Source organism: Tachyglossus aculeatus, chromosome 6, assembly GCF_015852505.1.
Source record: "Tachyglossus aculeatus isolate mTacAcu1 chromosome 6, mTacAcu1.pri, whole genome shotgun sequence".
Classification (NCBI taxonomy): Eukaryota; Metazoa; Chordata; class Mammalia; order Monotremata; family Tachyglossidae; genus Tachyglossus; species Tachyglossus aculeatus.
The window spans coordinates 4,002,226-4,137,687 of NC_052071.1; the positions used below are offsets into that span (position 1 = coordinate 4,002,226).

Here is a 135,462-nt window from a genome sequence, read left to right on the forward strand (position 1 = left end):
CTTTCCCCCCTCCTTCCCTCAGGCCCCGCCCCTTTCCCCCCTCCCTCCCCAGGCCCCGCCCCTTTCCCGCCCTCCATCAGACCCCAACCCTTTTCCCTCCCTCGGGCCACGCCCCCTTCCCCCTCCCTCGGGCCACGCCCCCTTTTCCTCCCTCAGGCCCCGCTCCCTTACCCTCTCCCCAGGCCCCGCCCCTTTACCCTCCATCAGGCCCCGCCCCCTTTTCCTCCCTCCCTCGGGCCCGCCCCCTTTTCCCTTCCCCAAGCCCCGCCCCCTTCTCCCTCAGGCCACTCCCCCAAGCCCCGCCCCTCCTCCATCGGGCCCCGCCCCCTTTGTCCCTCCCTCAAGCCCCGCCCCCTTTCTCCCTCCCTCAGGCCCCGCCCCTTCCCCTCCCCAGGCCCCGCCCCCCTCCTCCCTCAGGCCCCGCCCCTTCATTAGGCCCTTCATTCATCCATCATTCAATCCTACTTATTGAGCGCTTACTGCGTGCAGAGCCCTGTTCTAAGCGCCCGGGAAGCCCAATTCAGCCACAAAGAGAGACAATCCCTGCCCACAACGGACCTTTCCCCCCTCCAGCCCCTTCCCTGCTCTCTCCAGACCCCCACCCCTCCGGGACCCCCCTAATCATTTCTAGACTGTGAGCCCACAGTTGGGTAGGGACTGTCTCTATATGTTGCCAACTTGGACTTCCCAAGCGCTTAGTACAGTGATCTGCACACGGTAAGTGCTCATTAAATACAACTGATTGATTGATAGTATTAGGGATCTTTTTAAGCACTTACTATGTTCACGCATTTGTTCATTTGTTAAGCGCTTACTATGTTCATTCATTCCCCCTTCCCCATACCCCCCGCCTTTCCTCCTTCCCCTCCCCACAGCACCTGTATCTATGCATATACGTTTGTACGGATTTATTACTCTATTTACTTTATTTGTACATGTTTATTCTATTTATTTTATTTTGTTAATATGTTTTGTTTTCTTCTCTGTCTCCCCCTTCTAGACTGTGAGCCCGCTGTTGGGTAGGGACCGTCTCTACATGTTGCCAACTTGGACTTCCCAAGCACTTAGTACAGTGCTCTGCACACAGTAAGCGCTCAATAAATACGATTGAATGAATGAATTCATTCATTCAATTCAGTCGTATTTCATTCATTCAATTGTATTTATCCCAAGCACTTAGTCTAGTGCTCTGCACACAGTAAGCGCTCAATAAATACGATTGAATGAATGAATGTGAGCCCACTGTTGTGTAGGGACCGTCTATGTTGCCGACTTGTACTACTGCCCAAGCGCTTAGTCCAGTGCTCTGCACACAGTAAGCGCTCAATAAATACGATTGAATGAATGAGTTGATTCATTCAATTCAGTCGTATTTCATTCATTCATTCAATTGTATTTATCCCAAGCGCTTAGTCCAGTGCTCTGCACACAGTAAGCGCTCAATAAATACGATTGAATGAATGAGTTCATTCGTTCAATTCAGTCGTATTTCATTCATTCATTCAATTGCATTTATCCCAAGCGCTTAGTCCAGTGCTCTGCACACAGTAAGCGCTCAATAAATGCGATTGAATGAACGAATTGAGCGCTTACTGTGTGCAGAGCACTGGACTAAGCGCTTGGGAAGTACAAATCGGCAACAGATAAGAGACGTTTCTTATCCAAAAAGGGGCTCACAGTCTAGAAGGGGGAGACGGACAACAAAACAAAATATATTAATAAAATAAAATAAATGGAATAGTAAATATGTACAAGTAAAATAGAGTAATAAATCTGTATAAACATATGTACAGTGATAATAATAATGATGATGGCATTTGTCAAGTGCTTACTATGTGCAAAGCACTGTTCTAAGCGCTTACTGTGTGCAGAGCACTGGACTAAGCGCTTGGGAAGGACAAGTTGGTGACATAGAGAGACGGTCCCTACCCGACAACGGGCTCACATTCATTTGTTAAGCGTTTACTCTGTGCCAAGCACTGTTCTAAGCACTGGGGTATTCATTCATTCAATCATATTTATTGAGTGCGTACTGTGTGCAGAGCACTGTACTAAGCGCTTGGGAAGTACAAGTTGGCAACAAGTTGGGGTAGATACGAGGTGATCAGGTTGCCCCACGGGGGGCTCACAGTCTTCGTCCCCACTTGACAGATGAGGGAACTGAGACCCGGAGAACTGAAATGACTGGCCCAGGGTCACACAGCACACATGTGGCGGCGGCGGGATTAGAACCCAGGTCCCTCTGACTCCAGGGCCCGTACTTTATAATAATAATAATAATAATGATGATGGCATTTGTTAAGCGCTTACTATGTGCAAAGCACTGTTCTAAGCGCTGGGGAGGATACAAGGTGATCAGGTTGTCCCACTTGGGGCTCACGGTCTTAATCCCCATTTTCCAGATGAGGTAACTGAGGCCCAGAGAAGTTAAGTGACTTGCCCAAAGTCACCCAGCTGACGAGTGGCAGAGCCGGGATTTGAACCCATGACCTCTGACTCCAAAACCCGTGCTCTTTCCAGTGAGCCACACTGCTTCTCTTTATCCACCAAGTCACGCCGATTCCTACTTCTAGTACGCTGGCGACTGAAGGGAAACCGAGGATCAGAGACGGGGTGAGAGCCATAGAGCAATAACGATAATAACAGTAATAATGATAGCACTTTAATGTGCCCAACGCTGTAGTGAGCGCTGGGCTAGAGATGAGGTAGTGAGGTTAGGACACAGTCCCCGCCCCACATGGAGCTCGCAGTCCAAGGGGGAAGGAGGACGGATCTCCATTTTTCAGGCAGAGGAAAGGGAGCGGAGAAGGAGCCGAACTCTCGCCTCTTCACCGGCCGGGCCCCTGAAGCACGTCTGTGAGGCCGGGATCCTGACGTGATCCAGCGCTTAGAGCAGTGCTCTGCACATAGTAAGCACTTAACAAATGCCATCATTATTATTATTGTTATTATTATAAACCATGGGGCAGGGCCCTGTGGAGAAGCAGCATGGCTGTGGAGAAGCAGCGTTGCTCAGTGGAAAGAGCCCGGACTTTGGAGGCAGAGGTCAGGGGTTCGAATCCCGGCTCCGCCACATGTCTGCTGGGTGACCTTGGGCAAGCCGCTTAACTTCTCTGAGCCTCAGTTACCTCATCTGTAAAATGGGGATTGACTGTGAGCCCCACGTGGGGCCTTGTATCCTCCCCAGCGCTTAGAATGGTGCTTTGCGCATAGTAAGCGCTTAACAAATGCCATCATTATTATTATTATTATTATCTGCGGAGGGCCGGACTCCCGACATACCGTCGGGGAGGGCCGGACTCCGGACACACGGTCTGTGGGAGGGCCGGACTCCCGACACACAGTCGGTGAGGGCCGAACTCCCGACAAACTGTCTGGGAGGGCTGGAGTCCCGACATGCTGTCTGGGGCGGGGCAGGACTCATCATCATCATCAATCGTATTTATTGAGCGCTTACTGTGTGCAGAGCACTGTACTAAGCGCTTGGGAAGTACAAGTTGGCAACATACAGAGACAGTCCCTACCCAACAGGGGGCTCACAGTCTAAAAGGGGGAGACAGAGAACAAAACCAAACATACTAACAAAATAAAATAAATAGAATAGATATGTACAAGTAAAATAAATAGAATAACAAATCATCATCATCATCAATCGCATTTATTGAGCACTTACTATGTGCAGAGCACTGTAGAAGTACAAATTGGCAACATATAGAGACAGTCCCTACCCAACAGTGGGCTCACAGTCTAAAAGGGGGAGACAGAGAACAAAACCAAACATACTAACAAAATAAAATAAATAGGATAGATATGTACAAGTAAAATAAATAAATAGAGTAATAAATATGTACAACCATATATACATATATACAGGTGCTGTGGGGAAGGGAAGGAGGTAAGATGGGGGGGGTGGAGAGGGGGACGAGGGGGAGAGGAAGGAAGGGGCTCAGTGTGGGAAGGCTTCCTGGAGGAGGTGAGCTCTCAGTAGGGCCTTGAAGGGAGGAAGAGAGCGAGCTTGGCGGATGGCCAGAGGGAGGGCATTCCAGGCCCGGGGGATGATGTCCAGCAGCCAGCAGGACCCCAGAAAACTGCTGTGGTCTGGGATGGGGAAGGGGAGGAGGAGGGGTGGCGGAAGCAAACGGAGGCCTCTAGTTTCCCTTCCCATTTTTGCTGCTCAGGGAGGTGGTGGGTGGCAGGTTTCGGAATTTGGCTTGCAGGCAGGACTCATGACACACGGTCGGTGAGGGCCAGATTCCCGACACACCGTCTGCGAGGGCCGGACTCCTGACGTACCATCTGTGGGGGGCCGGACTCCCGACACGCAGTCGGTGAGGTCCAGATTCCCAACACACAGTCTGGGAGGGCCGGACTCCCGACACACAGTCGGTGAGGGCCGGACTCCCGTAACAGTCTGTGAGGGCCGGACTTCCGACACACAGGGGGTGAGGGCCGGACTCCCGACACACAGTGGGTGAGGGCCGGACTCCCGACACACGGTCGGTGAGGGCCGGATTCCCGACACACGGTCGGTGAGGGCCGGACTCCTGACACAGTCGGTGAGGGCCGGATTCCTGACATACTATCTGTGGGGGGCTGGACTCCTTACACTGTCAGTGAGGGCTGGACACTCGATACATGGTCTGGGAGGGCCGGATTCCCGACACACGGTCTGGGAGGGCCAGACTCTTGACACACGGTCGGTGAGGGCCGGACTCCCGACACACGGTCTTTGGGGGGCCGGACACCCGGCATACGGTCTGTAAGGGCCAGACTCCCGACTCACAGTCGGTGAGGGCCGGACTCCCGACACACGATCTGTGAGGGCCGGACTCTCGACACACAGTCGGTGAGGGCCAGACTCCCGACTCACAGTCGGTGAGGACCGGACTCCCGACACACGGTCCGGGAGGGACGGACTCCTGACGTACCGTCTGTGAGGGGCGGGACTCCTGACACACGGTCTGTGAGAGCCGGACTTCCGACACACAGTCGGTGAGGGCCGGACTCCCGATGCACAATGTCCGTGAGGGCCGGACTCTTGACACACATTCGGTGAGGGCCGGACTCCCGACACATGGTCTGTGAGGGCCGGACTCCCAACATACGGTCTGTGAGAGCTGGACTCCCGACGTACCGTCTGTGGGGGGCCGGATTCCTGACACACAGTCCGTGAGGGCTGGACACTCGACACACGGTCTGTGAGGGCCGGACTCCTGATACGCTGTCTGTGAGGGCCGGACTCCTGACATACCGTCTGTTGGGGGGCCAGACTCCTGACACACGGTCTGTGAGGGCCGGACTCTTGACACCCAGTCGGTGAGGGCCGGACTCCCGACACCCAGTCGGTGAAGGCCGGACTCCCGACACAATCGGTGAGGACCGGACTCCCGACACACAATCGGTGAGGACTGGACTCCCGACACCCAGTCGGTCAGGGCCGGAGTCCCGACACACAATCGGTGAGGGCCGGACTCCCGACACACAGTCTGTGAGGGCCGGACTCCTGACATGGCGTCTGTAGGGGGGCCGGACTCCTGACACCCAGTCGGTGAGGGCTGGACTCCCGACACACAATCGGTGAGGACCGGACTCCCGACACACAATCGGTGAGGACCAGACTTCCGACACACAGTCGGTGAGGGCCGTACTCCTGACACACAATCGGTGAAGGCCGGACTCCTGACACACAATCGGTGAAGGCCGGACTCCTGACACACAATCGGTGAGGACCGGACTCCCAACACCCGGTCGGTGAGGGCCGGACTCCCAACACACAATCGGTGAGGGCCGGACTCCCGACGCACAATCGGTGAGGGCCGGACTCCTGACATACCGTCCGTGCGGAGGCCGGACTCCCGACACACGGTCTGTGAGGGCCGGATTCTTGACACACAATCGGTGACGGCCGGACTTCCGACGCACCTTCCGTGAGGTCCGGACTCCCGACACGCAATCGGAGAGATCCAGGCTTCGGACACACGGTCTGTGAGAGCCGGACTTCGGACACACGGTCTGCGGGGACCGGACTCCCGACACACGTTTTCTGTCCTCCTGGATTCCCGTCACCTCGCCATTCCCTTCTTCTTTCATCATTGATTTTAGCGCCCGTCTCCCCCCGCGCAACTAAAAGCCGCTCCGAGAGCAGCGATCGTATCTTTCGTTCATTCGTTGTGCGCTCACTGTGTGCAGAGCACTGGACTAAGCGCTCGGAAAGTCCAATTCAGCAACGAAGAGAGACAATCCCTGCCCTCACCGGGCTCGCAGTCTAGAAGCGGGGAGACAGACATCCAAACAAGTCAACAAACAGGCATCAGTAGAAATAAATGGAATTGTACGATATTATATTATGATATTATATGATATTATATATTATATATATCATTATATATCATTATATATTGGATATTATATAATATATAATATGATATTATATTATAGTGTTATGGTGTATTGTATTGTATTATATTATATTATATGTTACATATTATTAGATATTGTTAGATATTATATATTATATGATATATTATATATTATATGGCATATTATATATAATTCTATTGATATAATTTAGATATATATATATACAGCAAAACAAGTAAACAGGCATTAATGTAAATAAATAGAATTATAGATATGTCCGTATATACCCAAGTGCTACGGAGCAGGAAGAGTGGGGTAGAGCAAAGAGAGGGAGTCAGGGCGACGCGGAGGCATTTGTTAGGCGCTTCCTACGTGCCAAGCACTGTTCTAAGCGCTTGTGGGGGGATACAAGGTCAACAGGTTGTCCCACGTGGGGTTCACGGTCTTCATTCCCATTTTCCGGATGAGGGAACTGAGGCCCAGAGAAGTGAAGCGACTCGCCCAAAGTCACACAGCTGACGGATGGCGGAGGCAGGATTAGAACCCACAACGTGGGGATCCCAAACCTGGCCTCTTCCCACTTAGCGGGACAGGGGCCGCGTCCGACCTGATTGTATTAGCTCCAGGAGGGGGGTGCCTCTTCATAATAATCATGATGGTATTAAGCGCTTACTGTGTGCCAAGCACTGTTCTAAGCGCTGGGGGAGATACAAGGTGATCAGGTTGTCCCACGTGGGGCTCACAGTCATCATCCCCATTTTCCAGATGAGGGAACTGAGGCCCAGGGAAGAATAATAATGATGGTATTTGTTAAGCGCTTACTACATGCCAAGCACTGTTCTAAGCGCTGAGGAGGTTACAAGGTGATCAGACTGTCCCACGGGGGGCTCACAGTTTTAATCCCCATTTTCCAGATGAGGGAACTGAGGCGCAGAGAAGTGAAGTGACACGCCCAAAGCCACCCGGCTGACAGTTGGCGGAGCCGGGATTTGAACCCATGACCTCTGACTCCAAAGCCTGTGCTCTTTCCACCGAGCCATGCTGCCTTCCCCAATAATGCCTCCTAATGCTGGATCTTAGGACCCGGGTGTCTTGGAGAAGCAGCATGGCTCGGTGGAAAGAGAATGGGCTTTGGAGTCAGAGGTCACGGGTTCAAATCCCAGCTCCGCCAATTGTCAGCTGGGTGACTTTGGGTGAGTCACTTCACTTCTCTGGGCCTCAGTTCCCTCATCTGGAAAATGGGGGTTAAGACTGTGAGCCCCCCATGGGACAACCCAATCACCTTGTAACCTCCCCAGCGCTTAGAACATTCATTCATTCATTCAGTCGTATTTATTGAGCACTTACTGTGTGCAGAGAACTGTACTAAGCGCTTGGGAATCAATCGTATTTATTAAGCGCTTACTGAGTGCAGAGCACTGTACTAAGCACTTGGGAAGCACAAGTTGGCAACATAGAGAGACAGTCCCTACCCAACAGTGGGCTCACCGTCTAGGAGGGGGAGACAGACAACAAAACAAAATGTATTAACAAAATAAAATAAATAGAATGAATATGTACAAATAAAATAGAGTAATAAATAATCAATCATCTTTATTGAGTGCTTACTGTGTGCAGAGCACTGGACTAAGCACTTGGGAAGTCCAAGTTGGCAACATCTAGAGACGGTCCCTACCCAACAGTGGGCTCACAGTCTAGGAGGGGGAGACAGACAACAAAACAAAATGTATTAACAAAATAAAATAAATAGAATAAATATGTACAAATAAAATAGAGTAATAAATAATCAATCAATCATATTTGAGTGCTTACTGTGTGCAGAGCACTTGGGAAGCACAAGTTGGCAACATCTAGAGACGGTCCCTACCCAACAGTGGGCTCACAGTCTAGAAGGGGGAGACAGAGAACAAAACAAAACGTATTAACAAAATAAAATAAATAGGATAGATAGGTACAAATAAAATAGAGTAATAAATATGTACAAACATATATACATATATACAGGTGCCATGGGAAAGGGAAGGAGGTAAGGCGGGGGGGGGGGGGGAGGAGGGGGAGAGGAAGGACAGGGCTCAGTCTGGGAAGGCTTCCTGGAGGAGGTCTGGAGAAGAGAAGCAGTGTGGCTCAGTGGGAAAGAGCATGGGCTTTGGAGTCAGAGGTCATGGGTTCAAATCCCGGCTCTGCCACTTGTCAGCTGTGTGACTTTGGGCAAGTCACTTCACTTCTCTGTGCCTCAGTTCCCTCATCCGTAAAATGGGGATGAAGACTGTGAGCCCCCCGTGGGACAACCTCATCACCTTGTATCCCCCCAGCCCTTAGAACGGTGCTTTGCACATAGTGAGCGCTTAATAAATGTCCCTGTATATATGTTTGTACATATTTATTACTCTATTTATTTAGTTAGTTAGTTTACTTGTACATATCTATTCTATTTATTTTATTTTGTTAGTATGTTTGGTTTTGTTCTCTGTCTCCCCCTTTTAGACTGTGAGCCCAATGTCGGGTAGGGACTGTCTCTATATGTTGCCAATTTGTACTTCCCAAGCGCTTAGTACAGTGCTCTGCACATAGTAAGCGCTCAATAAATGCCCCTGTATATATGTTTGTACATATTTATTACTCTATTTATTTAGTTTACTTGTACATATCTATTCTATTTATTTTATTTTGTTAGTATGTTTGGTTTTGTTCTCTGTCTCCCCCTTTTAGACTGTGAGCCCACTGTCGGGTAGGGACTGTCTCTACATGCTGCCAATTTGTCCTTCCCAAGCGCTTAGTACAGTGCTCTGCACATAGTAAGCGCTCAATAAATATGATTGATTGATTGAGGTGAGCTCTCACAGTAGGCACTTAATAAATGCCATTATTATTATTATTTGGAGGCGAGGGGCGATGGGGGGTGTCACGGCCCCCTCTCCCCTGGCCCAGCCCAGCCCCACTGAAGAGGAGGAAGGAAGAATAAACACATAATCGGGATTAGTTGTGCTTCCTGTACAGCTGGATTCATCTTTCCTCTTAATAAACTCAGCTGGGCCTCTTCCACCTGCCCCTGCCCGCCTTGCCCGGCTAATCCCGGCCTGCCAGGATGGGAAGGGGGCTGCCCCTGGGCTCCCCCAGGACCACTGCAAAGCACCATTCATTCCTTCAGTCGTATTTATTGAGCGCCTACTGTGTGCAGAGCACTGGACTAAGCACCAGCCTCTTGGGAGGGGTAAATAATAATAATTATTATTATTATAATGGCATTTGTTAAGCGCTTACTATGTGCCGAGCACTGTTCTAAGCACTGAGGGGGATACAAGGTGATCAGGTTGTCCCACGGGGAGCTCACGGTCTTCATCCCCATTTGACAGATGAGGCAACTGAGAATAATAATAATAATAATAATGGTATTTGTTAAGCGCTTACTATGTGCCGAGCACTGTTCTAAGCACTGAGGGGGATACAAGGTGATCAGGTTGTCCCACGGGGGGCTCATGGTCTTCATCCCCATTAGATAGATGAGGCAACTGAGGATAATAATAGTAATAATGGTATTTGTTAAGCACTTACTATGTGCTGAGCACTGGTGAGGACGCGTGGCTCAGTGGAAAGAGCCCGGGCTTTGGAGTCAGAGGTCATGGGTTCAAATCCCGGCTCTGCCAATTGTCCGCTGGGTGACTTTGGGGAAGTCACTTCACTTCTCTGGGCCTCAGTCCCCTCATCTGTCAAATGGGGATGAAGACTGTGAGGCCCCCCGTGGGGCAGCCTGATCACCTTGTAAACTCCCCAGCGCTTAGAACAGTGCTTTGCATATAGTAAGCGCTTAATAAATACCATCATTATTATTGTTATTACAAGGTGATCAGGTTGTCCCACTGGGGGCTCACAGTCTTCATCCCCATTTGACAGATGAGGGAACTGAGAAAAATAATAATAATAATGGTATTTGTTAAGCATGTACTATGTGCCGAGCACTGTTCTAAGCGCTGGGGGGGATCCAAGGTGATCAGGTTGTCCCACGGGGGGGCTCACAGTCTTCATCCCCAGATGAGGGAAGTGAGAAGTGAAACGACTCGCCTACTGAGCCACGCTGCTTCTCTATGTGTTGCCAATTTGTACTTCCCAAGCGCTTAGTACAGTGCTCTGCACATAGTAAGCGCTCAATAAGTACGATTAATGATGATGATGATGAGTCTGGGGGCTCAGGGAGCTCAGGGTTTGGGGTGAGGCCCCTTCCACCCTGGAGGTCTAACCACCACCGGACGCAGCCTCAGTGGAAAGAGCCCGGCCTTGGGAGGCAGAGGTCGTGGGTTCAAATCCCGGCTCCGCCCCTTGGCCGCTGGGTGACCTCGGGCAAGTCACTTCATTCATTCATTCAATCGTATTTATTGAGCGCTTACTGGGTGCAGAGCACTGGACTAAGCGCTTGGGAAGGACAAGTTGGCAACATAGAGAGACGGTCCCTACCCAAAAGTGGGCTCACAGTCTAGAAGGGGGAGATAGAGAATACAACAAAACATAGTAACAAAATAAAATACTTCACTTCTCTAGGCCTCAGTTCCCTCATCTGGAAAATAGGGATGAAGACCGGGAGCCCCACGTGGGACAACCTGATCACCTTGTCTCTTCCCCAGCGCTTAGAACAGGCTCGGCACCTGGTAAGCGCCCTTCTTTCCCTCTCCCTCTCCCCTTCTTTCCCTCTCCCTCTCCCCTTCTTTCCCTCTCCCTCTCCCCTTCTTTCCCTCTCCCTCTCCCCTTCTTTCCCTCTCCCCCTTTTCCCCCTTTCCCTTCTTCCTTCTCCCCTTCCTTTTTCTCTTCTCTTCCCTTTCCCTCATTCCCCTTCTTTCCCTTTGCTCCTTTCTTTCCCTTCTCTTCCCTAGCCCCCTTTCCCCTCCTTCTTTCTCTTTTCCCTCTCCTTCCCTTTCTGCCCTCCACCCTTTTCCCTTTCTAACCCCTCTCCCCCCTTTCCTCTCTCTCCTTTCCCCCTTTGCCCTCTCCTTCTTTCCCCTCTTTCCCTTCTTCTTCCCTCTCTCCCCTCTCCCATTTCCCCCTTCCCCCATCCCTCTTTCCCTCTTCCCCCCTCCCTCGTTCCCTCTTCCCTCTCCTCCTCCTCCTCTTCCCAGGCCTGAGGGGTGGGAATTGTGGGGTGGGGTCGTGGGGTGAGGGGAAAGCTGTGTGCTGAGCAGGTGGCATCCTCTACACTGTCAGCTCCTCGTGGGCAAGGGAATGTCTTTGATGTTCTATTGTCCTCTCCCAAGTGCGTAGTACGGTGCTCCAAGCCCCCCGGGAGGCCTGGTCCGAGCCCCCTCCCCTTCTCCCCTCCACCTGCCCTCACTCACCCCCCACCCGCCCTCACTCACCCCCTTTATCTTCCCCTCCCCTTCTTCCCTCCCTCCTCCCTCTTCCTCCCTTCTCTCCCCTCCTCCTACTTTTCCCTTTCCCTCTCTTTCCCGTCTCTTCCCTTTTCCCCTTTTCCCTCTCTCCCTTCCTCCCTCCCCCTTCCCCTTTTCCCTCTCTCCCTTCCTCCCTCCCCCTTTCCCTTCTCTTCCCTCTCCCCTTCCCTCTCTCCTTTTCCCCTCTCCCTTCTCTCCCCTTTCATCTCTCTCGCTTCCCCTCTCCCCCGTTCCCCTTCTTTCCCTTTTCTTCCCTCTCCCCTTTTTCTCCCTCTTCCTTTCTCTTCCCTCTCCCTCTCCCCTTCTTTCTTCTTCCCCTTTTCCCTTCTCTTCCCCCTCCCGCCTTTCCCCTCTCCCTCCTCTCCCCTTTCATCTCTCTTCCTTCCCCATTCCCTCTCTTCCCTCTCCACCTTTCCTTCCCTTCTCTTCCCTCTCCCCTTCTTTCCCTTCTCCCCCATCCCTTTTCTTCCCTCTCCCCCTTTTCCCTCCCTTCCCTTTTCCCATCTCTTCCTTTTCCCTCATTCCCCTTCTTTCCCTTCTGTTCCCTCTCCTCCTTTCCTTCCCTTCTCTTCCCTTGCCCCTTTTTCCCTGTCTTCCCTCTCCCCTTTTCCCCCTCCTTCTTTTTCTTTTCCCTCTCCTTCCCTTTCTGCCCTCCGCCCTTTTCCCTTTCTAACCCCTCTCCCCCCTTTCCTCTCTCTCCCTTCCCCCTTTCCCCTCTCTCCCCTTTCCCTTTCCCTTCTCCTTCCCTCTCTCCCCTCCCCTCTCCCCCGTTCCCCTTCTTTCCCTTTTCTTCCCTCTCCCCTTTTTCTCCCTCTTCCTTTCTCTTCCCTCTCCCTCTCCCCTTCTTTCTTCTTCCCCTTTTCCCTTCTCTTCCCCCTCCCGCCTTTCCCCTCTCCCTCCTCTCCCCTTTCATCTCTCTTCCTTCCCCATTCCCTCTCTTCCCTCTCTTCCCTCTCCACCTTTCCTTCCCTTCTCTTCCCTCTCCCCTTCTTTCCCTTCTCCCCCATCCCTTTTCTTCCCTCTCCCCCTTTTCCCTCCCTTCCCTTTTCCCATCTCTTCCCTTTCCCTCATTCCCCTTCTTTCCCTTCTCTTCCCTCTCCTCCTTTCCTTCCCTTCTCTTCCCTTGCCCCTTTTCCCCTGTCTTCCCTCTCCCCTTTTCCCCCTCCTTCTTTTTCTTTTCCCTCTCCTTCCCTTTCTGCCCTCCGCTCTTTTCCCTTTCTAACCCCTCTCCCCCCTTTCCTCTCTCTCCCTTCCCCCTTTCCCCTCTCTCCCCTTTCCCTTTCCCTTCTCCTTCCCTCTCTCCCCTCTCCCATTTCCCCCTTCCCCCCTTTCCCCTCTCCTCCTCCTTCATCACCTCCTCTTCGGTGGGGTGAGGGGAAAGGTGGCATCCTCTACACTGTCAGCTCCTCGTGGACAAGGGAATGTCTTTGATGTTCTATTGTCCTCTCCCAAGTGCTTAGTACAGCGCTCGGCACACAGTAAGCGCCCAATAAATACAATTAATAATAATAGTGAGAATAATGAATAGCAGTAGCTTAGTGGGTAGAGCCCGGGCTTGGGAGACAGAGGACGTGGGTTCTAATCCCCGCTCCGCCACTCGCCTGCTGTGTGACCTCGGGCAAGCCGCTTACCTTCTCTGTGCCTCACTTGTAAAACGGGGATTAAAACTATGAGCTCCACTTGGGACAACCTGATGACCTTGTATCTACCCCAGCGTTTAGAACAGTGTCTGGCACGTAGTAAGCGCTTAACAAATGCCATCATTATTATCATTATTATTATTGTCCAAGATAATTGGGTAGGACACACAGAGGGCTCGCAGTTTTCATCCCCATTTTATAGCTGAGGGAACTGAGGCCCAGAGAAGTGAAATGACTTGCCCAAGGTCACCCAGCAGACAAGGGGCCGGGGTCGGGATTAGAACCCGGGACCCTCTAACTCCCAGGCCCGGGCTCTACCCACTAGGCCACTCTGCTTCTCTGGCACCTTCTCTACCCAGGGTTTGCTCTCTCCCAGTCCCGGCTTCAGTGCTTGTCCGCTGTGTGACCTTCGGCGAGTCACTTCCCTTCTCTGGGCCTCAGTTCCCTCATCTGTAAAATGGGGATGAAGACTGGGAGCCCCCCATGGGACAACCTGATCACCTTGTATCCCCCCCAGCACTTAGAACAGTGCTTTGCACACAGTAAGCACTTAACAAATGTTGTTATTATTATTATTATTATTATTATTATTATTCTCTGGGCCTCAGTTCCCTCATCTGTAAAATGGGGATGAAAACTGTGAGCCCCACGGGGAACAACCTGATTGCCTTGTATCCCCCCACCCCGTGCTTAGAACAGTGCTTGGCACATAGTAAGCGCTTAACAAATACCATTATTATTATTATTATTATTATTATTATTATTAGCAAATCGGGAGGAACGTAGTCCCTGTCCCACGTGGGGCTCACAGTCTCCATCCCCATTTTACAGATGAGGAAACTGAGGCCCGGAGAAATCAAGCAGTGGTGGTTCAGTGGTTGAATTCTCGCCTGCCAAGCGGGAGGCCCGGGTTCGATTCCTGGCCAACGCGAGGAATATTTCCAGCGCTTAAAACGGTGCTTTGGACATAGTAAGCGCTTAACAAATGCCATTATTATTATTTATTACTATTATTAAATGACTCAGGGTCTCTGCGGTCCCCGGGTTCGGCCGATAAGAGAAGTTCCGAGCAGACAAAGGGGAAAAAGGAATAATTTCTCTTTTCCCACGATGGACAAAATGATCCCACCCCACCCCCCTATCCTGGGCCAACGGAGAGGGGGAATTCCTTGCCTGTCGGGAATAACCTCAGCCCCGGCCCCCAACTCTAGCCTCCGACCCCAGCCTCCAGGCACCGCGGCCTAGCGGGTAGAGCCAAGGCCTGGGAAACAATAAGGTCCTGGGTTCTAATCCCGGCGGGGTGACCTTGGGCCGGTCGCTTCACTTCTCTGGGCCTCAGTTCCCTCATCTGTCAAATGGGGATGAAGACCGTGAGCCCCCCGTGGGACAACCTGATCACCTCGTATCCCCCCCAGTGCTTAGAACAGTGCTTGGCGCAGAGTGAGCGCTTAACAAATGCCATCTTTATTATTTTGATTAATATTATTCTCTGGGCCTTGGTTCCCTCGTCTCAATCAATCAATCATATTTATTTTATTTTGTTAATGTGTTTTGTTTTGTTCTCTGTCTCCCCCTTCTAGACTGTGAGCCCGCTGTTGGGTAGGGACTGTCTCTCTATGTTGCCAACTTGTCCTTCCCAAGCGCTTAGTACAGTGCTGTACACACAGTAAGCGCTCAATAAATACGATTGAATGAATGAATGAATGGAGCGCTTACTGTGTGCAGAGCACTGGACTAAGCGCTTGGGAAGTCCGAGTTGGCAACATAGAGAGACAGTCATCATCATCAATCGTATTTATTGAGCGCTTACTGTGTGCAGAGCACTGGACTAAGCGCTTGGGAAGTCCAAGTTGGCAACATAGAGAGACAGTCGTCATCATCATCATCATCAATCGTATCGATTGAGCGCTTACTGTGTGCAGAGCACTGGACTAAGCGCTTGGGATGTACAAGTTGGCAACATAGAGAGACAGTCATCATCATCATCATCAATCGTATTGATTGAGCGCTTACTGTGTGCAGAGCACTGGACTAAGCGCTTGGGAAGTCCAAGTTGGCAACATATAGAGACAGTCCCTACCCAACAGTGGGCTCACAGTCTAAATCAATCAATCAATCAATCGTATTTATTGAGCGCTTACTGTGTGCAGAGCACTGGACTAAGCGCTTGGGAAGTCCAAGTTGGCAACCTAGAGAGACGGCCCCTACCCAACAGTGGGCTCACAGTCTAAAAGTCTCCAAAATGGGGATGGAAACCGTGAGTCGGACGGGGATCGGGGCCGACCCCATTTGTTCGGATCCACCCCAGCGCTCAGTACATCGCCCGGCGCCCAGTAAGCGCTTAATAAATACCACGGTTATTATTTTTATTATTCTCCATCCCAGCCCCCCGGCCTCAGGGGGACACAAATCCACCCACACATTCGCCGTCTCTGTCTTTGCGTGTCTGTGTGTGTGTGTGTGTCTCTCTCCCCAACAGCGAAGACGCCCCCCCGCCTGCCTCAGTGTCCCCGTCACCCCGGAGGGGGTCGGGGGTCGGGGGTCGGGGGTCGTCCGCCTGTTTTCCTGCCGGCGGAGATGAGAGCGGGAAAGACGGACGCTCCGACCGTCACATCTGGTTCGGTTTTACTCTGAGGCCTCGGATCTGAGCAATGGGGGGCGGCGGGAAGCTTGGGGGTCTTGGAGGTATTTGAGGGGGCCACGGTGGGGCTGGAGATATATGGATATATGTTTGTACATATTTATTACTCTATTTATTTTATTTGTACAGATCTATTCTATTTTATTTTGTCAGTACGTTTGGTTTTGTTCTCCGTCTCCCCCTTTTAGACTGTGAGCCCACTGTTGGGTAGGGACCGTCTCTATATGCTGCCAACTTGGACTTCCCAAGTGCTTAGTCCAGTGCTCTGCACACCGTAAGCGCTCAATAAATATGACTGACTGATTGATTGATTTTACCTGTACATATCTATTCTATTTATTTTATTTTGTCAGTACGTTTGGTTTTGTTCTCCGTCTCCCCCTTTTAGACCGTGAGCCCACCGTTGGGTAGGGCCCGTCTCCCTATGTTGCCGACTTGTACTTCCCAAGCGCTTAGTCCAGTGCTCTGCACATAGTAAGCGCTCAATAAATACGATTGATCGATTGATTGATTGGAGAGGAAAAGTTGGCAACATCTAGAGACGGTCCCTACCCAACAGCGGGCTCACAGTCTAGGAGGGGGAGACAGAGAACAAAACCAAACATATTAACAAAATAAAATAAATAGAAGAAATATGTACAAATAAAATAAATAAATAAAGTAATAAATACATACAAACTGAGCCCCTTCCTTCCTCTCCCCCTCGTCCCCCTCTCCATCCCCCCCTTCTTACCTCCTTCCCTTCCCCACAGCACCTGTATATATGGATATATGTTTGTACATATTTATTACTCTATTTTATTTGTACGTATCTATTCTATTTATTTTATTTTGTCAGTACGTTTGGTTTTGTTCTCCGTCTCCCCCTTTTAGACTGTGAGCCCACCGTTGGGTAGGGACTCTCTCTATATGTTGCCAATTTGTACTTCCCAAGCGCTTAGTCCAGTGCTCTGCACATAGTAAGCGCTCAATAAATACGATTGGTGATGATGATTTTGTTAGTATGTTTGGTTTTGTTCTCTGTCTCCCCCTTTTAGACTGTGAGCCCGCTGTTGGGTAGGGACTGTCTCTATATGTTGCCGATTTGTACTTCCCAAGCGCTTAGTCCAGTGCTCTGCACATAGCGCTCAATAAATACGATTGATGATGATGATGATGATGATGATGATTTTGTTCGTATGTTTGGTTTTGTTCTCCGTCTCCCCCTTTTAGACTGTGAGCCCACTGTTGGGTAGGGACTGTCTCTGTATGTTGCCAATTTGTACTTCCCAAGCGCTTAGTACAGTGCTCTGCACATAGTAAGCGCTCAATAAATGCGATTGATGATGATGATGATGATGGAGAATGGGGGAAGACTGTGTTGGGGGGTTTTCTGGGAGTAATCCATCCCTGGTACTTATTGAGCGCTCACTGTGTGCCAGACTGAGCGCTTGCACTCACGACTTGTCCTTCCCAAGCGCTTAGTCCAGTGCTCTGCACACAGTAAGCGCTCAATAAATACAATTTGATTGACTGATTGCGAAAGCAATAATTCATTCAATCGTAGTGAGTGAGTGCTCACTGTGTGCAGAGCACTGGACTAAGCGCTTGGGAAGGACAAGTTGGAGACGGTCCCTACCCAACGCTGTACTAAGCGCCGGGGGTGGAGACGAGCAAATCAGGTTTGGATCCAATCCCCGTCCCACGGGGGGGGGGGGGGGGGGGGGGGGGGGGGGGCGGGGGGGGTCACAGCCTCCATCCCCACTTTCCAGATGAGGGAACTGAGGCCCAGAGAATAATAATAATAATAATAATAATAATAATAATAATAATAATGGCATTTATTAAGCGCTTACTAGGTGCAAAGCACTGTTCTAAGCGCTGGGAAGGTTACAAGGTGATCAGGTTGCCCCTCGGGGGGCTCACAGTCTTCATCCCCATTTGACAGATGAGGTAACTGAGGCCCAGAGAAGTGAAGTGACTGGCCCAAGGTCACACAGCCGACAAGTGGCGGAGCCGGGATTAGAACCCACGTCCTCTGACTCCCAAGCGCGAGTTCTACCCGTTAGGCCGCGCCGCTTCTCTAATAATATAAATATAATGATGATGGCATTTGTTAAGCACTTACTATGTGCAGAGCACTGTTCTAATTCATTCGTTCAGTCGTATTTAATAATAATGGTGGCATTTGTTAAGCGCTTACTATGTGCAAAGCACTGTTCTAAGCGCTGGGGAGGTTACAAGGTGATCAGGTTGTCCCATGGAGGGCTCACAGTCTTCATCCCCATTTTCCAGATGAGGGAACTGAGGCCCAGAGAAGTGAAGCGGCTCGCCCAGAGTCACCCAGCTGACAATTGGAGGAGCCGGGATTGGAACCCACGACCTTCTGACTCCAGAGCCCGGGCTCTTTCCATTGAGTCACGCCGCTTCATTTATTGAGCGCTTACTGTGTGCAGAGCACTGGACTAAGCGCTAATCTGGACTAAGCGCTGCTAAGAGAAGCAGCGTGGCTCAGTGGAAAGAGCTCGGGCTTTGGAGTCAGAGGTCACGGGTTCAAATTCCGGATCCGCCACTTGTCAGCTGTATGACTTTGGGCGAGTCGCTTCACTTCTCTGGGCCTCAGTTCCCTCATCTGTAAAATGGGGATTAAGACTGTGAGCCCCCCCCCCATGGGACAACCTGATCACCTGGTAACCTCCCCAGCGCTTAGTACAGCGCTTTGCACATAGTTGGAGTTAGAGGTCGTGGGTTCAAATTCCGGCTCCACCCATTGTCAGCTGTGTGACTTTGGGCGAGTCTCTTCACGTCTCTGGGCCTCAACTACCTCATCTGCAAAATGGGGATTAAGACTGTGAGCCCCCCCCATGGGACAACCTGATCACCTTGTAACCTCCCCAGCACTTAGTACAGCGCTTTGCACACAGTAAGCGCTTAATAAATGCCATCATTATTATTATTATTATTATTATTAATCTAGATTACGGGGCAGAGGAAATGTCGGTCTACGGCTCCGGACGTGTTAATAATAACGATGATGGTATTTGTTATTTTGTTTTATTTTGTTGGTATGTTTGGTTTTGTTCTCTGTCTCCCCCTTTTAGACTGTGAGCCCACTGGTGGGTAGGGACCGTCTCTAGATGTTGCCAACTTGGACTTCCCAAGCGCTTAGTACAGTGCTCTGCACACAGTAAGTGCTCGATAAATATGATTGATTGATTGATTGATTGATTGTTAAGCGCTTATTATGTGCCACGCACTGAGTGGGGTGGATATCAAGTCTTTAAGGGGGAAAAAGGTGAAGCCGGAGGGAGAAAAGAGGGGAAATGAGGACTTAGTCAGGGAAGGCCTCTTGGAGGAGGCGTGATTTGAGTCGGCCGTGGAGCAGGAGGGCTAAGCAGGGAGAGAGAGACAAACGTCCAAACAGCAGCCCCCAGACGCACAAACAGCCTCACACCCGGGGGGTCGGGCCCACAGGGGCACAGCAATCGAGGTCGTCTCAAGGTCAGAACCACAGAGACGGGCAGAGGGCCAGGCCCAGAGACAGTGCCCGCTCAGAGACAGATGCAGAGGGGGAGAGACATGGGCACAGAGAGACACCAGGGAGAGAGGGAGAGACACAGAGGCAGAGAGAGACACGGGGGAGAGAGATACACAGCGGCAGAGACAGACGCAGGGGACAGATGGACACGGGGGAGAGACAGACACAGAGGCAGAGACAGAGACAGGGGAGAGAGAGACACAGAGGCAGAGTTAGAGCCAGGGCAGAGACAACAGACACAGAGGCAGAGACAGACACGGGAGAGGGAGACACACGGGAGAGAGAGAGACAGCGACAGAGACCATCAGAGACACAAGGGAGAGATGGACATGGGAGAGACAGACACAGGGGAGAGACAGAGACAGGGGAGAGAGAGACACAGAGGCAGAGTTAGAGCCAGGGCAGAGACAGACACAGAGGCAGAGACAGACACGGGAGAGGGAGATACAGGGGAGAGAGAGAGAGACAGAGACAGTCAGAGACAGACACAAGGGAGAGATGGACATGGGAGAGACAGACACAGGGGAGAGAGAGAGAGAGAGAGGCAGAGTTAGACCCAGGGCAGAGACAGACACAGAGGCAGAGACAGACACGGGAGAGGGAGACCAGGGGAGAGAGAGAGACAGAGACAGAGACAGACACAAGGGAGAGATGGACATGGGAGAGACAGACACAGAGGCAGAGACAGACCAGGAGCAGAGACTGAGATGGGGAGAGAGAGACCCAGGTCAGAGACAGACACGGGAGAGACAGACCAGGAGCAGAGACTGAGATAGGGGAGAGAGAGACACAGAGGCAGAGACAGACACAAGGAAGAGACACACACAGGAGAGACGGGCAGAGACAGACATGGAGAGAGAGATACCAGGGAGGGAGACACGGGAGAGAGAGACACAGCGGCAGAGACTGACACGGAGGCAGAGACAGGCACAAGGCAGAGATGGACACAGGGGAGAGACAGGCAGAGGACAGAGACACAGAAGCAGAGACAGAGGAAGAGACAGACCAGGAGCAGAGACAGACACCGGGGAGAGAGAGACTCAGAGGCAGAGTGAGACCCAGGGCAGAGACAGACACAGAGGCAGAGACAGGCAGAGGGCAGAGACAGACACGGGACAGGGAGACACAGGGGAGAGAGAGAGACAGAGACGGTCAGAGACAGACACAAGGGAGAGGTGGACATGGGAGAGACAGACACAGGGGAGAGACAGACACAGAGGCAGAGACAGACCAGGAGCTGAGACTGAGACGGGGAGAGAGAGACACAGAGGCAGAGATAGACCCGGTTCAGAGACAGACACAGAGGCAGAGACAGACCTGGGGCAGAGACTGAGACAGGGAGAGAGAGACACAGAGGCAGAGACAGACACAAGGGAGAGACAGGCACAGGAGAGACAGGCAGAGGGCAGAGACAGACATGGGAAAGAGAGATACAGGGGAGGGAGACACAAGGGAGAGAGACAGAGACAGTCAGAGACAGACACAAAGGAGAGATGCACAGGGGAGAGACAGACACAGAGGCAGAGACTGAGACGGGGAGAGAGAGACACAGAGGCAGAGATAGACCCGGTTCAGAGACAGACACAGGGGAGAGACAGACCAGGGGCAGAGACTGAGACAGGGCAGAGAGAGACACAGAGGCAGAGATAGACCCGGGTCAGAGACAGACACAGGGGAGAGACAGGCCTGGGGAAGAGACTGAGATAGGGGAGAGAGAGACACAGAGGCAGAGACAGACCCAAGGGAGAGACAGACACAGGAGAGACAGGCAGAGTGCAGAGACAGACATGGGAGAGAGAGATACGGGGAGGGAGACACAGGGGAGAGGGAGACACAGCGGCAGAGACAGACATAGGGCAGAGATGGACACAGGGGAGAGACAGGCAGAGGACAGAGAGAGACACAGAGGAAGAGACAGACCAGGAGCAGAGACAGAGACGGGGAGAGAGACACAGAGGCAGAGTTAGACCCAGGGCAGAGACAGACACAGAGGCAGAGACAGACACGGGAGAGGGAGATACAGGGGAGAGAGAGAGAGACAGAGACAGTCAGAGACAGACACAAGGGAGAGATGGACATGGGAGAGACAGACACAGGGAAGAGACAGACACAGAAGCAGAAACAGACCAGGAGCAGAGACTGAGACGGGGAGAGAGAGACACAGAGACAGAGATAGACCCGGGTCAGAGACAGACACAGGGGAGAGACAGACCGGGGCCAGAGACAGACCAGGAGCAGAGACTGAGATAGGGGAGAGAGACGCAGAGGCAGAGACAGACACAAGGGAGAGACAGGCACAGGAGAGACAGGCAGAGGGCAGAGACAGACATGGGAGAGAGAGATACAAGGGAGGGAGACACAGGGGAGAGAGAGACACAGCGGCAGAGACAGACACAGAGGCAGAGACAGGCAGAGGGCAGAGACAGACACGGGAGAGGGAGACACAGGGGAGAGAGAGAGAGAGAGACAGTCAGAGACAGACACAAGGGAGAGATGGACATGGGAGAGACAGACACAGGGGAGAGACAGACACAGAGGCAGAGACTGAGATGGGGAGAGAGAGACACAGAGACAGAGATAGACCCGGGTCAGAGACAGACACAGGGGAGAGACAGACCGGGGGCAGAGACAGACCAGGAGCAGAGACTGAGACGGGGGGGGAGAGAGACACAGAGGCAGAGACAGACCCAAGGGAGAGACAGGCACAGGAGAGACAGGCAGAGGGCAGAGACAGACATGGGAGAGAGAGATATAGGGGAGGGAAACACAGGGGAGAGAGAGAGAGAGAGACACAGCGGCAGAGACAGGCCCAGGGGAGAGGCAGACACAGAGGAAGAGACAGACCAGGAGCAGAGACAGACACAGGGCAGAGAGAGACACAGAGGCAGAGTTAGACCCAGGGCAGAGACAGACACAGAGGCAGAGACAGGCAGAGGGCAGAGACAGACACGGGAGAGGGGGAGACAGGGGAGAGAGAGAGACAGAGACAGTCAGAGACAGACACAAGGGAGAGGTGGACATGGGAGAGACAGACACGGGGGAGAGACAGACACAGAGGCAGAGACAGACCAGGAGCTGAGACTGAGACGGGGAGAGAGAGACACAGAGGCAGAGATAGACCCGGGTCAGAGACAGACACAGGGGAGAGACAGACCAGGGGCAGAGACTGAGACAGGGCAGAGAGAGACACAGAGGCAGAGATAGACCCGGGTCAGAGACAGACACGGGGGAGAGACAGACCGGGGCAGAGACTGAGACAGGGCAGAGAGAGACACAGAGGGAGAGGTAGACCCGGGTCAGAGACAGACACAGGGGAGAGAGAGACACAGAGGCAGAAACAGACCAGGAGCAGAGACTGAGATAGGGGAGAGAGAGACACAGAGGCAGAGACAGACATGGGAGAGGGAGACACAGGGGAGAGAGAGAGAGAGACAGAGACAGTCAGAGACAGACACAAGGGAGAGATGGACATGGGAGAGACAGACACAGGGAAGAGACAGACACAGAGGCAGAAACAGACCAGGAGCAGAGACTGAGACGGGGAGAGAGAGACACAGAGGCAGAGATAGACCCGGTTCAGAGACAGACACAGGGGAGAGACAGACCGGGGGCAGAGACAGACCAGGAGCAGAGACTGAGATAGGGGAGAGAGAGACACAGAGGCAGAGACAGACCCAAGGGAGAGACAGGCACAGGAGAGACAGGCAGAGGGCAGAGACAGACATGGGAGAGAGAGATACAGGGGAGGGAGACACAGGGGAGAGAGAGAAACAGCGGCAGAGACGGACACGGAGGCAGAGACAGACATAGGGCAGAGATGGACACAGGGGAGAGACAGGCAGAGGACAGAGAGAGACACAGAGGCAGAGACAGGCCCAGGGGAGAGGCAGACACAGAGGAAGAGACAGACCAGGAGCAGAGACAGAGACAGGGGAGAGAGACACAGAGGCAGAGATAGACCCGGTTCAGAGACAGACACAGGGGAGAGACAGACCAGGAGCAGAGACTGAGACAGGACAGAGAGAGACACAGAGGCAGAGATAGACCCGGGTCAGAGACAGACACGGGGGAGAGACAGACCTGGGGCAGAGACAGACCAGGAGCAGAGACTGTGACGGGGAGAGAGAGACACAGAGGCAGAGACAGACCCAAGGGAGAGACAGACACAGGAGAGACAGGCAGAGACAGGCCCAGGGGAGAGGCAGACACAGAGGAAGAGACAGACCAGGAGCAGAGACAGAGACAGGGGAGAGAGACACAGAGGCAGAGATAGACCCGGTTCAGAGACAGACACAGGGGAGAGACAGACCAGGAGCAGAGACTGAGACAGGACAGAGAGAGACACAGAGGCAGAGATAGACCCGGGTCAGAGACAGACACGGGGGAGAGACAGACCTGGGGCAGAGACAGACCAGGAGCAGAGACTGTGACGGGGAGAGAGAGACACAGAGGCAGAGACAGACCCAAGGGAGAGACAGACACAGGAGAGACAGGCAGAGACAGGCCCAGGGGAGAGGCAGACACAGAGGAAGAGACAGACCAGGAGCAGAGACAGAGACAGGGGAGACAGAGACACAGAGGCAGAGTTAGACCCAGGGCAGAGACGACAGACACAGAGGCAGAGACAGGCAGAGGGCAGAGACAGACACGGGAGAGAGAGAGACACAGGGGAGGGAGGACACAGGGGAACTGAGGCCCAGAGAAGTGAAGTGACTTGCCCAAAGTCCCCCAGCTGACAAGTGGCAGAGCCGGGATTGAAACCCATGACCTCTGACTCCAAAGCCCGCGCTCTTTCCACTGGGCCACACTGCTTCTCTCTACTAGAGGGAGTCCCCGGGGAAGGCTGAGGAGAGGCCAGTGGCAGGGCAGGAAGGAGGATGATAATAATAATAATAATGGCATTTATTAAGCACTTACTATGTGCCAAGCACTGTTCTAAGCACCGGGGGGATACAAAGTGATCAGGTTGACCCACGGGGGGCTCACAGTTTTCACTCATTCATTCATTCAGTCGTATTTATTGAGCGCTTACTGTGTGCAGAGCACTGGACTAAGCGCTTGGGAAGTCCAAGTTGGCGACCTATCCCCGCCTACTTTTAATCCCCATTTCCCGATGAGGGAACTGAGGCCCAGAGAAGTGAAGCGGCCTGCCCGACGTCGCCCAGCCGACGAGCGGCGGAGCCGGGATTCGAACCCGCGACCCCTGACTCCCAAGCCCGGGCCGTCGCCACCGAGCCACGCGGCGTTTGACCGGCTGACCGCCGGATCCGGCGGACGTCAGGAGTTAGGAATCTGGCGGGAGCGCGAACCGGCCCTCCGAGGGATCGGCGGAAACTCGGGCCCGCGGCCCGGGCTGGGGGAGGGAGACCAAGATGATCAGTCAATCAATCAATCGATCGTATTTATTGAGCGCCTACTGTGTGCAGAGCACTGGACTAAGCGCTTGGGAAGTCCAAGTTGGCAACATCGAGAGACGGTCCCTACCCGACAGCGGAGACAGAGACAGACACGGTTATCCAGATCCCGGGACTCCGGGGTCATCTCGTCCAGCCCCCTGCCTCCGGGCAGGGGACCGCAAAGAGCCTCCAGTTCAGTTTCATTCCATTCAGTCGTATTTATTGAGCGCCTGCCGTGTGTGGAGCTCTGTACTGAGCGCTTGGGAGAGTGAGCCCACCGTCTTCTAGACTGTGAGCCCACTGTTGGGTAGGGACCGTCTCTATCTGTTGATGATGATCAATCAATCAATCGTATTTATTGAGCGCTTACTGTGTGCAGAGCACTGTACTAAGCGCTTGGGAAGTACAAGTTGGCAACATTAAATACATACATAAATAAATAAATAAATAGATAGATAGATAGATAGATAGATAGATAGATAGATAGATAAATAAATAAATAAATAAAAAGAAGCTGTGTGGCTCAGTGGAAAGAGCCCAGGTTTGGGAGTCAGAGGTCATGGGTTCCAATCCCAGCTCCGCCACTTGTCAGCTGGGTGACTTTGGGCAAGTCACTTCACTTCACTGGGCCTCAGTTCCCTCATCTGAAAAATGGGGATGAAGACCGTGAGCCCCACCTGGGACAACCTCATTACCTTGTATCCCCCCGGCGCTTAGAATGGTGATGGCATTTATTAAGCGCTTACTATGTGCCAAGCACTGTTCTAAGCACTGGGGAGGTTACCAGGTGATCAGGCTGTCCCACGAGGGGCTCACAGTCTACATCCCCATTTGACAGATGAGGAAACTGAGGTGCAGAAGAGTGAAGTGACTTGCCCGAAGTCACACAGCTAATTGGCAGAGCTGTTGCCAGCTTGGACTTCCCAAGCGCTTAGTCCAGTGCTCCGCACACAGTAAGCGCTCAGTAAATACGAGTGATTGATCGATCCCACCGTTGGGTAGGGACTGTCTCTATATGTTGCCAATTTGTACTTCCCAAGCGCTTAGTACAGTGCTCTGCACATAGTAAGCGCTCAATAAATATGATTGATGATGATGATGATCGATCAATTGGACAACAATAAACAGACACGGTCCCGGTCCACGAGGAGCTGAGAGTCTAGAGGGGGAAGACGGGAGGGAAGAGACAGAAAGAAATGAAGGAAGGGGACATGGGGGTGCGGGGCTGGGACGGGGGGATCAATCAATCAATCAGTCGTATTTATTGAGAGCTTACTGTGTGCAGAGCACTGTACTAAGCGCTTGGGAAGTACAAGTTGGCAACACGTGGAGAAAGGGAGCCAATGTCGGGGCGACGCGGAAGAGGAAAAGTGGGGGGCTCGGGCAGGGAAGGCCTCCCGGAGGAGATGGGCCTTCCAGAAGGGTTTGAAGTGGGGGATTTGAGGAGGGAGGGCGTCCAGGACAGAGGCAGGACGCGGGCCAGGCGGCCAGACAGGCCACATCGAGGCCCAGTGAGAAGGTCTGTCCCTATTTTTATCTCTCCGTCCCTCTCTATCTCTATTTCTAGCTCTCTGTCTCTCCGTAAGAATAATGACGGCATTTGTTAAGCACGTACTATGTGCCAAGCACTGTTCTTGAGTGCTGGGGGAGGATACAAGGTGATCAGGTGGCCCCACGGGAGGCTCACAGTCTTCATCCCCATTTTCCAGATGAGGAAACGGAGGCCCAGAGAAGTGACGCGACTTGCCCAAAGTCACCCAGCTAGCAAGCCCGCTGTTGGGTAGGGACCGTCTCTCTACGTTGCCAACTTGAACTTCCCAAGCGCTCTGCACACAGTAAGTGCTCATTAAATACGATTGATTTAATGAATGAAAGCGGCAGAGCCGGGATTTGAACCCACGACCTCTGACCCTCAAGCCCGGCCTCTTTCCCCTGAGCCCCGCTGCTTCTTTATCCCTCTCTGTCTCTATTTCTATCTCTCTGTCTCTCCATCCCTCTCCGACTCCATTTCTTTCTATCTGTCCATCCGTCTGTCTCTAATTCTGTCTCTGTCTCTCCATCCCTCTGTCTCTATTTCTCTTAGTCTCTCCATCCCTCCGTGTCTGTTTCTATCTCCCCACCCCTTTCTTTCTCTGTTTCTAGGTATCTCTCCTTCCCTCTCCGCCTTTTTCTCTCTCTCCACCCCTTTCTATCTCTGTCTCTCCCCCCTCTCCCTTCCAATCTACATTTTCACCTCTGCCTCCCTGTCTCTGCCTCTATCTCTCAGTCACCCCACCCCTCCCTGTCTCTGTCTCTCTGCTCACAAGTTTCTGTCTCTCCATCCCTCTCTGTCTCTATTTCTATCTCTCTGTCTCTCCATCCCTCTCTGTCCCTATTTCTCTCTGTCTCTCCATCCCTCTCTGTCCCTATTTCTCTCTGTTTCTCCATCCCTCTCTGTCCCTATTTCTTTCTGTCTCTCCATCCCTCTCTGTCCCTATTTCTCTGTCTCTCATCCCTCTCTGTCCCTATTTCTCTCTGTCTCTCCATCCCTCTCTGTCCCTATTTCTCTGTCCCTCCATCCCTCTCTGTCTCCATTTCTATCTGTCTTCTCTCCATCCCTCTCTGTCCCTATTTCTATCTCTGTCTCTCCATCCCTCTGTTTCCATTTCTATCTCTGTCTCTCCATCCCTCTGTCTCCATTTCTATCTCTGTCTCTCCATCCCTCTGTCTCCATTTCTATCTCTGTCTCTCCATCCCTCTGTCCCTATTTCTATCTCTGTCTCTCCACCCCTCTGTCTCTATTTCTATCTCTCTGTCTCTCCATCCCCCTTCCCGTTTCTATCTCTCCACTCCTTTCTATCTCTGTTTCCATCTCTCTCTCTCCATCCCCCCTTCCCATTTCTATCTCCCCACCCCTTTCTGTCTCTGTTTCCATCTCTCTCTCCATCTCCCCTTCCCGCTTCCATCTCCCCACCCCTTTCTATCTCTGTTTCCATCTCTCTCTCCACCCCCCTTCCCGCTTCCATCTCCCCACCCCTTTCTATCTCTGTTTCCATCTATCTCTCCATCCCCCTTCCCGTTTCCATCTCCCCACCCCTTTCTATCTCTGTTTCCATCTATCTCTCCATCCCCCTTCCCATTTCTATCTCCCCACCCCTTTCTATCTCTGTTTCCATCTATCTCTCCATCCCCCTTCCCATTTCCATCTCCCCACCCCTTTCTATCTCTGTTTCCATCTCTCTCTCCATCCCCCCTTCCCGCTTCCATCTCCCCACCCCTTTCTATCTCTGTTTCCATCTATCTCTCTCTCCATCCCCCCTTCCCATTTCCATCTCCCCACCCCTTTCTATCTCTGTTTCCATCTATCTCTCTCTCCATCCCCCCTTCCCATTTCCATCTCCCCACCCCTTTCTATCTCTGTTTCCATCTATCTCTCTCTCCATCCCCCCTTCCCATTTCCATCTCCCCACCCCTTTCTATCTCTGTTTCCATCTATCTCTCTCTCCATCCCCCCTTCCCCTTTCCATCTCCCCACCCCTTTCCATCTCTGTTTCCATCTATCTCTCCATCCCCCCTTCCCGTTTCCATCTCCCCACCCCTTTCTATCTCTGTTTCCATCTATCTCTCCATCCCCCCTTCCCGCTTCCATCTCCCCACCCCTTTCTATCTCTGTTTCCATCTATCTCTCTCTCCATCCCCCTTCCCATTTCCATCTCCCCACCCCTTTCCATCTCTGTTTCCATCTCTCTCTCCATCCCCCCTTCCCATTTCCATCTCCCCACCCCTTTCTATCTCTGCTTCCATCTCTCTCTCCATCCCCCCTTCCCATTTCTATCTCCCCACCCCTTTCTATCTCTGTTTCCATCTATCTCTCCATCCCCCCTTCCCATTTCCATCTCCCCACCCCTTTCTATCTCTGTTTCCATCTCTCTCTCCATCCCCCCTTCCCATTTCTATCTCCCCACCCCTTTCTATCTCTATCTCTCCATTTCCATCTCTCCACCCCTTTCTATCTCTGTTTCCATCTCTCTCTCCCCCTTCCCGTTTCTATCTCTCCACCCCTTTCTATCTCTGTCAGGGAGAGGCAGAGAGTGTCGGGGTTTCTAGCCCAGCATCTCCATCCCTCCCGACTTTGGTTGATCTCTGACCCTCTCTGTCTCTCCCTGACTGTCTCTTTCTCTAATCTCTTTGTCTCTCTGTGTCTCTTTCCCCCCAACCGTTAGCTCCCCCGTCCCCCCCAGGGCGGCCCCTCACCCGGGAAGAATGCCGGCCCAACGCCCCAAGGTCCGGGTCACACCTGGGCTGGAAGACCAGAGAGTCGATACAGTAGCCCCCTTCCCGAGACCCTCCTCTGTAATCCGAGCCTCCCCCATCTGCTATTACACTCCCAGCTCAAGGGGCAGGGGGGGGGACACCAAACATCTTTGCTTCCATCACCTTGACTCTGATAATAATAATAATAATAAAAACGGTGATGGCATTTGTGAAGTGCTTACTATGCGCCAGGCACTGTAGTAATAATAATAACGACGATGGCATTTGTTAAGCGCTTATTATGTGCCAGGCACTGTAATAATAATAACAACGATGATGGCATTTGTTGAACACTTACTATGTGCCAGGCACTGTAATAATAATAATAACGATGGTGGCATCTGTGAAGCGCTTACTATGCGCCAGGCACTGTAGTAATAATAATAACGACGATGGCGTTTGTTAAGCGCTTACTATGTGCCAGGCACTGTAATAATAATAACAACGATGATGGCATTTGTTGAACACTTACTATGTGCCAGGCACTGTAGCAATAATAATAATGATGATGGCATTTGTTAAGCGCTTACTATGTGCCAGGCACTGTAGTAGTAATAATAATAATAACGATGATGACATTTGTGAAGCGCTTACTATGTGCCAGGCACTGTAATAATAATAATAATAACGATGATGGCATTTGTTAAGCGCTTACTATGTGCCAGGCACTGTAATAATAGTAATAATAATGAAGGCATTTGTTAAGCGCTTACTATGTGCCGGGCACTGTAATAATGATAGTAACGATGATGGCATTTGTTGAGCGCTTATTATGTGCCCGGCACTGTAGTAATAATAATAACGATGATGGCATTTGTGAAGCGCTTACTATGTGCCAGGCACTGTAATAATAATAATAATAATGAAGGCATTTGTTAAGCGCTTACTATGTGCCAGGCACTGTAATAATAATAGTAACGATGATGGCATTTGTTGAGCGCTTACTATGTGCCCGGCACTGTAGTAATAATAATAACGATGATGGCATTTGTGAAGCGCTTACTATGTGCCCGGCACTGTAGTAATAACAATAACGATGATGGCATTTGTTAAGCACTTACTATGTGCCAGGCACTGTAGTAATAATAATAATGATGATGGCATTTGTGAAGCACTAACTATGTGCCAGGCACTGTTCTAAGCGCTGGGGGGATACAAGGTGATCAGGTTGTCCCACGGGGGGCTCACAGTCTTCACCCCCATTTTACAGATGAGGGAACTGAGGCCCAGAGAAGTGAAGCGACTGGCCCAAAGTCACCCACTTGACAAGTGGCGGAGCCGGGATTAGAACTCACGGCCTCTGACTGCCAAGCCCGGGCTCTTTCCTCTGAGCCACGCTGCTTCTCCAAGGGTTGAGTAGGATAGGAACACGCCTGGGAGTCCTAAGGTCCTGGGTTCTAATCCTGGCTCCGCCACTCGTCTGCTGTGTGACCTTGGTGGAGTCATTTCACTCCTCCGGGCCTTCGTTCCCTCATAATAATAATAATAATGATGACATTTATTAAGCACTTACTATGTGCCAAGCACTGTTCTAAGCACTGGGGAGGTTACAAGGTGATCAGGTTGTCCCACGGGGGGCTCACAGTCCTCATCCCCATTTTACAGCTGAGGTCACTGAGGCCCAGAGAAGTGAAGTGACTTGCCCAAAGTCACACAGCTGACAGTTGGCGGAGCCGGGATTTGAACCCATGACCTCTGACTCCAAAGCCCGCGCTCTTTCCACTGAGCCACGCTGCTTCTCCAGACTTTTTCTAGACAGTCTTCTGGACTGTGAGCCCACTGTTGGGTAGGGACCGTCTCTCTATGTTGCCAACTTGGGCTTCCCAAGCGCTTAGTACAGTGCTCTGCACACAGTAAGCGCTCAATAAATACGATTGAAATCAATCAATTAATGCTATTTCCAGAGCACTTAGTACAGAGCATTGTACTAAGCGCTTGGGAGAGTCCAATGTAACCAGGTTGGTAGCTAAGTTGTATATATATATATAATTTATTTATATTAATGCCGGTTTACTGTGTCTCTGCCCATCTCTCTGTGTCTCTGCCCATCTCTTTGCCTGCCTCTCTGTGTCTCTGCCCATCTCTCTGTGTCTCTGCCCACATCTCTGCCTCTCTGGATCTCCGTCCATCTGGCTGTGTCTCTTTCCTTCTCTCTGTGTCTCTGTCCATCTCTCTGTCTGTCTCTCTGTATCTCTTTCCCTCTCTGTATCTCTGTCCATCTCTCCGTGTCTCTGTGTATCTGCCCCTCCATCTGTGTCTCTGTCCATCACTCTATCTGTCTTTCTGTATCTCTTTCCCTCTTTGTGTCTCTGTCCTTCTCTCTGTGTCTCTGTCCCTCCATCTGAGTCTCTGTCCATCTCTCTGTCTCTCTGTCCATCTCTCCATGTCTCTGTGTATCTGTCCCTCCATCTGTGTCTCTGCCCATCGCCCTGTCTGTCTCTCTGTATCTCTTTCCCTCTTTGTGTCTCTGTCCTTCTCTCTGTGTCTCTGCCCTCTGAGTCTCTGTCCATCTCTCTGTCTCTCTGTATCTCTTTCCCTCTTTGTGTCTCTGTCCTTCTCTCTGTGTCTCTGTCCCTCTGAGTCTCTGTCCATCTCTCTGTCTCTCTGTATCTCTTTCCCTCTTTGTCTCTCTGTCCTTCTCTGTGTCTCTGTCCCTCCATCTGAGTCTCTGTCCATCTCTCTGCCTGCCTCTTTGTATCTCTTTCTGCCTCTCTGGGTCTCTGTCCAACTCTCTGTATCTCTGTGTGCCTCTCTGTGTCTCTGCCCATCTCTCTTTGTCTCTGACGATATCTCTGCCTCTCTGGATCTCTGTCCATCTACCCGTGTCGCTTTCCTTCTCTCTGGGTCTCTGTCCATCTCTCTGTCTGTCTCTCTGTATCTCTTTCCCTCTCTGTATCTCTGTCCATCTCTCCGTGTCTCTGTGTCTCTGTCCCTCCGTCTGTCTCTGTCCATCGCTCTGTCTGTCTCTCTGTATCTCTTTCCCTCTTTGTGTCTCTGTCCTCTCTGTGTCTCTGTCCCTCCATCTGAGTCTCTGTCCATCTCTCTGTCTGTCTCTCTGTATCTCTTTCCCTCTCTGTATCTCTGTCCATCTCTCTGTGTCTCTGTGTATCTGTCCCTCCATCTATGTCTCTGTCCATCGCTCTGTCTGTCTCTCTGTATCTCTTTCCCTCTTTGTGTCTCTGTCCTTCTCTCTATGTCTCTGTCCCTCCATCTGAGTCTCTGTCCATCTCTCTGTCTCTCTGTATCTCTTTCCCTCTCTGTATCTCTGTCCATCTCTCCGTGTCTCTGTGTATCTGTCCCTCCATCTGTGTCTCTGCCCATCGCCCTGTCTGTCTCTCTGTATCTCTTTCCCTCTTTGTGTCTCAGCCCTTCTCTGTGCCTCTGTCCCTCCATCTGAGTCTCTGTCCATCTCTCTGTCTCTGTATCTCTTTCCTTCTTTGTCTCTCTGTCCTTCTCCGTGTCTCTGTGTCTCTGTCCCTCCGTCTGAGTCTCTGTCCATCTCTCTGTCTGCCTCTTTGTATCTCTTTCTGCCTCTCTGGATCTCTGTCCATCTGCCCGTGTCTCTGTCCTTCTCTCTGTGTCTCTGTCCATCTCTCTGTCTGTCTCTCTGTATCTCTTTCCCTCTCTGTATCTCTGTCCATCTCTCCGTGTCTCTGTGTATCTGTCCCTCCATCTGTGTCTCTGCCCATCACTCTGTCTGTCTCTTTGTATCTCTTTCCCTGTTTGTGTCTCTGTCCTTCTCTCTGTGTCTCTGTCCATCTCTCTGTCTCTCTTTCCCTCTTTGTATCTCTGTCCTTCTCTCTGTGTCTCTGTCCATCTCTCTGTATCTCTTTCCCTCCCTGTGTCTCTGTCCATCTCTCCGTGTCTCTGTGTCTCTGTCCCTCCGTCTGAGTCTCTGTCCATCTCTCTGTCTGTCTCTTTGTATCTCTTTCTGCCTCTTTGGGTCTCTGTCCAACTCTCTGTATCTCTGTGTGCCTCCCTGTGTCTCTGCCCATCTCTCTTTGTCTCTGACCATATCTCTGCCTCTCTGGATCTCTGTCCATCTCTCCAAGTCTCTTTCCTTCTCTCTGGGTCTCTGTCCACCTCTGTCTGTCTCTCTGCATCTCTTTCCCTCTCTGTATCTCTGTCCATCTCTCCGTGTCTCTGTGTCTCTGTCCCTCCATCTGTGTCTCTGTCCATCGCTCTGTCTGTCTCTCTGTATCTCTTTCCCTCTTTGTGTCTCTGTCCTTCTCTCTGTGTCTCTGTCCCTCCATCTGAGTCTCTGTCCATCTCTCTGTCTCTCTGTATCTCTTTCCCTCTCTGTATCTCTGTCCATCTCTCTGTGTCTCTGTCCATCGCTCTGTCTGTCTCTCTGTATCTCTTTCCCTCTTTGTGTCTCTGCCCTTCTCTGTGTCTCTGTCCCTCCATCTGAGTCTCTGTCCATCTCTCTGTCTCTCTGTATCTCTTTCCCTCTTTGTGTCTCTGACCTTTTCCGTGTCTCTGTGTCTCTGTCCCTCCATCTGAGTCTCTGTCCATCTCTCTGTCTGTCTCTTTGTATCTCTTTCTGCCTCTTTGGGTCTCTGCCCAACTCTCCGTGTCTCTGCCCATCTCTCCGTGTCTCTGCCCATCTCTCCGTGTCTCTGCCCATCTCTTTGCCTGCCTCTCTGTGTCTCTGCCCGCCTCTCTGTGTCTCTGCCCATCTCTCTGTCTCTCTGGATCTCCGTCCATCTCTCTGTGTCTCTGCCCACCCGTCTGCCTCCCTGTCTCCGTCTCTGTCCATCTCTCCGTGTCTCTGTGCGCCTCCCTGACAGCCTGCCTGCCTTTCTGTCCATCCAAGCGCTTAGTACAGTGCTCTGCACACAGTAAGCGCTCAGTAAATACGATTGATTGATTGATCTCTCTGTGTCTCTCTGCATCTCCGTCCTTTTCCACGTCTCTGCCCCCGTCCCCGTCTCTGAGGCAGCGTATCCTCAGAGCGTCGGCCTTCCCATCTTGGAATCTCCCTAAGATCCTGGCTCCGACCACCGGAAATGGGAATGGGGACAAGGGAAGGAAAGGGGCCGGTGGGAGTGGCAACCTTATGAGGAAGATGATAATAACAACGATAAGGACGGTGATATTCATTCATTCAGTCATATTTATTGAGCGCTTACTGTGTGCAGAGCACTGTACTGAGCGCTTGGGAAGTCGGCAACAGATAGAGACGGTCCCTATAGTAGGGGAATGATAACCATGATGATGGCGCGCTTAGTACAGGGCTCTGTACTTAGTAAGCGCTTAGTAAATAGGATTGAATGAACGATGGTGTTTGCTAAGCACTTCCCATGTGGCAGGCACTGTATTCATTCATTCATTCAATCATATTTATTGAGCGCTTACTATGTGCAGAGCACTGGACTAAGCGCTTGGGAAGTCCAAGTTGGCAACATAGAGAGACAGTCCCTACCCAACAGTGGGCTCACAATCAATCAATCAATCAATCAATCAATCATATTTATTGAGCGCTTACTGTGTGCAGAGCACTGTACTAAGCGCTTGAGAAGTCCAAGTTGGCAACATAGAGAGACGGCACCTACCCAACAGCGGGCTCACAGTCTAGAAGGGGGAGACAGACAGCAAAACAAAACGTATAAACCAAATAAAATAAATAGAATAAATTTGTACAAGTAAAATAAATACATAAATAGAATAATAAATCCGTACAAACATCTATACATATATACAGGCGCTGTGGGGAGGGGAAGGAGGTAAGGCTGGGGAGGGGGATAGAGTGGACAGCCATTTTACAGATGAAGGAACTGAGGCCCAGAGAAGTGAAGTGACTTGCCCAAAGTCACCCAGCTGACATGTGAGGGAGCCGGGATTAGAACCCATAAGAATAATAATAATAATAATAATAATAATAATGGCATTTATTAAGCGCTTACTATGTGCAAAGCACTGTTCTAAGTGCTGGGGAAGTTACAAGGTGATCAGGTTGTCCCACGGGGGCTCACAGTCTTCATCCCCATTTTACAGATGAGGTAACAGAGGCCCAGAGAAGTGAAGTGACTTGCCCAAAGTCACCCAGCTGACATGTGAGGGAGCCGGGATTAGAACCCATAATAATAATAATAATAATAATAATAATAATAGCATTTATTAAGCACTTACTATGTGCAAAGCACTGTTCTAAGTGCTGGGGAAGTTACAAGGTGATCAGGTTGTCCCACGGGGGCTCACAGTCTTAATCCCCATTTTACAGATGAGGTAACAGAGGCCCAGAGAATCAATCAACCAATCAATCGTATTAATTGAGCGCTTACTATGTGCAGAGCACTGTACTAAGCGCTTGGGAAGTACAAATTGGCAACACATAGAGACAGTCCCTACCCAACAGTGGGCTCACAGTCTAAAAGGGGGAGACAGAGAACAGAACCAAACATACCAACAAAATAAAATAAATAGGATAGAAATGTACAAGTAAAATAAATAAATAAATAGAGTAATAAATATGTACAACCATATATACATATATACAGGTGCTGTGGGGAAGGGAAGGAGGTAAGATGGGGGGATGGAGAGGGGGACGAGGGGGAGAAGAGGGAAGGGGCTCAGAGAAGTGAAGTGACTTGCCCAAAGTCACACAGCTGACATGTGAGGGAGCCGGGATTCGAACCCATGACCTCGGACTCCCAAGCCCCGGCTCTTACCACTAGGCCGCACTGCTTCTCTCTCTCTATTGCGCGCAAAGCACTGTACTAAGCGCTCGGGAAGCACAAGTCGGCAACATATAGAGACGGTCCCTATTGTCAGCACCGGGGGGACACGGTCCCCGTCCCACTTGGGACTCACCATCTTCATCCCCATTTTCCAGATGAGGGAACTGAGGCCCGGAGAAGTGAGGCGACTCGCCCAAAGTCACCCAGCTGATGAGTGGTGGGGGCAGGATTAGAACCCAGGACCTGGGACTCCCAAACCCGGGCTCTTTCCACCGAGCCACGCGGTTTCTCTTTCGAAGCCTTTTTTGACCTTGGGCGGAGGAAATCGAGTCATCTCCCGTGAGGCCGGCCGAGTCTGATGGCTGTTTATGATTTGACTGCGATTCCGAAAGGATCTTTCCTTAGCTTCCTTAGTTTCCTTCCCGTCCAATATCCAGGCTGGGGTTTTCCAAGGAAGCCAGGCCTTCCCGGACAGTCCCCCCGACGGAGGATGTACACCATAATGATAGCCACCGGGCTATTTGTGGAGCGCTTATTACAGTCCGGGGAAGGACGGGGACATAAAATAATCCCAAAGTCCCCCTCCCACGTGAATCTCACAGTCTTAGGCGGAGATAATAATAATAATAATAGTAATGATGGCATTTGTTAAGCGCTTACTATGTGCCAACCACCGTTCTAAGCGCTGGAAGGGATACGAGGTGATCAGGTTGTCCCACGTGGGGGCTCACGGTCTTCATCCCCATTTTCCAGATGAGATAACTGAGGCCCAGAGAACAATAATAATAATAATAATGGCATTTGTTCAGCGCTTACTATGTGCCAACCACCGTTCTAAGCGCTGCGGGGGGGGATACGAGGTGATCAGGCTGTCCCACGTGGGGTCTCACGGTCTTCATCCCCATTTTCCAGACGAGGGAACCGAGGCCTGGAGAAGTGAAGCGACTTGCCCAAAGTCACCCAGCTGAGAATTGGTGGAGCCGGGATTTGAACCCATGACCTCTGATTCCAAAGCCCGGGCTCTTTCCACTGACCTGCGCTGCTGCTGTACTGTTGCATTGTGCTCTCCCAAGCGCTTAGTACAGCGCTCAGCACACAGTCAGCGCTCGACTGAACGACAGCGACGGAGCCGGGAATAAACCCCAGATCATCCCGCTCTCGGGTCAGGGCTCTTTCCGCTAGGCCCCGCTGCTATTTATTTTGTTAACGATGTTTGATGATTATAAATGTTTCTACAGATTTATTACTCTATTTATTTTACTTGTGCATATTTACTATTCTATTTATTTTATTTGGTTAATATGTTTTGTTTTGTTGTCTGTCTCCCCCTTCTCGACTGTGAGCCCGCAGTTGGACTTGTACATATTTATTACTCTATTTTATTTTGTTATTTTATTTTATATTTTATTTTGTTTTATTATTTTTTATATATTGTATATATATATATAATATATATAATATACATTTTACACATTGTTATATATTTATATATTGTTTTATTATATTTTATTTTGTTAATATTTGTTGTTTTGTTGTCTGTCTCCCCCTTCCAGACTGTGAACCCGCTATTGGACTTGTACATATTTACTATTCCATTGATTTTATTTTGTTAATATGTTCTGTTTTGTTGTCTGTCTCCCCCTTCTAGACTGTGAACCCGCTATTGGACTTGTACATATTTACTATTCCGTTGATTTTATTTTGTTAATATGTTCTGTTTTGTTGTCTGTCTCCCCCTTCTAGACTGTGAACCCGCTATTGGACTTGTACATATTTACTATTCTATTTATTTTATTTTGTTAATATGTTCTGTTTTGTTGTCTGTCTCGCCCTTCTCGACTTTGAGCCCGCTATTGGACTTGTACATATTTACTATTCTATTTATTTTATTTTGTTAATACGTGTTGTTTGGTTGTCTGTCTCCCCCTTCTCGACTGTGAGCCCGCTATTGGACTTGTACATATTGGGTAATATTCATGGACACTTACAATCAATCCGTAGTATTTACTGAACGCTTACTGTGTGTGGAGCACTGTACTAAACGCTTGGGAGAGAACTCTAGAGTTAGTAGACGCCATCCCAGCCCCGAAGGAGCTGGCAGTCTACTGTGTGCAGAGCACTGTACTAAGCGCCGGGGAGAGGCAGCGTGGCTCAGTGGACAGAGCCCGGGCTTTGGAGTCAAAGGTCGTGGGTTCAAATCCTGACTCTGCCAGTTGTCAGCTGGGTGACTTTGGGTAAGTCACTTCACTTCTCTGTCCCTCAGTTACCTCATCTGTAAAATGGGATGAAGACCGTGAGCCCGCCGTGGGACACCCTGATCACCTTGTAACCTCCCCAGCGCTAAGAACAGTGCTTTTACATAGTAAGCGCTTAATGAATGCCATAAAAAAGAGAGGATGATAAAAAATAAACAGATACGTTCCCTGCCCATAATGATAATAATAATAATAATAAAATAATAATAACAGTATTTGTTAAGCGCTTACTATGTGCACTGTTCTAACAGTCTGGGTGGGGGGGAGACAAATGTTAATGTAAATACTTCAGCGCTTAGAACAGTGCTTGGCACATAGCAAGCGCTTAACAAATACTATTATTATTATTATTTTATTACGTATTTTATTATGTATGCATTCATTATCATTCCTATTTATTTTATTTTACTCTTTATGTTTTAATATTATCATTGCTTGCCTATTTCATTTTATTATTAGCATCATCATCGTTATTCATGAGGTCTAGGCCCCGCCCACCCTGGGGCCCCGCCCACTTCGGACTCCCAGCATCCCTCGGGCCGGGCCCAGGCCACGCCCACCAGCGAGGACGCCATCCGCCAGGCCCCGCCCACTTTGGACTCCCAGCATCCCTCGGGCCGGGCCCAGGCCGCGCCACTCGGCGGTGACGTCATCCGATGGACCACGCCCGCTTTAGGCTCCCAGCAACCCTCAGGCCACGCCCGCCAAGTGATGACGCCATCCTCCAACCCCGCCTACTTCCGCAAGCCTCGGGTCCGGGCCCCGCCCGTCCTAAGCCCCGCCCCCTGACGCCGGTGATTGGTGGATGGGAGTCTTTCCTCCCTCCCCCGCCCCCGTCACCGTGGCAACCCCGGGCGCCCCGCCCCTTTAAGCCCCGCCCCCCGCAGTCCGCGCACGCGCACTCGTTTCCCTCAGGCCTGAGGGGAGCTTCCCCCTCCCCCTCCCTTCGTGTTCCCCGTGAGGCGCTCACTGTGCGCTCCACGCTCTGCTCAGCCCCACGCCACGCCTAGAGGACTCAGCAGCATCACCATGGTCAGTGCTAAGCGCCCACTACGTGCCAGGCACTGTTCTAAGCGCCGGGGGCAGATCCCTCCTAATTCCCCTTTTCCAGACGAGGAAACTGAGGCCCAGAGCGGTGAAGCGACCTGCCCAAGGTCACACAGCTGACGAGGAGAGGAGGCGGGATTCGAACCCACGACCTTCCGGCCCCCAGGCCCGGCTTAGGGGGCGCAGAGAGAGAGAGAGAGAGAGACCCTTAATCAGGACCCTCAATAAAATAATGATGATGGTATTTGTTAAGCGCTTACTACGTGCCAAGCACTGTTCTGAGCGCTGGGGGAGATACCAGGTGATCAGGTTGTCTCACAGTCTTCATCCCCATTTGACAGGTGAGGTCACTGAGGCTCAGGAAGTGAAGTGACTTGCCCAGGGTCACCCACCTGACAAGTGGCGGAGCCTGGATTAGGATAAGAATAATAATGATGGCATTTTTATAAGCGCTTACTATGTACGAAGCCCTGTTCTAAGCGCTGGGGGAGATACAAGGTGATCAGGTGGGGCTCCCCGTCTTCATCCCCATTTCACAGATGAGGGAACTGAGGCCCAGAGAAATGAGGTGACTTGCCCAAAGAGCATCATGACCCTTAATAAAATAATGATGATGGTATTTGTTCAGCGCTTACTATGTGCCAGGCACTGTTCTAAGCGTTGGGGAAGATCCAAAGTCATCAGGTTGCCCCCCGTGGGGCTTCATCCCCATTTTACACATGAGGAAACTGAGGCCCGGAGAAGTCATGACCCTTCCGCACCCCCACCCCTCCACTTCACCCTTAATAATAATAATAATAATGGTATTTGTTAAGCGCTTACTACATGTCAGGTACTGTTCTAAGCACTGGGGAAGATCCAAAGTCATCAGGTTGTCCCCCGTGGGGCTCACAGGCTTCATCCCCATTTTACACATGAGGAAACTGAGGCCCGGAGAAGTCATGACCCTTCCGCATCCCCACCCCTCCACTTCACCCTTAATAATAATAATAATAATAATGATAATAATGGTATTTGTTAAGCGCTTACTAGGTGTCAGACACTGTTCTAAGCACTGGGGAAGATCCAAAGTCATCAGGTTGCCCCTCCATGGGGCTCACAAGCTTCATCCCCATTTTACACAAGAGGAAACTGAGGCCCGGATAAGTCATGACCCTTCCGCATCCCCACCCCTCCACTTCGCCCTTAATAATAATAATAATAATGGTATTTGTTAAGCGCTTACTACGTGTCAGGTACTGTTCTAAGCACTGGGGAAGATCCAAAGTCATCAGGTTGTCCCCCGTGGGGCTCACAGGCTTCATCCCCATTTTACACATGAGGGAACTGAGGCCCGGAGAAGTCATGACCCTTTCCCACCCCCACCCCTCCACTTCACCCTTAATAATAATAATAATAATGATGGTGTTTGTTAAGCGCTTAGTACGTGTACTGTTCTAAGCGCCGGGGGAGATCCAAAGTCATCAGGTTGTCCCCCGTGGGGCTCACAGTCTTAATTCCCCTTTTACAGACGAGGAAACTGAGGCCTAGAAAAGGGGAGGGACTTGCCCAAGGTCACACAGCTGACAAGTAGAGGAGACGGGATTAGAACCCAGGACCTTCTGGTTCCCAGGCCCGGGTTAGGGGGCTGAGAGAGACAGAGAGCCTCATGCCCCTCCCCGCCCCCCCCCACTTCATTCATTCATTCATTCAATCGTATTTATTAAGCGCTTACTGTGTGCAGAGCACTGTACTAAGCGCTTGGGAAGTACAAGTTGGCAACGTATAGAGACGGTCCCTACCCAACAGCGGGCTCACAGTCTAGAAGGGGGAGACAGACAACAAAACAAAACATGGTGACAGGTGTCAATACCGTCAGAAAAAATAGAATTATAGCTATAGGCACATCATGAACAAAATAATTGGAATAGTAAACATGTACAAGTAGAATAAATACTTTCATTTTACTTGTATTTACAAATAAAATGAATACTCCTCCACTTCACCCTTAATAATAATAATAATAATGCTATTGAGCGCTTACTAGGTGTCAACACTGTTCTAGGCCCTGGGGAAGATCCAGAGTCATCAGGTTGTCCCCCGTGGGGCTCACAGTCTTAATTCCCCTTTTACAGATGAGGAAACTGAGGCCCACAAAAGGGGAGGGACTTGCCCAAGGTCACACAGCTGACAAGTAGAGGAGGCGGGATTGGAACCCACCACCTCTGACTCTCAGGTTCCATCCACTAGGCCATTCATTCATTCAGTCGTATTTATTGAGCGCTTACTGTGTGCAGAGCACTGGACTAAGCGCTTGGGAAGGACAAGTTGGCAACATAGAGAGACAGTCCCTACCCAACAACGGGCTCACAGTATGTACATTTTTATTAATTCATTCTTTCATTCAATCATATTTATTGAGCACCTACTGTGTGCAGAGCACTGGACTAAGCGCTTGGGAAGGACAAGTTGGCAACATCTAGAGACGGTCCCTACCCAACAACGGGCTCACAGTATGTATATTTTTATTAATTCATTCATTCATTCAATCGTATTTATTGAGCGCTTACTGTGTGCAGAGCACTGGACTAAGCGCTTGGGAAGTACAAGTTGGCAACATCTAGAGACGGTCCCTGCCCAACAGCGGGCTCACATTATGTACCTTTTTATTAATTCATTCATTCAATCGTATTTATTGAGCGCTTACTGTGTGCAGAGCACTGGACTAAGCGCTTGAGCCCCCTCCAGACTCCAGATTGAGTCTCCTCTTCCCCCTCCCCATCCCCCCCTCATTACCTCCTTCCCCTCCCCACAGCACCTGTATCTATGTATAGATGTATGTACGGATTTATTACTCTTTTTTTATTCATTTATTTTATTTGGACAGATTTATTCTATTTATTTTCTTTTGTTAATTTCGTTTTGTTCTCTGTCTCCCCCTTCTAGACTGTGAGCCCGCTGTTGGGTAGGGACCATCTCTATATGTTGCCAACTTGTCCTTCCCAAACGCTTAGTCCAGTGCTCTGCACACAGCAAGCGCTCAATAAATACGATTGAATGAATGAATGAAAAGCCCGGGCTCTTTCCACTGAGCCACACTGCTTCTCCCAAGCTTGTACTATCCCAAGCGCTTAGTCCAGTGCTCTGCACACAGTAAGCGCTCAATAAATACGATTGAATGATCAGGTTGTCCCCCGTGGGGCTCCCGGTCTTCACCCCCATTTTCCAGATGAGGAAACTGAGGCTCAGAGAAGCGATGGGGCTTGCCCAAAGTCACCCGGCGGACATGTGGCGGAGGCGGGATTGGAACCCAGGACCTCTGACTCCAGGGCCCGGGCTCTTTCCACTGAGCCACGCTGGATGTGGGGGCTCCCCCCACCACCACCGCCAGACCCCAGGAGGAGCCGGAGCCAGATATTAATTAGGTCAATTAATTAAGCTCATTTCACGCCTTCCCTGGAAAAACCCAGCATCCTTCCCTCCCAGCCCCCTTCCAGGGGGTTGCGGGGTGACCCTGGGGGATAAGGATCTGGGAATGGGGGGGTTGGGGTGGGAATGCGGGATAACCAGGGCCCCCTGGCAGTTGCTCCCATTCTTCATCCCCCCCTTCCCAGCCCCACAGCACCGAGATTTGCAATTTATTCATTTCTTTTCATTCATCCGATCGTATTTATTGAGCGCTTACTATGTGCAGAGCACTGGACTGAGCGCTTGGGAGAGGACAATGCGATGTTAATGTCCGTCTCCCCCCCACCCAGACTGTGAGCTCGTTGTGGGCAGGAACTGTCACTGTTTATTATTATTATCATTATTATTATTATTATTACTGCTACTACTACTACTAATAATGATAATAATAATGTTGGCATTTGCTAAGCGCTTACTATGTGCAAAGCACTGTTCTAAGCACTGTTCAAAGTGATCGGGTTGTCCCACGTGGGGCTCACAGTCTTAATCCCCATTTTACAGATGAGGTAACTGAGGCTCAGAGAAGTTAAGTGACTTGCCCTAATAATAATAGCATTTTGGGGGGATACAAAGTGATCAGGTTGTCCCACGGGGGGCTCACAGTCTTAATCCCCCTTTTACAGATGAGGGAACTGAGGCTCAGAGAAGTTAAGTGACTTGCCCAAGGTCACACAGCAGACTTATTAAGCACTTACTGTGTTCAGAGCACTGGACTGTATATATGTATATATGTTTGTATGTATTTATTACTCTATTTATTTATTTATTTTATTTGTACATATTTATTAATAATAATAATGATAGCATTTATTAAGCGCTTACTGTGTTCAGAGCACTGGTCTGTATATATGTATATATGTTTGTATGTATTTATTACTCTATTTATTTATTCATTTTATTTGTACATATTTATTAATAATAATAATGATAGCATTTATTAAGCACTTACTGTGTTCAGAGCACTGGTCTGTATATATGTATATACGTTTGTACGTATTTATTACTCTATTTTATTTGTACATATTTATTAATAATAATAATGATAGCATTTATTAAGCGCTTACTGTGTTCAGAGCACTGGACTGTATATATGTATATATGTTTCTACGTATTTATTACTCTATCTATTTATTTATTTTATTTGTACATATTTATTAATGATAATAATGATAGCATTTATTAAGCGCTTACTGTGTTCAGAGCACTGGACTGTATATATGTTTGTACGTATTTATTACTCTATTTATTTTATTTGTACATATTTATTAATGATAATAATGATAGCATTTATTAAGCACTTACTGTGTTCAGAGCACTGGACTGTATATACGTATATCCTGTACATATGTATATACGTATTTCTTACTCTATTTTGTTTGTACATATTTATTCTATTTCTTTTATTTCGTTAATTTGTTTTGTTGTCTGTCTCCCCCCTCTAGACTGTGAGCCCGCTGTTGGTAGGGACCGTCTCTCTATGTTGCCAACTTGGACTTCCCAAGCGCTTAGTCCAGTGCTCTGCACACAGTAAGCGCTCAATAAATACGATTGAATGAATGAATGAATTAATTAATTAATTAATGGACTAAGCGCTTGGGAAGTACAAATCGGCAACAGAGACGGCCCCTACCCAAGGTATTTCTATAATCCCGTTTATTTCCGTGGCTCAGTGGGAAGAGCCCGGGCTTGGGAGTCAGAGGTCATGGGTTCTAATCCCGGCTCCGCCAGTTGTCAGCTGGGTGACTTTGGGCAAGTCACTTCACTTCTCTGTGCCTCAGTTCCCTCATCTGTAAAATTGGGATGAAGAGTGTGAGCCCCACGGGGGACAACCTGATCACCTTGTATCCTCTTCAGCGCTTAGAACAGTGCTTTGCACTTAGTAAGGGCTTAATAAATTCCATCATCATTATTATTATTATTATTATTTGGAGTCAGAAGTCATGGGTTCTAATCCCAGCTCACCCAGTTGTCAGCTGGGTGACTTTGGGCAAGTCACTTCACTTCTCCGTGCCTCAGTTCCCTCATCTGGAAAATTGGGATGAAGAGTGTGAGCCCCACAGGGGACAACCCGATCACCTTGTATCCTCCCCAGCACTTAGAACAGTGCTTGGCACATAGTAAGCGCTTAATTCCATCATCATTATTATTATTATTATTTGGAGTCAGAAGTCATGGGTTCTAATCCCGGCTCAGCCAATTGTCAGCTGGGTGACTTTGGGCAAGTCACTTCACTAAGAGCCCAGGCTCTGGAGTCAGAGGTCATGGGTTCAAATCCCGGCTCCGCCAATTGTCAGCTGTGTGACTTTGGGCAAGTCACTTCACTTCTCTGGGCCTCAGTTCCCTCATCTGTAAAATTGGGATGAAGACCGTGAGCCCCCCGTGGGACAACCTGATCACCTTGTATCCTCCCCAGCGCTTAGAACAGTGCTTGGCACATAGTAAGCGCTTAACAAATGCCATCATTATTATTATTATTATTATTCTCCGTGCCTCAGTTCCCTCATCTGTAAAATTGGGATGAAGACCGTGAGCCCCCCGTGGGACACTCTGATCACCTTGTATCCTCCCCAGCGCTTAGAACAGTGCTTGGCACATAGTAAGTGCTTAATAAATTCCATCATTATTATTATTATATTGATCCCTGTTTCCTCGTATTGACGTCTGTCTCCCCCTCCTCTAGACTGTGAGCCCGTTGTGGGCAGGGATCGTCCCTGTTGCTGAACTGGACTTCCCAAGCGGTTAGTCCAGTGCTCCGCACACAGTAAGCGCTCAATAAACCTGACTGAATGAATGACTATGTGCTCACCAAACACCACAATTATTATTATTATTAATCTCCAATTTGCAGATGAGGAAACCGAGGCCCAGGGAGGTGAAGCGACTCGCCCAAGGTCACCCAGCAGAGCAGCAGGCCCGGGCTGTTCCCACTAGGCCGCACGGATTGTGCAGGTCAGTCGGGGTCGCGGGGGGACGGGGACCCGGGGGTCCTGCGGTGGAACCCCCCCCATTCCGGGGACCCGGGGGTCCTGCGGTGGGACACCCCCCATACCTGGGCCCCCCCAGGCCCCCATGTGCGCAGACATTCCTCAACCGCCGCCGCCAGCTGCGGCTCTGGCCCCCGGCCAGACCCCCATCCCCCACCCCCAACAATTATGGGGGTGCAGAGGCAGGGGGGGGACCCAAGAAGAGCCCCCCCGAAGGGAAGCGCCTCGGCCTCATTGAGAGATGGGGGTTGTGGGGACCCCCTTCTCACCCCCAGACCCCATTTTTCACTCCCCTGCCTTCCCACCTTCCCATCTTCTTCTGGACCCCATCTTTCTCCCTCCCCCCTCACCCCATCTTCTCCCACACCCCATCTTCCCCCGCACCCCTGCACCCCATTTTTCATTCCCCTGTCTTCCCACCTTCCCATCTTCTTCCGGACCCCATCTTCCCCCCTCCCCACCTCTTCCCCTGTACCCTGTCATTCCCCCTCGCCCCTTACCCCCTCTTTCCCCCTTACCCCATCTTTCCCTCTTCCCATCCCATCATCCCCCCCGCCCGCACCCCATCTTTCACTCCCCTGTCTTCCCCCCACCCCATCTTCTTCCAGACCCCATCTTCCCCCCCTGCACCCCATCTCCTCCCCACACCCCATCTCCCCCCTCCCCCATCTTCCCCTGTACCCCATCATTCCCCCTCCCCCCACACCCCATCCCATGTTCCCCTGTACCCCATCATTCCCCCTCCCCCCGCACCCCATCTTCTCCCACACCCCATCTTCCCCCCCCTCGCCCGCACCCCATCTTTCACTCCCCTGTCTTCCCCCCCACCCCATCTTCTTCTGGACCCCATCTTCCCCTGTACCCCATCATTCCTCCTCCCCCTTCCCCCCATCTTCTCCCACACCCCATCTTTCCCCCTTCCCATCCCATCTTCCCCCCCCAACCCTGCACCCCAACTTTCACTCCCCATCTTCCCCCCTCCCCATCCCATCTTCCCCCCTGCCCCCCCGTTCACCAGACCCCATCGCCCCCCCGCACCCCATCTTCCCCCCTCCCCATCCCACCTTCCCCCCCCCCCCCCCCGTACCCCAACTCTCCCCCTCGGGGCCAGTCCCGGAAACCCGCCCCTCTCCAGTCCCGCTAATTAGGGCCTAATTGCTGATGAGAGACCCTCAACTCCCTCCCAAGAGGCGGCCATCCGGGGGGGAGGGGGGCCGCAGCTCCGGTCTGGCCCCCTCCCCACCCCCGGTAGCCACCCTGCGCGGATCGATGCGTGTTTCTAATAATAACTGAGGCTTAGGGGACGGGGGGCAGGGAGCTTCTTCATGCCAATATCCCCCCCCCTCCCCAACACCACCGGCCGTGTCCTGCAGGCCTGGGGCCTTCCCAGGGATCCTCCCCACACTCACCCCCATCCTCACACTCTGGGGGTGGGGAGGGGGGTCTCGGGATGTGGAATGCGGGCAGGGAAGGAGGGATGGAGGAGGAGGAGGAGGGAGGGAAGGAGGAGGAGGAGGGAGGGAGGCCCCACTTCTGGTTCTTATCCAGCTGGGCTTGCACATCTGGAAGCTGACAGCCCGGCCGGCCGGCCGGGAAGGGGGGCAGGGGAAAGGGAAAGGGGGGGAGGGGACGGGAATGGGGGGGGGAGGGGAGAGGGGCTGCCGCGGCCGGGACCCACCCCCCGACCCCATCCCCCAGCCCCCTTCCTCCTCCTCCTCCTCCTCCGGCTGCCGCTGCTGTCCCGGGCCTGCACCGCGGGGGCTGGGGAAGAGATCTCTGTGGAGGAGGGAGGGGAGGGGGAGACACCTAAACGGGGAAGAGATCTCTGTGGAAGGGTGGGGGGCACATTTCTGGAGGGTGGGGGAGAGATCTCTGTGGGAAGGGGGAGATCTCTGGGGAGGGAGGGGGAGATCCCCGTGGGAAGGGGGAGATCCCTGCGAGGAAGGGGGGGGAGAGACGTCCCTGTGGGAAGGGGGAGATCTCTCGGTAGGGGAGGGGGAGATCCCTGAATCAATCAAGAGATCCCTGTGGGAATGGGGAGATCCCTGCGAGGAAGAGGGGGGGAGAGACAGCCCTGTGGAAGGGGAGTGGGGAGAGAGAGATCTCTGTGGGAAGGGGGAGATCTCTCGGTAGGGGAGGGGGAGATCCCTCAATCAATCAAGAGATCCCTGTGGGAAGGGGGAGATCCCTGCGAGGAAGGGGGGGGGGGAGAGACATCCCTGTGGGAGGGGAGGGGGGGAGAGAGAGAGATCTCTGTGGGAAGGGGGAGATCTCTCGGTAGGGGAGGGGGAGATCCCTGAATCAATCAATCAATCAATCGTATTTATCGACCGTTTACTGTATGCAGAGCACTGGACTAAGCGCTTGGGAAGTCCAAGTTGGTAACATATAGAGACGGTCCCTACCCAACAGTGGGCTCACAGTCAGTGAGAAGGAGTGGGGGAGAGGAGGGGAGAGGGATCCCTGTGGGAGGGGAGGGGTGGAGAGAGATCTCTGTGGGAAGGGGGAGATCTCTGGGTAGTGGGGGGGGGTGGGGGAGATCCCATTGAGAAGGAGGGGGGAGATATCCCTGGGGAGGAGAGATCCCTGGGGAGGAGAGATCTCTGTGAGAAGGGGGAGATCCCTGTGAGGGAAAGGAGGGGAGAGAGAGGGGGAGATCCCAGTGAGAAGGCGGGGGGAGAGATCCCTGGGGGGAGAGAGATCTCTGTGAGAAGGGGGAGATCCCTGTGAGGGGACAGAGAGACATCCCTGTGGGAGGGGAGAGGGGGAGAGAGATCTCTGTGGGAAGGGGGAGATCTCTGGGTAGGGTGTGGGGGAGGGGGAGATCCCAGTGAGAAGGAGGGGGGGAGACCCCGAGGGAGTGGGTGGGGCTTGGGAAGGGTGACCTTGGGCCTGTCACTTCACTTCTCTGGGCCTCAGTTCCCTCATCTGGAAAATGGGCCCCATGGGGGACAACCTGATCACCTTGTATCCCCCCCCCAGCGCTTAGAACAGTGCTTGGCACCTAGTAAGCGCTGAACAAATACCATCATCGTTATTATTACTGTATTATTATCTGCGACCTTCGGGCATTTGATATTCACGCCCCACCACCCCACGGCATTTGTGTACTCATCTATAAATTATATATTATAAATGATTTATTCACATTAGTGTCTGTCTCCCTCATCGTTGGAGAAGCAGAAACCTGGCTTAGCATTCATTCATTCATTGAGTCGTATTTATTGAGCGCTGACTGTGTGCCGAGCACTGTACTAAACGCCTGGGAAGCCCAAGTCGGCAACATCTAGAGACGGTCCCTACCCAACGGCGGACAGGCCTGAGAGTCAGAAGGACCTGGGTTCTAATCCCGGCCCCGCCCCTTGTCTGCTGTGTGGCCTTGGGCGAGCCACTTCACTTCTCTGGGCCTCGGTTAGCTCATCTGTCGAATGGGGATGAAGACCGGGAGCCCCACGAATGATCACCTTGGATTCATTCAGTCGTATTTATTGAGCGCCTACTGTGTGCAGAGCACTGGACTGAGCGCTTGGGAAGTACAAGTTGGCAACATATGGAGACGGGGTCTACCTTGTATCTGCAGAGAAGCAGCGTGGCTCAGTGGAAAGAGCCCGGGCTTTGGAGTCAGAGGTCATGGGTTCAAATCCCTGCTCCGCCAACCGTCAGCTGGGTGACTTTGGGCCAGTCACTCCACTTCTCTGGGCCTCAGTTGCCTCATCTGTAAAATGGGGATTAAGATTGTGAGCCCCCCATGGGACAACCTGATCCCCTTGTAACCTCCCCAGCACTTAGAACAGTGCTCTGCACATAGTAAGCGCTTAATAAATACCATTATTATTATTATTACTATGGGTTCAAATACCGGCTCCGCCAACTGTCAGCTGTGTGACTTGGGGTGAGTCACTCCACTTCTCTGGGCCTCAGTGGCCTCATCTGTAAAATGGGGATTAAGATTGTGAGCCCCCCGTGGGACAACCCGATCCCCTTGTAACCTCCCCAGCACTTAGAACAGTGCTCTGCACATAGTAAGCGCTTAATAAATACCATTATTATTATTGTTATGGGTTCAAATCCCGGCTCCGCCAACTGTCGGCTGTGTGACTTTGGGCAAGTCGCTTCTCTGTGCCTCAGTGACCTCATCTGGAAAATGGGGATTAAGACTGTGAGCCCCCCCATGGGACAACGTGATCACCTTGTAACCTCCCCAGCGCTTAGAACAGTGTTTTTGCACAAAGTAAGCGCTTAATAAATGCCACCATTATTATTATTATTATGCTTTGCACATGGTAAGCACTTAATAAATGCCATTATTATTATTATTATTATTGTTGTCACCCCTGCACTTAGAACAGTGCTCGGCACATGGTAAGCGCTTAATAAATGCCATTATTATTATTATTATCACCCCTGCGCTTAGAACAGTGCTCGGCACATGGTAAGCATTTAACAAATACCATTATTATTATTATTATTATATTTTTATTACCTTAAGTTCTTGTGGTCGGGGATCGCGTCTGCCGACTCCGTTGCTCTCCCAAGCGCTTAGTTCAGCGCTCTGCACATACTGAGCTGTCAATCAAGGCCATCGATTGAATGCTCGGGCAGAGCTCGGAGGAGTTGAGCGAAGCAGTGTTGCCTAGTAGGTAGAGCCCGGCCCTGGGAGTCAGAAAGTCCTGGGTTCTAATCCCGGCCCCTCCACGTGTCTGCCGGGTGACCTTGAGCAAGTCACTTCCCTGCTCCGGGCCTCAGTTCCCTCCTCTGGGAAATGGGGGTGAAGACCGTGAGCCCTCCGTGGGACAACCCGAGCGCCTTGGATCCCCCCCAGCGCTTAGTCCAGCGCCGGGCACGTTGTACGCGCTCAACAAATATCACAATTATTATTATTAGCTTGTCTCTCCGGCGTTTAGAACAGTGCCTGGAATGTAGTAAGTGCTCAACAAATATTATTTTTTTAAAAAAAGAGAGTGGGGGGCAGTGGGTTGGACGAGAATGGGAGGGGGTGGGGTTTAGAACCCCTTATTTTTAGTGAACGGAGCTTGGATGATGATGATAATAATAATAATAATAATAATAATAATGGCATTTGTTAAGAGCTTACTATGTGCAAAGCACTGTTTTAAGCGCTGGGTAGGTTACAAGCTGATCGGGTTGTCCCTCGGGGGGCCCACGGCCTTCATCCCCATTTTCCAGATGAGGGAACTGAGGCCCGGAGAAGCAAAGTGACTCGCCCAAAGTCACCCAGCTGACAGTTAGTGGAGCCGGGATTCGAACCCGTGGCCTCTGACTCCAAAGCCCGGGCTCTTTCCACTGAGCCACGCTGCTTGTGTCCACCCCAACGCTCAGCACAGCGCCTGGCACATTGTATGCGCTTAACAAATGTCACAATTATTATTATTAGCTTGTCTCTCCAGCGTTTAGAACAGTGCCTGGCATGTAGTGCTTAACAAATATTATTTTTTTTAAAAAAGAGAGTGGAGGGCAGTGGGTTGGATGGGATTGGGAGGGGGTGGAGTTTAGAACCCTTTTTTTTAGTGCGTGGAGCTTGGATAATAATAATAATAATAATAATAATGGTATTAAGCGCTTACTATGTGCAAAGCACTGTTCTAAGCACTGGGGAGGTTACAAGATGATGGGGTTGTCCCACGGGGGGCTCACGGCCTTCATCCCCATTTTCCAGATGAGGGAACTGAGGCCCAGAGAATAATAATAATAATAATAATAATGGCATTTATTAAGCGCTTACTATGTGCAAAGCACTGTTCTAAGCGCTGGGGAGGTTACAAGGTTGTCCCACGGGGGGTTCACAGGCTTCATCCCCATTTTACAGACGAGGCAACTGAGGCCCGGAGAAGCGAAGTGACTGGCCCAAAGTCACCCAGCTGACAGTTAGTGGAGCCGGGATTCGAACCCATGACCTCTGACTCCAAAGCCCGGGCTCTTTCCACTGAGCCACGCTGCTTCCCAGGATGGGAGGACGGGGGGCGGCCCAGTCCACCCTGAGTCCCTGCTGTTGTTTCCCCGGGACTCCAGGGGCCTTTTCTGCTCCTAGGGTCCTTCCTGTTGCCATCTTGGCCTTCCCGAAGCGCTTAGTCCAGTGCTCGGCACACAGTAAGCGCTCAATAAATACGACTGAATGAATGAATGAATGCTTGGTGGGATCCATTTTCCCTCCGGTGGTCCGCCAGGGCCCCAGGGACACCCCCATCCCCCATCCCATGCTGGGAATCTGGGAATGCCATCTTGGCCTTCCCGAAGCGCCTAGTCCAGTGCTCTGCACACAGTAAGCGCTCAATAAATACGGTTGAATGAATGAATGAATGCTCGGGGGGATCCATTTTCCCTCCGGTGGTCCGCCAGGGCCCCAGGGACCCCCCTCATCCCCCATCCCATGCTGGGAATCTGGGAATGCGTGGGAAGCTCTCCTTCCCAGGAGGGAGTAGGTCTCCCCTCTCCCGACTAGGCCTCGGACATTAACCCTTGCTGTGTCATTCATTCATTCATTCATTCAATCGTATTTATTGAGCGCTTACTGTGTGCAGGGCACTGTACTAAGCGCTTGGGAAGTCCAAGTTGGAAGCATATAGAGACAGTCCCTACCCAACAACGAGCTCATCATCATCATCATCATCATCAATCGTATTTACTGAGCGCTTACTTTGTGCAGAGCACTGTACTAAGCGCTTGGGAAGGACAAATTGGCAACATATAGAGACAGTCCCTACCCAACAGTGGGCTCACAGTCTAAAAGGGGAAGACAGACATTAATACAAATAGGTAACACAATAAATTACAGATAGATGCATAGGTGCTGTGGGGAGTCATTCATTCAGTCGCATTTATTGAGCGCCCACCGTGTGCAGGGCACTGTACTGAGCGCTTGGGAAGTCCAAGTTGGCAACATATAGAGACAGTCCCTACCCAACAGTGGGCTCACAGTCTAAAAGGGGAAGACAGACATTAATACAAATAGGTAACACAATAAATTACAGATAGATGCATAGGTGCTGTGGGGAGTCATTCATTCAGTCGCATTTATTGAGCGCCCACCGTGTGCAGGGCACTGTACTGAGCGCTTGGGAAGTCCAAGTTGGCAACATATAGAGACGGTCCCTACCCAACAACGGGCTCACGGTCTAGAGGGGGACACAGACATTAATACAAATAGGTAACACAATAAATTACAGATAGATGCATAGGTGCTGTGGGGAGTCATTCATTCAGTCGCATTTATTGAGCACCCACTGTGTGCAGGGCACTGTACTAAGCGCTTGGGAAGTCCAAGTTGAAAGCATATAGAGACGGTCCCTACCCAACAACGGGCTCATGGTCTAGAGGGGACACAGACATTAATACAAATAGGTAACACAATAAATTACAGATAGATACATAGGTGCTGTGGGGAGTCATTCATTCAGTCGCATTTATTGAGCACCCACTGTGTGCAGGGCACTGTACTGAGCGCTTGGGAAGTCCAAGTTGGCAACATATAGAGACGGTCCCCACCCAACAACGGGCTCATGGTCTAGAGGGGACACAGACATTAATACAAATAGGTAACACAATAAATTACAGATAGATACATAGGTGCTGTGGGGAGTCATTCATTCAATCGCATTTATTGAGCACCCACTGTGTGCAGGGCACTGTACTAAGCGCTTGGGAAGTCCAAGTTGAAAGCATATAGAGACGGTCCCTACCCAACAACGGGCTCATGGTCTAGAGGGGACACAGACATTAATACAAATAGGTAACACAGTAAATTACAGATAGATACATAGGTGCTGTGGGGAGTCATTCATTCAGTCGCATTTATTGAGCACCCACTGTGTGCAGGGCACTGTACTGAGCGCTTGGGAAGTCCAAGTTGGCAACATATAGAGACGGTCCCTACCCAACAACGAGCTCACGGTCTAGAGGGGGAGACGGACATTAATACAAATAGGGAACACAATAAATTACAGATAGATGCATAGGTGCTGTGGGGAGTCATTCATTCAATCGCATTTATTGAGCACCCACTGTGTGCAGGGCACTGTACTAAGCGCTTGGGAAGTCCAAGTTGGAAGCATATAGAGACGGTCCCTACCCAACAACGAGCTCACGGTCTAGAGGGGGACACAGACATTAATACAAATAGGTAACACAATAAATTACAGATCGATGCATAGGTGCTGTGGGGAGTCATTCATTCAGTCGCATTTATTGAGCACCCACTGTGTGCAGGGCACTGTACTAAGCACTTGGGAAGTCCAAGTTGGAAACATAGAGAGACGGTCCCTTTTCACCCCCGCTTTCCAGACGAGGGAACTGAGGCAGGGAGAGGTGAAGTGACTTGTCCGAGGTCACAGGGCAGAGCGTCCCCCCCGTCATCATCATCAATCGTATTTATTGAGCGCTTACTATGTGCAGAGCACTGTACTAAGCGCTTGGGAAGTCCAAGTTGGCAACATAGAGAGCCAGTCCCTACCCAACAGTGGGCTCACAGTCTCCTCACGGGCCCGTCCTTGCGTTGAGCGGCGGCCCCCCGTCCACCTCCTCATTCATTCAATCGTATTTATTGAGCGCTTACTGTGTGCAGGGCACTGTACTGAGCGCTTGGGAAGGACAAGTTGGCAACGTAGAGGACGGTCCCTACCCATCGCCCCGCTTCCAGCTCAGCCTTCATCCACTCCGATTTCTGGAGCGCCTACTGTGCGCGGAGCACTGGACTAAGCGCTGCGGAGAGGACGCCTTCTCGCCTCCCAGAAGGGGAAGAGATCCAGTCCCCCCCAAACCCCAGAGGGAGAAACTGAGTCACAGGAAGGCTGGGGGGAAGTGGGAAAGGGGAGGCAGGGGAGGGGAATAATAATAGTAATAATAATAATAATAATAATAATAATAATAATCATGGCATTTATTAAGCCAGAAGCAATCCAAAGGGGGGGGGGGGGCAGACGGAGAAGTTGCAGACGGGAAGGAGGCGCAATTCCCGATCCCCTCTTCCCCACGCCACCGTCCCTCGGGGCGGCCTAGTCACGGTGCCTGTTGCTCAGAGGGAGAAACTGAGTCACAGGAAGGCTGGGGGAAGTTGGGGAGGGGAGAAGGGGCCCAGCCCCTTCACACCCTGTCTGTCCTAGGCAGTTGTCGGCCCAGTCTCCGGTGCCTGTTGCTCAGAGGGAGAAACTGAGTCACAGGAAGGCTGGGGGAAGTCGGGGAGGGGAGGCGGGGGAGGGGAATAATAATAATAATAATAATAATGATGGCATTTATTAAGCGCTTACTATGTGCAAAGCACCGTTCGAAGCGCTGGGAAGGGATCCAGTCCCCGCAAAACCCTGCCTGTCCTAAGTGGTTGTCGGCCCAGTGTTGGAGCTTGTTGCTCAGAGGGAGAAACTGAGTCACAGGAAGGCTGGGGGGAAGAGGGGGGAGGGGGAATAATAATAATAATAATAATGATGGCATTCATTAAGCGCTTACTGTGTGCAAAGCACCGTTCGAAGCGCTGGGAAGGGATCCAGTCCCCGCAAAACCCCGCCTGTCCTACGTGGTTGTCGGCCCAGTGTTGGAGCTCGTTGCTCAGAGGGAGAAACTGAGTCACAGGAAGGCTGGGGGGAAGAGAGGGGGAATAATAATAATGATGATGGCATTTATTAAGCGCTTACTATGTGCAAAGCGCCGTTCGAAGCGCTGGGAAGGGATCCAATCCCCGCAAAACCCCGCCTGTCCTAAGTGGTTGTCGGCCCAGTGTTGGAGCTCGTTGCTCAGAGGGAGAAACTGAGTCACAGGAAGGCTGGGGGAGGGGAATAATAATAATAATAATAATGATGATGGCATTTATTAAACGCTTACTATGTGCAAAGCACCGTTCTAAGCCCTGGGAAGGGATCCAGTCCCCACAAAACCGCACCTGTCCTAAGTAGTTGTCGGCCCCGTGTTGGAGCTCGTTGCTCAGAGGGAGAAACTGAGTCACAGGAAGGCTGGGGGGAAGTGGAAAAGGGGAGGCAGGGGGAGGGGAATAATAATAATAATAATAATAATGAAGATGGCATTCATTAAGCGCTTACTATGTGCAAAGCACCATTCGAAGCGCTAGACTGTGAGCCTGCTGTTGGGTAGGGACCGTCTCTCTATGTTGCCAACTTGGACTTCCCAAGCGCTTAGTACAGTGCTCTGCACACAGTAAGCGCTCAATAAATACGATTGAATGAATGAATCCAGTCCCCACAAAACCCCGCCTGTCCTACGTGGTTGTCAGCCCAGTGTTGGAGCTCGTTGCTCTGAGGGAGAAACTGAGTCACAGGAAGGCTGGGGGGGAAGGGGAGGGAGGGGAGGGAAAGAGATCCAGTCCCCCCAAAACCCCGTCTGTCCCAGGTAGTTGCCCGGGCAGTCATGGTGCTTGTTGCTCAGAGGGAGAAACTGAGTCACAAGAAGTCTGGAGTCCACGGGTGGTAGAGGCGGGGATCCCGGCTAATCCCTCAGCATGGCCTAGTGGCTCGGGAGTCCGAGGTCGTGGGTTCTAATCCCGCCTCCGCCACTCATCCACTGGGTGACCTTGGGTAAGTCACTTCACTTCCCTGGGCCTCAGTTCCCTCATCTGGAAAATGGGGATGAAGACCGGGAGCCCCACGGGGGACGACCCGATGACCTTGCGTCTACCCCAGCGCTTAGAACGGTGCTCGGCACCTTGTAAGCGCTTAATAAATTCCATCATTATTATGATTATTATTATGTGTGGCTCAGTGGAAAGAGCCCGGGCTTTGGAGTCCGAGGTCATGGGTTCAAATCCCAGCTCCGCCAATTGTTAGCGGGGTGACTTTGGGCAAGTTGCTTCACTTCTCTGGGCCTCAGTTCCCTCATCTGTCAAATGGGGATGAAGACTGTGAGCCCCCCATGGGACAGCCTGATCACCTTGGATCCTCCCCAGTGCTTAGAACAGTGCTTGGCATATAGCAAGCGCTTACTAAATGCCATTATTATTATTATTATTATTCTCTGGGCCTCAGTTACCTCATCTGTAAAATGGAGATTAAGACTGTGAGTCCACCGTGGGACAACCTGATCACCTTGGATCCTCCCCAGCGCTTAGAACAGTGCTTGGCATATAGTAAGCGCTTAATAAATGCCATCATTATTATTATTATTATCCTCTGGGCCTCAGTTACCTCATCTGTAAATGGGGATGAAGACTGCGAGCCCCCCGTGGGACAACCTGATCACCTTGGATCCTCCCCAGCGCTTAAAACAGTACTTGGCATATAGTAAGCGCTTAATAAATGCCATTATTATTATTATTATTATCCTCTGGGCCTCAGTTACCTCATCTGTAAAGTGGGGATGAAGACTGTGAGCCCCCCATGGGACAACCTGATCACCTTGGATCCTCCCCAGCGCTTAGAACAGTGCTTGGCACATAGTAAGCGCTTACTAAATGCCATCATCATCATCATTATTATTATTATTATTCTCTGGGCCTCAGTTCCCTCATCTGTAAATGGGGATGAAGACTGTGAGCCCCCCATGGGACAACCTGATCACCTTGGATCCTCCCCAGTGATTAGAACAGTGCTTGGCACATAGTAAGCGCTTACTAAATGCCATCATTATTATTATTATTATTATTATTCTCTGGGCCTCAGTGACCTCATCTGTAAAATGGAGATTAAGACTGTGAGCCCCCCGTGGGACAACCTGATCACCTTGGATCCTCCCCAGCGCTTAAAACAGCGCTTGGCACATAGTAAGCGCTTAACAAATGCCATCATTATTATTATTATTATCCTCTGGGCCTCAGTTACCTCATCTGTAAAGTGGGGATGAAGACTGCGAGCCCCCCGTGGGACAACCTGATCACCTTGGATCCTCCCCAGCGCTTAAAACAGTGCTTGGCACATAGTAAGTGCTTACTAAATGCCATCATCATCATTATTATTATTATTCTCTGGGCCTCAGCGACCTCATCTGTAAAATGGGGCTTAAGACCGTGGGACCACCTGATCACCTTGGATCCTCCCCAGCGCTTAGAACAGGGCTTGGCACGTAGTAAGCGCTTAATAAATGCCATCATTATTATTATCCCTCCACCTGGGGAGGCCTGGACGTGTCCCAGGTGATTCATCCATTCATTCAGTCCTATTTATTGGGCGCTTACTGAGGGCAGACTCACGTCCTTCCGGCCCCGTGTGCTTCCCACGTGGGAAAATGGGGAATCCAGGCCCCGAACGAGCCCGGGCCGGAGGGGAAGGGGGTGAGCGGGAAGGGGACGCACCCGTCCAGGATGGGAAAACGGGGAAGGGCCTCCTTTTGGGGGTCCTCTTCCTTCCATTCATTCATTCAGTCGTATTTATTGAGCGCCTACTGCGGGCAGAGCACTGGACTGAGCGCTTTGGGAAGTCCTCACCCCAAGGTCACTCCCTCCCAGCTTGAGTCACGGGGTGAGTCCGTCTCCACTCATCCACCGCTCCCCGGCCATCCATTCATTCCTTCGGCTGCTTTATTGAGCGCTTCCTGTGTGCCGAGCACTGGGCTGAGCGCTCTGGAGAGGACAGGACGGCCATCAGCAGCCACACTCCCAGTCCGTCGTGTTCGTAATAACAATAACGATGGTATTTGTTAAGCAATCCGAAGCAGCGGGGCTCAGCGGAAAACAGCCCGGGCTTTGGAGTCAGAGGTCGTGGGTTCGAATCCTAACTCCGCCAATTAATAATAATGGCATTTATTAAATGCTTCCTATGATGATGATGATGGCATTTATTAAGCGCTTACTATGTGCCAAGCACTGTTCTAAGCACTGGGGGGGATACAAGGTGATCAGGTTGTCCCACAGGGCGTCACAGTCTTCATCCCCATTTGACAGGTGAGGGAACTGAGGCCCAGAGAATAATAATAATAATAATGATGGCATTTATTAAGCGCTTACTATGTGCCAAGCACTGTTCTAAGCACTGGGGAGGTTACAAGGTGATCAGGTTGTCCCACGGGGGGTCACAGTCTTCATCCCCATTTGACAGATGAGGGAACTAAGGCCCAGAGAATAATAATAATAATAGTAATGGCATTTATTAAGTGCTTACTATGTACAAAGCACTGTTCTAAGCACTGGAGGGGATACAAGGTGATCAGGTTGTCCCACGGGGGGTCACAGTCTTCATCCCCATTTGGCAGATGAGGGAACTGAGGCCCAGAGAATAATAATATAATAATGGCATTTATTAAGTGCTTACTCTGTGCAAAGCACCGTTCTAAGCACTGGGGAGGTTACAAGGTGATCAGGTGGTCCCACGGGGGGCTCACAGTCTTCATCCCCATTTGGCAGGTGAAGGAACTGAGGCCCAGAGAATAATAATAATAATAATAATAATAATAATAGCATTTATTAAGCACTTACTATGTGCCAAGCACTGTTCTAAGCACTGGGGAGGATCCAAGGTGATCAGGTTGTCCCACGTGGGGCTCCCAGTCTTCATTCATTCATTCATATTTATTGAGCGCTTACTGTGTGCAGAGCACTGGACTAAGCGCTTGGGAAGTCCAAGTTGGCAACATATAGAGACGGTCCCTACCCGACAGTGGGCTCACAGTCTAGAAGGGGGTACATTTGACAGATGAGGTAACTGAGGCCCAGAGAAGTGAAGTGGCTCGCCCAAATTCACACAGCTGACAAGTGGCGGAGCCGGGATTTGAACCCACAACCTCTGACTCCAAAGCCCGGGCTCTTTCCACTGAGCCACGCTGCTTCCCCATGTGCCAAGCACTGTTCTAAGCACTGGGGAGGTTACAAGGTGATCAGGTTGTCCCATGTGGGGCTCTAAATCTTTAATCCCCATTTGACAGATGAGGGAACTGAGGCCCAGAGAAGTGAAGCGACTGGCCCAAAGTCACCCAGCTGACAAGTGGCGGAGCCGGGATTCGAACCCCTGACCTCTGACTCCAAAGCCCGGGCTCTTTCCACTGAGCCACGCTGCTTCCCCATGTGCCAAGCACCGTTCTAAGCGCCGGGGAGGTTCCAAGGTGATCAGGTTGTCCCACGGGGGGCTCACGGTCTTTAATCCCCATTTTCCAGGTGAGGGAACTGAGGCCCAGAGAATCAATCAATCGTATTTATTGAGCACTTAATGTGTGCAGAGCACTGGACTAAGCGCTTGGGAAGTCCAAGTTGGCAACCTATAGAGACGGTCCCTACCCACAGAGAAGTGAAGTGACTCGCCCCAAGTCACCCAGCTGACAATCGGAGGAGCCGGGATTCGAACCCGTGACCTCTGACTCCAGAGCCCGGGCTCTTTCCGCCGAGCCGCGCTGCTTCTCCTCCGTCTGTCCGCCCGGGCCCCCGAGGAGGGAGAAGCAGGAAGGAAGGCCGGGGCGGGGGTCCGCCGGAGACCCCCCCTCCGTCCGAAGACAATGACGGTGCCCGCGCCCAACGGGGGGAAGAGCCGCCGTCCCAGGCCCGTTGACCGCTCCTCGCTCCGGAAACCGGGCGCCTCACAATCATAATAAAATAATAATAATAATGGCATTTATTAAGCGCTTACTATGTGCAGAGCACCGTTCTAAGCGCCGGGGAATTTACAGGGTGATCAGGTTGTCCCCCGTGGGGCTCACGGTCTTCATCCCCATTTTCCAGATGAGGGAACTGAGGCCCAGAGAAGTGAAGTGACTGGCCCAAAGTCACACAGTGGCGGAGCCGGGATTTGAACCCGTGACCTCTGACTCCAAAGCCCGGGCTCTTTCCACTGAGCCGCGCTGCTGCCTCATCCCCGTCCAGTCCTTCGTTCGCTGCCCCGGCCCACGTCCTTCCCCTGACCGCTCCTTGGAGTCCAAGCCGGGGCCTACTCCGTGATTCGAATTCAGAGCCTGGGCCTCCCCGTGGTCGGCTCACCGGCGGCCCGGCCTCTGGACGTCTACCTGGTTGGGCTCGTACTGGTGGGTCGTTTCCAGACTGTGAGCCCACTGTTGGGTAGGGACCGTCTCTATGTGTTGCCAACTTGGACTTCCCAAGCGCTTAGTACAGTGCTCTGCACACAGTAAGCGCTCAATAAATACGATTGATTGATTGATTGATTTAGACGGTGAGCCCACTGTTGGGTAGGGACCGTCTCTATGTGTTGCCAACTTGGACTTCCCAAGCGCTTAGTACAGTGCTCTGCACACAGTAAGCGCTCAATAAATATGATTGATTGATCGATTTAGACTGTGAGCCCACTGTTGGGTAGGGACTGTCTCTATATGTTGCCAACTTGGACTTCCCAAGCGCTTAGTACAGTGCTCTGCACACAGTAAGCGCTCAATAAATATGATTGACTGATTGATTTGGACTGTGAGCCCACTGTTGGGTAGGGACTGTCTCTATGTGTTGCCAACTTGGACTTCCCAAGCGCCTAGTACAGTGCTCTGCACACAGTAAGCGCTCAATAAATACGATTGATTGATTGATTTAGACTGTGAGCCCACTGTTGGGTAGGGACCATCTCTATGTGTTGCCAACTTGGACTTCCCAAGCGCTTAGTCCAGTGCTCTGCACAGAGTAAGCGCTCAATAAATACGATTGATTGATTGATTGATTGATTGCTCAGTGGAAAGAGCCCGGCCTTTGGAGTCAGAGGTCATGGGTTCAAATCCCGGCTCCGCCAATTGTCAGCTGGGTGACTTTGGGCGAGTCACTTTGCTTCTCTAGGCCTCAGTTCCCTCATCTGTCAAATGGGGATGAAGACTGTGAGCTCCATGTGGGACAACCTGATCACCTTGTAACCTCCCCAGCGCTTAGAACAGTGCTTTGCACATAGTAAGTGCTTAATTAATGCCATCATCATTATTATTATTCTCTGGGCCTCAGTTACCTCATCTGTCAAACGGGGATGAAGACCGTGAGCGCCCCGTGGGACAACCTGATCACCTTGTAACCTCCCCAGCGCTTAGAACAGTGCTTGGCACATAGTAAGCGCTTAATTAATGCCATCATCATTATTATTATTATCTGGGCCTCAGTTTCCTCATCTGTCAAACGGGGATGAAGACTGTGAGCCCCCCGTCATTATTATTATTATTATTATTATTATTATTATTATTATTCTTTCTCCTCACTTCTAAATGAGGAGACAAGCTCCCATGAGGAGGCAGTGGGACAGGCTGATCACCTTGTCACCTCCCCAGCGCGCTTAGAACAGTGCTTGGCACATAGTAAGCGCTTAATAAATGCCATTATTATTATTATCATCATCATCAATCGTATTTATTGAGCGCTTACTGTGTGCAGAGCACTGTACTAAGCGCTTGGGAAGTACAAATTGGCAACATATAGAGACAGTCCCTACCCAACAGTGGGCTCACAGTCTAAAAGGGGGAGAATAATAGGGGGAGAATAAAAGGGGGAGAATTTTTAATAATCATAACAATAATAATAATAATAATAATGGCATTTATTAAGCACTTACTACGTGCAAAGCACCGTTCTAAGCGCTGGGGAGGGAACAAGGTGATGAAGTTGTCCCACGGGGGGCCCACAGTCTTCATCCCCATTCTACAGATGAGGGAACCGAGGCCCAGAGAAGTGAAGTGACTTGCCCAAAGTCGCCCAGCTGGCAATTGGCGGAGCCGGGATTCGAACCCGTGACCTCTGACTCCAGAGCCCGGGCTCTTCCCACTGAGCCACGCTTTCATTGCTGTATTCATTCACTCACTCATTCATTCGATCGTATTTCATTCAGCGTGGCTCAAGTGGAAAGAGGCCGGGCCTTGGAATCAGAGGTCAGGGGTTCGAATCCCGCCTCCGCCACGTGTCTTGCTGTGTGACCTCGGGCAAGTCACCTCACTTCTCGGCGCCTCAGTCCCCTCATCTGCAAAATGGGGATGAAGAGTGTGAGCCCCACGGGGGACAACCCGATCCCCTTGTATCCCCCCCAGCGCTTAGAACAGTGTTTGGCACATTTCTCCTCACTCCTAAATGCCCAGAAATCTGGAGCCCCGCTGGACGGTGGGCCCTGGGGTGAGGGGGCCGAGGGGGCGGCGGGAGAAATGGGGGTGCCATGGGGGGGCAGGGAGAGAGGAGGTTTGGCCCCATCTCCGGCCTCGCCCGGGCCCGGCCCTGCCGTGACTCAGTGGGTGCGGTGTCCCCCCAAGGGCCCAAGGGGTCGGTTCCCACGGCGGAAGGCCCGGGACCCCATGGGGGACCACTTGGGGGGTCTCGGGCGGGTCCTGGGGGGCCCCCGGGCACGTCTGCGGAGCGGCTGGAGCCTTCCGGGGGGCGGCCAGGGTGGGCCGGAGAAGCAGCGTGGCTCAGTGGAAAGAGCCCAGGCTTTGAAGTCAGAGGTCATGGGTTCGAATCCCGGCTCCGCCACGTGTCTGCTGTGTGACCTTGAAGAAGTCACTTCTCTGAACCTCAGTGACCTCATCTGGAAAATGGGGATGACGACTGTGAGCCCCCCGTGGGACAACCTGATCACCTTGTATCCCCCCCCAGAGCTTAGAATGGTGCTTTGCACGTAGTAAGCGCTGAACAAATGCCATTATTATTATTATTATTATTATTATTATTTGGGGGGCGTCTAGGATGGGCTGGGGACAGCAGCGTGGCTCAGTGGAAAGAGCCCGGGCTTTGGAGTCAGAGGTCATGGGTTCCAATCCCAGTTCCGCCACATATCTGCTGTGTGACCTAGGGCAAGTCACTTCACTTCTCTGAACCTCAGTGACCTCATCTGGGAAAAGGGGATGACGACTGTGAGCCCCCCGTGGGACAACCTGATCACCTTGGATCCCCCCCAGCGCTTAGAACAGGGCTTTGCATGTAGTAAGCACTGAACAAATGCCATCATTATTATTATTATTATTATTATTATCTGGAGGGCAGTGCTTTGCACATAGTAAGCGCTGAACAAATGCCATCATTATTATCATTGTTATTGTTATAATCTGGGGGGCGTCTAGGGTGGGCTGGGGACAGCAGCGTGGCTCAGTGGAAAGAGCCCGGGCTTTGGAGTCAGAGGTCGTGGGTTCCAATCCCGGCTCCGCCACGTGTCTGCTGTGTGACTTTGGGCAAGTCACTTCACTTCTCTGGGCCTCAGTTCCCTCATCTGGAAAATGGGGATTAATGCCGGGAGCCCCCCATGGGACAACCTGATCACCTTGGATCCTCCCCAGCGCTTAGAACGGTGCTTTGCACATAGTAAGCCCTTAACAAATGCCATCATTATTATTATTATTATTATTATTATTATTATTATTATTATCTGGGGGGCATCTAGGGTGGGCTGGGGACAGCAGCGTGGCTCAATGGAAAGAGCCCGGGCTTTGGAGTCAGAGGTCGTGGGTTCCAATCCCGTCTCCGCCACGTGTCTGCTGTGTGACCTTGGGCAAGTCACTTCGCTTCTCTGAGCCTCGGTTAAGTCATCTGTAAAATGGGGATTACGACTGTGAGGCCCCCGCGGGACAACCTGATCACCTTGTCACCTCCCCAGCGCTTAGAACAGTGCTTGGCACACAGTAAGTGCTTAATAAATGCCATCATTATCATTATCAGGAGGTCATCTCTCCCCCTTTTAGACTGCGAGCCCGCTGTTGGGTAGGGACTGTCTCTAGATGTTGCCAACTTGGACTTCCCAAGCGCTTAGTACAGTGCTCTGCACACAGTAGGCGCTCAATAAATACGATTGATGATGATCTGGGGGCGTCTGGGGCGTCTACGGGCCGTCTAGAGGTGACTGGGGGTGTCTGGGGGATTAGAGGGTGTCTAGGGGTGACTGGAGGGAGACTGGGGCATCTTGGGGGCGTCTAAGTGGTATCTAGAGGTTCCTGGAGGGAGGCTGGGGTGGTCTCGGGGTGTCTGGGGACATCTGGGGGTGTCTTGAAGCGGCTGGGGGGAGGCTGACTGTGAGCCCGTTGTCGGGTAGGGACCGTCTCTCGATGTTGCCAACTTGGACTTCCCAAGCGCTTAGCACAGTGCTCTGCACACAGTAAGCGCTCAATAAATACGACTGAATGAATGAACGAATCTGGGGGAGCCCGGGCTTGGGAGTCGGAAGTCGTGGGTTCTAATCCCGGCTCCGCCACTTAATAATAATGATGCCGATGGCATTTATTAAGCGCTTACTATGTGCCGAGCACTGTTCTAAGCGCCGGGGGGATACAAGGTGATCAGGTTGTCCCGCGTGGGGCTCGCAGTCTTCATCCCCATTTGACAGATGAGGGAACTGAGGCTCAGAGAAGTGAAGTGACTCGCCCAAGGTCACACGGCAGACGCGTGGCGGAGCCGGGATTCAAACCCACGACCTCCGACTCCAAAGCCCAGGCTCTTCCCGCTGAGCCACGCTGCTCCCCTTCCCCCAGGGTCCACCGTCCAGCAGGGCTGGAGATTTCCGGGCATTTAGAAGTGAGGAGCAACAATAATAATAATAATAACGGCATTTATTAAGCGCTTACTATGTGCCAAGCACCGTTCTAAGCGCTGGGGAGGTTCCAAGGGGATCAAGTTGTCCCACGGGGGGCTCCCGGTCGTCACCCCCCTTTTCCAGACGAGGGAACTGAGGCCTAGAGAAGTGACTCGCCCGCCCGGCTGACAACCAGCAGAGGCGGGATTTGAACCCACGATCCGGCCCTTCCCGCCGTCCCGGCGTCCGTCCGAGCCCCCCGCTTCTCTCCCGGCTCCGCCACTAGGCCCGAAGCCAGACATTGTGCGGCGCCTCGCTCCCACCCCCATTCCCGGCCCCCCGCCTCCGCCCCTGGGAGCCGGAGGAGTCCAAACAGGGCCCGGAGCTTGGGGGAGACTGCGGCCGGGGGTCAGAGGTCAAAGGTCGGCCTCTCCGCTCGCCCCTCGGGAAGGCCGGACGGATGCCGACCTCCGTCATCCTCTCCGGGCCGGGCTGTGAGGGAGCGTGCGGCGTCGGCGGAGCGCGTACTAGGTGCCGAGCACTGTGCTAAGCATTCATTAATAATAATAATAATAATAATAATAATAATAATAATAATAATAATAGCATTTATTAAGCGCTTACTCTGTGCCGAGCACCGTTCTAAGCGCCGGGGAGGGCACAAGGCGATCAGGTTGTCCCCCGGGGGGCTCACGGTCTTACTCCCCATTTTCCAGATGGGGAACTGAGGCTCAGACAAGTCAAGTGACTCGCTCGAGGTCACGCAACGGACATCATCATCATCATCAGTCGTATTTATTGAGCGCTGACTAGGTGCAGGGCACTGGACTAAGCGCTTGGGAAGTACAAATTGGCAACATCTAGAGACGGTCCCTACCCAACGGCGGGCTCACAGTCTAAAAGGGGGAGACAGAGAACAAAACCCGAACATACTAACAAAATAAAATAAATAGAATAGATATGTACATCATCATCATCATCATCAATCGTATTTATTGAGCGCTGACTAGGTGCAGAGCACTGGACTAAGCGCTTGGGAAGTACAAATTGGCAACATCTAGAGACGGTCCCTACCCAACAGTGGGCTCACAGTCTAAAAGGGGGAGACAGAGAACAAAACCCGAACATACTAACAAAATAAAATAAATAGAATAGATATGTACATCATCATCATCATCATCAATCGTATTTATTGAGCGCTGACTAGGTGCAGAGCACTGGACTAAGCGCTTGGGAAGTACAAATTGGCAACATCTAGAGACGGTCCCTACCCAACAGTGGGCTCACAGTCTAAAAGGGGGAGACAGAGAACAAAACCAAACATACTCACAAAATAAAATAAATAGAATAGATATGGACAAGTAAAATAAATAAATAGAGTCATAAATATGTACAAACACATATACATATATACAGGTGCTGTGGGGAAGGGAACGGACATCATCATCATCATCAATCGTATTTATTGAGCGCTGACTAGGTGCAGAGCACTGTACTAAGCGCTTGGGAAGTACAAATTGGCAACATCTAGAGACAGTCCCTACCCAACAGTGGGCTCACAGTCTAAAAGGGGGAGACAGAGAACAAAACCACACATACTCACAAAATAAAATAAATAGAATAGATATGTACAAGTAAAATAAATAAATAGAGTAATAAATATGTACAAACACATATCCATATATACAGGTGCTGTGGGGAAGGGAAGGAGGTAAGATGGGGGGGACGGAGAGGGGGACGAGGGGGAGAGGAAGGAAGGGGCTCAGTCTGGGAAGGCCTCCTGGAGGAGGTGAGCTCTCAGCAGGGCCTTGAAGGACATGGGGTGGAGCCGGGATTCGAACTCACGACCTCCGACTCCAAAGCCCGGGCTCCTTCCACTGAGCCATGCTGCAGGCCGCGGGGAGGACGGCGGGGCAGGCGAACCGTGTTTCGACGGGTCCTTTGATTTTTTTTCGTTACGAAGCAGCGTGTCTCAGTGGAAAGAGCCCGGGCTTGAGCGCTCACTGTGTGCAGAGCACTGTACTAAGCGCTCGGGACGTCCAAGTTGCCAACACGTAGAGACGGTCCTTACCCGCTGGGATAGACACAGAGTCGTCGGGCCGGGCATAGTCCCTGTCCCTACGTCCCTACATCATCATCATCATCAATCGTATTTATTGAGCGCTTACTATGTGCAGAGCACTGTGCTAAGCCTACAGGAGGGAGAACAAGCAGTGAAACCTACTTGATAATCATGATGGCATTTGCTAAGCGCTTACTATGTGCCAAGCACTGCTCTGAGCGCTTGGCGGGGGGGGATACAAGGTGATCAGGCTGTCCCTACATGGGGTTCACAGCCTAAATGGAAGGGAGAACAGGCAGGGAAACCTACATGATAATAATGATGGCATTTGCTAAGCGCTTACTATCATCAATCGTATTTACTGAGCGCTTACTGTGTGCAGAGCACTGTACTAAGCACTTGGGAAGTACAAATTGGCAACATATAGAGACAGTCCCTACCCAACAGTGGGCTCACAGTGCTCTAAGCACTGGGGGGGATCCAAGGTGATCAGGTTGTCCCCCGTGGGGCTCCCGGTCTTCATCCCCATTTGACAGATGAGGGAACTGAGGCCCAGAGAAGTGAAGCCACTCGCCCAAAGTCACCCAAGCAGACACGTGGCGGAGCCGGGATTAGAACCCAGGACCTGACCCCCGGGCCCGGGCTCTTTCCACTAGGCCACGCCCGCTCCTCAGTAAGCGCGGCTTACTGAGCGCTTCCTATGTGCCAAGCACTGTACTGAGCGCTGGGGTCAATAGAAGATCATCAGGTCGATCAATCAATCAATCAATCGTATTTATTGAGCGCTTACCGTGTGCAGAGCGCTGTACTAAGCGCTTGGGAAGTCCAAGTTGGCAACATAGAGAGACAGTCCCTACCCAACAGTGGGCTCACAGTCTGAAAGGGGGAGACAGAGAACAAAACCAAACAAACTAACAAAATAAAATAAATAGAATAGATATGTACAAGTAAAATAAATAAATAAATAGAGTAATCAATCAATCAATCAATTGTATTTATTGAGCGCTTACTGTGTGCAGAGCACTGGACTAAGCGCTTGGGAAGTCCAAGTTGGCAACATGTAGAGACGGTCCCTACCCAACAGTGGGCTCACATTCATCAATTCATTCATTCAATCGTATTTATTGAGCGCTTACTGTGCGCAGAGCACTGGACTAAGCGCTTGGGAAGTACAAGTTGGCAACATCATCATCATCAATCATATTTATCGAGCGCTTACTGTGCGCAGAGCACTGTACTAAGCGCTTGGAAGTACAAGTTGGCAACATCTAGAGACGGTCCCTACCCAACAGCGGGCTCGCAGTCTAGAAGGGGGAGACAGAAAACAAAACCAAACATACTAGCAAAATAAAATAAATAGAATAGATATGGACAAGTAAAATAAAGGTCCCCCACGGGCCTCTCAGTCTAAGAAGGAGGGAGAACAGGTATCGAATCCCCAGTGAGCAAAGGAGGAAACTGAGGCACGGGGAAGCAAAAGCGACTTGCCAAAGGTCACAGAGCAGATTTCGCCCCCGTCCTGCCTCTGTCCTGGACGCCCTCCCTCCTCACGTCCCCCAGCCCACCGCTCTCCCCACCTTCGAACCCTTATCGAAGGCCCGTCTCCTCCAGGAGGCCTTCCCTGACTGCGCCCCCCCCCCACTTTTCCTATGTATATATGTTTGTACAGCTTTATTACTCTATTTATTTTACTTGTACGTATCTATTCCATTTATTTTATTTTGTTAATATGTTTGGTTTTGTTGTCTGTCTCCCCCTTCTAGACTGTGAGCCCACTGTTGGGTAGGGACCATCTCTAGATGTTGCCAACTTGGACTTCCCAAGCGCTTAGTGCAGTGCTCTGCACACAGTAAGCGCTTAATAAATACGATTGATTATACAGATTTATTACTCTATTTTACTTGTACATATCTATTCTATTTATTTTATTTTGTGAATATGTTTGGTTTTGTTCTCTGTCTCCCCCTTCTAGACCGGGAGCCCACTGTTGGGTAGGGACCGTCGCTATATGTTGCCAACTTGGACTTCCCAAGTGCTTAGTACAGTGCTCTGCACACAGTGAGCGCTCAATAAATACAATTGATTGTACGGATTTATTACTCTATTTTACTTGTACATATCTATTCCATTTATTTTATTTTGTTAATTTGTTTGGTTTTGTTGTCTGTCTCCCCCTTCTAGACCGTGAGCCCACTGTTGGGTAGGGATGTTGCCAACTTGGACTTCCCAAGCGCTTAGTACAGTGCTCTGCACACAGTGAGTGCTCAATAAATACGATTGATTGATTGATTGATTGATTGATTTTCCTCTTCTGCGTCCCCCCGTCCCAGCCCCGCACCCGCTACGTCCCCCTCCATCATTTCTTTCTTTCTCTTCCCGCCCACCTTCCCCTCTAGACTCTCAGCTCCATGTCGGCCGCGAATAATAATAATAATAATGACGGCATTTATTAAGCGCTTACTACGTGCCAAGCCCTGCTCTAAGCGCTGGGGAGGTTACAGAGTGATCAGGTTGCCCCACGGGGGGCTCCCAGTCTTCATCCCCATTTTCCAGATGAGGGAACTGAGGCCCAGAGAAGTGAAGGGACTCGCCTAAAGCTGACAATCGGCGGGGCCGGGATTCGAACCCGTGACCTCTGACTCCAAAGCCCGGGCTCTTTCCACCGAGCCACGCTGCTTCTCCAGGAATGTATCTCTTTAATGTTGTCTTGTCCTCTCCCATCGCTTAGTACAGCGCCCCGCACACAGTAAGCCCTCAATAAATCATCATCATCATCATCAATCGTATTTATTGAGCGCTTACTGGGTGCAGAGCACTGTACTAAGCGCTTGGGAAGTACGGTTGAATGAAAGGAAGAACGTCCAGGCTCCTCGTGTGGGACAGGGACTGTGTCCAATCTGTTGATCCTGTTGATACAGCGCCTGGCACATAGTAAGCGCTTAAATATAATCATACAATAGTACTGTTACTGATAATTATTATTATTATAACTCCTCAGGGAAGTCTGGCGTCACACCGCCCCCGTCCATCCCCCTCCGATTCCTCTTTCATTCACTCATTCATTTGTATTTATTGAGCACTTACTGTGTGCAGAGCACTGTACTAAGCGCTTGGGAAGGCCAAATTGGCAACATAGACGGTCCCCACCCAACGACGGGCGCTGTACTGAGCTCTGAGCTCGTTGTGGGCAGATTTTGTCATTTTTTTATTTCTTCAGCGTACTTTCCCGAGCGCTTAACTCAGTGCCCTGCACAGAGGAAGCGCTCAATAAATACCATCGAACGAGTGAATCCCTCCTGGTCAAGGCGGCTCTTTTTCTGGACTTTGCTGCCCATGAGCCAAGCTGTGCGTGGGCGACCATCCCGGCTACTAATTACTTCCTCGGTCGGTTTTTCTTCCCGAACCGCAGGAAGGGAATCCGGGCTTCCCGCTGGTCCGGGCCCCCGGCCAGCTCGGGCCAAGGTGAAGTGGACGCCCCGAAGTCCAGACACGGAGGGGGAGCATGGGGGGATCCCAGAAAGAACCAGCAGCATGACGGAGTGGATAGAAGGTCACGGGTTCTAATCCCGGCCCCGCCACTCGTCTGCTGTGTGACCTTGGGTGAGTCATTTCCGTCTCCCCCTCCTAGACTGTGAACCCGTTGTCGGGTAGGGACCGTCTCTCTATGTTGCCAACTTGGACTTCCCGAGCGCTTAGTACAGTGCTTTTCACACAGTAAGCGCTCAGTAAATACGATTGAGTGAATGAAAGTAAGCGCTCAATAAATACGATGGAGTGAATGAATGAATTTTACTTCTCCGCGGTGTGGCTCAATGGAAGGAGCCCAGGCTTGGGAGGTCGTGGGTTCAAATCCCGGCTCTGCCAATTGTCAGCTGGGGGACTTTGGGCAAGTCACTTAACTTCTTTGGGCCTCAGTGACCTCATCTGGAAAATGGGGATTAAGACTGTGAGCCCCCCGTGGGACAACCTGATCACCTTGTAACCTCCCTAGCGCTTAGAACAGTGCTTTGCACAGAGTAAGCGCTTAATAAATGCCATCATTATTATTATGTTGCCAACTTGTACTGCCCGAGCGCTTAGTACAGTGCTTTTCACACAGTGAGTACTCAATAAATACGATTGAATGAATTCATTCTGAAAGTAAGCGCTCAATAAATATGACGGAATGAATGAATGAATTTTACTTCTCCACATTGTGGCTCAATGGAAAGAGCCCGGGCTTGGGAGTCCGAGGTCACGGGTTCAAATCCCGGCTCCGCCACTTGTCAGCTGTGTGACTTTGGGCGAGTCACTTCACTTCTCTGGGCCTCAGTTCCCTCATCTGGAAAATGGGGATGAAAACTGCGAGCCCCCCGTGGGACAACCTGATCACCTTGTAGCTCCCCAGCGCTTAGAACGGTGCTTGGCACATAGTGAGCGCTTAACAAAAACCATAATAATTATTATTGTTCTCTGGGCCTCAGTGACCTCATCTGTAAAATGGGGATGAAGACTGTGAGCCTCCCCCGTAGGACAACCTGATCACCCTGTAACCTCCCCAGCGCTTAGAACAGCGCTTGGCACATAGTAAGCGCTTAATAAATGCCGTTATTATTATTATTATTAGGCCTCGCCCACCAACGGTTCCCGCTCTGCCCCAGGCCCCGCCCACTCTAGACTCCCATCATCCCTCGGGCCGGGCCCCAGGCCACGCCCACCACAGGATGATGTCATCCCGGGCCACGCCCACCGCAGGATGACGCCATCTCCATGCCACGCCCACCTTGGACTCCCCTCATCCCTCGGGCTGGGCTCAGGCCCCGCCCACTGTAGACTCCCAGCATCCCTCGGGCCAGGGCCCCAGGCCACGTCTACCACAGGATGACGTCATCCCCTAGGCCCCGCCCACCTTTGACTTCCGTCATCCCTGGGGCTGGAATCAGGCCCCGCCCACTGTAGACTCCCAGCATCCCTCGGGCCAGGCCACAGGTCACGTCCACCAAAGGATGACGTCACCCCAGGGCCACGCCCTCTTTGGACTCCCGTCATCCCTTGGGCTGGGCTCAGACCCCGCCCACTCTAGACCCCCAGCATCCCTCGGGCCAGGCCACAGGTCACGTCCACCAAAGGATGACGTCACCCCCGGGCCACGCCCACTTTGGACTCCCGTTATCCCTGGGGCTGGGCTCAGGCCCCGCCCACTGTAGACTCCCAGCATCCCTCGGGCCAGGCCCAGGTCACGTCCACCAAAGGATGATGTCACCCCAGGGCCACGCCCTGTTTGGACTCTCGTCATCCCTTGGGCTGGGCTCAGACCCCGCCCACTGAAGGCTCCCAGCATCCCTCGGTCCAGGCCCCAGGCCACGCCCACCACATGGTGACGCCATCCCCAGGCCCCGCCCACATCAGACCCGTCATCCCTAGGCAGGGCCCCAGGCCACACCCACCACAGGATTGCACCATTCCTTAGGCCCCGCCCACTCTAGACTCCCAGCATCTCTCGGGCTGGACTCCGGCCCCGCCCACCCCAGGCCCCGCCCACTCTAGGCTCCCAGCGTCCCTCGGGCGGGGCCCAGCCCCCGCCCATTACGAGACAACGCCCACCTAAGACCCACCCACCCTATACTCCCATCATCCCTCGGGCCAGGCCCCAGGCCCCGCCCACCACAGGACACGTCATCTCCTAGACCCCGCCCACCACAGACTCCCATCATCCCCAGGGCTGGGCCCGGAGCACGCCCACCACCTGATGACGTCATCCCCCAGGCCCCGCCCACATTAGACTCCCGTCATCCCTCGGGCTGGGCTCAGGCCCCGCCCACTCTAGACTCCCATCATCCCTCGGGCTGGGCCCAGTCTCTTCCTCACGAGGCCACGCCCATCTAAGACCCACCCAACCCAGGCCCCGCCCACTTTAGACTCCCATCGTCCCCCGGGCCAGGGCCTTTCCACACCCACCACAGGGCACGTCATCCATTAGGCCCCGCCCACCTTAAGACTCCCAGCATCCCTCGGGCTGGGCTCCGGCCACGCCCATCTAAGACAACACCCACCCCAGGCCCCGCCCACTTTGGACTCCCATCATCCCTCGGGCCAGGGCCAGGGCCAGGCCGAACACCTATCTCAGACCCCACCCACCCCAGTCCCGTGCCCCGCCCATTACGAGGCCACGCCCATCTACGTCCCCCACCCGCCCACTTTAGACTCCCAGCATGCTTAGGGCTGGGCCCAGGCCCCGCCTATCCAAGGCCCCACCCACCCACCCAGACTCCGCCCTCTAGACGCCCAGCATCCCTTGGGCCAGGCCACGCCCACCCGAGGTCCCGTCCTCCTCTAGGCCCGGCCCATCCGGACCTCGCCCAGTCCCAGGCCCCGCCCACTTTCGACTCCCAGCATCCCTCGGGCCGGGACGATGCCCCGCCCACCCCAGGCCCTTCCCACCTTGGACTCCCATCTTCCCTCATGCCACGCCTTCCCGAGATGATGTCATCCCTTAGGCCCCACCCACTTTAGACTCCCATCGTCCCTCGGGACGGGCCCAGGCCCCACCCACTTTAGACTCCCCGCATCCCTCGTGCCAGTCCCGGGCCACGCCCACCCAGTTATGACGTCATCCACTGGGCCCCGCCCACTTCAGAGCCCCGGCATCCATGGCCACGCCCGCCCAGTGAAGGCGTCGTCCAATGGGCCACGCCCACTTTAGACACCCCTCACCCCTCCTGTCAGGGCAAGGCCACGCCCACCCAGTGATGACGTCATCCATCTCGTCACGCCCACTGCAGACTCCCAACATCGCCCGGGCTACGGCACTGCCACGCCCATTCGGTGATGACGTCATCAACTAGGCCCCGCCCCCGGACGCCGGTGATTGGAGGGCGGGAGTCTTTCCTCCCTCCCCCGCCCCCGTCACCGTGGCAACCCCGGGCGCCCCGCCCCTTTAAGCCCCGCCCCCCTCAGTCCGCGCACGCGCCCTCGTTTCCCTCAGGCCTGAGGGGAGCGCCCCCGCCCCGCCCTTCGTGTTCCCCGTGAGGCGCTCACTCTGCGCTCCACGCTCTGCTCAGCCCCACGCCACGCCTAGAGGACTCAGCAGCATCACCATGGTCAGTGCTAAGCGCCCACTACGTGCCAGGCACTGTTGTAAGCGCCGGGGGCAGACCCCGTCCCAATGCCCCTTGTCCAGACGAGGAAACTGAGGCCCAGAGCGGTGAAGCGACCTGCCCAAGGTCACACAGCTGACGAGGAGAGGAGGCGGGATTCGAACCCACGACCTTCTGGTCACCAGGCCCGGCTTAGGGGGCGCAGAGAGAGAGAGAGAGAGAGAGACCCTTAATCAGGACCCTCAATAAAATAATGCTGATGGTATTTGTTCAGCGCTTACTACGTGCCCAGCACTGTACTAAGCGCTGGGGAAGATCCAGAGTCATCAGGTTGTCCCCCGTGGGGCTCACAGGCTTCATCCCCATTTTACACATGAGGAAACTGAGGCCCGGAGAAGGCGTGACCCTTCCCCACCCCTCCACTTCACCCTTAATAATAATAATGGTATTTGTTAAGCGCTTACTATGTGCTAAGCACTGAGGAAGATACCAGGTGATGAGGTTGTCCCACGTGGGGCTCACAGTCTTCATCCCCATTTTTCAGCTGAGGTAACTGAGGCTCAGGAAGTGAAGGGACTTGCCCGAGGTCACCCAGCAGACAAGTGGTGGAGCCGGGATGAGAATAATAATAATAATGAGGGTATTTGTTAGGCGCTTACTATGTGCCAAGCACTGTTCTAAGCGCTGGGGGAGATACAAGGCGATCAGGTTGTCCCACGGGGGGCTCACAGTCTTCATCCCCATTTCGCAGATGAGGGAACTGAGGCCCAGAGCAGTGAAGCGACTCGCCCAAAGTCACCCAGCAGACGAGTAGAGGAGCCGGGATTAGAACCCGCGACCTCCGACTCCCAGGTGCGGGCTCCACCTATTAGGGGACTGAGGCCCAGAGAAGGGAATTGCCCAGGGTCACCCAGCAGACTTCCCAAGCGCTTAGTACAGTGCTCTGCACACAGTAAGCGCTCAATAAATACGATTGAATGAATGGAGGAGTTGGGATTAGAACCCACAACCTGCCAACTCCCGGGCTCTACCCACTAGGGAATTGAGTGGGTCCCTCCTAGACTGTGAGCCCACTGTTGGGTAGGGACCGTCTCTCTATGTTGCCAACTTGTCCTTCCCAAGCGCTTAGTACAGTGCTCTGCACCCAGTAAGTGCTCAATAAATACGATTGATTGAATGAATGAATGAATGAATGAATGAACTGAGGCCCAGAGACGTGACTTGTCCAAGGTCACCCAGCAGACGAGTAGAGGAGGTGGCATTAGAACCCACGACCTTCTGGCTCCCAGGCCTGGACTCTAACCACTGGGCCTCACTGAAGCAGCGTGGCTCAGTGGAAAGAGCCCGGGCTTTGGAGTCAGAGGTCCTGGGTTCAAATCCCGGCGCCGCCAATTGTCAGCTGGGTGACTTTGGGCGAGTCACTTCACTTCTCTGGGCTTCATCTGGAAAATGGGAATGACGAGCGTGAGCCCCCCGTGGGACAACCTGATCACCTTGTAACCTCCCCGGCGCTTAGAACAGTGCTTGGCATATAGTAAGCGCCTTATAAACGCCGTCATTTTTATTATTATTATTTTGGGGGGAGCCAGAGAATCTCATCTGGAAAATGGGGGTGAAGACCGTGAACCCCCCGTGGGACAACCTCATCATCTTGTAACCTCTCCGGCGCTTAGAACAGTGCTTGGTACATAGTAAGCGCCTAATAAATGCCATCATTTTTATTATTATTATTTCGGGGGGAGCCCCCCGTGGGACAACCTGATCACCTTGTAACCTCCCCAGCGCTTAGAGCAGTGCTTGGCACATAGTAAGCGCCTAATAAACGCCGTCATTTTTATTATTATTATTTCGGGGGGAGCCAGAGAATCTCATCTGGAAAATGGGGGTGAAGACCGTGAGCCCCCCGTGGGACCACCTGATCACCTTGTAACGTCCCCAGCGCTTAGAGCAGTGCTTGGCACATAGTAAGCGCCTAATACGGGCCGTCATTTTTATTTTTATTATTTTTGGGGGAGCCAGAGACGGCAGAGAGGAGGGAGGAGGGGACCCTCCTCAGATTTTGGCCTCTGCCTAGACTTCCCTCCCCGCCCCCCACTCGGGACTATTTGCTGAAGGAGCAGAAACATCCCCGGCCTCCCGCAGACCTCAACCCAGATTCCCAGGGACGGGCTGGGGGGCTGAGGGGGAGGGGGAGGCAGCCGTCCCCACCCTCTTCCGCTCTTCCCGGCCGGGATCCCGGCCGGGAAAAATGAGGGGAGGGGGGTGGCCCAGGACGCAGGACCCCAGGAAGGGACAGAGGGGGAGGGGGGCGGCCCTGTAGGGCTGCCCTGGACCCCGCAGTCCAGAGCCCCCTGCCCCAAATTGGGGGATCCCCAGAACCTCTCTGGGACCCCAGCCCCTCCCCCAAAACCTCCCGGGGGTCTCCACCCTCCCTGAGACCCCCACACCCCCTCAAAACGTCCCAGAGGGTCCCCAGTCACCCCCAGATCCTCCCTAGCACTTCCCCAGTCCCCATTATATCTCCCGGAGCCCCCCAGGACCTCCATGGGTCCCTCCTAGCCCCCCCAAACTTCCTGGGGATCCCCAAAACCTCTCTGGGACCCCGTTAACCCCCCCCCCAAAACCACCCCAAGAGTCCCCCAGGCCCCCCAGAATCTCTCTGGGACTCCAGCCCCCACAAAAAACAAAAGTCCCCCCCCGAAAAACCTCCCGTGGGTCCCCACCCTACCAAGAACGCCCCTGGGACCCTCCCACCCCCCCCAAAACCTCCCAGAGGGTCCCCCAGAACTTCCCTGGGACTTCCCCGGCCCCCCCAAAACTTCCTCAGGGGTTCCCAGTCCCCCCAAGAACCTCCCTGGGATCCCAGCCTCCCCCCCCAAAAAACCTCCCAGTGTTCCCAGTCCTCCCCAGAACCTCTCTGAGACCCCTCCAACCCCCCCAAAAAACGTCCCAGGGATTTCCCAGTCCCCCCAGAACCTCCCTGGGATCCCAGCCTCCCCCCTAAAAAAACTCCGTGTTCCCAGTCCTCCCCAGAACCTCTCTGGGACCCCTCCAGCCCCCCCAAAAGCCTCCCGGAGGTTTCCCAGTGCTCCCCAGAACCTCTCTGGGACCCCTCCAGCCCCCCCAAAAGCCTCCTGGAGGTTTCCCAGTCCTCCCCAGAACCTCTCTGGGACCCCTCCAGCCCCCCCAAAAGCCTCCCGGGGGTTTCCCAGTCCTCCCCAGAACCTCTCTGGGACCCCTCCAGCCCCCCAAAAACCTCCCGGGGGTTTCCCAGTCCCCCCAGAACCTCCCTAGGATCCCAGCCTCCCTCCCAAAAAAACTCCCAGTGTTCCCAGTCCTTCCCAGAACCTCTCTGGGGCCCCTCCAGCCCCCCCAAAAGCCTCCCGGGGGTTTCCCAGTCCTCCCCAGAACCTCTCTGGGGCCCCTCCAGCCCCCCGAAAAGCCTCCCGGGGGTTTCCCAGTCCTCCCCAGAACCTCTCTGGGGCCCCTCCAGCCCCCCGAAAAGCCTCCTGGGGGTTTCCCAGTCCTCCCCAGAACCTCTCTGGGACCCCTCCAGCCCCCCCAGAAGCCTCCCGGGGGTTTCCCAGTCCTCCCCAGAACCTCTCTGGGACCCCTCCAGCCCCCCCAAAAGCCTCCCGGGGGTTTCCCAGTCCCCCCAGAACCTCCCTAGGATCCCAGCCTCCCTCCCAAAAAAACTCCCAGTGTTCCCAGTCCTCCCAAGAACCTCTCTGGGGCCCCTCCAGCCCCCCCAAAAGCCTTCCGGGGTTTTCCCAGTCCTCCCCAGAACCTCTCTGGGACCCCTCCAGCCCCCCCCCCAAAACTCCCGGGGATTCCCAGTCCCCCCAGAACCTCCCTGGGATTCCAGCCTCTGCCCCAAAAAAACTCCCAGTGTTCCCAGTCCTCCCCAGAACCTCTCTGGGACCCCTCCAGCCCCCCCAAAAGCCTCCCGGGGGTTTCCCAGTCCTCCCCAGAACCTCTCTGGAACCCCTCCAGCCCCCCCAAAAGCCTCCCGGGGGTTTCCCAGTCCCCCCAGAACCTCCCTGGGACTCCCCCAGCCCCCCAAAACCACCCAAGAGGCCCCCCAGGATCTTTCTGGGACCCCTCCCCAAACCCCCAGCTGGGCAGGAAGCGGCCCAAAATCTGGGACTTCTGCCTGTGACCAGTGAAAGAGGGGTGGGGGGCTCAAACAGCCCCCCGAGGTCCAGGTGGAGGGGCGGGGGGGTTCCTGGTGGGAGGTGGGAATCTTTGGGTGGGGCCTGGGGGGTCCTGGCGGCCTTCCTGGAGGCTCCTCCCGGCTCCCAGGGAATGTTGGCTGGATCTGGGAACACCCAGCCGGAGGATAACACGCCCCATCCCGGGCCTCTGCCTCATCCTGCTCCCGCAGTGCTCCCACAGTGCTCCCTCCGCCTTCATCCGTCCACTTCAGTCGTACCTACTGGGCGCCCACTCTGTGCAGAGCGCTGGACTAAACTCCTGGGAGAGGACGACACAACAGTAGACGGCCACATTCCTGGCCCCCAACGAGCTGACAGTCCATCCCATTGTGGGAAGGGATTGTCCTTGTCTGTTGTGAATTGGCCTTCCCAAGCGGCTAGTACAGAGCTCTTGCACACAGGGAGCGCTCAGTAAATACGATTGAATAGAGGGGAAGACAGACAGGAAGAGAAATCGGTAAACCGGGCCTCGATGACCCCTGACCCGCCTCTGGCCTGGACGCCCTCCCTCCTCAAATCCCACCACTCTCCCCGCCTCGAGCCCTTATCGAAGGCCCGTCTCCTCCAGGAGGCCTTCCCTGATTACGCCCCCCACTTTTCCTCTTCCGCGTTGCCCCGACTCGCTCCCTTCCTTCATCCCCCCCCCGGTCCCAGCCCCGCACCCCCATGTCCGTATATCCAATTTTATTTATTTGTATTGACGTCCATCTCCCCCCTCGAGGCCATCCCCTCTTTGTGGGTTCTGTGGAGGGGCTTTCATTCAAGTGTATTTATTGAGCGCTAACTGTGTGCACCGCACTGGACTAAACGCTCGGGAATGAAGAATTGTGGTATTTGTTAAGCGCTTACTCAGGGCCAAGCATTCATTCATTCATTCAAGCGTATTTATTGAGTGCTTACTATGTGCCATTCATTCATTCAAGGGTATTGAGCGCTTAGCGTGTGCAGAGCACTGGACTAAACGCTCGGAAATGAAAACTTGTGGTATTTGTTAAAACACTTTCTAAGGGACAAGCATTCATTCATTCAAGTGTATTGAGCGCTTACTGTGTGTAGAGCACAGGACCAAATGCATGTGAATGAAGAATTGTGGTATTTGTTAAGCGCTTTCTAAGAGGCAAGCATTCATTCATTCATTCAAGCATATTGAGCGCTTACTGTGTGCAGAGCACTGGACCAAATGCACGGGAATGAAGAATTGTGGTATTAAGCGCTTTCTAAGAGACAAGCTTTCATTCATTCATTCAAGTGTATTGAGCGCTTATTGTGTGCAGAGCACTGGACTAAACACTCGGGAATGAAGAATTGTGGTATTTAAGTACTTACTAAGGGCCAAGCATTCATTCATTCAGGCATATTTATTGAGCGCTTACTATGTGCCATTCATTCATTCAAGCGTATTGAGCACTTAGCATGTGCAGAGCACTAGACTAAACGCTCGGAAATGAAGAATTGTGGTATTTGTTAAGCACTTATGAAGAAACAAGCATTCATTCATTCAAGTGTATTGAGCGCTTAGCGTGTGCAGAGCACTGGACTAAACGCTCGGGAATGAAGAATTGTGGTATTAAGTGCTTACTAAGGGCCAAGTATTCATTCATTCATTCAAGTGTATTTATTGAGCGCTTACTATGTGTCATTCATTCATTCAAGTGTATTGAGTACTTACCGTGTGCAGAGCACTGAACAAAACGCTCGGGAATGAAGAATTGTGGTATTTGTTAAGCGCTTTCTAAGAGACAAGCATTCATTCATTCATTCAAGCGTATTGAGCGTTTAGCGTGTGCAGAGCACTGGACTAAACGCTCGGGAATGAAGAATTGTGGTATTTATTGAGTGCTTACTATGTGTCATTCATTCATTCAAGGGTATTGAACGCTTAGCGTGTGCAGAGCACTGAACAAAACGCTCGGGAATGAAGAATTGTGGTATTTGTTAAGCGCTTTCTAAGAGACAAGCATTCATTCATTCATTCAAGCATATTGAGCGCTTAGCGTGTGCAGAGCACTGGACTAAATGCTCGGGAATGAAGAATTGTGGTATTTGTTAAGCGCTTACTAAGGGCCAAGCATTCATTCATTCATTCAAGCGTATTTATTGAGCGCTTACTATGTGTCATTCATTCATTCAAGGGTACTGAGCGCTTAGCGTGTGCAGAGCACTGGACTAAACGCTTGGAAATGAAAAATTGTGGTATTTGTTAAGCGCTTTCTAAGAGACAGGCATTCGTTCATTCAAGCGTATTGAGCGCTTAGCGTGTGCAGAGCACTGGACTAAACGCTCGGGAATGAAGAATTGTAGTATTTGTTAAGCGCTTACGAAGAAACAAGCATTCATTCATTCATTCAAGCGTATTGAGCGCTTAGCGTGTGCAGAACACTGGACTAAACGCTCGGGAATGAAGAATTGTGGTATTTGGTAAGTGCTTACTAAGGGCCAAGTATTCATTCATTCATTCAAGCATATTTATTGAGCGCTTACTATGTGTCATTCATTCATTCAAGGGTATTGAGTGCTTAGCGTGTGCAGAGCACTGGACTAAACGCTCGGAAATGAAGAACTGTGGTATTTGTTAAGCGCTTACTAAGGGCCAAGCATTCATTCATTCATTCAAGCATATTTATTGAGCGCTTACTGTGTGTCATTCATTCATTCAAGGGTATTGAGCGCTTAGCGTGTGCAGAGCACTGGACTAAACGCTTGGAAATGAAGAATTGTGGTATTTGTTAAGCGCTTTCTAAGAGACAAGCATTCATTCATTCAAGTGTATTGAGCACTTAGCGTGTGCAGAGCACTGGACTAAACGCTCGGGAATGAAGAATTGTGGTATTTGTTAAGCGCTTTCTAAGAGACAAGCATTCATTCATTCATTCAAGCATATTGAGCGCTTAGCGTGTGCAGAGCACTGGACTAAACGCTCGGGAATGAAGAATTGTGGTATTTGTTAAGCGCTTACTAAGGGCCAAGCATTCATTCATTCATTCAAGCGTATTTATTGAGTGCTTACTATGTGTCATTCATTCAAGGGTACTGAGCGCTTAGCGTGTGCAGAGCACTGGACTAAACGCTTGGAAATGAAGAATTGTGGTATTTGTTAAGGCTTTCTAAGAGACAGGCATTCATTCATTCAAGCGTATTGAGCGCTTAGCGTGTGCAGAGCACTGGACTAAACGCTCGGGAATGAAGAATTGTAGTATTTGTTAAGCGCTTACGAAGAAACAAGCATTCATTCATTCATTCAAGCGTATTGAGCGCTTAGCGTGTGCAGAACACTGGACTAAACACTCGGGAATGAAGAATTGTGGTATTTGTTAAGCGCTTTCTAAGAGACAAGCATTCATTCATTCATTCAAGCGTATTGAGCATTTAGCGTGTGCAGAGCACTGGACTAAACGCTCGGGAATGAAGAATTGTGGTATTGAGTGCTTACTATGTGTCATTCATTCATTCAAGGGTATTGAGCGCTTAGCGTGTGCAGAGCACTGAACAAAACGCTCGGGAATGAAGAATTGTGGTATTTGTTAAGCGCTTACTAAGAGACAAGCATTCATTCATTCATTCAAGAGTATTGAGCGCTTAGCGTGTGCAGAGCACTGGACTAAACGCTCGGGAATGAAGAATTGTGGTATTTGTTAAGCGCTTACTAAGGGCCAAGCATTCATTCATTCATTCAAGCGTATTTATTGAGTGCTTACTATGTGTCATTCATTCATTCAAGGGTACTGAGCGCTTAGCGTGTGCAGAGCACTGGACTAAACGCTCGGAAATGAAGAACTGTGGTATTTGTTAAGCGCTTACGAAGAGACAAGCTTTCATTCATTCATTCAAGCGTATTGAGCGCTTAGCATGGGCAGAGCAGTGGACTAAATGCTCGGGAATGAAGAGTTGTAGTATTTGTTAAGCGCTTACGAAGAAACAAGCATTCATTCATTCATTCAAGCGTATTGAGTGCTTAGCGTGTGCAGAACACTGGACTAAATGCCCAGGTATGAAGAATTGTGGTATTTGTTAAGTGCTTACTAAGGGCCAAGTATTCATTCATTCATTCAAGCGTATTTTTTGAGTGCTTACTATGTGTCATTCATTCATTCAAGTGTATTGAGCACTTAGCGTGTGCAGAGCACTGAGCAAAACGCTTGGGAATGAAGAATTGTGGTATTTGTTAAGCGCTTTCTAAGAGACAAGCATTCATTCATTCATTCAAGCGTATTGAGCGCTTAGCGTGTGCAGAGCACTGGACTAAACGCTCGGGAATGAAGAATTGCGGTATTTGTTAAGCACTTACTAAGGGCCAAGCATTCATTCATTCATTCAAGCGTATTTATTGAGCGCTTACTATGAGTCATTCATTCATTCAAGGGTACTGAGCGCTTAGCGTGTGCAGAGCACTGGACTAAACGCTCGAAATGAAGAACTGTTGTATTTGTTAAGCGCTTACGAAGAGACAAGCTTTCATTCATTCATTCAAGCGTATTGAGCGCTTAGCATGGGCAGAGCACTGAACTAAACGCTCGGGAATTTAGAATTGTGATATTTATTAAGCGCTTTCTAAGAGACAAGCTTTCATTCATTCAATGAAGCGTATCGAGCGCTTACCGTGGGCAGAGCACTGGACTAAACGCTCGGGACTAAAGAATTGTGGTATTAAGCGTTTACTAAGAGACAAGCATTAATTCATTCAATCGTACTGAGCGCTTACTGTGGGCAGAGCACTGTACTAAGCGCTCAGGAGAGGACAATAGAACAATAAAGAGACACATTCTCTCTGCTCACAAGGAGCTGAAAGTCTAAGAAGACTGTACTGAGCTTTTCAGCACTCGTGTAAATATCTTTATGTTCTACATTATACATTATTAATTTATATTTACATTACCATCTGTAAATATCTTTATGTTCTACATTATTAATTTATATTTACATTCCCATCTGTCTCCTCCTCCTCGCGGCCTAGAAGGGGGAGAGAATTAATCCCGGCTCCACCACGCGTCTGCCGGTGACCCTGGGCGAGTCACTTCACTAAACGTTGTTGCCGATTGGTACTTCCCAAGCGCCTAGTACAGTGCCCTGCACACAGTAAGCGCTCAGTAAATACGATTGAATGAGTGAATAGTAAGAATGGCTTCTGTTAAGCGCTTACTATGTTGTTGGGTAGGGATTGTCTCCATCTGTTGCCGATTGGTACTTCCCAAGCGCTTAGTACAGTGCCCTGCACACAGTAAGCGCTCAATAAATACGATTGAATGAGTGAAGAATAATAATATGTTGCCGATTTGTACTTCCCAAGCGCTTCGTCCAGTGCTCTGAACACAGTAAGCGCTCAATAAATACGATTGAATGAATGAATGAATAATAATAGTAATGGCATTTTTTAAGCGCTTATTATGTTGTTGGGTAGGGATTATCTCTGTTGCCGATTGGTACTTCCCAAGCGCTTAGTACAGTGCTCTGCACCCAGTAAGCGCTCAATAAATACGATTGAATGAGTGAGTAATAATAATAATGGCATGGCATTTGTTAAGTGCTTACTATGTTGCTGGGTAGGGATTGTCTCCATCTGTTGCTAATTTGTACCTCCCAAGTGTCTAGTACAGTGCTGTGCACACAGTAGGCGCTCAATAAATACGATTGAATGAGTGAATAATAATAAGAATGGCATTTGTTAAGCGTTTACTATGTTGTTGGGTAGGGATTGTCTCCATCTGTTGCCAATTTGTACCTCCCAAGTGTCTAGTACAGTGCTGTGCACACAGTAAGCGCTCAATAAATACGATTGAATGAGTTAATAATAATAAGAATGGCATTTGTTAAGCGTTTACTATGTTGTTGGGTAGGGATTGTCTCCATCTGTTGCCAGTTTGTACCTCCCAAGTGTCTAGTACAGTGCTGTGCACACAGTAAGCGCTCAATAAATACGATTGAGTGAATAATAATAATAGTGGTATTTGTTAAGTGCTTACTATGTTGTTGGGTAGGGATTGTCTCTGTTGCCGATTGGTACTTCCCAAGCGCTTAGTACAGTGCTCTGCACAGTAAGTGCTCAATAAATACGATTGAATGAGTGAATAATAATGGCATTTGTTAAGCGCTTACTATGTTGTTGGGTAGGGAATGTCTCTATCTGTTGCCTATTGGTACTTCCCAAGTGCTTAGTACAGTGCTCTGCACACCGTAAGCGCTCAATAAATGCGATTGAATGAGGGAAGAATATCAATAATGGCATTTGTTAAGTGCTTACTATGTTGTTGGGTAGGGATTGTTGCTATCTATTGCCAATTGGTATACCCCAAGCGCTTAGTACAGTGCTCTGCACACAGTAAGCGATCAATAAATACGATTGAATGAGTTAATAATAATGGCATTTGTTAAGCGCTTACTGTGTTGTTGGGTAGAATTGTCTCTGTTGCCGATTACTTCCCAAGCGCTTAGTACAGTGCTCTGCACACAGTAAGTGCTCAATAAATATGATTGAATAATAATAATGATAATGGCATTTGTTATGCGCTTACTATGTTGTAGGGTAAGGATTGTCTCTATCTGTTGCCAGTTGGTACTTCCCAAGCGCTTAGTACAGTGCTCTGCACACAGTAAGCGATCAGTAAATACGATTGAATGAGTGAATATTAATAATAATAATGGCATTTGTTAAGCAGTTACTGTGTTGTTGGGTAGGATTGTCTCTTTCTGTTGCTGATTGGTACTTCCCAAGCGCTTAGTACAGTGCTCTGCACAGTAAGTGCTCAATAAATACGATTGAATGAGTGAATAATAATGGCATTTGTTAAGCGCTTACTATGTTGTCAGGTAGGGATTGTCTCTGTTGCCTATTGGTACTTCCCAAGCGCTTAGTACAGTGCTCTGCACACCGTAAGCGCTCAATAAATATGATTGAATGAGTGAAGAATAATAATAATGGCATTTGTTAAGTGCTTACTGTGTTGTTGGGTAGGGATTGTCTATCTGTGGCCGATTGGTATGTCCCAAGTGCTTAGTACAGTGCTGTGCACACAGTAAGCGCTCAATAAATACGATTGACTGAGTGAAGAATAATAATAATGGCATTTGTTAAGCGCTTACTATGTTGTTGGGTAGGGATTGTCTCCATCTGTTGCCAGTTTGTACCTCCCAAGTGTCTAGTACAGTGCTGTGCACACAGTAAGCGCTCAATAAATACGATTGAATGAGTGAATAATAATAATAATAATGGTATTCGTTAAGCGCTTACTATGTTGTTGGGTAGGGATGGTCTCTGTCTGTTGCCAAGCGCTTAGTACAGTGCTGTGCACACAGTAAGCGCTCAGTAAATACGGTTGGATGAATGAATGTACTGAGCACACTGTGCTGAGCGCCGGAGTGGGGGGGATACAAGGTGATCGGGTTGCCCCCCGGGGGGGGCTCGCCGTCTTCATCCCCATTTTCCAGAGGAGGAAACTGAGGCCCAGAGAACGGAAGCGACTCGCCCAAGGGCACACAGCAGACAAGAGGCAGAACGACCAGGTGGATTGTGGCCTCGGGTTTAGGCCTCAGAGTGTGTGTGTGTGGGGTCTTGTGGGTGTGTAGGGGTAACTGCCTGGGTGTCGGGGTGTGTGTGTGTGTGTTTGTGAGAGAGGCCCTGTGTGTGTCTGGGTGTCTGAAGCTTTGTGTCGGGGGGGACAGGGGTGCGTGGGTGTGTTGGTCTGGGTGTGTGTCCGTGTGAGGCCCCGTGTGCGTCTGAAGCTGTGTGTATGTGTGGGGCCATGAGTGTGTTGGTGTGTGTGTGCGCGTCTGAAGCTGTGTGTGTGTGCTTGTGAGGCCGTGTGTATGTGTGGGGCCATGAGTGTGTTGGGGTGTGTGTGTGTGTGTGTGTGTGTCTGAGGCTGTGGGTGTGGCTGTGAGAGGTCGTGTGTGTGTGTGGGGGGGTATGTGTCCCTGAAGCTTTGTGGGAGACCGTGGGTGTGGGAGTGTTTGTGGGGGCCTGAGGTGCTCTGTGTGTATGTGTGAGGCCATGAGTGGGGTTGGTGTCTGTGTGTCTGAGCCTGTGTGTGTGTGCGCGCGCGTGCGTGTGAGAGGCTGTGTGTGTGTGTGTGTGTGTGTGTGTGTGTGTGTGTCTGAAGCGCTGTGGGAGACCGTGGGTGTGTTGGCGCCTGTGTGTGTGTATGAAGCTGTGTGTATGTTGCCAACTTGGCCTTCCCAAGCGCTTAGTCCAGTGCGCTGCGCACAGTAAGCGCTCAATAAATACGATTGATTGATCGATTGTTGGTGTGTGGCTGAAGCTGTGTGTGTATGTGTGAGGTCGGGGGGGGGGGGGGTATGTGTCCCTGAAGCTTTGTGGGAGACCGTGGGTGTGGGAGTGTTTGTGGGGGCCTGAGGTGCTCTGTGTGTATGTGTGAGGCCATGAGTGGGGTTGGTGTCTGTGTGTCTGAGCCTGTGTGTGTGTGTGTGTGTGCGTGCGTGAGAGGCCGTGTGTGTGTGTGTGTCTGTGTGTCTGTGTGTGTGTCTGAAGCGCTGTGGGAGACCGTGGGTGTGTTGGCGCCTGTGTGTGTGTATGAAGCTGTGTGTATGTTGCCAACTTGGCCTTCCCAAGCGGTTAGTACAGTGCTCCGCACACAGTAAGCGCTCAATAAAAACGATTGATTGATTGATTGTTGGTGTGTGTCTGAAGCTGTGTGTGTATGTGTGAGGCTGTGCGTGAGGCCGGGAGTGAGTTGGTGGGTGTAGGTCTGAAGCTTTGTGGGAAACCTTGTGTTGGTGTCTGTGTGTGGCTGAGGCTCTGTGTTTGTGTGTGTGTGTGTGTGTGTGTGTGAGAAGCTGTGTGCTTGTTTGTTGGTGTGTGTCTGAGGCGCTGTGTGTATGTGTGTGGCTGTGCGTGAGGCCGTGAGTGTGTGTGTCTGAGGCTGTGTGTGTGGTGTGTCTGAGGCTGTGTGTGTTTGTCTGAAGCATTGTGTGAGACCGTGTGTGTGTGTGTGTGTGTGTTGGCTTTCACGTGTGTTTGAGGCTCTTTGTGTGTGTGTGGGTGGGTGGGTGTTTGTGTGTGTACGAAGCTGTGCGTGTGTGTGGGTGTATGTCTGAGGGTGGGGGTGGGGGTGCCTGAGCCATTGTGTGTGTGAGGTTGTTGGGTGAGGCCAGGTGTGTGTGTGTGTCTGTGTGTGTCTGAGACTCTGCGTGTTTGTGTGTCAGGTTGTGTGGTGTGTTTGAGGCTATGCGTGAGTGTGAAGTTGGGTGTGTGGGTGTGCCTGAAGTTGTGTGTGGGAGTCCTTGTGTGTGTGTGTGTGTGTGTGTGTGTGTGTGGCTCTGAGGCAATGTGTGAGTGTGAGGCAGTGTGTGTGTATCTGAGGTTGTTTGTGAGAGGCCCTGTGTTTGTGTGTGTGTGTGTGTGTGTCTGAGGCAATGTGTGATTGTGAGGACGTGTGTGGGTGTATCTGAGGTTGTTTGTGAGAGGCCGTGTGTGTGCCTGAAGTGGTATTCGTGTATGTGTGAGTGTGAGGCTGTGTGTGTATGTCTGAGGCTGTGTGTGTGTGTGTGTGTGCGCGTGCTTATCAGGTTGTGTGTGTGTGAGGCCGTGTGTGTGTGTGAGGCTGTGTGTGTGTGTGTGAGGCTGTGTGTGTATGTCTGAGGCTCTGTGTGTGTGAGTCTGTGTGAGTGTGAGGCCATGTGTGTATGTCTGAGGCTGTGTGTGTGTGTGTGTGTGTGTGTGTGTGTGTCCGAGACTGTGAGAGGCCGTGTGTGAGTGTCTGAAGCTGTGTGTGGAGGGGTGTGGGGATGTGTGAGTGTGAGGCCGTGTGTGTGTGTGTGTGTGTGTGTGTGTCTGTGTGTGTTGGGGGAGGGGGGGTTCGCGGGAAGGGGGGGGCGAATCTGTGGAGCAGCTGCTGCCCAGCTGGGCCTCTCTTCTGGAATTCTCCTTCCCGGAGCAAGGAAAAGCCCCGAGGGGCCGGGGGACCCCCCCCATCCCATCCCCCCAATCCCCCCATCCCATTCTCCCAACCCCCCAATCCCCCCATCCCCTCCTCCCCCCATCCCCCCATCCCCATCCCATCCCCCCAATCCCCATCCCCCCAGTCCCCCAATCCCCATCCCCCCAGTCCCCCATCCCATCCCCCCAATCCCCCATCCCATCCCCCCAATCCCCCATCCCATCCCCTCAATCCCCCATCCCATCCCCCCAATCCCCATCCCATCCCCCCAATCCCCCATCCCATCCCCCAGTCCCCCATCCCATCCCCTCAATCCCCCATCCCATCCCCCCAATCCCCCATCCCATCCCCTCAATCCCCCATCCCATCCCCCCAATCCCCCATCCCATCCCCCCAATCCCCCATCCCATCCCCTCAATCCCCCCATCCCATCCCCCCAATCCCCCATCCCATCCCCCCAATCCCCCATCCATCCCCCCAACCCCCATCCCATCCCCCCAATCCCCCATCCCATCCCCCAATCCCCCCATCCCCCATCCCATCCCCCCAATCCCCCCCATCCCATCCCCCCCAATCCCCCCCCATCCCCCACCCCCCCCCACACCCCCTCAGTCAGCTGTCCCAGCACGGCCCGGAGCCGGGGGGATTCAAGGACCACGGGCTGGGATCCACCGGAGCGCTTAGAACAGTGTCTGGCACATGCTAAGCGCTTAGCAAACGCTGTAAAACCAAGAGAAGTGGGCAGAGCCCGGGCTTGGGAGTCAGAGGCCGTGGGTTCGAATGCCGCCTCCGCCACTCGTCCGCCGGGTGACCCTGGGGAAGTCACTTCACTTCTCTTAGAGAAGCAGCGTGGCTCAGCGGAAAGAGCCCGGGCTTTGGCGTCCGAGGTCGTGGGTTCAAATCCCGACTCCGCCGATTGTCAGCTGGGTGACTTAGGGCCAGTCACCTCACTTCTCTGGGCCTCAGTTCCCTCATCTGGAAAATGGGGATGAAGACTGGGAGCCCCCCGTGGGACAACCTGATCGCCTTGTAAGCTCCCCAGCGCTGAGAACAGTGCTTGGCACATAGTAAGCGCTTCATAAATGCCATCAGTATTATTATTATTCCCCGGGCCTCAGTTCCCTCATCTGGAAAATGGGGACGAAGACCGTGAGCCCCACGGGGGACAACCTGATGACCGTGTATCTACTTCAGTGCTTAGAACAGTGCTTGGCACATAGTAAGCGCTTAATAAATACCATTATTATTATTATTATTATTATTCCCTGGGCCTCAGTTCCCTCATCTGGAAAATGGGGGTGAAGACCGTGAGCCCCACATGGGACAACCTGATGACCCTGTATCTACTCCGGCGCTTAGAACAGCGCTTGGCACATAGTAAGCGCTTAATAAATGCCGTCATTATTATTATTATTCCCCGGGCCTCAGTTCCCTCATCTGGAAAATGGGGATGAAGACCGTGAGCCCCACGGGGGACAACCTGATGACCGTGTATCTACTTCAGTGCTTAGAACAGTGCTTGGCACATAGTAAGCGCTTAATAAATGCCATTATTATTATTATTATTATTATTATTCCCCGGGCCTCAGTTCCCTCATCTGGAAAACGGGGATGAAGACCGTGAGCCCCACGGGGGACAACCTGATGACCGTGTATCTACCCCGGCGCTTCGAACAGCGCTTGGCACATAGTAAGCGCTTAACAAATACCATTATGAATGGCCCACCCATTCATTCATTCAGTCGTATTTACTGTGAGCCCGCCGTCGGGTAGGGCCCGTCTCTAGATGTTGCCAACTTGGACTTCCCAAGCGCTTAGTACAGTGCCCTGCACACAGTAAGCGCTCAGTAAATACGATTGAATGAATGAATGAGTGCTTACTGTGTGCAGAGCACTGTACTAAGCGCTTAAGGGCGGATGAGGGTAGAGTCGCCGGCAGCTAAGATGCCCAAGAGAAGCCCCTGCCCGCCGTGAGCCGGCACGTCCACACCAGCGACACGTGGCCCGGGATACCAGCTGGCCGCCGCGCGCCCACGTGGCACATGCCAGCTGCGGAGCGGGAGAAGGGAAATCCTGGCACCGGGCCCGCGTTCGAGATCCGGCCAGGCGGAGCTGGGGCCTAACAATGCCGAGGTCACGGGTTCGAATCCCAGCCGGGTGGCTTGATCCCCTTGCGGCCCTGTCCGATGATTTTTGTTTTTAAATTAGTTAATAATAACAACAATAATGGCATTTGTTAAGCGCTTACTATGTGCAAGGCACTGTTCTAAGCGCTGGGGGTACACAAGACGATCAGGTTGTCCCATTGGGGGCTCACAGTCTTCATCCCCGTTGTACAGATGGGGTAACTGAGTCCCAGTGAAGTGACTAGCCCAAAGTCACACAGCTGACAAGTGGCAGAGCTGGGATTCGAACCCATGACCCCTGACTCCAAAGCCCGTGCTCTTTCCACTGAGCCACGCTGAAGCGCTTACTCTGCGTGCCGGGGAGATCCAGCGCTTAGTCCAGTGCTCTGCACACAGTAAGCGCTCAATAAATACGAATGAATGAATGAATCCAGGGGCGTCGGGGTGGCCCACGGTGGGGCTCACAGTCTCCATCCCCATTTTACAGATGGGGGAACTGAGGCCCAGAGAAATGCTGACAATGACTACCCACCTCGTGGCAAAGTGGGTAATAATAACGATGGCATTTATTAGGCGCTTACTATGTGCCAAGCGCTGTCCTAAGCGCTGGGGAGGTTACAAGGTGATCAGGTTGTCCCACGGGGGGCTCGCGGTCTTTAATCCCCATTTTGCAGATGGGGGAACTGAGGCCCAGAGAAATGCTGACAATGACCACTTCTACACTGTAAGCCCACTGTTGGGTAGGGACCGTCTCTATTTGTTGCCAACTTGTACTCCCCAAGTGCTTAGTACAGTGCTCTGCACACAGTAAACGCTCAATAAATATGATTGATTGACCACTAATAATAATGGTGGCATTTATTAAGCGCTTAGTACGTGCAAAGCACTGTCCTAAGCGCCGGGGAGGTTACAAGGTGATCAGGTCATCCGGTCTCTGTTGCATTACGCAACCTGTCAGTCCTACTTATTGAGCGCTTACTGCGTGCAGAGCACGGGACTAAGCGCTTGGGAAGTACAGTTGGGCAGCAGATAGGGATCGCATCGCTCCCAAGCGCTTAGTACAGTCCAAAGCGCGTAGTACAGCGCTCAGCGCTCCGTTAATCCGACGGAACGAACGACCGCTCGGCTCGAGAAATACCGCTGATTTATTGATTGCGGCCGGGGAACGCGTCGGCCAACCCCGTTGCATTAATAACGATCACGACGACGGTATCTGTCGGGCGCTTACTATGTGCCAAGCACTGTTCTGAGCGCCGGGGCGGATACCAGGCGCTCAGGTTGTCCCACGCGGGGCTCACGGTCCTCCTCCCCGTTTTCCAGGTGCGGTCACCGAGGCCCAGAGACGTGAAGCGACCGGCCCGGAGTCACCCAGCCGACAGGCGGCGGAGCCGGGATTCGAACCCACGACCCCGGACTCCCGAGCCGGGGCTCCTTCCGGTAAGCCACCTCTCCCGGGCGCTCCGCACGCGGTCAGCGCTCGGCAAAGACGACGGAGCGAGGGAATGGCGATCCAAACCCGGCACGGGATGCCGTCGCGCCCTGTCCCCTCCCCGGCGCTCAGCACAGCGCACGCACACAGGAAGCGCTCCATAAATGATAACAATGGTATGTGTTAAGCGCTTACTATGTGCAAAGCACCGTTCTGAGCGCTGTGGAGGTGACAAGGGGATCAGGTTGTCCCACGTCCGTTTTACAGACGAGGGAACTGAGGCACAGGGAAGTGACTCGCCTAAAGTCACCCGGCTGACAAGTGGCGGAGCCGGGATTCGAACCCGTGACCTCGGACTCCAAAGGCCGGGCTCTTTCCACTGAGCCCGCCTCCCCTCCGCTCCTCTCCCGCCTCATCCTTCTGGTCCGATTGAAAGCTCGCCTCCTCCGGGAAGCCTTCCCGGACTACTTCCAGGCCTTCCCGTCTTCCCGTCCGGCCTCGGGATTTTATCCTCGGCCACTTCCCTTATCCGCAGTCTATTTTTACGTCGGCTTGTAGGCGGGGAACGCGCCTCCCCCCTCTGTTATATCGCAGTCCCTAAGGCGCCTAGCACAGAGGCCGGCACAAAGAAAGAATTATAATAATTGCGGGGTCCGTTCGGCACTGGCCACGCTCCCGGGCGCTGTACTAGACGCCGGGGTGGATACGAACCAACCCGGTAAATGCTCGATTTACCGAGCGCCCGCTATGATGACGATGGCATCTATTAATCAATCAATCGTATTCATTCATTCATTCAGTCGTATTTATTGAGCGCTTACTGCGTGCAGACATTCAGTCGTATTTATTGAGCGCCGACTGTGTGCAGAGCACTGTACTAAGCGCTTGGGAAGGACAAGAGCGCTTACTGTGTGCAGAGCACCGTACTAAGCGCTTGGGAAGGACAATCAATCAATCATTTATTGAGCGCTTACTATGTGCAGAGCACTGTACTAAGCGCTTAGGACAAGTTGGCAACGTATAGAGACGGTCCCTACCCAACAGTGGGCTCACAATCTAAAAGGGGTTAAGCGCTTTTTAAGCGCTTACTATGTGCCAAGCGCCGTTCTAAGCGCCGGGGAGGTTCCAAGGTGATCAGGTTGTCCCGTGCGGAGCTCACAGCTTTCATCCCCATTTTCCAGATGAGGGAACCGAGGCCCAGAGAAGTGAAGTGACTCGCCCAAAGCCCCACAACCGACAAGTGGCGGAGCCGGGATTCGAACCCACAACCTCCGACTCCAAAGCCCGGGCTCTTTCCCACTGAACCGCGCCGCTTAGCGCTCGGCTTCGGACAGTTCGACAGAGCTGGCTTTCGTTCGGGCGTACTTATTGAGCGCTTCCCGTGGGCAGAGCACTGTCCCGGCTCCACCGACGGTCAGCTGTGTGACTTTGGGCGAGTCGCTTCACTTCTCTGGGCCTCAGTCCCCTCATCTGTCAAACGGGGATGAAGACCGTGAGCCCCCCGTGGGCCAACCCGATCACCTTGTAACCTCCCCGGCGCTTAGAACAGTGCTTGGCACATAGTAGGCGCTTAATAAATGCCATCATTATTATTACTAAGCGCTCGGAGAGGACAGTTCAACAATAGGGACGGTCGCCGAAAGTTTCCGGTCTAGAGGGGGAGTGGGACTTTGGTGGTGATATTGCTTTGAGAAGCAGCGGGGCTCAGCGGAAAGAGCCCGGGCTTTGGAGTCAGAGGTCACGGGTTCAAATCCCGGCTCCGCCGATTGTCAGCTGGGCGACTTGGGGCGAGTCACTTCGCTTCTCTGGGCCCCAGTTCCCTCATCTGGAAAATGGGATTAAGATTGTGAGCCCCCCGTGGGACAACCTGATCACCCTGTTACCTCCCCAGCGCTTAGAACAGTGCTTTGCACACAGTAAGCGCTTAATAAATGCCATCATTATTATTATTATTTGGAGGCAGAGGTCACGGGTTCAAATCCCGGCTCCGCTGATTGTCAGCTGGGCGACTTGGGGCGAGTCACTTCGCTTCTCTGGGCCCCAGTTCCCTCATCTGGAAAATGGGATTAAGACTGTGAGCCCCCCGTGGGACAACCTGAGCACCCTGTTACCTCCCCAGCGCTTAGAACAGTGCTTGGCACATAGTAAGCGCTTAATAAATGCCATCATTATTATTATTATTTGGAGGCAGAGGTCACGGGTTCAAATCCCGGCTCCGCCGATTGTCAGCTGGGCGACTTGGGGCGAGTCACTTCGCTTCTCTGGGCCCCAGTTCCCTCATCTGTAAAATGGGATTAAGACTGTGAGCCCCCCGTGGGACAACCTGAGCACCCTGTTACCTCCCCAGCGCTTAGAACAGTGCTTGGCACATAGTAAGCGCTTAATAAATGCCATCATTATTATTATTATTTGGAGGCAGAGGTCACGGGTTCAAATCCCGGCTCCGCCGATTGTCAGCTGGGCGACTTGGGGCGAGTCACTTCGCTTCTCTGGGCCCCAGTTCCCTCATCTGTAAAATGGGATTAAGACTGAGAGCCCCCCGTGGGACAACCTGATCACCCCGTTACCTCCCCAGCGCTTAGAACAGTGCTTTGCACTTTGTAAGCGCTTAATAAATGCCATCATTATTATTATTATTTGGAGGCAGAGGTCACGGGTTCAAATCTCAGCTCCGCCGATTGTCAGCTGGGCGACTTGGGGCGAGTCACTTCGCTTCTCTGGGCCTCAGTTCATTCATTCATTCATTCAATGGTATTTATTGAGCGCTTACTGGGTGCAGAGCACTGTACTAAGCGCTTGCGAAGTGCAAGTCGGCAACATATAGGGACGGTCACTATCCAACAACGGGCTCTCATCTGGAAAACGGGGGTGAAGACTGGGAGCCCCCCGTGGGGCGACCCGATCACCTTGTAACCTCCCCAGCGCTTAGAACGGCGCTTCGCACATAGTAAGCGCTTAACACGTGCCGTCGTCATCATCGTAAATTAGAATCTATAAAGATATCGACGTAAGCGCTTTGGGGAAGTCAGAGGTCGTGGGTTCTAATCCCGGCTCCGCCACCCGTCTGCCGTGTGACCCCGGGCCTCGGTTCCCTCATCAGATGGGGGCCGGGAGCCCCGCGGGGGACAGGGACCGCGCCCGGCGCTCAGTACAGCGCCCGCCCCGCGGTGAGCGCTTAAATACCGTCCTTACAGTCCTTGCCGGGGGCTTACTACGTGCCAGGCGCTGTTCTGAGCGCCGAGGGGGGAGATCCAAGGTCATCAGGTTGTGGGGCTGGCGGTCTTCACCCCCATTTCCCAGCGGAGGGTCGGGGAAGGGAAGTGACTCGTCCAAGGTCACACGGCGGGCAAGTGGCGGAGCCAGGATTAGAACCCAGGGCCTGCTGGCTGCCGGGCGAGGGCTCTACCCACCGGGCCACGCTGCTTTTCTCTGTCACACACACACTGTCACACCACACACATCTACACACACCTGTCTCTCATTTAACCCCCGGCCTGCTGTGTCCCGCCCCCGCCTCCCCGCAACAACACGACACATCTTACACCCGGGTCGGTGTGGTTAATTATTTTTAGTCTCGTTTTTTCTAGGAAAAAGCAACCAGAAAATAATTCAGAGTTTGTACAAAACGGTTTTCTTTTTTTTTTCGTCGTCCGGGGAGCGGGGTGGTTTGGGGGGTGTTTTTTTTTTTTGTTTTTTTGGTTTTTTTTTACATAACTCCTTTTCCAAAAAGACTCGTATTTACACGCACAAAAGGGCCCTGGAACAAAGGAAACCTTGGGCGGGGGCGAGGAGCCGGGTTTTTGTATTTTTTTTGGGGGGGGTTGGGGGGGGCGATGCGGGTTCGGGGGCCGGCTCTGGGTTCAAAGTGCACCAGCTGTGAGTTGGGGGGCGCGGGGGGGGGACGCGACGCGGAGGTGGCGGCGAGGCTTGGGCTTCTCCCCGCCGACCGCCGTGTGACCTTGGGTGAGTCACTTCCCTGGGAGGGGATGGAGTGGGGGGGGGGGGTCCCCCGGTTTCCCAGGGTGGACCGATGCCCTCGCCTCAAAGCCCCCAGACTCGGGTGCCCAGCCCGGCCCCTCGTTCCCGTGGCAACGGCCGATTAACCCGGTAATTACCCTGTGAGGTCCCCCCCGTCCGCGGGGGGAGAAGGCGGGAAATCGGAGGGGGTTCGGGGGGCTCCCCTCCCCATCCTCGCGGACGGCCGCCGCCGAGTCAGCCGGTGGTGAACGCAAAGAGTTTTTTTTTTCAAAAAAAAAACAACAAAAAAGAAAAGAGCTGGTGGCGGGTGGGGGTCCGTCAGCGTCCGGGTGGGCGCCCCTCCGCCGCCCCGTCAGACCTTGTAGTAGATGTTGGCGGGGCTCTGGGGGGGCATCTCCTGGACGATGTAGACGGGGTGGCCGTAGTCGCCGCTGACCTTCTCGTAGTGGGGGCAGTAGTTGTTCTCCGCAGTCCGGAGGGGGATGATGATGTCGCTGGCCTCGGTGCCCGCCGTGCCCCCGCCGCCGCCGCCGCCGCCGCCGCCGCCCCCCGCCACCCGGGCCCGGCCCGCCGCCCGGGCCCAGCCCCCCGAGGCCGCCCTTGGGCCCGGGGCCGGCCAGGGTCCGGAGGGACAGGGCGGCCGCCCGCGCCTGGCTGTGCCGGCGGTGCCGTTTGCGCAGCTTGAGCAGCAGCACCGTGAGGAAGATGATGAGGAGGAGGAAGATGACGCAGCCGGCCCCGATGGCGGCGAACACGGCCACCTTGGAGCCGAAGAAGCCGTCCGCCACGCCGCCGCCGCCGCCCGCCTGGTTCACCGTCTCTGCCGAGGGAACGGAGAGGCGGCCGTCACCAGCCGGGTCAGGATTCGGCGACCGCGGGCGCGACGGGGCCTCGGTTTCCCCATACCCACCCCGTGCCCGGCACGCGGCGAGCGCCTCGCCCGTGATCGCGCTGGTACCCGTTAAGCGCCTACTACGTGCAAAGCGCCCGTTCTAAGCACCGGGGGATCAGGCGGTCCCGCGGTCTTCAGCCCCGTTTGACGGATGAGGGGACTGAGGCCCGGAGAAGTGAAGTGACCGGCCCCAAGTCGCCCAGCGGGCGGGTGGCGGGTGGCGGGATTCGAACCCGCGACCCCTGACTCCCGAGCCCGGGCTCTTTCCACCGCTTCTCCGGCCCCGATGCCACGGTTATCCGTAAGACCCCCCCAGGGGGTACCGGGGAGGCCGAAGCGGGAGCCGGGGGTCGCGGGTTCGAATCCCGGCTCCGCCGCTTGCCTGCCGGGCGACCTTGGGCGAGCCACTTCGCTTCTCCGGGCCTCAGTCATCATCGTCATCGTCAATCGTATTTATTGAGCGCTTACTGTGTGCGGAGCACTGGACTGAGCGCTTGGGAAGGACAAATTCTGTCAAACGGGAATGAGGACCGTGCTCTGCACAAAGTAAGCGCTCAATAAATGCGATTGATGGATTGATCGATTGACCGGGGGGTCCCACGTGGGACAACCCGACGGCCTCGCTTGGGACGGCGCCTGGCCCGTAGTGAGCGCTCGGCCGATATGGTCATCATCGTTATCGCCCGAGGGAATGAGAGGGTTGGGATTCGGGCCGGAGGAGGATGTGTTTCGGGATCACGCCGGGGTGCTTCTCCGGGCCTCAGTCCCCTCTTCATCATCGTCATCATCATCATCAATCGTATTTATTGAGCGCTTACTGTGTGCAGAGCACTGGACTAAGCGCTTGGGAAGGACAAATTCTGTCAAACGGGGATGAGGACCGGGGGATCCCACGTGGGACAACCCGACGGCCTCGCTTGGGACGGCGCCCGGCCCGTAGCGAGCGCTCGGCCGATAGTAGCGAGCGCTTAGTCCAGTGCTCTGCACATAGTAAGCGCTCAATAAATACGATTGATGATCGATGACATTATCATTATCACCCGAGGGGGCGAGAGGGTTGGGATTCAGGCCGGAGAGCGGGGGTGTGTTTCGGGATCACGCCGGGGGGGGGGGCTTCTCCGGGCCTCGGTTTCCCCTTTTCGCCAACCGGGGACGCGAGCCCCCTCTCCCCCGGCGCTTCGGAGACGGGGGGCGCGAGGTGGGCACTCACCGTGCTTGCCGTCCGTGCCGCCGGAAGGCCGGGCCCCCCGGGGGGCTTGGGTGGCCGCCCCCGCCGCGTTGTCCGCCGCCTCCTTGCCGGGCCGGCCGGTGGCCGGCGGCTCCGGCCCGGCCCCGCTGGGGTCTGGGGGACAGACGTGGAGGGATGGCGGTTAGACTCGGGGGGGTGCCCGCCCTCGCCCGCCCGCCCGCCCGCCCGCGCCCCGGGCACTCACCCTGGCCGACCTTCATGACGATCTTCATGGAGCGGGACTGGCACACCCCGCCCTCGCGGTTCTCCAGCCCCTCCAGGCTCCCGTTAGACGTGGCTGGGGGAGACAGAGGACGGGCATTCGTTCCCTCCCTCCTATCTACTGAGCGCCCGCGGAGGACGGGACAGGGGGCGGGGGCTACGGCCCGGGTTCTCATCCCGCCTCCGCCAGCCGGGTGACTCGAGGCGCTGGGAAATGGGGACGGAGACCGCGAGTCCAACCTGGTGCGCCTGGATCCGTCCCGGCGCTTAGCGCTTGCTCTTCCCAAGCGCTTAGTACAGTGCTCTGCACCCAGGAAGCGCTCAATAAATACGGCTGAATGAATGAATGGACGACGGAGATGGGGAGCCCCGCGCGGGACGGAGACCGCGAGTCCAACCTGGTGCGCCTGGATCCGTCCCGGCGCTTAGCGCTTGTTCTTCCCAAGCGCTTAGTACAGTGCTCTGCACCCAGGAAGCGCTCAATAAATACGGCTGAATGAATGAATGAATGAATGGACGATGGAGACTGGGAGCCCCGCGCGAGACGGGGACCGAGTCCAACCTGGTGCGCCTGGATCCGTCCCGGCGCTTGTTGCCGGCTTGGACTTCCCAAGCGCTTAGTACAGTGCTCTGCACCCAGGAAGCACTCAATAAATACGGCTGAGTGAATGAATGGACGACGGAGAGCGGGAGCCCCACGCGGGACGGGGACCGAGTCCAACCTGTTGCGCCTGGATCCGTCCCGGTGCTTAGCGCTTGTTCTTCCCAAGCGCTTAGTACAGTGCTCTGCACCCAGGAAGCGCTCAATAAATACGGCTGAATGAATGAATGAATGGACGATGGAGACTGGGAGCCCCGCGCGAGACGGGGACCGAGTCCAACCTGGTGCGCCTGGATCCGTCCCGGCGCTTGTTGCCGGCTTGGACTTCCCAAGTGCTTAGTACAGTGCTCTGCACCCAGGAAGCGCTCAATAAATACGACTCTATTCTATTTATTTTATTTTGTTAGTATGTTTGGTTTTGTTCTCTGTCTCCCCCTTTTAGACTGTGAGCCCACTGGTGGGTAGGGACTGTCTCTAGATGTTGCCAACTTGGACTTCCCAAGCGCTTAGTACAGTGCTCTGCACCCAGTAAGCGCTCAGTAAATACGATTGATTGATTGATTGATTGAATGACAGTGCTTGGCACCTAGTAAGCGCTTAACAGATACCACCGTTATTACGATGCGTCCAGTCTAGAGGACGCGCGCAGACACCCGTAGTGAAGTCGGTCGTATTTATTGAGCGCTTCCCGTGTGCAGAGCACTGTACTGAGCGCTTGGGAGAGGACGATACACCCCTAGCCTTTGGCCTTCTCCCGCCTACACCCGTGCAGCAGCTCACTGGGGACAGGGAACGTGCCTGTTCATTGTCGTATCGTCATTCATTCATTCAGTCGTATTTATTGAGCGCTTACTGGGTGCAGAGCACTGTACTAAGCGCTTGGGAAGTACAGGTTGGCAACATCTAGAGACGGTCCCTACCCGACAGCGGGCTCACAGTCTAGAAGAAAGGGAAGATGGCCGAGGAAGGTTCCTCTCCCCGGCGCTCAGCCCACTGCTCTGCACACGGTAAGCGCTCAATAAATACCAAAGATCGGAGGAATGGGGCGGAGAGCGCGTCTTATCGACTCTGTTGTACTGGACTCTCCCAAATACTTAGGCCAGTGCTCCGCACGTAATGATAATGATTATTTTGGTATTTGTTGAGTGCTTACTACGTGCCGAGCACTGTTCTGAGCGCTGGGGGAGATACAAGGTGATCGGGTTGTCCCACGTGGGGGCTCACGGTCTTCATCCCCATTTTCCAGATGAGGGAACTGAGGCCCAGAGAATAACAATAATAATGATGATGATGATGATGGCATTTATTAAGCGCCTACTATGTGCCAAGCACTGTTCCAAGCGCTGGGGCCGTTACAAGGTGCTCAGGTTGTCCCACGGGGGGGCTCACGGTCTTCACCCCCATTTTCCAGATGAGGGAACCGAGGCCCAGAGAATAACAATAATAATGATGATGATGATGGCATTTATTAAGCGCCTACTATGTGCCAAGCACTGTTCCAAGCGCTGGGGCCGTTACAAGGTGATCAGGTTGTCCCACGGGGGTGCTCACGGTCTTCACCCCCATTTTCCAGATGAGGGAACTGAGGCCCAGAGAAGTGAAGTGACCCGCCCAAAGTCACACAGCTGATGAGTGGCGGGGCGGGGATTCGAACCCACGACCTCCGACTCCCAAGCCCGGGCTCTTTCCCCTGAGCCGCGCTGCTTCTCGGTAGTAAGCGCTCGGTAAATACCGTCGATAGACGGTGGGCAGGGACCGGGTCGGCCAACTCTGTCGTGTTGGCCTCTCCCGAGCGCTCAGTACAGCGCTCTGCGCCCGGAGAGCGCTCAGTAAATAGCACAGATCCCAAGGAGTGACCGTGGGCAGAGAACGCGGCGGCCAACGCTGTCGCGCTGGACTCGCCCGGGCGCTTAGTCCGGCGTCCTGCACACTGCAAGCAGGGAACGTGTACCCGACTCCGTCGCGTCGTCCTCTCCCCGGCGCTCCATAAATTCATCCCTTCATCCCAGTGTATTTACTGAGCACTCCCAGCGTGCTATATATGTATAGATGTTTGTACATATTTATTACTCTATTTATTTATCTTACTTGTACATATCTATTCGATTTATTTTATTACTATGTTTGGTTTTGTTCTCTGTCTCCCCCTTCTAGACTGTGAGCCCTGTGTCCAGTGCTCTGCACACAGTAAGCGCTCAATAAATACGATTGATTGATTGATTGATATCTATTCTATTTATTTTATTTTAATATGTTTGGTTTTGTTCTCCGTCTCCCCCTCCTAGACCGTGAGCCCACTGTTGGGTAGGGACCGTCTCTATATGTTGCCAACTTGGACTTCCCAAGCGCTTAGTACAGTGCTCTGCACACAGTAAGCGCTCAGTACGATTGATTGATTGATTGATATCTATTCTATTTATTTTATTTTGTTACTATGTTTGGTTTTGGTCTCCATCTCCCCCTTCTAGACTGTGAGCCCGCTGTTGGGTAGGGACCGTCTCTGTAGGTTGCCAACTTGTACTTCCCAAGCGCTTAGTACAGTGCTCTGCACACAGTAAGCACCCAATAAATATGATTGACTGATTGATATCTATTCTATGTATTTTATTTTGTTACTATGTTTGGTTTTCTTCTCCGTCTCCCCCTTCTAGACCGTGAGCCCAGTGTGGGTAGGGACCGTCTCGATATGTTGCCAACTTGGACTTCCCAAGAGCTCAGTACAGTGCTCTGCACACAGTAAGTGCTCAGTACGATTGATTGATTGATTGATATCTATTCTATTTATTTTATTTTGTTACTATGTTTGGTTTTGGTCTCCGTCTCCCCCTTCTAGACCGTGAGCCCGCTGTTGGGTAGGGACCGTCTCTCTATGTTGCCAACTTGGACTTCCCAAGTGCTCAGTACAGTGCTCTGCACACAGTAAGCGCTCAATAAATACAATTGATTGATTGATTGATATCTATTCTATTTATTTTATTTTAATATGTTTGGTTTTGGTCTCTGTCTCCCCCTTCTAGACCGTGAGCCCACTGTTGGGTAGGGACCGTCTCGATATGTTGCCAACTTGGACTTCCCAAGAGCTCAGTACAGTGCTGTGCACACAGTAAGCGCTCAATAAATACAATTGATTGATTGATTGATTGATTGATTGTTTGCAGAGCACCGGACGAAGCGCTCGGGAAGGCCGACGCAGAGCGACAACGGGCCGGAAGGTGGCTAAACACGGCGGCCGCCTGTGCTGAACCGCCCCCCCCCGCCCCCAGAGCGCTCAGTACGGCGCCCCGGGCCCGGACTCACAGGTGATGTAGTAATCGCGGCGGCGCTTGAACTCCAGGCCCATGTAGTTGGGGCTGAACTCCTGGAACTTGATGGTGAAGCGGATCTCGGTGTCGGGCCGGTTGCAGGTGACCAGCACGTTGGGGTCCAGGACGGTGCTGCAGGCGGCCGCCTGCTCCCTCCGCACCAGGTACAGCTTGTAGTACTCGTAGGGCCGCCCGGCCTCCGCCCGCGGGCACGTGATGTCCAGCTTGTCCCCGATCTCCGGGTGGATCACCAGCCCCGTCCCGCTCAGGAATCTGCCGGGGGCCACGGGACGCCTCAGTGCCCCGGCCGGGGGACGCCCATCGCCCCCGTCGCCGGGCCTGGGATGGTCAAGTGGCCCCGAGAGACCCCTCTCCCGCCCCTTCACCGGGCCTGGGATCGTCACCTCCCCCCAAGAGACCCCCCTCCCACCCCCATCACCGGGCCTGGGATGGTCAAGTGGCCCCCAGAGACCCCTCTCCCGCCCCTTCACCGGGCCTGGGATCGTCACCTCCCCCCAAGAGACCCCCCTCCCACCCCCATCACTGGGCCTGGGATGGTCAAGTGGCCCCCAGAGACCCCTCTCCCGCCCCCTCACCGGGCCTGGGATCGTCACCTCCGCCCCCAGAGGCCCCCCAGGTGGACCCAAGTCCGTCACCCCCAGAGACCCCTCTCCCGTCCCCTCACCGGGCCTGGGATGGTCAAGTGGCCCCCAGAGACCCCTCTCCCACCCCTTCACCGGGCCTAGGATCATCACCTCCCCCCAAGAGACCCCCCAGGCGGACCCAAGTCCGTCACCCCCAGAGACCCCTGTCACACCCACCTCACCGGGCCTGGGATGGTCAAGTCGCCCCCAGAGACCCCTGTCCCGCCCCCTCACCAGGCCTGGGATTATCACCTGCCCCCCAGAGACCCCCCTCCCACCCCGGTCACCGGGCCTGGGATGGTCAAGTCTCCCCCAGAGACCCCTCTCCCGCCCCCTCACCAGGCCTGGGATCGTCACCTCCCTCCCAGAGACCCCCCTCCCGCCCCCGTCACCAGGCCTGGGATGGTCAAGTCACCCCCAGAGACCCCTCTCCCGCCCCCTCACGGGGCCTGGGATGGTCAAGTGGCCCCCAGAGACCCCTCTCCCACCCCCTCACCGGGCCTGGGATCGTCACCTCCCCCCCAGAGACCCCCCTCCCGCCCTCGTCACCGGGCCTGGGATGGTCAAGTCGCCCCCAGAGACCCCTCTCCCGCCCCCTCACTGGGCCTGGGATGGTCAAGGGTCAAGTCAGCCCCAGAGACCCCTCTCCCGCCCCCTCACCAGGCCTGGGATCATCACCTCCCCCCCAGAGACCCCCCCCCCCCCCCCCAGGCGGACCCAAGTCCGTCACCCCCAGAGACCCCTCTCCCACCCACCTCACTGGGCCTGGGATGGTCAAGTCACCCCCAGAGACCCCTCTCCCGCCCCCCTCAATGGGCCTGGGCTCGTCACCTCCCTCCCAGAGACCCCCCTCCCGCCCCCGTCACCGGGCCTGGGATGGTCAAGTCGCCCCCAGAGACCCCTGTCCCGCCCCGTCACCAGGCCTGGGATGGTCAAGTCGCCCCCAGATACCCCTCTCCCGCCCCCGGGTTCATCACCTCCCCCCCAGAGACCCCCCAGGTGGACCCAAGTCCGTCACCCGCAGAGACCCCTCTCCCGTCCCCTCACCGGGCCTGGGATCATTAAGTCACCCCCAGAGACCCCTCTTCTGCCCCCTCACCGGGCCTGGGATGGTCAAGTGGCCCCCAGAGACCCCTCTCCCGCCCCCTCACCAGGCCTGGGATCGTCACCTCCCCCCCAGAGACCCCCCCAGGCGGACCCAAGTCCGTCACCCCCAGAGACCCCTCTCGCCAGGCCCGAGACCATCACCCCCAGAGACCCCCTCTCACTGGCCCCGGGCCCATCACCCCCCCGGAGACCCCCTCGCCGGCCCCCGGGGACCCTCCCTACGGAAACCCAGAGACCACCCACCCCCAGACACTCCCTTGCTTGACGGGGGGGGACCGTCACCCCCCCCCAGGGATCCCCTCACTGGCCCCAGGCCCGTCACCCCCAGAGGACCCTCCCTCACTCCCTGGAGACCCCCTAGCCGGCCCCCGGGGACCCTCCCCACAGAAACCCAGAGACCACCCCCCTCCAGACACTCCCTTGCCAGACCCCTCAGAGACCCCCTCACCGGCCCCAGGACCGTCCCCCACAGACGGGTCTGCTGTGTGACCCCGGGTGAGTCGCTTCATCTCTCTGGGCCTCAGTTCCCTCGCCGGTAAAATGGGGACGGAGACCGTGAGCCCCATGGGGGCAGAGACTGTGTCCAACCCGATTTGCTTAGTACAGTGCCTGGCACATAGTAAGCGCTTAACAAATAGCACACCTATTAATAATAATGATGGCATTTATTAAGCACTTGCTATGTGCTAAGCGCCGGGGAGGTTACAGGGTGATCAGCGTGGCTCAGTGGAAAGAGCCCAGGCTTTGGAGTCAGAGGTCATGGGTTCAAATCCCCGCTCCACCGTCAGCTGTGTGACTTTGGGCAAGTCACTTCACTTCTCCGTGCCTCAGTTCCCTCATCTGGAAAATGGGGATTAAAACTGTGAGCCCTCCGTGGGACAAGCTGATCACCTTGTAACCTCCGCAGCGCTTAGAACAGTGCTTTGCACATAGTAAGCGCTTAACAAATACCATTATTATTATTATTATTAATCCCCATTTTCCAGATGAGGTCTGGAACTGAGGCCCAGAGAAGTGAAGTGAGTCGCCCAAAGTCACCCAGCTGACAATTGGCGGAGCCGGGACTTGAACCCATGACCTCTGACTCCAAAGGCCGGGCTCTTTCCACTGAGCCACGCTGCTTGTATTATTACTATACCCCCCGTTAAGCCCGCGACTTCATCCCCAAAGATCTCCACAAGAGACTTGGGTTATCCCTCAAAGAGACCCTCCTCACTGGGCCATTCATTCATTCATTCATTCATTCAATCGTATTTATTGAGCGCTTCCTGTGTGCAGAGCACTGGACTAAGCGCTTGGGAAGGACAAGTTGGCAACATATAGAGACGGTCCCTACCCAACAGTGGGCTCACAGTCTAGAAGGGCCAAGGACCGTTACCTTCAGAGACCCCCCAAATTTTATTTTGTTAGTATGTTTGGTTTTGTTCTCTGTCTCCCCCTTTTAGACTGTGAGCCCACTGTTGGGTAGGGACTGTCTCTATATGTTGCCAATTTGTACTTCCCAAGCGCTTAGTCCAGTGCTCTGCACATAGTAAGCGCTCAATAAATACGATTGATTGATTGATTGATTGGGGGGGGGGACTGTTATGGCCCAGAGACCCCCTCGCCAGCCCCGTCGCAGTCCAGGACCGCCACCTGCTGAGACCCCCTTGGGGGCCCAGGACCGTCCCCCCCAAAAGTTACCCCTCGCTAGGCCTGGGACTTCATCCCCAAAGATAAGAATAATAATAATGATGGCATTTATTAAGCGCTTACTACGTGCAAAGCACTGCTCTAAGCGCCGGGGAGGTTACAAGGTGATCAGGTTGTCCCATAGTGGGGCTCACAGTCTTCATCCCCATTTTAGTAGTAATAATAATGATGATGGTATTTGTTAAGTGCCTTACTATGTGCAAAGCAGTGCTCTAAACGCTGGGGAGGTTACAAATAATGATAATAATGATGGCATTTATTAAGCGCTTACTACGTGCAAAGCACTGCTCTAAGTGCTGGGGAGGTTACAAATAATAATAATGATGGCATTTATTAAGCGCTTACTACATGCAAAGCACTGCTCTAAGCGCCGGGGAGGTTACAAAGTGATCAGGTTGTCCCACAGTGGGGCTCACAGTCTTCATCCCCATTTTAGCAATAATAATAATAATGATGGTATTTGTTAAGCGCTTACAATGTGCAAAGCACTGCTCTAAGCGCTGGGGAGGTTACAAATAATAATAATAATGATGGCATTTATTAAGCGCTTATTATGTGCAAAGCACTGCTCTAAGCGCCAGGGAGGTTACAAGGTGATCAGGTTGTCCCACAGTGGGGCTCACGGTCTTCATCCCCATTTTAGTAATAATAATAATAATGATGGTATTTGTTAAGCGCTTACTATGTGCAAAGCACTGTTCTAAGCGCCGGGGAGGTTACAAATAATGATAATAATGATGGCATTTATTAAGCGCTTACTATGTGCAAAGCAGTGCTCTAAGCGCAGGGGAGGTTACAAAGCGATCAGGTTGTCCCACAGTGGGGCTCACGGTCTTCATCCCCATTTTAGTAATAATAATATTGATGATGGTATTTAAGCGCTTACTATGTGCAAAGCACTGCTCTAAGCGCTGGGGAGGTTACAAATAATAATAATAATGATGGCATTTATTAAGCGCTTACTACGTGCAAAGCACTGCTCTAAGCGCTGGGGAGGTTACAAAGTGATCAGGTTGTCCCACAGTGGGGCTCACGGTCTTCATCCCCATTTTAGTAATAATAATAATAATGATGATGATGATGGTATTTGTTAAGCGCTTACTATGTGCAAAGCACTGCTCTAAGCGCCAGGGAGGTTACAAAGTGATCAGGTTGTCCCACAGTGGGGCTCACAGTCTTCATCCTCATTTTAGTAATAATAATAATAATTATTATTATGGCATTTGTTAAGCGCTTACTATGTGCAAAGCACTGTTCTAAGTGCTGGGGGGGGATAACAATGTGATCAAGTTGTCCCACGTGGGGCTCACAGTCTTAATCCCCATTTTTACAGATGAGGTAACTGAGGCTCAGAGAAGTGAAGTGACTTGCCCAAGGTCACACAGCAGACTCGTGGAGGAGCCGGGATTCAAACCCACGACCTCTGACTCCAAAGCCCGGGCTCTTTCCACTGAGCCATGCTGCTTCTCCGTATTGGTTAAGCGCTTACTATGTGCCAAGCACTGCTCTAAGCGCCGGGGAGGTTACAAAGCGATCAGGTTGTCCCACATTGGGGCTCATGGTCTTCATCCCCATTTTAGTAATAATAATAATGATGATGATGGTATTGGTTAAGCGCTTACTATGTGCCAAGCACTGCTCTAAGCGCCGGGGAGGTTACAAAGCGATCAGGTTGTCCCACGGGGGGCTCACGGTCTTCATCCCCATTTTAGTAATAATAATAATAATGATGGTATTTGTTAAGCGCTTACTATGTGCAAAGCACTGCTCTAAGCGCTGGGGAGGTTACAAATAATGATAACAACGATGGCATTTATTAAGCGCTCACTACGTGCAAAGCACTGCTCTAAGCGCCGGGGAGGTTACAAAGCGATCAGGTTGTCCCACGGGGGGCTCACGGTCTTCATCCCCATTTTCCAGATGAGGGAACTGAGGCCCAGAGAAGTGAAGTGCCTCGCCCAAAGTCTCCCAGCTGGCAATTGGCAGCGCCGGAATTCGAACCCCTGACCCCTGACCCCAAAGCCCGGGATCTTTCCGCTGAGCCACTCCCACGGGGAGCTCCCAGCCTTCACCCCCGTTTTCCAGATGAGGGAACCGAGGCCCAGAGAAGTGAGGTGACTCGTCCAGAGTCACACAGCTAATTGATCTCGGGGTGTAGAGATCAATTCTGGGGGGCAGAAGGTCGGGGGTTCTCATCCCGGCTTCACTGCTTGTCTGCCGTGTGACCTTGGGCCGGTCACTTCCCCGCTCCGGGCCTCAGTTCCCTCATGGGGAAAACGGGGATGGAGACGCTCAGTCCAGTGCTCTGCGCACAGTAAGCGCTCAGTATGATCGAAGGACCGCCGGCGAGCCCCAGGGCGGGCAGGGATCGGGCCCAACCCGATTTGCTCGCCTCTCCCCCGGCGTCCTCATCATCAATCGCATTTATTGAGCGCTTACTGTGTGCAGAGCACTGTACTGAGCGCTTGGGAAGTCCAAGTCCCTACCCAACAGTGGGCTCACAGTCTAAAAGACTGCGTCGAGTCCGGTGCCGGGCACGTAGTAAGTGACTTAACCTTCTCTGTCTCCCGCTTTTAGACTGTGAGCCCACTGTTGGGTAGGGACGGTCTCTCTATGTTGCCAATTTGTACTTCCCAAGCGCTTAGTACAGTGCTCTGCACATAGTAAGTGCTCAATAAATACGATTGATGATGATGAATGATATCCTCGTCTCCGCAGCAGACCCAGGCCGTTGCCTCCGGGAACCGGCCCGGAAAACCCCCTCGGCGGGCACGTGGACAACACCCCCAAGGCCGGAGGTATGAGAGACGCCCCCCGCCCCCGGTGATGACCCCCGGGGCCAGAGAGGGTGGCGAGGGGTGTCCGGGCCAGCCCGGTGACTCCGGCCGGAGCGGCAGCAGTGATAAAAACGGCGGTATCTGTTAAGCGCTCACCACGTGCCGGGCGCTGTACTGAGCGCCGGGCCTGGGCACAAGCCACGTGGGGGGCTCCCGGACTCATCGTCATCATCAGTCGGATTTATTGAGCGCTTACTGTGTGCAGAGCACTGTACTGAGCGCTTGGGAAGGACAATTTGGCAGCATAGAGAGACGGTCCCTACCCAACGATGGAATCGATCGCCATTCTCCAGATTCCTTCATCAGTCGTATCTATTGAGCGCTTACCGGGTGCCGAGCACTGGACTAAGCGCCCGGGAAGGCCAAGTTGGTGACGGCCCCTCCCCGACAGCGGGCTCACGGTGTAGGAGAGGAGGGAGGTGGCCCGCCCAAGGTCACCCGGGGCACGCTGGCGTGTCACCCCTCGCCCGGGACGGCGGAAGAGGCCGGTCCAGGTGGGCGAGGGACCCCCCCCACCCCGGGGACCCTCGCCCCCGTGGGCCCGGATCCCGGGCCTGGACGCGGGCCAGGGGCACTGAGGCACGGCGGTCGGCCCACCCCCAGCCGCCCGCCCGGCTTCGGTTACATCAGATAAGAGCGGGCAGGAAGAGACACCTAAGCCGGGAAGGGGACGGGGCGAAGGTCACGCTCGGACCAGGCCCGGACCCTTTGGGGGGGTCACTATCTGGGGGTCCCCTGGCCTCTGACCCCGGCTCCGCCGCGTGACCTTGGACCGCTCACTTCCCCGGCCCTCAGCCGGCCCTCGGACGGGCGTGAAGGAGGGACGGGGGGGACCGTGTCCAATCTAAGTGGCCCGGATCTGCCCCGGCGCTCAGTACGGTGCCCGGCACATGGTCGGCGGAGCGCTTAACAAATAGCCTTAAAAGAAAAAAAAAAATACCGCGAGCCCCACCAGGGACGGGGACCGCGTCCGATCTGATTAGTTTGGCTCTAGCCCGCCGCTTAGTACGGGGCCCGGAACGTAGTAAGCGCTTAAATACCCTAAAAAGAAATACCGGGAGCCCCACGAGGGACGGGGACTGTGTCCGATCTGATTTAGTTTGGCTCCACCCCACCGCTTAGTACGGTGCCCGGAACATAGTAAGCGCTTAAATACCATAAAAAAAAATACCGTGAGCCTCACGAGGGACGGCGACTATGTCTGACCCGATGAGCTGGGCTCTACCCCGGCGCTTAGTATGGTGCCCGGAGCATAGTAAGTGCTTAAATACCATAAAAAAAAAATACCGTGTACCCCACGAGGGACGGGGCCTATGTCCGACCCGATTAGCTAGGCTCTACCCCGGCGCTTAATACGGTGCCCGGAGCATAGTAAGTGCTTAAATACCATAAAGAAAATACTGGGAACCCCACAAGGGACGGGGCCTATGTCCGACCTGATTAGCTGAGCTGTACCCCGGCGCTTAATACGGTGCCCGGAACATAGTAAGCGCTTAAATACCATAAAGAAAATACTGTGAACCCCACGAGGGATGGGCCTATGTCTGACCTGATTAGATGGGCTCTACCCCGGCGCTTAATACGGTGCCCGGAACATAGTAAGCGCTTAAATACCATAAAGAAAATACTGTGAACCCCACGAGGGACGGGCCTATGTCTGACCTGATTAGATGGGCTCTACCCCGGCGCTTAATACGGTGCCCGGAACATAGTAAGCGCTTAAATACCATAAAGAAAATATTGTGAACCCCACGAGGGATGGGCCTACGTCCGACCTGATTAGCTGGGCTCTACCCCAGCGCTTAGTATGGCACCCGGAACATAGTAAGCGCCGAAATACCATAAAAAAAGTACCGTGAGCCCCACGAGGGACGGGGACTATGTCCGTCCCGATTAGCTGGGCTCTACCCCAGCGCTTAGTACAGTGCCCAGAACATAGTAAGCGCTTAAATACCATAAAAAAAAGTACCGTGAGCCCCACAAGGGACGGGGCCTATGTCCGACCTGATTAGCTGGGCTCTACCCCGGCGCTTAATACGGTGCCCGGAACATAGTAAGCGCTTAAATACCATAAAGAAAATACCGTGAACCCCACGAGGGACGGGGCCTATGTCCGACCCAATTAGCTGGGCTCTACCCCGGCGCGTAGTACGGCGCCCGGAACATAGTAAGCGCCTAAGTACCATAAAAAAAGTACTGTGAGCCCCACGAGGGACAGGGACTATGTCTGACCCGATTAGCTGGGCTCTACCCCGGCGCTTAGTACAGTGCCCGGCACATAGTAAGCGCTTAAATACCGTCACAGAAAAGTATCCGGTGACCCCCTGGCCTGCCCAGGCGGGACCCCCGAGTCCCGGACCACCGCCGGGACACGGGGTTGGGGGGGGGGGGATGGTCAGATAGGCCCGCTCCGAGGGTCCCCGTGCGCAGCCCCCTTCTCCCCCCCCAAAACCCCAACCGGCCGGGACCCCCTCCCCACCGCCCCCCGGACAAAGCCCCTTTCTCGGCCCTAACAGGATTGACACGGTGCGTGGGACGGAGTCTGGGCATCGCCATGGCAACACCGCAACCGGGGGGGGGGGGGGGCCCCCCAAGTAACGGGGCGGCGGGCCGGGGAGGGGGGGGGGGCGTTTGACCCCGTCGCCCCCACCCAGAGGGACCTCCCAGGTAGGACGGGGAAGAGGGTGGCCTTCTGGAGGAGGGGTGACCTCTGACCCCGGGGCCGTCCAGGGTGAGGCCTGCCTTGCTTTTGGGGGGGGTCTATCACCCTTTGGCAGAGAAGGGGTCCCCTCCATACTGCACCCCCCACTACGGGGCGGGGGCCGCGTCTGCTCCATTGTTAGAGGGTCCTAAGCGCTTAGTACGGTGCCCTGGGAGACGCTCAGTAAGGAGGATGATTGACTGAGGAGTCCAGGGCCACTGTGGGGGGGTCCGGACGTTACTGGGGGAGCGGGGGGGGCCCACTGAGTCACCGGTTCTGGGCGCCGCGCCCTGCCAAGCCCCGCCGCGCCCCGGGCACAGGGAGGGACGGGCGTGCAGGGCCGTGCCAGGCTTGGGTGTGGGCAGTCCTGGGGCGCAGGTGGCAGGGGAAACCCTCCTCCCCCCCCCCGGGGGTCCCCCCAAACTTGGGGAGCCCCCCCCAGGGCCCCCCGGAGGGGTGGGGAGGGCCTCTGCCACCTAGGGGGGTCGCGCCCACGCCTCGAGGCTGGGGGACGGTGGGGTCCCAACTTGGGGCGTCGTCTGCAAGCGAGGGGCGAGACCCCCAAACTGGAAAGCCCCCCCCCCCCCACCTCCAGGAAAGTTGAAGGGGGGACTCCAGCGACCCCCAGCCCACGCTTGAGTGGGGAAACTGAGGCCCCCCCACTCTTTATTAAGCGCTTAAGCCCTGTTCTAAGCAATGGAAGGGGGGGGGGACACACACAAGGCGCTGGTCCCCGGGCCTCCCTTCCCCCAAGTGAAGCCCCGAGCCCCCTCCCCCAATTCGGACGGTCCAAACCGGCCGTGGGGGGCTCTTGGGGGGCTGGGGAGGACCCCCAGGACCGGCCTGGAGCCCCCCGGGCGGACAAAGGCGGCCGGGCCCGGCGGAGGACCGAGGCAGACGAAGCCCCCCCCTATTCCCCGCCCCGGGGTCTTTGTGTGTGTGTCTGTGTGTGGGTCTGCCCCGGCCTGGCGGGGGGAAAAAAGGGGGTTCACTCCATCCCCCCACCCGCACGAGCGCTTAGCCCAGTGCCCCGCACACCCACAGCGAGCGACCGAATGAATGTATCGAGCGCTCACTGAGCGCTGGGCAAGGCCACAATCAGAGACCACCCCTGCGGGGCCTCCTCGGCGGGGGGATGGAAAGGAGGAGGGGGCGTCCACCCCAGCGCAGCGCTTCGCACAAGGTAACAAAAGCCGCCGACCCCTTCCTCAGTGCTGTGAGTGTGGGCGTGCTGAGCACTGGCCTAAGCGCCCTCCCCAAAGCCGAGACTGGCCCCTTGGAGTTTGGGGAGGGAAGAGGGGACGGAAAAGAGGAGGGGGCGTCCAGCGCAGCGCTTAGCACAAGGTGACAAAAGCCCCCGTTCACTTGGGGTTTGGGGAGGGAAAAGAGGAGGGGGCAAGGTAACAAAAACCATCAGAGCCGGGCGTGTGTGTGTGTGCTGAGCACTGGGCCAAACGCTCTCCCCAAAGCCAAGACTGGTGACTTGGGGTTTGGGGAGGGAAGGGGGGATGGAAAAGACTGGGGGGCGTCCAGTGCGGCGCAGCGATTGGCACAAGGTAACAAAAACCATCAGAGGCGTGCGTGGGTGTGCTGGGCACTGGGCTAAGCGCTCTCCCCAAATGCAAGGCTGGTCACTTGGGGGGTTGGGGAGGGAAGAGGGGGCGCTTGGCACAAGGTAACAAAAACCATCTGTCTCTCTATGTTGCCAGTTTGTCCTTCCCAAGCGCTTAGTACAGCGCTCTGCACGCAGTAAGCGCTCAATAAATACGATTGATGACGATCAGAGGCGTGCGTGGGTGTGCTGAGCACTGGGCCAAGCGCTCTCCCCCAAATACAAGGCTGGTCACTTGGGGGGTGGGGAGGGAAGAGGGGATGGGAAAGAGGAGGGGGGGCAAGGTAACAAAAACCATCAGAGTCGTGCGTGGGGGTGCTGGGCACTGGGCTAAGCGCTCTCCCCAAATGCAAGGCTAGTCACTTGGGGGGGTGGGGAGGGAAGAGGGGATGGGAAAGAGGAGGGGGGGCAAGGTAACAAAAACCATCAGAGGCGTGCGGGGGGGTGCTGAGCATTGGGCTAAGCGCTCTCCCCAAATGCAAGGCTGGTCACTGGGGGGGAAGAGGGGATGGGAAAGAGGAGGGGGCACAAGGTAACAAAAACCATCAGAGTCGTGCGTGGGGGTGCTGAGCACTGGGCTAAGCGCTCTCCCCAAATGCAAGACTAGTCACTTAGGGGGGTGGGGAGGGAAGAGGGGTTGGGAAAGAGGAGGGGGCACAAGGTAACAAAAACCATCAGAGGCGTGCGGGGGGGTGCTGAGCACTGGGCTAAGCGCTGTCCCCCAAATCCAAGAGTGTGAAGAAGAGGAAGGGGCAGAAGGTAACAAAAGCCGTCGCCCCCATCCTGGGGGCCGTGCGCGGTGAGTGTCCAAACAGTCGCCCCCCCATCCCCCCCCTTCGCCGGCCATGGGGCCACGGGGCCACGGGGGCCACTCACTTGGGGTTGTGGGAGGTCCAGGCGACGGGGTCCAGGGTCCTGGCGAGCGGCGTGGCGAGGCGGCCGAGGGCCAGGGCCAGGGCCAGGGCCAGGGCCGGGGCCGCCAGGCGGGGCCCGCCCATGCTGGGCGTCGGGGGGCTCAGGGCCCCATCCCCGCCCGCGGCCCCCGGGGCACCGGCCCCACCCGGGGACCGACCCGACCCACACGCCGGCGACACGGGGACGGGGACACGGGGACGGGGACACGGGGACGGGGACACGGGGGGACACGCGGACACGGGGGGACACGCGCGCACACCGCCCCCTGGCGGCGGGGCCGCGCCCGCCCCGCGCCCCTGGCGGCGGGGCGGCACCAGCGCCCCCTGCAGCCGGCAGCCCGCTCCCGCCCCTCTCGCCCGCCCGCCCCCGCCGGCGGCTGGCCTCCCTCTGCCGGCCGGGCGGCCCCGGCCCCCGCTCCGGCGCCTCCCCGGACAGCCCCGACGGCCCCAGCCAATGGCGGCCGCCCGCCGGGGGGGGCCTCCCGCGAGGACACGCCCACCGACGCCGGAGGGGAGGGGCCCTTAAAGGGGACGCGCCCACCGCGGGGAGGCACTGCGCACGCGCGCCCGCCCGCGCGCTGCCGCGACGGCCCGCCAGGGGGCGCCGCGGGCCGGCGCCACGTGCGGCCTCCCCCCCCTCCCAGCCCCGGGGCGGGGGAGCGGGGGGCGTCTCTCTGTCTCGTCGTTGGGTCTCTGCTGGGTCTCTGTCTCTGCTGAGTCTCTGTCTGTCGCTGCTGGGGCTCTGTCACTTGGCTGTGTCTCTGTCTCTCTGCTGGGGCTCTGTCTCTGATGAGTCTCTGTCTCTGCCGGGTCTCTGTCTCTGCTGGGTCTCTGTCTCTGTCTGGCTCTGCTGGGGCTCTGTCTCTCTGCTAGGGCTCTGTCTCTGCTAGGGCTCTGTCTCTGCTGGGGCTCTGTCTCTCTGCTGGGGCTCTGTCTCTCTGCTGGGGCTCTGTCTCTGCTGGGGCTCTGTCTCTCTGCTGGGTCTCTGTCTCTGCTGGGGCTCTGTCTCTCTGCTGGGTCTCTGTCTCTCTGCTGGGGCTCTGTCTCTGCTGGGGCTCTGTCTCTTTTTTGTGTCTCTGTCTCTCTGCTGGGGCTCTGTCTCTCTGCTGAGTCTCTGTCTCTGCTGGGGCTCTGTCTCTCTGCTGGGGCTCTGTCTCTGCTGGGGCTCTGTCTCTCTGCTGGGGCTCTGTCTCTCTGCTGGGGTTCTGTCTCTGCTGGGGCTCTGTCTCTCTGCTGAGTCTCTGTCTCTGCTTGGACTCTGTCTCTTTGCCGTGTCTCTGTCTCTCTGCTGGGGCTCTGTCTCTCTGCTGAGTCGCTGTCTCTGCTGGGGCTCTGTCTCTCTGCTGAATCTCTGTCTCTACTGGGGCTCTGTCTCTTTGCCGTGGCTCTGTCTCTCTGCTGAGTCTCTGTCTCTCTGCTGGGTCTCTGTCACTTTGCTGTGTCTCTGTCTCTCTGCTGAGTCTCTGTCTCTGCTGGGGCTCTGTCTCTCTACTGAGTCTCTGTCTCTGCTGGGGCTCTGTCTCTTTGCCGTGGCTCTGTCTCTCTGCTGAGTCTCTGTCTCTCTGCTGGGTCTCTGTCACTTTGCTGTGTCTCTGTCTCTCTGCTGAGTCTCTGTCTCTCTACTGAGTCTCTGTCTCTTCTGGGGCTCTGTCTCTCTACTGAGTCTCTGTCTCTGCTGGGGCTCTGTCTCTCTACCGAGTCTCTGTCTCTGCTGGAGCTCTGTCTCTGTGCTGGGGCTCTGTCTCTGCTGGAGCTCTGTCTCTCTGCTGGGGCTCTGTCTCTCTGCTGGGTCTCTGTCTCTGCTGGGGCTCTGTCTCTGCTGGGGCTCTGCCTCTCTGCTGAGTCTCTGTCTGTCTCTGCTGGGGCTCTGTCTCTGCTGGGTCTCTGTCTGTCTCTGCTGGGGCTCTGTCTCTGCGGGGCTCTGCCTCTCTGCTGAGTCTCTGTCTCTGCTGGGGCTCTGTCTCTCTGCTGGGGCTCTGTCTGTCTCTGCTGAGTCTCTGTCTGTCTCTGCTGGGTGTCCGTCTCTCTGCTGGGTCTCTGTCTGTCTCTGCTGGGTCTCTGTCCATCTCTGCTGAGTCTCTGTCTCTGCTGGGGCTCTGTCTCTGCTGGGACTCTGCCTCTCTGCTGAGTCTTTGTCTCTGCTGGGTCTCTGTCTCTCTGCTGGGGCTCTGTCTCTCTGCTGAGTCTCTGTCTCCCTGCTGGGTCTCTGTTTCTCTGCTGAGTCTCTGTCTCCCTGCTGGGGCTCCGTCTCTCTGCTGAGTCTCTGTCTCTGCTGGGGCTCTGCCTCTCTGCTGAATCTCTGTCTCTGCTGGGGCTCTGTTGCTCTGCTGGGGCTTTGTCTCTCTGCTGGATCTCTGTCTCCTTGCTGTGTCTCTGTCTCTCTGCTAGGACTCTGTCTCTGCTGGGGCCCTATCTCTGCTGAGTCTCTGTCTCTGCTGAGTCTCTGTCTCTGCCAGGTCTCTGTCTCTTTGCTGGGTCTCTGTATCTACCGGGTCTCTGTCTCTGCCGGGTCTCCGTCTCTTTGCTGGGTCTCTGTCACTGCTGGGGGCTGGGGCTCTGTCCCTCTGCTGAGTCTCTTTCTGTCTCTGCTGGGTCTCTGCTGGGCTCTGTCTTTCTGCCGTGCCTCTATCTCTGCTGAGTCTCTGTCTCTGCTGGGGTTCTGTCTCTGCTGGGTCTCCATCTCTTTGCTGTGTCTCTGTCTCTGCTGGGTGTCCATCTCTTTGCTGGGTCTCTGTCTCTCTGCTGCGGCTCTGTCTCTGCTGGGGCTCTGTCTGTCTCTGCTGGGGCTCCATCTCTTTGCTGGAGCTCTGTCTCTGCTGGATCTCCATCTCTTTGCTGGGTCTCTGTCTCTGCTGCGGCTCTGTCTCTCTCCTGGGGCTCTGTCTGTCTCTGCTGGGGCTCCATCTCTTTGCTGTGTCTCTGTCTCTGCTGGGGCTTTGTCTCTGCTGTGTCTCTGTCTCTGCTGGGTCTCCATCTCTTTGCTGGGGCTCTGTCTGTCTCTGCTGGGGCTCTGTCTCTGTCTCTGTCTCTGCTGGGGCTCTGTCTGTCTCTGCTAGGGCTCCATCTCTTTGCTGTGTCTCTGTCTCTGCTGGGACTTTGTCTCTGCTGTGTCTCTGTCTCTGCTGTGTCTCCATCTCTTTGCTGGGTCTCCGTCTCGTTGCTGTGTCTCCGTCTCTGCTGGGTCTCTGTCTCTGTTGAGTCTCTGTCTCTCTGCTGGGGCTCTGTCTCGCTGCTGTGTCTCTGTCTGTCTCTGCTGGGTCTAACTCTGCTGTGTCTCTGCTTCTCTGCTGTGTCTCTAGGCCTGACGCCGCCCTGTCTCTGCTGTGTCTCTGTGTCTAACTCTGCTATGCCTCTAACTCTGCTTGGTCTCTAACTCTGCGGTGTCTCTGTCTGACCCTGCTGTGTCTCTGTCTCTGTAGCGTCTCTGTGTCTCCGCTTGACCCTGCGGTGTCTCTGCCTGACTGCTGTGTCTCTGTCTGACACCCCTGGGTCTCTGGGCCTGACGCTGCTGTGTCCCTATTTATCGAGCCCTCCCTGCGCGCAGAGCACTGTGCTGAGCGGTTGGGAGAGGACGACAGAACAATAAACAGGCACATTCCCTACCCACAAGGAGCTGACAGTCTGGGGGGGCTATAAAGTCCCTGCAGTCCCTCCAGCGCTTAGAACAGTGCTTTACACGTCGTAAGCGCTTAACAAATACCAACATTATCATTATTATTATTATTTTCTGACTACTTGTCTCTCTCTCTCCCTCCGTGTCTCCATTTCTGAGTCTCTTTTCGGCCGGTGCCTGTCTCTGCTTCTCTCTCCGTGTCTCTGACCGGAGCCTCCCTTCTCTGACTAGGCCCGTCTCTGGGGTCTGAGTAGGCCCGTGTCTCTCCGGCTCTCTCTTTCTGAATCTCTCTCCCTCTCCGTGTCTCTTCCTGGATCTCCGTGTGTGTCTCTTTCTCTCTGTGTCTCTTCCTGGATCTCCGTGTGTGTCTCTTTCTCTCCGTGTCTCTGTGTCTCTCTGTATCTTTCTCCGTGTGTGTCTCTCTCTGTGTCTCTGACCGTTCCCGAGCCTCCCTTTTCTGGCTGTCTCTGTTTCGCTCTGGGCGTCTCTCTCGGTGTCTTTCTGTGTCTCTCTCTGTCTCTTTCTCTGTGTGTCCGTGTCTTTCTGTGTGTCTCTCTAGTATCCCCCTGTGTCTCTCTTAGCATCTTTCTGCATCTGTCTCTGTGTCTCATCCTATCCCGTCTGGACTACTGCACTAGCCTTCTCTCTGATCTCCCATCCTCGTGTCTCTCTCCACTTCAATCCATACTTCATGCTGCTGCCCGGATTATCTTTGTCCAGAAACGCTCTGGACATATCACTCCCCTCCTCAAAAACCTCCAATGGCTACCAATCAATCTGCGCATCAGGCAGAAACTCCTCACCCTGGGCTTCCAGGCTCTCCATCACCTCGCCCCCTCCTACCTCACCTCCCTTCTCTCCTTCTACTGCCCAGCCCGCACCCTCCGCTCCTCCACCACTAATCTCCTCACTGTACCTCGCTCTCGCCTGTCCCGCCATCGACCCCCGGCCCACGTCATCCCCCGGGCCTGGAATGCCCTCCCTCTGCCCATCCGCCAAGCTAGCTCTCTTCCTTCCTTCAAGGCCCTGCTGAGAGCTCACCTCCTCCAGGAGGCCTTCCCAGACTGAGCCCCTTCTTTCCTCTCCCCCTCGTCCCCCTCTCCATCCCCCCGCCTTACCGCCTTCCCCTCCCCACAGCACCTGTATATATGTATATATGGTTGTACATATTTATTACTCTGTTTATTTATTTATTTATTTATTTTATTTGTACATTTCTATCCTACTTATTTTATTTTGTTGGTATGTTTGGTTCTGTTCTCTGTCTCCCCCTTTTAGACTGTGAGCCCACTATCGGGTAGGGACTGTCTCTATGTGATGCCAATTTGTACTTCCCAAGCGCTTAGTACAGTGCTCTGCACATAGTAAGCGCTCAATAAATACGATTGATTGATTGATTGATTGATTGATTGTCTCTCCCTGTTTCCCTCTCTGTCTGTCTCTGTGTCTCTCTCTGTCTCTTTCTCTGTCTGTCAGTGTCTTTCTGTGTGTCTCTCTGTCTCTGTTATCCCTCTGTGTCTCTCTCAGCATCTTTCTGCATCTGTCTCTGTGTCTCTCCCTGTGTCCCTCTCCGTCTCTTTCTCTGTGTGTCGGTGTCTTTCTGTGTGTCTCTCTGTCTCTCTGTTATCCCTCTGTGTCTCTCAGCATCATTCTGTCTCTGTCTCTGTGTCTCTCCCTGTGTCCCTCTCTGTCTCTCTCTGTGTCGGTGTCTTTCTGTGTGTCTCTCTGTCTGTTATCCCTCTGTGTCTCTCTTAGCATCATTCTGTCTCTGTCTCTGGGTCTCTCTCTGTCTCTTTCTCTGTGTGTCAGTGTCTTTCTGTGTGTCTGTCTGTCTCTGTTATCCCTCTGTGTCTCTCAGCATCTTTCTGTGTCTGTCTCTGTGTCTCTCCCTGTGTCCCTCTCTGTCTCTTTCTCTGTGTGTCGGTGTCTTTTTGTGTGTCTCTCTATCTCTCTGTTATCCCTGTGTCTCTCTTAGCATCATTCTGTCTCTGTCTCTGTGTCTCTCCCTGTGTCCCTCTCTGTCTCTTTCTCTGTGTGTCGGTGTCTTTCTGTGTGTCTCTCTGTCTCTGTTATCCCTCTGTGTCTCTCAGCACCTTTCTTTGTCTGTCTCTGTGTCTCTCCCTGTGTCTTTCTCTTTGTGTCGGTGTCTTTCTGTGTGTCTCTCTGTTATCCCTCTGTGTCTCTCAGCATCTTTCTGCATCTGTCTCTGTGTCTCTCCCTCTGTCCCTCTCTGTCTCTTTCTCTGTGTGTCGGTGTCTTTCTGTGTGTCTCTCTGTCTCTGTTATCCTTCTGTGTCTCTCAGCATCTTTCTGCGTCTGTCTCTGTGTCTCTCCCTGTGTCCCTCTCTGTCTCTTTCTCTGTGTGTCGGTGTCTTTCTGTGTGTCTCTCTGTCTCTCTGTTATCCCTCTGTGTCTCTCTTAGCATCTTTCTGTGTCTCTCTCTGTGTCTCTCCCTGTGTCCCTCTCTGTCTCTTTCTCTGTCAGTGTCTTTCTCTGTGTCTCTCTGTCTCTGTTACCTCTCTGTGTCTCTCAGCATCTTTCTGTGTCTCTCTCTGTGTCTCTCCCTGTGTCCCTCTCTGTCTCTTTGTCAGTGTCTTTCTGTGTGTCTCTCTGTCTCTGTTATCCCTCTGTGTCTCTCAGCATCTTTCTGCGTCTGTCTCTGTGTCTCTCCCTGTGTCCCTCTCTGTCTCTTTCTCTGTGTGTCGGTGTCTTTCTGTGTGTCTCTCTGTCTCTCTGGTATCCCTCTGTGTCTCTCAGCATCTTTCTGCATCTGTCTCTGTGTCTGTGTCTGTGTCTCTCCCTGTGTCCCTCTCTGTCTCTTTCTCTGTGTCTCTGTGTCTTTCTGTGTGTCTCTCTGTCTCTCTGTTATCCCTCTGTGTCTCTCAGCATCTTTCTGCATCTGTCTCTGTGTCTCTCCCTGTGTCTCTCTCTGTCTCTCTGTGTCTCTGTGTCTTTCTGTGTGTCTCTCTGTTAACCCTCTGTGTCTCTCTTAGCATCTTTCTGCGTCTGTCTCTGTGTCTCTCTTTGTGTCTCTCCCTGTGTCCTCTGTCTCTTTGTCAGTGTCTTTCTGTGTGTCTCTCTGTCTCTGTTATCCCTCTGTGTCTCTCAGCATCTTTCTGTCTCTGTGTCTCTCCCTGTGTCCCTCTCCGTCTCTTTCTCTGTGTCTCGGTGTCTCTCTGTATGTCTCTCTGTCTCTCTTTTATCCCTCTGTGTCTCTCAGCACCCTTGGTAACTGAGGCCCAGAGAAGTTAAATGACTTTCCCAAAGTCACACAGCTGCCAGTTGGCGGAGCCGGGATTTGAACCCATGACCTCGGACTCCAAAGCCCGGGCTCTTTCCACTGAGCCACGCTGCCTCTCTGTCGGGTAGGGACCGTCTCTAGATGTTGCCGACTTGCCCTTCCCAAGCGCTTAGTCCAGTGCTCTGCACACAGTAAGCGCTCAATAAATGCGATTGAATGAATGAATGAATGAATCTTTCTTTGTCTGTCTCTGTGTCTTTCTGTGTGTCTCTCTGTCTCTCTCTCTGTGTCTCTGTGTCTTTCTGTGTGTCTCTGTCTCTCTGTTATTTATTACTCTGTTTATTTATTTATTTATTTATTTTACTTGTACATTTCTATCCTACTTATTTTATTTTGTTGGTATGTTTGGTTCTGTTCTCTGTCTCCCCCTTTTAGACTGTGAGCCCACTATCGGGTAGGGACTGTCTCTATGTGATGCCAATTTGTACTTCCCAAGCGCTTAGTACAGTGCTCTGCACATAGTAAGCGCTCAATAAATACGATTGATTGATTGATTGATTGATTGTTATCCCTCTGTGTCTCTCAGCATCTTTCTGTGTCTCTGTGTCTCTGTGTCTTTCTGTGTGTCTCTCTGTCTCTCTGTTATCCCTCCGTGTCTCTCAGCATCTTTCTGTGTCTCTCTCTGTGTCTCTGTGTCTTTCTGTGTGTCTCTCTGTCTCTCTGTTATCCCTCTGTGTCTCTCAGCATCTCTCTGTGTCTCTCTGTGTCTCTGTGTCTTTCTGCATGTCTCTCTGTTATCCCTCTGTGTCTCTCAGCATCTCTCTGTGTCTCTCCCCGTGTCCCTCTGAATCTCTGTCGGAGTCGCTCTGAGTCTGTCTCTGCGTCTCTCTCTGCATCTCTGTGTCTTTCTGTGTGTCTCTGGCTCTATTCAGTTGTATTTACTGAGCGCTTACTGTGTGCAGAGCACTGTACTAAGCGCTTGGAAAGTACAATTTGGCAAAAGATAGAGAGAATCCATACCCAACAATGGGCTTATGGTCTATATCTCTCTGTGTCTGTCTCTGTGTGTGTCTCTCTATGTCTCTGTGTTATCCCTCTGTGTCTCTCAGCATCTTTCTGTGTCTCTCTCTGTGTCTCTGTGTCTTTCTGTGTGTCTCGCTGTCTCTCTGTTATCCCTCTGTGTCTCTCAGCATCTCTCTGTGTCTCTCCCCGTCTCTCAGCATCTCTCTGTGTCTCTCCCCGTGTCCCTCTGAATCTCTGTCGGAGTCGCTCTGAGTCTGTCTCTGCGTCTCTCTCTGCATCTCTGTGTCTTTCTGTGTGTCTCTGGCTCTATTCAGTTGTATTTACTGAGCGCTTACTGTGTGCAGAGCACTGTACTAAGCGCTTGGAAAGTACAATTTGGCAAAAGATAGAGAGAATCCATACCCAACAATGGGCTTATGGTCTATATCTCTCTGTGTCTGTCTCTGTGTGTGTCTCTCTATGTCTCTGTGTCCCTTGTGTCTCTGAGTCTCTCAGTTTCTCTACATCTCTCTGTGCCTGTATCTTTCTCTGTCTCTCTGTGTGTCTTTCTGTGTCTCTCTGTGTGTCTCTGTGTCTCTCTCAGTCTCTCGATCACTGTGTGTCTCTTTTTCTCTGTCTCAGTGTCTCCCTCTGTGAGTGTCTATCTCTCCGTGTCTCTTGGTGACTTTGTGCGTCTCTCTATCTCTCCATGTCTCTTGGTGACTTTGTGTGCCTCTCCGTCTCTCTGTGTCTCTTGCTGACTTTGTGTGTCTCTCTATGTCTCTCTCTCTGTGTCTCTGTACGTCCCTCTGTGTCTCTCGGTGACTTTGTGTGTCAGTGTCTTTGTCTCTCTGTCTCTCTCCCTCTGTCTCTCTGTGTCTCTGTGTCCCTCTGTGTCTTTCTCTCTCTGTGTCTCTGTGTGTCCCTCTGTCTCTCTCTATGTCTCTCAGTGACATGTGTCTCTCAGTGTGTCTCTGTCTCTCAGTGTCTCTCTGTGTCTCCCTCTGTCTCTCGGTGACATTCTGTGTCTCTCAGTGTCTCTCTGTGTCTCCCTCTGTGTCTCGGTGATATTTTGTGTCTCTCGGTGTCTCTGTCTCTCTTTGCCTTTCCGTGTCTCTCTGTGTCTCCCTCTGTGTCTCTTGGTGACATTCTGTGTCTCTCAGTGTCTCTCTGTCTCTCGGTGACATTTTGTGTCTCTCAATGTCTCTGTCTCTCTTTGTCTCTCCGTGTCTCCCTCTGTGTCTCTCGCTGACATTATGTGTCTCTCAGTGTCCCTCTGTGTCTCTCGGTGACATTATGTCTCAGTGTCTCTGTCCCTCTGTGTCTCTCGGTGACATTATGTCTCTCAGTGTCTCTGTCTCTCTCACAGAGTCTCTTTGTGTCTCCCACTGTGTCTCTCGGTGACATTGTGTTCCTCTCAGTGTCTCTCTGTGTCTCTCTGTGTCTCTCTGTGTCTCCCCCTGTGTCTCTCAGTGGCTCTGTGTGACAATCCGTGTCTCTCAGTGTCTCTGTTTCTCTGTGCCTCTCGGTGACATTCTGTGTCTCTCAGTGTCTCTCTGTCTCTCAGTGTCTCTCTGTGCCTCCCTCTGTGTCTCTTGGTGACCATCTGTGTCTCTCAGTGTCTCTGTCTCTCGGTGACATTCTGTGTCTGTCTCAGTGGCTCTCTGTGTCTCTCGGTGACATTGTGTGTCTCAGTGTCTCTGTCTCTGTGTCTCGGTGACATTGTGTGTCTCTCAGTGTCTCTGTCTCGCAATATGTCTCTCAGTGTCTCCCTCTGTGTCTCTCGGTGACAATCTATGTCTCTCAGTGTCTCCCTCTGTGTCTCTCGGTGACATTGTGTCTCTCAGTGTCTCTCTCTGTCTCCCAGTGTCTCCCTCTGTGTCTCTCGGTGACATTGTGTCTCTCGGTGTCTCTCTGTGCCTCTGTGTCTCTCGGTGACATTGTGTGTCTCTCAGTGTCTCTCTCTGTCTCTCAATGTGTCTCAGTGTCTCCCTCTGTGTCTCTCGGTGACATTGTGTGTCTCTCAGTGTCTCTCTCTGTCTCTCAATGTGTCTCAGTGTCTCCCTCTGTGTCTCTCGGTGACATTGTGTGTCTCTCAGTGTCTCTCTCTGTCTCTCAATGTGTCTCTCAGTGTCTCCCTCTGTGTCTCTCGGTGACATTGTGTGTCTCAGTGTCTCTGTCTCTCAGTGTGTCTCTCAGTGTCTCCCTCTGTGTCTCTCGGTGACATTGTGAGTCTCTCAGTGTCTCTCAGGGTCATCTCCCTCTGTGTCTCTCAGTGTCTCTGTCTCTGTGTCTCTCGGTGACATTGTGTGTCTCAGTGTCTCTCAGTGTCATGTGTCTCTGTGTCTCTCGGTGACATTGTGTGTCTCAGTGTCTCTCAGTGTCATCATCAATCGTATTTATTGAGCGCTTACTGTGTGCAGAGCACTGTACTAAGCGCTTGTCTCCCTGTGTCTCTCAGTGTCTCTGTCTCTCTGTGTCTCTGGGTGACATTTTGAGTCTCAGTGTCTCTGAGGGTCGTCTCCCTCTGTGTCTCAGTGTCTCTGTGTCTCTCTGTGTCTCTCGGTGACATTGTGTGTCTCAGTGTCTCAGTGCCATCTCCCTCTGTGTCTCTCAGTGTCTCTGTCTCTCTGTGTCTCTCGGTGACATTGTGTGTCTCAGTGTCTCTCAGTGTCATCTCCCTCTGTGTCTCTCAGTGTCTCTGTGTCTCTCGGTGACATTGTGTGTCTCTCAGTGTCTCTCAGTGTCATCATCAATCGTATTTATTGAGCGCTTACTGTGTGCAGAGCACTGTACTAAGCGCTTGTCTCCCTCTGTGTCTCTCTGTCTCTGTCTCTCTGTGTCTCTGGGTGACATTGTGTGTCTCTCAGTGTCTCTCAGTGTCGTCTCCCTCTGTGTCTCTGTGTCAGTGTCTCTGTCTCTCAGTGTCTCTGTCTCTGGGTGACATTGTGTGTCTCTCAGTGTCTCTCAGTGTCGTCTCCCTCTGTGTCTCTGTGTCTCTGTCTCTCAGTGTCTCTCAGTGTCTCTGTCTCTCTGTGTCTCTCAGTGTCTCTGTCTCTCTATCTCTCGGTGTCTCTGTGTGTCTCTCTCCCCTCCCCCCGTCCCCTCCTACTTTGTTCTGCGCCTGCGCGCTGCGCCGCCGGGGGCCCCCTCCCCCTCCCCCCCCATCCGTGGGCCGAACCCGCCCCCTGGCGCCCGGCGCCGGAACTGCGGGGCCCAACCGCTCACTCATTCATTCATTCATTCCTTCCTTCCTTCCTTCCTTCCTTCATTCATTCATTCGTTCACTCATTCCTTAATAATAATAATAATAATAACGGCATTTATTAAGCGCTTACTATGTGCGAAGCACTGTTCTAAGCGCTGGGGAGGTTACAAAGTGATCAGGTTGTCCCACGGTCTTCATCCCCATTTGACAGATGAGGTCACTGAGGCCCAGAGAAGTGAAATGACTTGCCCAAAGTCACCCAGCTGACAATGGGCAGAGCTGGGATTCCTTCCTTCCTTCCATCGGATTTATTGAGCGCGGACCGCTTTATTGAGCGCCTGGGAGAGGACAAGTCAATCAATCAATCAATCAATCGTATTTATTGAGCGCTTACTGTGTGTAGAGCACCGGACTAAGCGCTTGGGAAGGACAAGTTGGCAACATCTAGAGACGGTCCCTACCCAACAGTGGGCTCACAGTCTAAAAGGGGGAGACGGAGAACAAAACCAAACATACTAACAAAATAAAATAAATAGAATAAATAAGTACAAGTAAAATAAATAAGTAAATAGAGTAATAAATATGTACAGACATATATACATATATACAGGTGCTGTGGGGTAGGGAAGGAGGTAAGATGGGGGGATGGAGAGGGGGACGAGGGGGAGAGGAAGGAAGGGGCTCAGTCTGGGAAGGCCTCCTGGAGGAGGTCATCATCATCATCATCATCATCATCAATCGTATTTATTGAGCGCTTACTGTGTGCAGAGCACTGGACTAAGCGCTTGGGAAGTACAAGTTGGCAACACATAGAGACAGTCCCTACCCAACAGTGGGAGAGCCCTGCATGAGGTAAGCGCCCAATAAATACCACTGATTGAGAACAGAAAGCTCACAGGACTGAATGTTATTATTAATAATAATAATAATAAAAATGGTATTTGTTAAGCGCTTACTATGTGCGAAGTGCTGTTCTAAGCGCTGGGGAGGTTACAAGGTGATCAGGTTGTCCCACGGGGGGCTCACGGTCTTATGGCCCACTGTTGGGTAGGGACCGTCTCTCTATGTTGCCAACTTGTCCTTCCCAAGCGCTTAGTCCAGTGCTCTGCACACAGTAAGCGCTCAATAAAGATGATTGATTGATAATAATGATAGCATTCATTCATTCAATCGTATTTATTGAGCGCTTACTGTGTGCAGAGCACTGGGAAGTATAAGTTGGCAACATAGAGAGACGGTCCCTACCCAACAGTGGGCTCACAGTCTAGAAGTGGGCTTTTAAGCGCTTACTATGTGCAAAGCACTGTTCTAAGCGCTGGGGAGGTTACAATAATAATAATAATGATGGCATTTATTAAGCGCTTACTATGTGCCAAGCACTGTTCTAAGCGCTGGGGAGGTTACAAGGTGATCGGGTTGTCCCACGGGGGGGCTTACGGTCTTCATCCCCATTTTCCAGATGGGGTAACTGAGGCCCAGGGAAGTGAAGTGACTCGCCCAAAGTCACCCAGCTGACAAGTGGCGGAGCCGGGATTTGAACCCAGGACCCCTGACTCCAAAGCCCGGGCTCTTTCCACTGAGCCACGCTGCTTCTGCTGATGCAATGATACAAGATGCAATGATACATTATGTTCATTCATTCAATCGTATTTATTGAGCGCTTACTGTGTGCAGAGCACTGGACTGTTGCCAACTTGTACTTCCCAAGTGCTTAGTGCAGTGTTCTGCACACAGTAAGCGCTCAATAAATACGATTGAATGAATGAATGAATGAAAAGATGATTAGGTTGTCCCACAGGGGGCTCACGGTCTTCATCCCCATTTGACAGATGAGGGAACTGAGGCCCAGAGAAATGAAGTGACAGTTGGCGGAGCCGGGATTTGAACCCATGACCTCGGACTCCCAAGCCCCAGGCTCTTTCCACCGAGCCACGCTGCTTCTCCAATGTTATTATCATTAACAATTGTTTTTACTACTAATAATAATACTGATAATATTTGTTAAGCACTTACAGTGTGCCAGGCACTGTACTAAGCGCTAGGGTGGGTACACACAGATCGGGCTGGACGCAGTCCCTGTCCCCCATTCATTCATTCATTCATTCAATCGTATTTATTGAGCGCTTACTGTGTGCAGAGCACTGGACTAATCAATCAATCAATCAATCGTATTTATTGAGCGCTTACTGTGTGCACAGCACTGTACAAATCAATCAATCAATCAATCGCATTTATTGAGCGCTTACTGTGTGCAGAGCACTGTACTAATCAATCAATCATATTTATTGAGCGCTTACTGTGTGCAGAGCACTGTACTAATCCATCAATCAATCGTATTTATTGAGCGCTTACTGTGTGCAGAGCACTGTACTAAGCGCTTGGGAAGTACAAGTTGGCAACATAGACGGCCCCTACCCAACAGCGGGCTCGGTCTCCATCCCCATTTTCCAGAGGAGGAAACTGAGGCCCAGAGAAGCCCAGTGACTCGCCCAAGGTCACCCGGCAGACATGTGGCTGAGCCGGGATTAGAACCCATGACCTTGGGCCCTGCCCACCACGCCATGTTTACTGTTGTAGTGTCCTCTCCCAACGCTTAGTCCAGTGCTCTGCACACAGTAAGTGCTCGATAAAGACGATTGAATGAGTGAACGTAGTAAACGCTTTAGACCGTGAGCGCATGGAGGGTGGGGAATGTCACCGTTTATTGTTATTATTATTATATATTATATTATAAATTATTATTTATTGTTATTATTTATTATTAAGCTCCCAAGCGCTTAGCCCAGTGCTCTGCACACGGCCAGCGCTCAATAAATACGATCGAATGAATGAATGAGTGTATTAAAGCGCTCCTCATTCATTCAATCGTATTTACTGAGCGCTGACTGTGTGCAGAGCACTGTACTAAACGCTTGGGAAGTACAATCCAGCAACAAATGGAGGCAATCCCTGCCCACCCCGGGCTCCAACTGTGAGCTCCTTGTGGGAGGGGAATGTCACTCTTTATTGTTGTATCATCAATCGTATTTATCATCAATCGTATTTATTGAGCGCTTACTATGGGCAGAGCACTGTACTAAGCGCATCACCCTCTCCCAAGCGCTTAGTACAGTGCCCTGCACACAGCGCTCAATAAAGATGGAATGAATGAATGAATAAATGAATGAATAATAATAATAATAATGGCATTTATTAAGCGCTTACTATGTGCAAAGCACTGTTCTGAGCGCTGGGGGATACAAGGTGATCAGGTTGCCCCACGTGGGGCTCACGGTCTTAATCCCATTTTACAGATGAGGTGACTGAGGCACAGAGAAGTGGCTTGCCCAAGGCCCCACAGCTGACAAGCGGCGGAGGCGGGATTCGAACCCATGACCTCGGACTCCAAAGCCCGGGCTCTTTCCACTGAGCCGCCCTGAAATGAAATACCATCAAAGAGAAGCAACGTGGCTCAGTGGAAAGAGCCCGGGCTCGGGAGTCAGAGGTCATGGGTTCGAATCCCCGCTCAGCCACATGTCCGCTGTGTGACCTTGGGCCAGTCCCTTCACCTCTCTGAGCCTCAGTGACCTCATCTGTAAAATGGGGATTCATTCATTCATTCAATCGTATTTAGTGAGCGCTTACCGTGGGCAGAGCACTGGACTAGGCGCTTGGAAAGTGCAATTCAGAAATAGAGACAATCCCCACCCAACAGTGGGCTCACAGTCTAGATCACTAATCATCGTCGCCAATTCATTCATTCAGTCGTATTTATTGAGCGCTGTGTGCAGAGCACTGTACTGAGCGCTTGGGGGGTGAAGACTGTGGGCCCCACGGGGGACAGCCTGATCACCTTGTAACCCCCCCAGCGCTTACAGCAGTGCTTTGCACATAGTAAGCGCTTAATAAATGCTATTATTATTATTATTATTATTTTATTATTATTATTATGAAGCGCTTTCTAGACTGTGAGCCCACTGTTGGGTAGGGACCGTCTCTATATGTTGCCAACTTGGACTTCCCAAGCGCTTAGTACAGTGCCCTGTACACGGTAAGCTCTCAATAAATACGATTGAATGAATAGTAAGCGCTTAATAAATGCCATTATTATTATTATTATTATTATTATTATTATCAAAAAACAAAAGGGAATGAGGGGGTGTTGAGGGAGGCTGCGTTGCGCCGAACCGCCGCAAGGGGGCAGGTGAGGCCCGGTCTGAGGGAGGCTGCGCTGCGCCGAGCCGCCGCAAGGGGGCAGGGGAGGCCCGGTCTGAGGCTGCGCTGCGCCGAACCGCCGCAAGGGGGCAGGGGAGGCCCGGTCTGAGGGAGGCTGCGCTGCGCCGAGCCGCCGCAAGGAGGCAGGGGAGGCCCGGTCTGAGGGTGGCTGCGCTGCGCCGAGCCGCCGCAAGGGGGCAGGGGAGGCCCGGTCTGAGGCTGCGCTGCGCCGAACCGCCGCAAGGGGGCAGGGGAGGCCCGGTCTGAGGGAGGCTGCGCTCTGCCGAGTCGCCGCCAGGGGGCGGGAGAGGCCCGGTCTGAGGGAGGCTGCGCTCTGCCGAGTCGCCGCCAGGAGGCGGGAGAGGCCCGGTCTCAAGGCCCGCCGCTGCAGCGCCACCTGGTGGCTTCTTCGCATGCAACACAAGGGGCCGTTCTCATAATAATAATAATAATAATAATGATAATAATAATAATAATAATAAATAAATCAATCGTATTTATTGAGCGCTTACTGTGTGCAGAGCACTGTACTAAGTGCTTGGGAAGTCCAAGTTGGCAACATATAGAGACAGTCCCTACCCAACAGTGGGCTCAAAATTCTAGAAGGGGGAGACAGAGAACAAAACCAAACATATTAACAAAATAAAATAAACAATAGATATGTACAGGTAAAATAAATAAATAAATAGAGTAATAAATATGTACAAACGTATATACAGGTGATAATAACGACAACGACAATAACCATAATAGCAAAATAAATAATCATTCATTCTTCAATCGTCTTTATTCAGCACTTACTGCGTGCAAAGCACTGTAATATCATTATTATTAATAGTAATAATGATAATATTTGTTAATCACTTACTATCCAGGGAAACCGTGGCAGAGGAGGACCGTTAGCTACATGGAGAGAGCCCATTAACAACGGGAAGGGAAGAATTTTTGGCAAGGTTGCGGATTATTAATAATAATAATAATAATGGCATTTATTAAGCGCTTACTATGTGCAAAGCACTGTTCTAAGCGCTGGATTGGGGCAGAGGACGGGACGTTCTGGAGGAAACAGATCCATAGAGTCGTTATTAATCTGAAATGACGGCACTTGATAATAACGAACTAAATGCCATTAATAATAATAACGGTAACGGTAACAAAAATAATCAAGATTCATTCCTCAGTCGTATTTACTCAGCATTTACTGTGTGCAAAGCACTGAAATCACAATTATGGTGTTTCTTAAGCCCTTACTATATGCCAATAATAATAATAATAATAATTCATTCTGCAATCGTAGTGACTCACCCAAAGTCACACAGCTGACAATTGGCGGGGTCGGGATTTGAACCCGTGACCTCTGACTCCAAAGCCCGGGCTCTTTCCACTGAGCCACGCTGCTTCTCGTAGCTAAACTGAGACATTGTGTTAGTATGCAATGTGTCATTTTGCAGGTTATATCATACAGTGCACGTATAATGCAATTCTATAATATGTGATATGTAGCCTATCAAAGTAGACATTGTGTTAATAATAATAATAATAATGATGGCATTTATTAAGTGCTGACTATGAGCAAAGCACTGTTCTAAGCATATTAGTACACAATGTGTCATTTTACAGGTTCTATCATCTAGTGCACACATAATACATTTATATAATATGTAATATATAACCTATAGAATTAGACATTGTATTAGTATACAATGTGTCATTTTATAGGTTTCATCATACAGTGCACATATGATACAATTACATAATATGTAATATATAACCTATAAAATTAGACATTGTATTAGCATACAATGTGTCATTTTACAGGTGATTTCATATAGTGCATAAATAATACAATGATATAATATGTAATTTTAGCCTATAAAAGTAGACATTGTATACAATGGGTAATTTTACAGGTTATATTACATCATGTAGTGCATGCATAATACAATTATATGATATTTCATATGTAGCCTATACAATTAGACATTGTATTAATATACAACGTGTCATTTTATGTTATACTATCATATAGTGCACGCATAATACAATTATATAATATGTAATATATAAGCTATAGAATTAGACATTGTATTACTACACACTGTGTCATTTAATAGGTTATACTAACTCATATAGTGCACGCATAATGCAGTTATATAATATGTAATATATAACCCATAAAATTAGACACCATATTAGTATACAAGTGTCATTTTATAGGCCATATTATATCATCTACTGCATGTATAATACAATTATATAATATGTAATATAGAACCTACAAAATTAGACATTGTCTGAGTATACAATGTGCAATTTTACAGGTTATATGATATCATATAGTGCACGCATTATACAATTATATAATATGTACTATATAGCCTATAAAATTTGATATTGTATTAGTATACAATGGGGAATTTTATAGATTATATGGTACCATATATTGCACATATAATACAATTATATAACAAGTAATATATAACCTATAAAATTAGACATTGTATTAGTAGATTGTCCTTTCCCAAGTGCTTAGTAAAGTGCTTTGCGCACGGTGAGCGCTCAAAAAATGCAATTAATGATAATACAAGCAGTTAGTGCAGTGCTTTGCACACAGTAAGCGCTCAATGAATGCGATTAATAATAATACGGGCGATTAGTGCAGTGCTTTGCACACGGTAAGCGCTCAATAAATATGATTGATGATAATAGAGGTGGTTATTATTATTATAGGCTACATGACATATTAAATAATCATATAATAATAATAATAATAATAATGGTATTTGTTAAGCGCTTACTATGCACAAAGCACTGTTCTAAGCGCTGGGGAGGTTACAAGGTGCTCAGGTTGTCCCACGGTGGGGGCTCACAGTCGTAATCCCCATTTTCCAGATGAGGGAACTGAGGCCCAGAGAAGTGAAGTGACTCGCCCAAAGACCCACAGCTGACAGCTGGCGGAGCCGTGATTTGAACCCACGACCTCTGACTCCAAAGCCCGGGCTCTTTCCATGGAGCCACGCCGCTTCTCTTAATAAATGCCATTTAATAGACGCTTAATAAACGCCATCATTATTATTATTATAGGCTATGTTACATATTAAATAATCATATCACGCATGTGCCATATGATATAACGTGTGAAGTGACACTTTGTATACTAATGCAATGTCTACTTCTATAGGTTCTATATTCCAAAGCCCGGGCTCTTTCCACGGAGCCACACCGCTTCTCTTAATAAATGCCATTTAATAAACGCTTAATAAACGCCATCATTATTATTATTATTATTATAGGCTATGTTACATATTAAATAATCATATCACGCGTGCGCCATATGATATAACCTGTAAAATGACACTTTGTATACTACTACAATGTCTACTTCTATAGGTTCTATATTCCAAAGCCCGTGCTCTTTCCACGGAGCCACGCCGCTTCTCTTAATAAATGCCATTTAATAGACGCTTAATAAACGCCATCATTATTATTATTATAGGCTATGTTACATATTAAATAATCATATCACGCATGTGCCATATGATATAACCTGTGAAGTGACACTTTGTATACAAATGCAATGTCTACTTCTATAGGTTCTATATTCCAAAGCCCGGGCTCTTTCCACGGAGCCACGCCGCTTCTCTTAATAAATGCCATTTAATAGACGCTTAATAAACGCCATCATTATTATTATTATAGGCTACGTTGCATGTTAAATAATCGTATCACGCGTGCGCCATATGATATAACCTGTGAGGTGACACTTTGTATACTAATACAATGTCTACTTCTACAGGTTCGATATTCCAATTTCCACGGAGCCACGCCGCTTCTCTTAATAAATGCCATTTAATAGACGCTTAATAAACGCCATCATTATTATTATTATAGGCTACGTTGCATGTTAAATAATCATATCACGCGTGCGCCATATGATATAACCTGTGAAGTCACACTTTCTATACTAATACAATGTCTACTTCTATAGGTTCAATATTCCAAAGCCCATGCTCTTTCCACGGAGCCACGCTGCTTCTCTTAATAAATGCCATTTAATAAACGCTTAATAAACGCCATCATTATTATTATTATTATTATAGGCTATGTTACATATTAAATAATCATATCACGCGTGCGCCATATGATATAACCTGTAAAATGACACTTTGTATACTACTACGTCTACTTCTATAGGTTCTATATTCCAAAGCCCGGGCTCTTTCCATGGAGCCACGCCACTTCTCTTAATAAATGCCATTTAATAGACGCTTAATAAACGCCATCATTATTATTATTATAGGCTACGTTGCATGTTAAATAATCATATCACGCATGCGCCATATGATATAACCTGTAAAATGACACTTTCTATACTAATGCAATGTCTACTTCTACAGGTTCGATATTCCAAAGCCCAGGCTCTTTCCACGGAGCCACGCCGCTTCTCTTAATAAATGCCATTTAATAGACGCGTAATAAACGCCATCATTATTATTATTATAGGCTACGTTGCATGTTAAATAATCGTATCACGCGTGCGCCATATGATATAACCTGTGAGGTGACGCTTTGTATACTAATGCAATGTCTCCTTTTATAGGTTCTATATTGCGGATTATAAAAGCGCTTAGTCCAGTGCCAATCCGCCAAGCTCGCTCTCTTCCTCCCTTCAAGGCCCTACTGAGAGCTCACCTCCTCCAGGAGGCCTTCCCAGACTGAGCCCCTTCCTTCCTCTCCCCCTCCTCCCCCTCTCCATCCCCCCCGTCTTACCTCCTTCCCTTCCCCACAGCACCTGTATATATGAATATATGTCTGTACATGTTTATTACTCTATTTATTTATTCATTTTACTTGTACACATCTATTCTATTTCTTTTATTTCGTTAATTTGTTTTGTTGTCTGTCTCCCCCCTCTAGACTGTGAGCCCGCTGTTGGTAGGGACCGTCTCTCTACGTTGCCAACTTGGACTTCCCAAGCGCTTAGTCCAGCGCTCTGCACACAGTAAGCGCCCAAGGAATCCGATTGACTATAATTGGATTATTCTTTTAGACTGTGAGCCCACTGTTGGGTAGGGACTGTCTCTATGTGATGCCAATTTGTACTTCCCAAGCGCTTAGTACAGTGCTCTGCACATAGTAAGCGCTCAATAAATACGATTGATTGATTGATTGATTGATTATCCGTGCAGCAGAGGATATAGCCTAACCTATAAAGTGAGCCACTGGGTTATTAATATCTCTTGTCATTTTCTGCAGGCCTTCACCTCTCCCCGGGTCAGGGGGGAGACTCTTAGGGTCTCGTCCCCCACCTCCTTTTTGGGGGGGATTGGGGGGTCTCTGCCCCTTCCCGCCGCCCTCCTGGGGTCGTGCCCCCGGCCGTGCCCCCTCGCACTCGTCTCTCAGCAACGCTGGCAGCGAAGGCATGGATAATCCCAGGGTAAATAGGGCCCGCCGGGCCCACCTGGTAGCCCGGCCCTGACCCCGGTAGCCCCCTTCCCACCCCCACCCCCAGATCCCGACTCCCCGAGACCGGGAAAACAACCGAGGCCTGGTCAGGTCGGAGCGGTCAGGCCCGGCATCGGTGGCATCCGCCCGCCCTGAGCTGAATTTCCACCCCACGGGCCCTGCCTTGGCCTGAGAACGGCGCCTAATAATAATGATGGCATTTATTAAGCTCTTAATAATAACCGATCCATCAATCGATCGTATTTATCGAGCGCTTACTGTGTGCCGGGCACTGGACTACGCGCTTGGGAAGTCCAAGATGGCAACATAGAGAGACGGTCTAGAAGGGGGAGACAGACAACAAAACCAAACATATTCACAAAATAAAATGAATAGAATAGATAGGTACAACAATAGGAATAATGGTAGCATTTATTAAGCGCTTACTATGTGCCAAGCACTGTTCTAAGCGCTGGAGAGGTTACAAGGTGATCAGGTTGTCCCACGGTGGACTCAAAGTCTTCACCCCCATTTTCCAGATGAGGGAACTGAGGCTCAGAGAATGATTGATGATGGTATTTGTTAAGCGCTTACTATGTGCGAAGCACTGTTCTAAGCGCTGGAGAGGTTACGAGGTGATCGGGTTGTCCCATGGGGCGCTCCCAGTCTTCAGCCCCATTTTCCAGATGAGGGAACTGAGGCCCAGAGAATAATAGTAATAATAATGATGGCATTTATTAAGCACTTATTATGTGCCAAGCACTGTTCTAAGCACTGGAGAGGTTACAAGGTGATCGGGTTGTCCCACGGTGGACTCCCAGTCTTCACCCCCATTTTCCAGATGCGGTCACGGAGGCCCAAAGAATGATGATGATGATGATGGTGGTATTTGTTAAGCGCTTACTATGTGCAAAGCACTGTTCTAATAATAATGATAATAATAATAATGGCATTTGTTAAGCGCTTACTATGTGCAAAGCACTGTTCTAAGCGCTGGGGAGGGGAAACAAGGTAATGAGGTTGTCCCACGTGGGGCTCACAGTCTTCACCCCCATTTTCCAGATGAGGTCACTGAGGCTCAGAGAAGTTAAGTGACTTACCCAAGGTCACACAGCAGACACGTGGCAGAGCCGGGATTCGAACCCCTGATCTCTGACTCCAAAACCCGGGCTCTTTCCACTGAGTCACGCTGCTTCTCCGCGCTGGAGAGGTTACAAGGTGATCGGGTGGTCCCACGGGGGGCTCACAGTCTTCACACCCATTTTCCAGA

At 52.5% G+C, this 135,462-nt stretch overlaps 2 protein-coding genes and 1 non-coding gene across 3 annotated transcripts; 2 read left to right on the top strand and 1 right to left on the bottom strand.

Annotated features, from left to right (window-relative positions):
* The first annotated feature begins 14,235 nt into the window (after nucleotides 1-14,235).
* TRNAG-GCC lies at nucleotides 14,236-14,306 on the top strand. The gene has a single exon. It is a non-coding gene; the product is annotated as a tRNA-Gly (tRNA).
* A 1,311-nt stretch (nucleotides 14,307-15,617) lies between these two features.
* Nucleotides 15,618-78,263, top strand: LOC119929999 (DNA-directed RNA polymerase II subunit RPB1-like). The gene is made up of 14 exons (XM_038748405.1): nucleotides 15,618-15,632; nucleotides 24,815-24,879; nucleotides 29,150-29,234; nucleotides 38,686-38,910; nucleotides 39,151-39,189; nucleotides 45,731-45,809; nucleotides 60,424-60,530; nucleotides 62,724-62,856; nucleotides 73,345-73,437; nucleotides 73,790-73,832; nucleotides 73,993-74,107; nucleotides 77,128-77,244; nucleotides 77,503-77,745; nucleotides 78,066-78,263. Exons 1-14 carry the CDS (start codon nucleotides 15,618-15,620, stop codon nucleotides 78,261-78,263), a joined length of 1,557 nt encoding a protein of 518 aa, XP_038604333.1.
* Nucleotides 78,264-95,309: 17,046 nt separating this feature from the next.
* Nucleotides 95,310-129,162, bottom strand: EFNB1 (ephrin B1). The gene is made up of 8 exons (XM_038748406.1): nucleotides 128,721-129,162; nucleotides 113,925-114,043; nucleotides 113,453-113,814; nucleotides 101,979-102,256; nucleotides 98,064-98,156; nucleotides 97,841-97,972; nucleotides 96,348-96,558; nucleotides 95,310-96,265 (listed from the first exon to the last, which is right to left on the bottom strand). Exons 1-8 carry the CDS (start codon nucleotides 129,160-129,162, stop codon nucleotides 96,091-96,093), a joined length of 1,812 nt encoding a protein of 603 aa, XP_038604334.1. The 3' UTR covers nucleotides 95,310-96,090.
* Between the last annotated feature and the right edge of the window lie 6,300 nt (nucleotides 129,163-135,462).

Excerpts from the sequence above, each read along its gene's own strand:
- LOC119929999 (XM_038748405.1), top strand. Across the intron at positions 60,531-62,723 it reads ACCTGGTTGGGCTCGTACTG|GGCCCAAGGGGTCGGTTCCC; the intron begins GTGGGTCGTTTC and ends TGTCCCCCCAAG. Across the intron at positions 77,746-78,065 it reads CCCCCAAAAGCCTCCCGGGG|TCCTCCCCAGAACCTCTCTG; the intron begins GTTTCCCAGTCC and ends GGGGTTTCCCAG.
- EFNB1 (XM_038748406.1), bottom strand. The coding sequence starts at position 129,162 with ATGCGAAGAAGCCACCAGGTGGCGCTGCAGCGGCGGGCCTTGAGACCG. Across the intron at positions 114,044-128,720 it reads TCACCTGCCCCCTTGCGGCG|TGCCTCCCCGCGGTGGGCGC; the intron begins GTTCGGCGCAAC and ends GCGCGTGCGCAG. Across the intron at positions 97,973-98,063 it reads CGTCATGAAGGTCGGCCAGG|ACCCCAGCGGGGCCGGGCCG; the intron begins GTGAGTGCCCGG and ends TCTGTCCCCCAG.